This window comes from Cygnus atratus, chromosome 16 (assembly GCF_013377495.2).
Source record: "Cygnus atratus isolate AKBS03 ecotype Queensland, Australia chromosome 16, CAtr_DNAZoo_HiC_assembly, whole genome shotgun sequence".
Classification (NCBI taxonomy): Eukaryota; Metazoa; Chordata; class Aves; order Anseriformes; family Anatidae; genus Cygnus; species Cygnus atratus.
In genome coordinates, this window is record NC_066377.1 from 5,444,237 (window position 1) to 5,588,415 (window position 144,179).

At 38.9% G+C, this 144,179-nt stretch overlaps 5 protein-coding genes across 9 annotated transcripts; 2 read left to right on the forward strand and 3 right to left on the reverse strand.

The window, feature by feature from the left end:
* Positions 1 to 503: 503 nt before the first annotated feature.
* VAPB (VAMP associated protein B and C) lies at positions 504 to 31,228 on the reverse strand. 2 transcript variants are annotated; one of them, XM_035548416.2, is made up of 6 exons: positions 30,889 to 31,228; positions 15,462 to 15,614; positions 7,827 to 7,930; positions 5,679 to 5,759; positions 3,944 to 4,120; positions 504 to 1,759 (listed from the first exon to the last, which is right to left on the reverse strand). In XM_035548416.2, the coding sequence occupies exons 1-6, from the start codon at positions 30,944 to 30,946 to the stop codon at positions 1,601 to 1,603; spliced, it is 732 nt and encodes a 243-aa protein (XP_035404309.1). In that variant the 5' UTR covers positions 30,947 to 31,228; the 3' UTR covers positions 504 to 1,600. The 2 variants fall into 2 exon arrangements, with proteins under 2 accessions (XP_035404309.1, XP_035404310.1); XM_035548417.2 differs by lacking the exon at positions 3,944 to 4,120 and adding an exon at positions 4,176 to 4,229 and having other exon boundaries at positions 30,889 to 31,113.
* Positions 31,229 to 34,771: 3,543 nt separating this feature from the next.
* On the reverse strand, positions 34,772 to 56,391 carry RAB22A (RAB22A, member RAS oncogene family). Its single transcript, XM_035548414.1, has 7 exons — positions 55,949 to 56,391; positions 54,054 to 54,133; positions 50,335 to 50,416; positions 46,401 to 46,472; positions 46,197 to 46,303; positions 44,211 to 44,320; positions 34,772 to 42,968 (listed from the first exon to the last, which is right to left on the reverse strand). Exons 1-7 carry the CDS (start codon positions 55,982 to 55,984, stop codon positions 42,871 to 42,873), a joined length of 585 nt encoding a protein of 194 aa, XP_035404307.1. The 5' UTR covers positions 55,985 to 56,391; the 3' UTR covers positions 34,772 to 42,870.
* Positions 56,159 to 80,538, forward strand: LOC118248937 (serine/threonine-protein phosphatase 4 regulatory subunit 1-like). 4 transcript variants are annotated; one of them, XM_035548411.2, is made up of 20 exons: positions 56,159 to 56,396; positions 56,524 to 56,568; positions 63,487 to 63,619; positions 63,967 to 64,073; positions 64,321 to 64,463; positions 64,972 to 65,118; positions 65,806 to 65,913; positions 67,038 to 67,103; positions 67,648 to 67,806; positions 68,256 to 68,449; positions 68,795 to 69,231; positions 70,683 to 70,915; positions 71,945 to 72,037; positions 72,581 to 72,766; positions 73,132 to 73,293; positions 73,383 to 73,483; positions 74,558 to 74,678; positions 75,353 to 75,487; positions 76,225 to 76,366; positions 77,333 to 80,538. In XM_035548411.2, the coding sequence occupies exons 1-20, from the start codon at positions 56,390 to 56,392 to the stop codon at positions 77,485 to 77,487; spliced, it is 2,874 nt and encodes a 957-aa protein (XP_035404304.1). In that variant the 5' UTR covers positions 56,159 to 56,389; the 3' UTR covers positions 77,488 to 80,538. The 4 variants fall into 4 exon arrangements, with proteins under 4 accessions (XP_035404304.1, XP_035404306.1, XP_050569948.1 ...); XM_035548413.2 differs by lacking the exon at positions 56,524 to 56,568 and having other exon boundaries at positions 56,167 to 56,396; XM_050713991.1 differs by lacking the exon at positions 72,581 to 72,766 and having other exon boundaries at positions 56,179 to 56,396; positions 77,333 to 80,537.
* A 1,281-nt stretch (positions 80,539 to 81,819) lies between these two features.
* On the forward strand, positions 81,820 to 99,534 carry ANKRD60 (ankyrin repeat domain 60). Its single transcript, XM_050713994.1, has 10 exons — positions 81,820 to 82,000; positions 82,751 to 82,881; positions 84,365 to 84,530; positions 85,072 to 85,259; positions 88,529 to 88,756; positions 89,099 to 89,273; positions 94,267 to 94,402; positions 95,240 to 95,378; positions 98,972 to 99,125; positions 99,396 to 99,534. The coding sequence occupies exons 1-5, from the start codon at positions 81,820 to 81,822 to the stop codon at positions 88,574 to 88,576; spliced, it is 714 nt and encodes a 237-aa protein (XP_050569951.1). The 3' UTR covers positions 88,577 to 88,756; positions 89,099 to 89,273; positions 94,267 to 94,402; positions 95,240 to 95,378; positions 98,972 to 99,125; positions 99,396 to 99,534.
* A 4,077-nt stretch (positions 99,535 to 103,611) lies between these two features.
* C16H20orf85 (chromosome 16 C20orf85 homolog) lies at positions 103,612 to 108,860 on the reverse strand. Its single transcript, XM_035548480.2, has 4 exons — positions 108,799 to 108,860; positions 108,009 to 108,087; positions 106,873 to 106,971; positions 103,612 to 104,472 (listed from the first exon to the last, which is right to left on the reverse strand). The coding sequence occupies exons 1-4, from the start codon at positions 108,858 to 108,860 to the stop codon at positions 104,317 to 104,319; spliced, it is 396 nt and encodes a 131-aa protein (XP_035404373.1). The 3' UTR covers positions 103,612 to 104,316.
* Between the last annotated feature and the right edge of the window lie 35,319 nt (positions 108,861 to 144,179).

Below are 144,179 nucleotides of genomic sequence, written 5' to 3' on the forward strand. Positions count from 1 at the left end.
AATACAGGAATGGAAGAAGCCACTTCTTACAGATGTATCATAACCCTGAAGGGTGTTACAAAAATTTTGTCAGCAACAGCTTCTGAACCTAGCATCTAGGATTACACACGAATTCACTTGCTCAAAACCTATTTAAACTACTGAAGTCCAACACACTGAGTTTATGTTTTTTGTAATAAAAGTATGCTTAGAAACAAAATTACCTTAGCTTCACTTTCAATACGCTATCAAGTGTCTTGACTACTGAATCCAACTAAGCTGAAAAACGAGGAGTTATGCAGCACCTCAGCAGTCAGCACAGTTACTGCAAACACCACATTTCACGGTAAATCAGTAAAGCATGCTCAGGATGGGGCTGTTTAGACTGATTTTAAAATTAGGCTGGAAAAAAAAATTCTTCCTGAAACATGGCTGCTAGTTTCCTTATGCCATAAGCAAACTTCAGTTGACAGAGAATATTGTTCCCCCCCCGAAACTGAGAACATGACAAAAGTAACAAAAGAAACATTAATTTGGGGGCTTTATTTAATTTCTTTTTTTCTTTTCTTTTTTTTTTTTTTTTTAGATGCTACATCATCAAACAGGATTGGTCTTTTTACGGCATAGGACTAGTTTACTACTAATATTTTTTCCCCTAGATAGACTTATTTACATACAAAAACAGTTTCCTGACCACTGTTTCTCCAATGCTCGGATGATCAAAACTCCCAACAATTTATGTGTAGTGCCCAAAACACCAGGAGGCAGAAGAATCTCACATCACTACAGCAGCAGTTTTTTAGTTCTAGTCACTGGCTTTAGAACAGGTGTCTTTTCATACCATACAGTATTAGTCAATTCTGTGACAGTAAGGACACATGAGATGAAATACATTAAATAAGTTAAATATGCATTAAACATCTCTGAATAACATTTTAATTCAACTAAATGAACCAACAGCAATGTAGCTTGGTCCCTTCATGAGAACAAGGCATTGACCTTTATTCCAAACAAGCGTCATACCAGTCAATATACGCCTCTTAATGATGCCTAGCACATTCAGCATTGCCACATACAATTCTTCTCAGCTTCTCACTATTCATTTAAGTGCCAAAAAATTGGTAACTTGCACAGAGTTGAAGACACTGACAGAAACTGTTAAATTTATGAGCAGAATGGTGGATTAACGTATTTTACAGAAGTTATCAACACCTCCTGCCTAACCCAGCTCCAAACATCCAATAGGGCCAGCTCCAGCAGTGGAGGAATAGTTTCTTTTCTATTTTCCTTTTTTTTCTCCCTTTTTTTAAAAAGAGGTAATTCAGCAACATGTACCAGGGTCTAAGAATGTTTAAAATGACATATACAATATTCCATTGTAGTGTTAAATCATGATTTTCTTCCTGCCTTCATCACTGAAGATTATTCTCTTTCATTCACTCATTCATTGTACATTTTAAACTTTCTAGATTATGTTACATAATATTTGTGCAGGGGTAATTTAAAGGCAAGACCTGTGAGATGTCATACATTAATTTTTTTTAAACATTGTTATGAATAAATTTAATCCAATGATATGGCAGAACCATCAAATCAATTTACAATTTCCAGCATGCTGCCTCTACAAGGCTAGTTTTCCTATAATTACACCAAAGACAAAGAACAAAACCACCAAAGCGAGTAGTCTGGAGCTGAGCCCTTCATCCTTCACAGCAGCTGCAGAAGCAGATATGGGGTTGTTTGTCTGGGGTGCCTTCCTCATCCGAAGTCCATCTTCTTCCTACAGGAAGATAAATTGCTTACTTCTACTGGAAAAAAAAAGCTTTAATTATCCACCTTTTTTGTATTTATTTTAGGTGTGAATAATAAAATAGGGGAGCACTAATTTACAGCTTAGAGTTCCATTCGCTAAATAACCCCAAGAAGGAGAGGAGCTCTCTGTCTGCTTGACTGGCAGAGAAAAAACTACATACTCTTCAAGGTTTCTCCTGTTGGCTAAGGTAATAGGGGAAGCAATGAGGAAGCCTGCAAGAACACTTGTCTGAAGTCTGGAGACAGGTCCAGAGCATTAAGAGCAATGACAAAGGGAATGGCATGAAGATGCTCGTCTTGCTCTGTAAAACTGAATATAATGCTGTTGGGGAAAACGTTTTAAAATATAACTCACTAAGACAGGTTGTGAAAAATATGCAGCTTTAAGGGAATTATATTCATCATCCCCCTAGGGAGATTTCACAAGCAAATTTTTGCCAGCACTCAAACAGAAAACTATTTCCTCCACCATACTAATACTGAAGTTTTGTCACAAAACTAACGTTAACTATTAGGATGCTCTTTTGGTATGAATTTGACAGCTCTCTTGATTTAAAGATGCATGACAGAACACATAACAACATCATAACACCAGATACTATCATTTCAAGTGGAGACAACGTCCTACACTTCTTGATCTAAAGTGTTGTGCAGCACAGCTGGGTGTTAGCGCGCTCCATCCCACACACATGCACATCACTTTAGGAGCTGGTAAAAAGCAAGCCTTGTGTGACCTAACTGGTATACAGCTGAAGCAGTAGTGTTAGGCTTTTTTACGTGACACGCTATGAGAGTGCAAAAAGTATAAGCTATTGAAGCAAAAGCCTCCTGTCTATACGTAAAAAAACACTCCAGAAATAAAATTGTAATGAAAGTTACTGCAGCCTTAAAAATTGACAGGTAAGAGGAATTCAAAACGCTTTGTCTATGCGAATGTTTTTCCACTTTTGAATTCAAAGGGGCAACTCATTTCCTTCAGGAAAATATTAAAAACCATGGACTACCTGATATCTCATTGCTGCTACAAATCTGGATGGGAACAACTAACTTTTTTTTTTTTAAATAAAAAAACGAACAGTAAGATGTTTAACTATATGGTAATTTTACTGCTAGAAAACAAAATTTTTAATTTTAAAATTTAACTTTTCATTTTAAATATTTAAACTTCATCTTGAGCGAAATCTACTCTGGCACTGACAGCACCTGGTTGCTGGTAGTAATTTAACATTGTTTTCTGACCTTTTACAGATATTCCTAACACTTCACTAAAGGGAACAAAGAGATCATAGTTTTAAGATGTTACTGAAGGTGTGAGCTCAATTCTAGATAACTCCCATACAGGATTTACTTAAGACTGACTTGTAAAAAAAACCAAACAAACCAAAAAAAACCAGATAGCATTCATAGTACTGGGAGACACTGGCAAAACCAGAAAACAAGAAGCTAAGCTTATGTCTTAACTATACATGTATGTTATTTCTATGAGCAAAACAAAATTGTTTTACAAATGTTTAAATAATTTCTTCATGCACCAGCCAGCCATGCAGCATCAGAGCTGACAGAACAGAGTTCCTTTCATTGAGGTCCAGTGCTCACGAATTTCAATTTTTTATTGGTGCTGTTATCTATGAAACTAGACATTTATAATAAATGAAACTACTGCATTTTTTTTTGCCAGCTTGGTGATAAAGCCTTCTGTTTGGTTTCACAGTGATGTGCTGGATATGACAGGAAGCATATTTCCTTTTAATTTCTGTTACTTTGGTCATTTCAACTAATGTTATAGGTGCAATTACTTAATATTAGTACAACATTGCCCTCAAGCTCCCATCAGTTTGGGTGAACATGGCCAAATCCAACACTAAATGCTTATTTCAGACTCGGGAAATTAGATGGGAAAAGAAAAAAAAGAATGTGAATTTATTACTTTGGGTTGCTATCCAATCAGTTTCTGACTTCATGAGTTGTAATATTCCTTTATAAGGAATCACTGATTTCAACACTTTTTTCTGACTTTATAGGGAGAAACCTACACTATCTTTTAATTGATAACACAATAATAAAATATTATGCTAAAAAGAGGTAACCAAGCCTTTCAGTCTGAATCTTCTAATTCGGAAAAGGGGTAAACCTGGAAAAAAAATCTCTTTACCTTAAACTGTTTATTCTCCTCCCGTAACCTCTGAACTTCTACTTGAAGCCTCTTATATTCTTCCATTACTTTCTTAACTTCAGAGTCATCCAAAGAAGAACTTATTGATTTAGACATTACAGAGGAATCTGTCTTTGTTGCAGTTGTGGATACAATTTTATTTATTTCTATGTCATGCTGTTAAAAAAGGATAGAGTGATTTTTGGTTAGTTATTAACACCACACCACAAACCTGATACTTAGGAGGAGAATCAGGTAAAATTTTCTGTGCACACTTGCAACGTGCCTGTATCAAAAGAAAGAAGCAACATTTTTCCTTCTGCAAGCTTCACTTCCCCTTCCTGTTTTTCCACAGAAAACACCAGATCAGCAGCTATAAGTGCAGACAGAATGACCCCTAGTTTTCAGTCATGTAAAAAAGGAAATATGTCCCACCATGTCCCACAGTAAGAAAGGGAACTTGAATTATTTGCTCACACTCTGCATATGGAGTCCTCGTGCTCCCCTCACCTTTCCCTCTCCAAGCACAACACAAGCAGCTCCTCCAAGAGCCAGAGTATTGCAAGGCACCACCCAGCTGCCCTGCTGCAGTTCTCTCTTCGCTCCCCACAGCTATCACCTCTCCACCTTTCTGTTTTTCTATGGTGATTGAGGAACTTTTAGCCCAAATTAGGAAAGAGAAGCTGCAGAGCTCCGAAGCCCCCTCCTTCTCCTGGCTTTGGATCCTCTCTGTTCTGCATGCCAGAGTGCAACAGGCCCGGCTCTAACAAAAACAAACTGCTCTTTCCCCACCCAAACTGCCCCCGAAGTCTTAACATGAAGCTTGTATTTATAAAGTCATAGGAACTTGTTACTACTTGTGCTTTATTTTGCTCTAATAAATTTTAGGCATTATAGGAAAAAATTCTTTCTTTCCTTTCTCTTGTCACACCTCTAAATGGGAAACACAAAGTATCCTGGCCTAATACAGAAGCACCTACTTTTAGAGCAGGTGTTCACTCTTTGGAGCAGGTAAAGAAGACAGTGAAACCACAACAGTGCAATTTTAACACCACATAATTGTAAGCACAAGCTGCCCAGTGCAAGATATGGTGCTTGTGCCTTCAGTATCTGCATATTAGGAAACACTCCTCAGTTTACTCAGTCTATTACCAGCTCTACACTTAATACTACATACTTCCTTTAGAAATTGATCAGTGTGTTCACAGCTCTAACAAACAAAGGATCCTACAATATAATATTGCTTATTGCAATATAACCCCTAACTGCATTTTTTTATTTTTTTTTAATCTTCCTTACTAGGTGTCTACCAACTTACTTGCTAAAACCAGTATTGTATCAAGGAAGCAAAAGGGGAGTGCTGGACAGGCAAATTTGTATTGTTCATGGCTATTAAGCTCGGAGCTTACGCGGAAGCAGTAGTGAACACCAATCAGCTTTTTGTTCGTTTTAATATTTTTATCCTATGTGATCTTTCATTCAATGAAGAAAGATCAGCTCAAAGATTTCCTTATGGTTGTGTTGCATTCACATTGCTCAAGTTAGCTGCCAGTAATATTAAGTATTACTAGGATTTAAAAACAAAATAAAACCATTTAAAACAGGGATGCAATCCAGACGGTGAAACAGAGGGTTCTGTCTTTTGCTTATATAGCTGTCTGTATAAACATGCCATTTTACATGATTTACTGTGGTATTAAGTTAAGTCACACAATATGCAGCTGAAAATACTCACAGGCTTATCATTTTCCGCTGGTAGCTCAAACACACACCTAAGTTTCGAATCCATGAGTTCCTCTGGTTTTGCCTCTTTCCACTGTAATAATTTAATATTAAACAGAGTATAATAAGACACATGGAAAATGTAGTGTATTGTATAAACAAATTACATCATCTCATGAAAAACTCCACAGGTGTTTATCATGTTACCATTAACCATATACAGGACCAAAAATGAAAATCAAGTACATAATTGAGTAGTATGTTAAAGACCAGACCAGACCCTTTAAATAATTCTAGATAGTCTGAAACTTTCACCGGTAACTTATGAGTGAACTGGGAAATGTGTAAGAGTAATTAGCATAGACAGGGGGAGCTATGGTCCTGATTTAAAAAAAAAAAAAAGATAGGAGGGGTATATATTTAAAGGAAGGGAATGATATTTTGCACCTGCTTATGTTTCAGCATCAATGCCTAAACAATAACAAACATGCTACAAATCAAAATGGGCAACTCTCCCTCTCATCCTTCTTTGCTCTTCAATTAGAGAGTCCACCATAACAAAATTTCTTTCCAATATTTTTAATAGGGATTACCAGTTACAAATCTATGCTCAATATCAGCCCTAACCCTGAACTGAAAAAATTGGTTCATAGTAGTGGTAAAGAGTGAGAAGCGTCCACACTTTATGTCCTGGAGTGCTCATGCTTCTCCTCACTTTGACCATGCTTCTGGTAGCATGGTACAGCTCAGCACATCTCAAGTAGGTGTCAAATTATGGCTAACCCCTGTGCAACTTGAAGAAGAATTTGACCCATCCTAAATAGCTGAATCGTACTTCAACTCTTCTGTGGCTGAAGTCACAATCCTATTTTGAGCTTGTTGGCTGCTGGGGATGTGTTGAAAGCTTTATAGTATTCTAGTAATTTGTCTCACCTGTTTATCCAGAATAGGAGGATATTTGGAGAGTGGTAGCAAAACTGAGAAGTGATCAAATGTTACAGGAAAAGAAATGGTATTGGTCTGAGGAGCTCTGGAAAACTGAAAGGACCGTCTAGATCCTTAAAAACAGTTTTGCTAGCAGAATAACATTTTAATTTAATGAGTTACTTTATACCACGTAGAGTTAGAAAGAGATGCAGACCGGATTATTCTTCTAGTGATGCAGACATTTCATTACTATTGCTTTTTCTCCCACTGGATCTTATTTTAAGGTCATTAAACAAATACAATTCCATAGATCTCCTTCTAAAAGGGAAATTCTTAACTCTACAAAGTGCCTCAGCTTTCAAGAGCTGTTCAGAAGACATGTATTGTAAAGACTATTGTAAAAAAAAAAAAATATATATATATGCATTCTGAGTTTTTTTTTTTTTTTTAAGTTAGACATACATTCAAACATACACAGAGCTGTATACGTTAGAGAATAAAGGGCACTTTCCTCAACAGTTACTAAATGTTCTGTCAAACTAACAAAAGCTAAACCAGAGAAAGCTTCCTTGTAGTAGCAAATATCTCATTGTTATGAAAAACCACCAGACATACTGCTTTTTTCCTTTCTTGGTCACCTTAACATAACCAGACATCTTATTTCTACATATTTTTGTCCTTCTTTACTTCAGAGCTTAGATGCTTCTGTTACTCTCATTTGTAATCCATCGGACAAGATCTGTAAGGGCAGTTCATTTAAGCCACAACAGTAAAGATAAAGAAAAATTCAGTATTTGTAAGCCATCCTCCCAGTTCCTACTGGGAAAAAGAGCTGCTCAAAGGAAGACTCAAGAGGCATAAAATATAGGAGATACCACAGACCTGATCCTTAGAATATGTAGTCCAAGTTCGCCTTTTCTAAAAAAACCATTTTTTATATAAAAAGTTACAACTACTTAACATGTTTCATGGCTTGGTATCCCATTACTGACAGCAGCTTCCTAAGGAAGCAACCACAGACTGTTGTGCTGTGCTGAAAGACACAGTGCTGACACAAGAATCCTGAGGCTTCAGATAAATACAGAAAACCTCACCATGCCCAGAGATGGAAATCTAGTCATGCTTTCAAGGAACATTCCAGTGTTGTCTGCAACAGGCTTTAAGCAACGTGGTACAAGGTCTTAAAAATTATAGAAACAGAATTAAATTAATTAAAATTGACTTCTATACTTACTACTGCTTCCATATCTGAAGTATCAGCTGGAGCAAACATAGACTGAACCATAAACTTGTGTTTACTTTTCTCATTAGGGTCATAGTCAAAAGGCTGTAGCATCACTGCAAGAAAAAAAAACACATTATGTTAACATTGCTTGGATGCATAGTCATGCACTGATGATACAGTTAACAGATTTGAGAAATAAAGACATTAAAATGACTTCAAGTGTTAACTCTCTCTGACCAAAGTAGCAGCTGAGATCAGGAACTTCCTTCAAAAAAAAAATTAAAATAAAAAGGTAATAGAAACTGACTTCTTCAGTCTGCACAAATTTTTTTATCTTGAGAATTTTGGAAACGCTGATCACGATACAATATTCTGTACACGACTATGGCAATACAGTAGTAGCAATTTATAGTGAACAGGATAATTTACATATCTTCTGGGACAGAGGGAAAAAATTCTCAAAGAAAGCATGTGTCTTTCCTCCATCCCTAGGGCAGAAGCAACAAGCTGGCATTCTGATTAGTTGCACAGTGTTGTGGATGGTTCAGGAGAAAGGCTACAGAGGCAGGCAAAGAAAGATTTTAAACCTTGAGGATTCAGAATGCAAATTTCCTCTACAAAGTAGAAAAATCTCATGATATTTATCAAGTACAGCTACTTCCCTTCCAAAATAAGTTGCTGAAAGTTTGTTAAAAATACAAAGCTGAAAGTTTATGGTTAAATGAGAAGAGCTATGTTCAGGGGGCAAAGAAAAAGGAAATATTGGGCAGGGGGGAGGGAAGGAACGGTATGAGAAGGGAATGAGTGCCTTAATTTTATTATTATTATTATTTTTTTTTTAACATATTGGGAATTTCCATGGCTTTTCTTTCAATCACAGTGGTCACTTAGAACCTCTACATTTTGCAAATGACACCTGGATATTCAACAGTGATATTAACAAAACATGGGACTTGCTTCGAGATCAGACAGCACAAAATGTAAAAACCAGGAATTTTATACAAACTTGTTATTAGACATTGCAAAAAGTTATGTCCCCTCAAAAAAAAAAAACAGATAGTTAAAATGAACTATTTGTGAACTGCAATTACTGCTAACATTTAAAAAAAATGGTGTAAGAATTAAAAATTCACATTTTGTGACCCATAGGCTACTTCAGGCCCTCAGTTCAATCACAACAAATATTAACAGTTCAAGAATTAGGATTGTTTTCAAGTAGCAGTGCTATTAACATGTGCTGAAATTCATGTGCGCTAATTGCAGGGATTTATAGTATACAAGTGATATCCAAAGATCCCATTTATTACAAATGAAGAAAAAACAAACCAATCTGCCCCTTTCAATAAGCAAAATATGTTACCCTTGTGCCATCTTTATTATGCACAGTCTGTGGCCATCAACAACCAAATGGCTTTTAAAGCTGCAGGAAAAGCAAGACAGCCAATTGTCTCAAATATGCTGTGAAAATTATTATACATTTTTAACTTGCCTTGCAGTAATCAAATACTAGTCCAAAATAAATATTTGCATTATTAACAGGCTACATTTATAACTCTTTTTCCAAACAAAAGCGACTGAACTGCGAAAGCATGGATATTTCAACATTGCATGCTACATCACTGAAAAGCAGCAAAATAATTTCTTGTCCCTTTTGTAGCCACCTAGCTGTTGTTTCAAGTCTACATAACGCTGAAGAGCCAACTGGGTTGTCAGAGCTATCCACTGTTTCTGGAACTTATCCAGACCTGCAGTTTTAACGGTTTGCTTTGCGGAGTGCAACTATAAGCTCGTTTGAAAATCATTATTTCCCCAGTGGTAGTGCTGAAGCCGTGCTTCCAACGCCAAACGAGCGCTGCTCTGAATTCCATTCACTGAATCCTAACAGCGAGCAGCTAGAGAGGGCTCGGCTGTATAAACGTTGTTAGCACTTTATTTTTAGATCAATACACGAAAGCCACATCGACACAAATTATTCAGCAAATGTCTTGTAAGCCAGATGGGAAGCTCAAAAATACTTACTTCGTTCAAAAAGAAACCAAAGCATTCAACATTTATTCACGTACTATCGGGGGTTTCTGTGAAGAGCGCTTCCATGGATCTGCCCTAATTGCCAGAGAGGTGGCTACAGTGAGTGCGGCTCCTTTGCTTTGCCTGGAAATTCCATACCTTGCATGAGAACTACATGAAAAGGGCACATTCCTATGAAATATCTTATAAAAATCAGCCTTCTTAGCTGGTCAGAAGTTTCTGACCAGCTGTCATCAGAAGCCAGTGATCCAACAAAATGATTAACACGAGTTTCAAGTACACTGGTACCAGCATCCATCAGAAGTGGCTGGGATATGCATCCCTCTGCCCACATTGATGGCCCTACAGCTAAGCACCAGCAACATCCTATCACAAGCAAAACCTGCGAAGCCATTGGGAGATCAACGGAATAAGAAATAACATCAGTTGTACTTGCTAGCCCAGTTGCCTTTTCCAAAATTCAAAGGACCAACCTGATGTACATGCTGTTCTGAAACGTTTCCACATAATGGCCACCAGTTTCCTCTCAGGCTCCTGTTACACCCCTTCATTTGTTACACGAGGATCCGTAGATAGCGAAGCAGAGCTAAAATGCTCCTTTTTCCCCAGCGTGGTTTAAGGGCAAAGCTAACATCAATATCAAGGGCAGAGGAAATTTGAAGCAAGAAAGGAAGATAGAAGGCCAAACTCTGCTCTAAAAGCCTGCCAGGATCTACCCCTCCCTTCCAAGAGCAGAAGGAACAGAAAAGTCTCCCTGCTCAGATCATCAGCAACCTTCCTCTGCCTTCCATCTAAATTTATTAATGGCTGTTTACTTGGTCTTGGACCAATGCTGCCCTTATGCTTAAATATCACAGAAGGGGAAGAGTCCTTTACTTCCAGTGCATTCCAAGACATCAATCACAGCAACTCCTGGCCTCCTGGTGAACCAATAAGCCAGACTGTCAGTCCTCTCTGGGTCAGGCTCCCCATTCATCCTCGGCACCTGTTCCGCCTCGAATTCCTCTCTGTCAGTTACTCTACGTATACAAACACAACATTTTATTAGTGCCTTGGACAATAGCATTTATGCTCTCTCTTCCATTACCTAGACTGTTTGTACTACATTTGCCATACTCACAGCCACATTATGTTAACAGTTTGGTCACCCTATGATTAGTCACAACATCCCAATAACCCTCCCAGTTTGTACAAGCTTGTAATTACAGCAGAAGTATTTTATTCTCCAAGTACATGATTTTGCAGTTTTTGCAACGAAACTCATCCTGTTTCTCCTACTGAAGCTTTCAAGGACGCCTAGTTCTCGCTGCATATCTTCGCCCTCCCAACTTTACGTCGTCATCAGGGTTTTTAGCGTACTCTTTGTGCCAGAATTGCTTACAAAAGCATGAAGCAAACTTAATACCAAACATCATTCTCGAGAAACATCACTGGTCACTTCCTCCTGGTACAGTTCAAAAGCTATCCATCCACTGCAGCACTGCTTACTCTTTAGCAGCCCCCTCAGTAGTCTGTGAATCTATTTGTGTCTTTTCTAGCTTTAATAATGGTTTTCCTATATGACACAGAATGAAATTCTTTATGGTCTGGTTAGATCAGAACTACCATGCCTCACCTTCACACAAACAACCCACGCTGCTACAGGGATGAGCCTCAAGGTCACGGTGCCGGAGGTGAACGAAGGACACCCGCGTCAACAAACGAGCAGAAGCCACTGCATCCCTTTGTTTGTTCAATGTTTACATAGCTCTTTCTGTAAATATTGCAGTAACACTAAAAATTGTTGACTCCTGCAGATCAAGATAGACTCTTCTAAGGCAAGCGGACAAAACCAACCCCAGACTCAGGGACCACCACGTAGCCTTGGGGGATGAGGGGAACAGCAGCGGCTGGTGTCTTAGCAGAGGGTGCAGACCCGCTGTGACCAGAACGGTCCTAAAGGAAAATGCAAACTGCCTTTTCCAACTCAGGCAAGTTTATAAAAGACTAACAATCCCCCTAAGGATGCCCTCAGCCTCCCCCAGTTTCCAGGGAGCACGTTCATTCTGCGCTGTGCGGCAGGATGCTGCACGCACATGGCACCATCTGTACTTCATCTCTCCCGTTATACACCTAGCTGCAGACTCATCAGCAGCTGCTTATATTTTCTCACTTTTCCCTTGTAATCTATTCATGCCTTTTATTTAGATTTCAGCCTCTTGGGAGCCGCAAAATCAGATATCTTTGTTCGAGTAAGGCATGTTTAACAAAAAACAGAATGTGTGCAAATACCCTTCTTCTCCAAGTGCTTCAGACCAAATGCAATCAAAGAGGGTGACAGCACATACGCACATTTCCCGACAGTTACATAAACTCAGCTGTTAAAATTACATGCCATTATATAACAGGTGAAAACACGGACTACAAACCTGCCATCGCAGCAAGCAGCGCATGCTGACAGAGCCTTAAATGCTGGTATTTAGGAAAAGCTGTGGTACAGCATAAGCAGCCAGTATCTGACACTTCACTAGAATAAGGAAAGCTTTGCTTTTCTAGTGTTTTGTGTGTGTTAAATGAGCCAACATACTAGCAAGAAATAATGTTCAGATGGCTGCCTGTCTAAGGACAGAACACCTTCTCGTGAGCTTGCATTAAAATAGGATCCGCCTGTGGGACTGTATGGAAGAGAGGCAGCCAGTTGCTACAGCGCAAGGAAGACAGAGGCTGTCCCAAAGCCAGCAGTCAGTCCGTAATATTCTAAGAAACACAAATTGTTCCAGAGCTTCAACTCCATTGTGCTTTGGCACTGCATTTTAATGGAGACACGAGGTGCAGTACCAACGCAGTGCCACTGTGTTAAAGCCAGTCAGCAGTTCTCAAGAGAACACGTTGCATAAACTACACACACCCCAATTAGTTTAAGTGTCTGGAAGTTATTACTGAACTATATTCTAATAACGTCTAGTGAAAATGCAGCTAGAATATACAGGTTTGGAAGAATTCAAGTCCTATGCTTTATGTGAGACTTGAATCCCATGACTGAAGAATAACTGAAGAATAACTGATTCAGAGGCAAAGAAAACATTTTCTATTTATATTTCTCTTTATTAAATCCAAAATCATCCCTCTGTTCCTAAGCAGTATTACTCCAAAGCAGAGGTGAAACATCTCCTTTTCCAAGGAGCTGAAAACAATTCTGATCTGTAAGTTAACAGAAAGTCCCCCTTTCAGTCCCTCATATCCAAAAGATCCCTTCTGGTAATCAGAACCAATGATGCTGCCATCTTCAGTACCAAAATTAAGTCCCACACATGGTTTATAGAAGCCAGAAGCAAGACTGTAATGAATACAGCTCTGCTAAAGAGAAATTCACTCACAGCACAAGGTGAAGACAGCTTCTATTTAGAACATTTTAGGAAATGAAGAATTAACATGCTTAAACCCTGAAGATTCTGTAACATATCTACCTAGAAATTTACTTATTAATAAATTAATTACTTAATGTACCACCTGAGGAACAACATGTGTACTGCTTGCATTTTAATATGCAATGTTAATAGAAGGGCTGGCAATTCAGCATAGTTATTTATTACTACTAAGTCAAGAGCAGTATGGAAGTACACCACAAATGTGACTTCTGTAATTAAATGTACCAAAGCCATTTGCAAAACTGAATCATAAATCACTACAAAGGAGATTATCAAAAAGGGAAGTTTTTCAAAGCTTTGTAAGCAAGAGCAAAGCATAACTTAGGGTAAGCACAGCAATCTCTCAAAATTGGGTACTTTAAGTCAAGTCTTGGACTAGATCCATATCCTGTCCAGCGTGCTGCTATGAAGAGCGAGGTTGGAAAAGCACGTAAGATGTAATCATGCTGGTAGCATAATAAGTCTTGTGGTTCACACAAGACTTGCCTATCCTATGCACTGCTCAAGGTAGAGCAAAGGGTCATTGTAAGCAGAAGTTTAAGAAAAAAATCAATGTTGAGCTCAAAACAACATTTTAAAAAGTATATGAGGTACTAGCAAAGGAAAAGGGCTTTTAATTTTGAAAGTTCATCCGAAAGATGAAAAGAATTGCCATCTTTATAGCATATAGATAATTTGTAGCTAGAAACCATACTAATTTTGTTTATCGCTTCATTGATTTCAATGCATTTAATATGCTTGCCTGCAGCTAGTATAGATGACGGACAGCTATACTTGGGAATTGTCCATAGTTTATAAGAATTTCGATTCCTCTCTGGAGATCTTTTTAATTTACATATCAGTCATTTCAGAGCTTACTGCATATGTGCTAGGCTTCTCCTGAAGCAGAACTGCTTTGCCTGTCCCACCTGTAGGTACCACAGTGCACCGGTTACCTCCTCACTCTGTGACATTCTCCAGATACTAAGTGCAAGCGAGGTACAATTCTGCAATCATATGCACACTTAATTCGACACAATAAGAATCCTCAAAGACAAAAGACCAGTGAGTTTGCAAATGCAGGCATGTACAAGAAGATTCACAACATTAGAGTCTCTAAATATTATAACGTGAAGTATTTTTGGGATCAGTTTTTATTTTGTTGAAGCAAGGTCTCCAAGAACAAAGCATTTAAATATTTTACATTTTATTCATTAGTAACTTAAGTCCTGCTTTTTACATTTTGATTTTTTTTTGAAGTACAAAGCAGTAGTTAGAGACCACAAAATTATTTAGTACATGTTAAGGAAGTTTGGTAAGACTAATGGCAAACCATGCAACCTATCAGTAAGTAATTTTTGTTGTGATGGTCTTCCCATAGGCCAGTACCTTGTGTGCTTCTATTATGCAATATTAAAATTTATTAAAAATAGTAAAACAAGTCTGCATGTTTACAGATATTTTCTTAACTCAGAAGTCAGACTTAATTTCTGCAGCCTGACACTATTAAATGCTTTGACAGACTCCTTTAGATTATTAAACTAATCAGTCCTTTATGCTTTTAATGTAACGCACTCCTTTATTTTTCCATTACCAAACTTAGGCAAGCCAAGAGCTACTGACTCATTAGAGAAAATCATTAACTTTTCCTATGAAACAGCAAAGATTTAGTCACTTGACATTTCTAGCACCAAAGCATACAGCATCCCCAAGGAACACAAAACAAGCATGGCTGCAAAGTAAATGTTTGCATTACTGGTTGGTTGTATTAGGCAGTTTGGCAAAAGCCTATCAGTCTAAGCTGTGTGGCTGCAGTCCACCCAGTTCTATTCTTCCCTCAATGTGCCTGTCCAAGCACTTGTCTGACCCTGCAATGAGCTGGTTCAGGAAGTTAAGCTGGCAAAAAACTAGCCGTACAAAAATAATCCCACAGGGAGGGCAGGGCTGCAGTGGTACTGCCTTGGATAGGCTGGCTAAGGCTGCTATGGAACTACATAAATTATTTATATAGTCCCCCTGCCCTAAAACAAGATGTCAAAACAAGCCCATTACTGCTAGACCAGGAATAAGGGAAGTAAAGACAGATGAAATGGCTGCTTCCCTATGAAATCACCACCTCTTGCTTTTACAAGCATTCCACAAAATACTTTCAGATGGCAAAGCATTCCAAGAAATAACTCATTTGATGAAGCTATTTTCAATTACCAAAAAAGACACCTGGACGACTTACCAGAAACATTAATTGATGTTCCTGCATCGATAATTCCACTGTTAGGCCTTACACAGTATCTGCGTGGTGCTGTGGTCTTGACTTTGAAGCACACATTTCTGTCTGTAGGATTGCCGAGTTTCAGGTTTGTAGTGACAACATCTGTGAAAGGACCTGCGGAAGAGAGCAAGAGCAGCCTTTAAATCACAACAGAAAGCACTTCTCAAGCAGAGGCTGAGCAGGCTCCAGATCTCTGCTCACAAATCTCAAAGTAATGAGACATTCGGCTTCCATCTGTGGCACGCACGGTAACGGCGCACGCAGCCCGGGATGCAGCGAGGCCTCGGAGCAGTTTGCCACGCAGCGAGCCTGAACGCTCACGGCACCACAGCTGAAGTTGGTCATTAATAGCAAACAACAAGGGGGGATCATTTCTACATGCTGCCAACGCAGCAGCATGGCATTCAAACGGTGCCAAGTCCTCTGCTGTACCGGAGTTATTCCCCTCCGACACTGAACCAGAGTAAAGGCAGGCTCGCGGGTACCACGTACACTTGTGTAAGGACGAAAATAGGTGGGCTGGGGGGAAATAGTTCTGCTGGCTGCTAGAAATGGTACATCAGAAGCAATCTCCATAAACAAAATCCTGCCTCAGAGACAGGAAACAACCCTGTGGAAACAGGAAAGTTCCCGGGAGCTGACAGCACCGCCTGTGACTTCTGTATTAGCACAGCCAGATCCGACCCACCGTCAACTTCTGCAACACCAAGTGCAGGCAAATGGGTTTTTTGTAGGCTCACTGCCTACCTGAAACTGCCCAAATCCTTCAGTTTGAGGAAAGGCTGGCTACTGGTTTTCTGTAAGGCACTGATAAATCAGGCAGGTAGCATACGACTGCACTGCTTGCTCGGATCACAGAGAATTAAAATTAAAGAAATTTAAACACGGTTTGATCAACTGTCTTCTGCATAAAAACATTAATTTGATGCCTGAATAAAATATTTTCATCTACCTTCAGGAGTGAAAGTCCTAAAATTTAAAAATAGTTAATGATCATTTTTATAATTAATACTAATAAAAACATGCAATATCCCCCCGTCATCCTCCTGCTCTCCGCAGAAAATAGGATTGGTTCTCAACTGCAGCATGGTTGGCTTAAAAGCACTTAAGATTGTTTACTTTTCTAATTTATGACATCAATTCATCTCCTAAGATGCCACTTAACACAGCTGTGCAAGGATTACCGTCCTGCAGCCATAGCCCTCAATCCAATTTGTTTTAAGCAATAATTAAACACAAAAAGACAGCACCCCGACAGCAGCACGGGACCGTGCTGCCCGTGCTCCCAACAAGCCAGTCCTGAGCTTACAACGCAACCTGGCAGAAAAAAGTGAAGCAGTGAAATTTTCAGATCCGATGACAAAGGTTTCACCAAATCCGTGCCTGGTGATGAAACGGCAGGATGTGAATAAGAATGAAACAGGAGTTCTGCCTGTGTGCTGCAGGCAGGGAGTCTGCAGGTCTAATGGGAAAGAACTGGGCAGAGCAGCTGTGAGTTGTTAAAGACATTAAACAAGCCAAGCTAGCAGAAAAATCCAGCAAACATTTAGATATGTAAAGACAGTAGCAGATCTCCAAGGTAGATCTAACTGGGGGAAGTCTAATGTTTCCGAAGGAATTACTTGATGCCTCACAGTTATGGATGTGCCTTAGGAAACACCACAGCTCGAGCACAGCACACAGGGAGGGTCAGGGTCATCTGCTTGCAGCCCTACGGGTGCAGCTGTGTCCTCAACAGCTTCGCCAGTCTGCATGCTGGGACAATTTCCTGGGGGAAATGCCGTGTTTTCACTTGGCTGATCCATGAACGCGTGCGGGATTTGTGCGCCCCATCTTCAAGCTGCTGTTTGTAATAATAATACGACAAAAGTCTGCGTGTAAAATAATTTCCAAATGGATTTACTTACTGCTAACACGGACCATACCGAATTCGTTGGCAGCAAAACTTTTCAGCAGACTGAAATCATTTCTTGTCTGCTTGACTTTTCCTCTTTTTCTGCCCGCTAGGCTACAGAAAGTTTTTAGACGCATTTTCCCCAAATTCCACGTTTCACAGATCAGCCAGCACAACTGCACAAGGCTGATGCCTGATTTCAGCAGACGCGTGCCGGGCACGCTCCTTCTGGCACCGCTATCCAAATACCGTAGGCAAAGCAAACAGGAACAGACAAACCCAGGATTACAGTGCCATTATAGGTGTTCTGAAGTGCGTAACAGAAGAAGAAACAGGCAACCGAGTACTACTTGGACAATTAGGGCACGGCGATGAAATACTATCGGCCTGGTCCCTGCCTTCTAAGAGCAAGGCCTGCGGCCTGCCAGCTCCAGCTGGGTGAAACCTCAACAGCTGTTGTTAAAGGATCCCAGCCTATGTTAGGCTTTTGGGGGGAGGCTGGGGTGTGTAGGAACAGACCCTGGGTTAAGCACAGCCTAATTCTGTACCAGAGAGGCGCCTTTGCTTTCTAATGGCTGGATCTGAGCATTTCAGGTAAGGGCGGCTTGGGCGTTAATGGTCACACGAGACACAGATTGACCCTGGAGCTTCAATTTTCAATGCGAGGCATCGAAACTTCTGGGGTCAACTCAAAGCAAAAGAATGTATTTGTGATTGTTTTCCATATTGCTGGAAAAGTGAAGCTTATATTTCTGTAAACACAAACCCAGCAAGTTTAAGGGCAGAGCGCTTTCCAAACGACATTTCACACTCAAAAACAAACAAACAAAACAAACAAGAAAACACTTTTCTCCCATGTTTTTAAAGATCATGAGAAAAATGCCACTGGTGTCATCCCAAGGACAAAGTTATGAGAAACTCAGGGGCTGTACGTGCATCATCTGACACGGGTCACCATGGGAGCGAGCTGTCCAGGAGGAAGAATGCAGCAAACTGAATTTGGTGCTGAAACTTTGGAATATTCCACAAGGACCAATGACAATTTCGTGCCGGTTAGGATAAAGTCAACTTGTTTTAATGCAAACCGTGGGCATCTCGTAACATAAACAAGGAGGTACCGAGACGAAAACCAAAAAAAACCACCACAGATGTCATATTCATGCAACAACAAGCAACAGCAAGTGTAACGGTTTTTTCACAGGGTCACTTTTCACCAGGGTTAGTTTCAAGCTACAGCTGTGGCTTTCCACCCAGGAGCTATGCATACAAGCCTTCACATTTGAAGATCACAGCATTATCTCAGAATTTGCCACGCTCCATTTCCTATTCAAACACCAGTGCTGTATCAATCTTTCCTAAGAGTGTCATTCCGCAGCGTACTGCATTATAATATCCCAGATCATTTTAGTAATAATACAAAAGCCTGAGAATTAGGTCAGAAGAACATGATGTCAACTCTATTTAAATTTTAAATAAGTCTCATTGCGATAAAAAGAAGTGCACATAACTGTAACAGCAAATCCAGGCTGAGAACTTTTTGGTTAGCACAGTGCTTTGCTTGAAGTTTCGCACCACTGGCTGCTCCCAGTAATCATGCTACACAGCTACTGCACTTGAACAGAACAGAACCCTAACGCAGTTTTTCTCATCTTAACCAAAACTTCTTGCTTTAGCATGGCAAATAAACAATCCTTACACATATGTACTTTCAGTGCTGCAAGACTACTGCTGGAGCATGGTCTGGCACATGAAAAGTCAGTGTAGGCATCAGAGGCAGAGCTTTGATGCCACATGCTTGGACAGGAACTTTGCAGATTTGTATGTGCAAATACTACCAATAATTCTTCTTTATAGTTAACTGAAAACTTGTAGGGCCACAGTTTCACGGCCACTTGATCCTCACACGTCTGTCTCACTGCTGCAAGGGGAGGTGGTCTGACCTCTCCTCTCCACCAACTGCTTGTGCGAGCTGCGGTGTTCATCTGCTGCACGGAGAGCTGAGCCAGTGAGCTGCTTAGGCTGAAAATTAATCCACTTAAAAGGCAGGGAGTGAGGGAGGGGGTAGTGGGGAAGAGAAAAAGGAGAATCAGTTTTCAGCCAGATCGAGCAGCACTCAGACGCTGCCATCAGGCAAACTGCATCTTCCTGCGCAGCAGCCTTCTGCCAGATTAAGGCACTAAGGTCTCGTATATAGCAGGTTAAAGCTGGCACATCTAGGCATACGCTCTGCAGTCACACTTTCCCTTGAAGCGCTGGCATAGTCCTTTGAAGTAATTAAGGCACATGCCTAATTTTTTTGTTGTGCGTTTAAATCTAATGCAAATTCTTATCTGCTTAATGCTGGGCATCCCCTAAAACAAATTTCCCAAACTGGTGCTTCTCAGAGCAAATGCAACACAGCAGCACTTGGTACAACCAGAGTCGAGTCAGATTAAACTGGCAATCAGTAATTAGCATAGGTAAGAATAAATTCCCATGTTATTCCCAGAATGTCTTAGATGCACTTTCATCACCTTTTCCTAAACAACAATTTTCGCCCCTTCATCTCAGTACCACAGACGTGTATCAGAAGGCAAAATACCCAGATGCAGGCAGAAATACAACCAGAGCCTCGAGCGATGCAGCCGCTTGTAGTTCCGTTGGGGAAAGCAGCCGAATGCTACAATGGGAGGGTAAGGACATATTTCACCACGGCTGAATCCCATCGATGTGTCAGATGAAAGTCATTAATCACATGATATAGTCATCAACCTTAGAAAGGTAACCAAGGAATCTTTAATAAGCGAGATGGTAGAGAGCAATAGAAGGGGAAACAAATTGTTTTGTGGCTGTTCTCAAGAGCCCAAGCCCCACGCACTGATGCATTCTAACTAGATGTCCACTTGGAGCAATAACTCATCGACTGAAAGAGCCACATTTACTCCATGTGCGAGTGAGAGCGTGGGGGCTGAACACAATGCTTCAGGCTCCTGTCCCCACCACACACACGCAGTGCCTGCACACCTGCCCCTTGTTCCGGCCCCAGTACGTGTGAGCCTTCTGCTGGGTCCCAGCCAGCATCAACCTGCCGACAGACTGGGGGCTGCCCAAAAGCACAGTCAGCTCTACACTGGAGCATTTTGGCCCCTCAACTTCCAGCTTTTCTTACCACTATATCCAAATTGTTTCTCAATTTATTATGCATCTGGCAGTACCGATTTCACCTTCTATCCACAGCTTCTGCCATTTTATTTTTGGGGGTGTCTATCAGCAGAGAGATGGTTAAAATAAACACACTATTGGCAAAACATTAGCAAGAAGGCTCAATAACAGGTGTAGAATTGCCTTACTATACACTTCTTTTTAAAGTTACATATAAAGTTGATGACCTTTAAAAACAAACTCTGAAATGTCAAGCAATGCATTTTGAGCTATCAGCCAGGTGCCTGTGAATCAAGAACACCTAAGATCCAATCAAACTCTCCCCCTACCTTACTTAAGACAAATCACTTAAGGGCTTGATCTTCTGCTATTAAAAGCCTTAAGAGTTGACAGCAATTCCAAAACAGGAGCAGGTTTGGGCCCTTATAGTTTGTCTCTCTGTGAAGTCAGGAGAATACTTACCTAATTAAAACACTAATCTTCACAAGATTTTCTGTAAAAAGCACTGTATGCCAAGTTTTAATCATCACCACCATCTGGCTCTGGAGACATTCATAATTAAGTGAGCATCAGCAACTTTTGAAATCAAAGAACTCGAAGAATGAGAAACAAGAATTGCCTGTGTTGCATAAACATCTTATTTCACAAGTAACTCCCTGAAAAGACCCAGCTATCCCAAATTTGGTAATTATGTTAAAGAAAAACTTAGGCTGCTTTTAATGCTTGTGTAAACCACTCATAAACCTGTCAGTCTCAGCTCAGATTTTGCTGGGAAGCAGCTAGAAAAGTGTGCCCTTGTGGAATCAATTTCATTACTCTTACCGTGCCTATCCTCACCCAAAAGAGCCCTTGAAGCAAAAATGAAGGGAGGGAAGTGGCCACTTCCACTTTTGCTGTGCTAAGCAGTAGAAGCCTTGCTGGAAAAAAAAATATGACAAGAAGTGCCATCCAAATCCCTCTCTGTGAAATAATTTATGCAGTGAGGTTTTTTTTTTTTTTAATATCATGTAATCAATAAAATGATCTACAAGGGGGGGAAAAAAAGGACACAGAAAGCCAGCAGAATTACACGATCCAGGTGCCAAAATGGATCAAGGCTGGCAGTAAATGATTTCATTTGGATGGATTAATCGGTGTCCTTCCCTGGCCTATTTTGACACAACCCATTTTTGCCAGAGCATGCCTCATGTTCAAGAGGAAAAAAAGACAAAAAGCCAACATGAGTCTGATGACTATTTTCAGAATATCTATTGCCATGTAATTTTTGTCACCTTCTATTCCTCAGAGCATCATTAACAGTTTGATTTCACAGTTGTAAGAGCTGTGAGGCCACACATAAGGTTCCAGGCGAAATGGAAGAACATGTCCGTCACGTAATTTTGGTACCACTGCCATTTGTTTTTTTTCCCCCCTGAACTGATCTATTCGGAGTTTCATTAGACCTGAACATTACTTACAGGGATCTTCAACAACAAAATCACGTAAGAAATATTTTCTCTACATCCTCAATTTAGTGCAGATTTCTGCGTACAACTGAATAACCAAAGACTGATAGCAGTTGGCCAGCTTTTAGAGGTATATCTGTTTCAAATGTGCTTTCATATCCTTTTAGAACCGAGTGCCAAACATATCATGTTTCTTTGTTCATTCCACTCACAAATACCACACATATCAACTCTCTCCAGGTAGGAAAACAGCTCAGAAAAATAGTGGCATACTCTCTTTTCATGGTGGAATAGCAGCTACATCTCTTTCAATAACCAGGAAATACTAGTACCTACATATAATAAGATACCTACTTATTTCTGCGCAGCTCGAAGCCTCATGCACACGGGTTGCTGGGTGGGTACCAAAAAGATACTGAAACAAAGCGCAGGGCCCTGGGGAGAAGCATGGATGCAGCAGTGGAGCGCAGCACCACGGCCTGGCGCCCAGCCTCCCCCAGCAAAAACAGCGCTGGCTGAAGACTGAAGTCAGTGTGAAGCATCTCCCTGGAAGAGGCATCACAGTTTTATCCCCCTCCGCCCCATCCCAAATTACCCTTTTTTCTTGTACTTCTTGTGAAGTAATTTTCCCTGGTCTAATTTAATCACTAATCTCCATTTCAGATGCACATTCAAATGGTAGGGAAGGAACAACATAACTACTCTAATTTTATGCTCGTATATACTCTTCAAATAGACAAGTCTGATGTGCAACTTAAATAGCAACTGAACAAATATTAACTGCAAAATTATGCATAAATTGTAAATACCAGAAGAAAAGAGCAAAATTAGAGATTTTGGGACATACAATGAGTAGCTGCTTTTCCAAGTTAAAAAAAATCTAAATAGGCAGCAAGATACTAATTATATCTACAAATTAGGAGGAATCCTGAATTGAGCAAGATACATTTCTTGGGAACCATTTGAAAACTAGCCCATTAACTGTGCTTTCAAGATCAAAGGAAAAAATAAAACAAAAACAAATAAAAAAATTAGTCATAAGCAGTGAGGGACCTTAATAAAGGGGAAAAATACCTGACAGTTTATACCATTTGGCATAGAACAAGATAAACGTGCTAAGTGGCATTCTACAAACCTAAACTCCCATACGCATTATCTGCATCCCTGTATGACTGAAACCAAGAAGTTCAGAGTAAAATCAGCTATAAAAATATTTTTAAAATACCTTACAGCCCTTTGACCTTTGCTCTCAGTCTGGTGAGCATGTAGGAAGGCCAGATGAGAAGATATTGCAAGCCAGCGGAAATTACGCATGCAAACACTTTGAAAAGATGCAAAATGCATTGGTAAGTCACATACTGCAAAATTCAACAGCTGCAAATATAAACAGGCAAGGGTGACAGCCCAAACACACAACTGCACACTGGAGGGCTGGACTCCTGCTTGTGAGAAACATTAGAAGCAACAACAAAGATGAAATAACTGGTTAGATGAAAAAAAGCAGTCAGGGGAAAACCAAAAGTTTTTTCTTTTTTTAATTAAAGAGTTCCATAGTCACTTGACATGGCTTCTACAAACACAACTAACTTGAATCAAGTCTTTAGAAATGTCTGCAAAAACATAAGATTTAGCTGCATAGTGAGTCCCACACCTACACGATTTTATAATTTGCATCAAAAGTAAACGGATCACCAGGCAAACCTCCCCCTTCTCTATTTTTTCCACACCTCGTGGAAACCAACCAAGAAAACAGAATTAAATTTAGAACTATGAAATCTTTCATCCACAGCACCATGGTATGAAGGGCTTCGTTTACAGCTCGGAAAGCTAGACACTAAGGTAGTTTAATAAAGAGATTATTTTCATAAAGTATTTATAATAATGTGGGATAAAGCACTGCATGCAGCAGCAGCACCCAATTTGTACAAACACGTACAAACGTTTTTGGGGCAAGAAGGATTCCAGTAGAGGTAAGCAATTTTCAGAACAGCTATAACGCAGAAAGGACAGGCTCGGTCAACTTTCAGTAGGGTTGTCCTGCTAGTGTAAACACTCAATCACTTCTATCCATGTGCATTTTAATCCCGCACTGAATTAAACATGGAAAGGGTGATTTGCTTTGCATATGTTTTCAGTGACAGCAAGATTGTGACAGCTGCTCTGGACTGATGGCACAAATCCCTCCTTCTGAAGGGCCGCCTAGCAGGCCAAGACTTCACCAGCAACCCAGACACATTACAGATATTCCATGTGCCTTTGACAGAGCTCTCAGTCTACAAAGCAGGTATGAAAGGATTTATATATTGAATAAATTTGGTGTCAAAAGTCAGAAAAAGAGATTTGGCATGAGTCTGGCCCTTAATTTAGATAAAGGGCCATTTAAATATTGATGTATGTAAGCAGCACAGGCTTCCTTTCGGCCTCACTTACCACCCGGCACGGTGAGGGAAGCAGGCCTCGGCCCTCAGCCACGTCACTGGGCCAGGACCCCACTGAAATCACTCAGGTTTTGCTTACAGGGAGAAAAGGATGGCTTGCAGTGGCACAGTGATAATGTGAAAGATTGTATTCCCTACAAAAACGAAGATGAAATTGAAGCCTGAAACAACAGCTGGTACCACAAACAAAACTGTTGCAAACATCACCAATAAAAGCTCTCGGAGCCAACCAACTGCACTGACAGAAAAAGCAAAAAGGCTGTTATTGTACCAACTGTGAAATGCTTTCAGTAGTTATTAGTTGTTCCCAGCAGGGAGCAAACATAAGACCAATATGGTAACAAGATAGTAGAAAATGAGTGTGGCTGCAAGACGTGGGTAGAATTAGCAAGGGTCATTTGACTCCTGCATTGTCTCCGGCTAGGCAAAAAGCTCTGTTTGGAGGCACTCCGAAAGCAAGAAACAAGACAAACCCCTGGGTCCCCCGGTTTTCTGCAAAAATTGCATTACAACATATGCAGAAGTTGCTCGCTTGATCCAAAGCTCATTTGATGCAATCAATACCTTCTAGAGCAGGGTGCATGCAACAAATTAAGCTTCTTTTAAAGCAGGTGTTTGTTCATAGATGTAAGCTGAGCCGAGCTCATAAAGTTGGATCACTCACTATGGCGATGATGCCATTTTTCCAGTTGAGTTTCAAAACAGATCCAAGGATCTATTTAAAGGCTTGTGCTCTGATTTTTACAATCCTAATTCTGAATTAAAGTACAATTAGGCAAAATTCAGCCTTGTATTCAGATGTAGCTCACTTATTTTAAAATAAAATTTTAAATTTCTTTAATTTGATTTCTTTTTGCATTGATTCACAAATGATTTATAAAACCTGTGAAGTGAGAAGACAGATGCAATCATTTTATTTCCGGGGAGAAGAAACTATCAGAAAACTCCTGCACAGATTTTGACTCCACATTCCCGTCTCACAGGTGCTACGACATCGCACGTGGCCTGGTGGGTTGCAGCTGGTAAACAGACGATTTACTGCTATGCACATGCGTGAATCTACATCTGCTACGATACATTACCTGCATCTGTAGAGGCAGTCACCCGTTACCTTCAATATAGTTTATCACCCAGGCATATTTTCGGAAGTGATGAACAGAGGACACATGCCATCACCAGTTCAGACCGGCATTCCGCCACCAAGGAGCTTTCAATAATCAGCCGGACACCCTTGTTTGTCACCCATCATCGCAATGGTTCCATAGCTCAAACTGAGCACGTCTTTCCACTACAATGACCTCTTAAAAGAGCAGCTGTATGGTTTTCCACTAAAAATTAACTTAGCCGAAAATCGGTGCACAAACATCAGATTCAAATGAAACTGGAAATTCTGAATGTACGTGCCCCTTCCAATAAAGGCAAGGAGTTGATCATATTAAAAACACAAAATGCCACAAACTGAAGAGAAGAAGTAAGCTCCAAATTATAATTGCTTATGCTGATTTTATCACTGCATTAGGCTCTTCCTTGAGATAGTAATACTTTGCTCCCATTAATGCTTATTACTTCAACTGCAATTCTTAGAATCAATGCAGTACAAAATTATTCAAAAGCCCTTAACCCATACATTGCACTGGCTGAAACCTTCAAGTAGATTGTGAGATTTTTGGAAATAATCTTAGGAGACCTAAATACGTTAATTAAATTTAACAGAAAACGTGGCTAAACTTCTTTTATTTGCTTCACACATCTCAAATAATCATTACTTGGCGCTCTAACCAAAGATGCATCCTATTGTAAGTTTCAAACTTTTGCAGCCCACATTCGTACAATTCCTCCTCCTTTCCCAGCAGGGCTGTTAGTGTCATGTCTCTAGCGTGCAGAACACCAGCTGATTAAGGAAACGCTGTCTTTAACTTATCCCACCTTTCAAAAAATGAGATGTATCACTAAATAGGTACAATGCATCATTCCGTTGCCTTTATCTTCAGCTCTTTTCCTCCAAGCATTGCTCTTTTTAAGTGAAGAGTCTATGGAAAGCGAAGAGGCAATTATAAAATTAACGCACGTGAAATTAGAATAATTCAATGAGATGCAGCAAGTCTGTCCAACTATAGTGAACACTTAATAGTTAGAATAAACTACTGATTTTACCGAAGTTGCAAGAATAGCTAGCATAAGATGAACTACAAATATTTAAGTGTCACCAAAAAACGACTAATGAACTATAGATTCATACAGATTTATGAAGCCTGCCTGTTATTTAAATACTGTTCTCTTTCTCTCAAGTGTAAAACTTGATCAAATATGCAGAAGGATGTGAAGGTTTACTCATATTTGATCTAACAATGATTTTATTAGGAATTGGGCTAAACTGAAGCAAGCATAGAACGGTACATTTTCCAGCAGAAGAGCAGACAGCCATTGACACAGCAGCCTTCAAAGAGTACAGAAATCCTAGCGCTGACTGCCATTGTGCTGTGAACACCAGAACGGCTCTAACAGTTTAAAAGGAAACACTGTATAAATTTTCAACTTAAAAGATGCATATTAATTATACTAAAGAGGCAACTTTTCATAACACTGTCAGTGTTTTACATTCTTAAACAAAGCCTGTTCCAGAGGCAGCGATGAGAAATCCCTGTTTATCCAATACAGAACAGGATGAGCAGGCAGCCAAATCCCTCTGAATACCTCCAGTGCCTCGGCCGTTACACACAGATCATGACAGGGAGGGAGCGGTAAGTACATAGTTGAGTCACAACATCCCGCTAGGTCCTGAGCTTTTCTTCCCAGCCCTGACGACAGCAGATTCAAGGCTGATCGTACGTCCCAAACATTGCCAAGCCGCTGGACCGAAAAGCCTTCGCTTGGTCTCCGGTAAGAATTGGTCATTCGCATCGGGCAGAGGAGGTTTTGCCAACCTGCAAGGCATGGATCTGGCTGTAGCTTGCCCAGAGACATGCAAAGGAGCTCAGAGCCATGCACCTGGGAGTGTGCTGCAAGGGCTGAGGCCGCACCGTCATCCGCAGCTCTGACATACCCCGGGGATGCAGCAGAGCCAGCGACGGGCGATGGCTTGGAAGGAACACCGCTGGGCCTGGAGCCACTGCTGGAGCAGTATGATTAAGAATGGAGAGTAGCGGTCATTCTGGTTTGTTATTGTGCCCTTTTCAGAACGCAAGGCTACACAGAGGCGTATTGCAGGCGTGCAGGTGGAAAAAATCACACACCGGACACAGGAAACTGCATTACCAACTGGCAACAACTTGTGCTGGTTGGCGAGGAATTAATCTGGTTGCACAATACTGCTACTTGCCACTTGGGGAGCACTGCAACAGAGTGAGTGCTGAGTCATAAGCCCGGGCTCACCTGTAGCAACCCCCCAAAACCCCTCTGACACGCACCGCAGCCCACGCCACCTCCACCCGCTGGCATGAGCCCTCTGCCAGCCACCCCCACCCCAAATTGCACCTGCAGAGGATGCTGCGGCATTTCAAGCAGCTGAAAACCCAGGTGGGTCGTACAATAAGTTCTATTCTAACAAAACATCACTTGCTGGCATTACATAAATCTGTTCAGGTGGGCTCGTGATGCTGGAAGGATAGGTCTGCCTGACTGGGGGCCATCCCGCAAAGTGAACGAGGCAGTGCCCCATAGCACAAGTGTGGCACTGTAATTACCAATGCTATCAAAACCCATCTAACAAAAGGGGCCGGAATTACACATCCCTGCATAAGTTTAAAGCTTGTGCTTCCTTAAGTCAGGACCTTGAATATCGTGATCTAATTCATGGCAGAAAATCTGATTGTTGCATGCTGTGTCCTTGATTAACAAAAAAAGGAAGGAAAAAATAAATGCAAACATTGTCACGTATAACAACAAGGGTCTTTTTCACCATTCATTACCAATAAAGTCTAAATGATAAACTTGTAGTTGATAAACTTGTAGTTCAATGCTTTTTCACCTAGGCAGCAAAACTGCAGTGACCAACAGAAGTCACTGGCACAGCTGCAAAGCTGCTATTTCACATGAGCAGGGTAAGAAACAGGCATCTCCAGCCACATTATGGTCAGGAGAGGAGTGTCCTGCCTCCCGCTATTCACAGCTGCATTTCAGCGCAGCACATGGTGATGCTATTTTGGAGCGTGTGTTATGGTGTAGGAGATGGAGAGGAAAGACAACCCTGCTCACGCTCACATGCTATGAAAAGCAATTCTGGCATGAATACCTTCTTTGATATTTGTGCAAAAAAAGACACAAATGGTATTTTGAAAGACCTAAATGCATTTAGAAGAACTGCTGCAAAACAAGAGGTTACAAAAGCTTCTTAGAAAAAAAAAGGTCTTCAGATCCTTTCTTTTAAGTGAAAGCAGTGGCTAACAGAGACTGCTGCAATCCCACACATTGGGACACATAGAATGAATCCTCAGTTTGGTATCTTATTCCTGCATCCTTTCATAAATGTCACACCTCCCTCTAGATTTTATATTTAAGAATTATACAGACCAGCGTGACAACAGTACAGCTGATTATTTTCTGCTTTTTCTACCCGTCTGCATTTTGACAGAGACCTTTATCCATTTCCAGCGTTTGTGAAACTCGGTTTAGGATCCCACCTCGCTGCCACCGCTGCCCTAAGGCGTCGAATCTTTCGGGCACACCAGCGAGGAAGCAGAGCTGCACCAGTCGGCAGCGCTACTGGCACCTGTCCGCATCTGCGCGCACTGAGCAAAGCAATGCTTCGCAAAGAAACGCAACTGTTTACAAAGGCGAGAGAATCGTTGCTGCCACGTTACCAGGCCATCACAAAAACAGGACGAGAACTGCTTAGAGCGGAATTGACTTCATGAATACTTCAAATTGGCCTTTCCTGAATGAAGGACAGTGGTCAGCACTGCCTGTCAGGAAGGGCTGTAAGACAGAATTTATTGCCAAGGCATATGAAGGCTATCCATAGCATTAAGCCTACTCGAACATTAATATTTAAGCATACTTTTAAACTAAGCCATATATTAGCTGCAGCTAGTCAAGCAACATTTTACATCACAAGGAACGTACGATGCTGGCTAAAGATTTGACAAAGAAAACCTCTACGGTTGGCGGATTTAACTTCAGCAGTTCCAGATCCTCAACTGAGGACCAGGCAGCTGGACTAGTTAGCTTTATCCCAACAACAACAACAAATAAAACCCACAGTTTTTGGCTAGTTTTACACCTGCTTGCGACTAAGTGATAAGAAAAGGCCCTGAACCACAACTAGGTGCCTCTGGCAAGTCTGTACCAAGTAAGGCCCCTCTTCTTGCCCGCCTCAGCTTGGATACGCTTTCTTGATGGAAGTAACATTCACAACAAACATGATCAGATGAATATCAGCCCTTAATGTAAACAGTATTAGAACAGTTTGCTTCTTAAGCATGTTTGATTCTGCTGCCATAACAACATGCAAAGACTTCAGCTTACAACAAAGACACATTCACTCCAGCCACTGTTTATTATCATGCTTTTTTGTAAGCCCAGTTTATACTAATAGTTTATATTGAAATATTTACTACTAAATAAAAGTAGAGGCTTCTCCTACATGTAAAAACATTATATGAAAGGCTTTTGAGCAAGCAGTAGTTTTACCAGATGCCAGCAAATAGGTCACTATTTTTAAAAAAGGAAGATTTGCCAGATATTCATCTGAAGCTCTAAAGAACCTCTGACTCTTGCAGCATAAATAAACTTGCTGAATGCTTATTTGTAATCCCCGAATATTGCATTACAGCAGCGCTGTCAGGTCACAACACTGGAATTTCAACTGCTCCGACCCATTCAAATTTTGGACTTGAAGGAAAGATGGGGTTTGGGGCAGGCGGAATATTCACAAGGAATGTGTCTAAATGCCTCACAGCGTTATGGTAACAAAGATAAAACGGAAAAAAAACCACGCCATGAAATGCCACCAAGGATGGAGCCGGGGGGCCCAGGGTTTCCCGCAGCCCGGCCGAGCCCCGCCGCACACGTCCGGGGGTGCCCCAGCTCCTCAGGGACCTCGGCCGAGCGCCTGCCCCCGCCTCAGCCGGCACCACGTCTCCCTTCCTCTTCCCCGAGGCACCGGGCTCCGTCCTTCCCCCTCCCGGGGGCACAACGGGAGCTTTCCTGGCTCCCTCCCGGCTTCCCCTCAGGCCGCCCTCGGCCCCGCAGCGCGGCCATGCCGGGGCCAGGCCCGGGACCCCCCCGCACCGCGCTGCGGCCCCGCGGGGCCGGGGGCTGTCGGCTGCCCGCTGCCCCCAGAGGTGCGGGAAAGGGGACGGGGGGGAACGGGGAGGACGGGGGCGGCGGGAGGAGGAGGAGGGGGACGGGGAAAGCCGCGGCGCTGAAGGACATTTTGGGCGCCCGGCCCCGGCCCACGGAAAATGGCTGCCGCCGGAGCGGGGCCGGCGGGCGGGGAAGGCGGCGGCGGGCGGCGGCGGCGGGCCCCGTACCTTTGAATTTGAGCTCGTGCTGCGGCTCGAGGCTGAGGACCTGCTCCGCTTTCGCCATGTTCCTCCTCCTCCTCCTCGGCGGTGGCGGCACCAGGCGGAGAGAGGAAGGGAGGGAGGAAGGGAGGGGAAGGGGAAGGGAGGGACGGCAGCGGGCGGGCCCCGCGGCTTTATTCAGCGCCCCCGAGCGGGGCCGAGCCAGGCCGGGCCGGGCGGGCAGCGGCGGCTCCCGGTGGCCTGACGGGGACGCGAGGAGAGGCCGGGAGGGACGGAGGGAGGCGGCCGGAGGCGGGGATGATGCAGCACGGAGCGGCCCAGAGAGAGGCTGCGGCTGACGTCTGCCGCCCGCCCGCCTCCTGCCGCGGGGGCCGGGCCCGGCCGGGCTCGGGGGACGCGGAGAGGCGAGCTGGGTGCCCCCGCGGCTCGGCACAGCGACGGCTCCAGGCCGGGTCCCGACCGCGGGGCTAAAGGAGGGAGCGCTGCAGGGCTGGTGGAAACCCGCGCTGGCCTCCAGCTACAGGAAACACGGGCTTTTTAGTGAATAAAGACATACGTTCAGGTCAGCTCGGTGGTTTTAAGGGTCCCCCTACGCACAGGCTAACAAAAGCTTTTTTTTTTTTTTTTTTTTTAACTCCACATGACTTGAAATATTTTTCAGTTTCAGTTTACAAATTTGTCTAATTAATGTGAAGTGCCGCTTTTCTGATGACCTTAGGCAAGCATAGTTGTAACAGCACTCTGTAGTCATTCATCTCCCCCCCCCCGTAGTTTTCTATAATCTAAAAGTTCATAAGAATTCATAAAACATTTCTGTGACACATCAGGTCAAGGGGGCTGCAACAATGAAGCAGGAGATGGGGTTGTCCCTGTTACCAGCAGAAACATGCCAAGGGTTAGGGTCCTACAGTTTAGTTTATGTATAATTAATAAACAATTTTTTGTGTATATGAATTCTTTTCTTTTTAGGCTATTGGACTTCAGATGTGTAGGTCAGGGGGAGGAGATACCATGTTTTCAAGTATAAAAGCAGTCCTATTAACAGAGAAAAACTTTCAAAGAATACTGGTTATGTTAGAGCAAGTCCTAATCAGGGCTGATTAGCTAACAGGTAAGAGATGAATAGAAATATGGTAATAAAACATTAATGTGTAAATTCATGTTACCACACAACTACAAGCTCTGATACACATTGTAACTCACACGCCCACAGGTTCTTTGTATCATGAATGTTATCATGAACATTGTTTTACTTTGTAATTGCCAAAAATGTATAAAAATGACTAAAAATATCTGGATTAAGAGGGTTGCTCTGTTGCTGGCAATAAAAGCAATAGCAAACGAGTGATGTATATGTTAAAATTAACAGCACTAAATGGATGATGACATTCAGTGCTGTAAGGAAGTCTGCAAAAGCACATCTGCAGTATTTGTACCAAGTCTCGACACCAGCTGCTCTTGTCCATGATAATTCCTTTTTCAATTAGTTCGTTTAAGCATCTCCGATCATGTTTCACCTTTTGTTTTTGTTCCAACACTGTTTTTGTTCCATGCCAAAACAACGTGAACTCATATAAATATTTAGTACAACTCTTAGTTTTGTAGTGAAACTTGGTAATACTTTATACCCAGTACATCAGGACTAGTTGTTAAAATCTTCAGCAATGTATAGCAACATGCTCAAATAATGTTCTGCTTTTCCTCCTTAACTTCCTTCTCTGAATTGGAGAAAAGATGGTCACAATGTCATAAAGGCATGCTTTTTTTTTTTTTCCCCAGGTCCCTGCTATTCTACTGTTAATTAGATTTGGAGCCTAGGATGTCACTAGCTTATTATTTTTGCTATTTGTGGGGGTTTAATTTATAGTATAAACTACAGATTATGTCATAACATTTTATTAGATTTCAAATCAGGAGGTAATTCAGTTCGCTTACGACTTGCAGTAGAGCTTTCTTTGGCTGATATTCTGGAAACATTGTCTTCTTTCACGTAATCTCTTAGATTGTTTTATTTTTATAAACAGATTCTCTCATTGAGCTATAAAACATAGCTGTCCATAAACATTCCAAGTAATTGGTAGAAAATGATAAGCTTTATATACATCTGCAAGTTAATTGGAAACTAATGAGGAATAAGACAAAGGAAACATTATACAACATATAGTCATACATAATAAAAGTCTCCAAAGTAAACAACTGTTCAGTGCTGCCCAGACCTTTCCACATTCTGCTTTTTCTGCAAGTACAAAGTACACCCTTAAGTGTTTGATGAGCCACAGCATAAAGGGTTTGCCAAGCTGGCATCATCTTACAAAAGTAGATTACAGCTGGCAGCTCTGAACTTACCTGCTTGGATTTGGAGGACTCCCCTACATTTTCATCCATGCTGAAATTCATATAGAGCTCCACAGTTTTTATTCAAAGTTGAAAACTTATGAAGTCTAATGAATGTAGTTTGCCTTTTTTGTTTATACATAAGTGTGCATACAGTCAGTATTGTTCAGATCAGATTAATTGCAATGGACATGCATCAAGGTCACCTGCAATACTACATTGCTATCAGTTACACAAAACAACCCTCACTTTGTTAACAATTTCAGCCACACCAAGGCTAGAAGAAACTTGTTGCAAAGGTGCATTTTTGATTAATAGGAGAAAACAGTGATGAATGCTACTGGGAAAACCTGAAGAGCATGTGAAAGCTTTGTACTGGAACAACTTGAACGAACACTTCTGTTACAAGACTTTCACCTTAAAAGCTATGAAAGTCTCTATCCACGAAAAATATTATTCCTTCATATTGCATGCATGCAAATGACATGGTTTGCATTTTGTTTCCCTATACAAACATGTAAATGTATCCCTCTCTCTATTCTAGCACATTCCTTGTGTTTACCCTTCTTATACACTCCAAAGCACACTCTACCCTTTACACAAATATATTTGACACTCTTCAAAGCAGCTTATACACATCTGAAAGGACAACCTAAAAATAGCAGACACCAAACAATAAATTTACATTATTCCAAGTCTGTGTTAAAGAGATCTTACTGTTTATTTTTGCATATGAACTGTAGCCAGCTGCTTAGTAGAAGCCTGGATACAGGATTGTCAGGTGAGAAAAATATTCAGGAGAAAATATTAGAAACAGGATTATTTTTCTTCTCTTATTTATGCTTTTAAAGGCTGCTGTTAGCTAAACGTGTTAACTTGCATCACATATTTAAACAAGAAAACTACATCTTAAACATTATCCAAGTGAGATAACTTCAGCCAAGTCTATATTTTTGTGCTGTACATAACCAAAGCAGTTTTTAAGAGGGGAAAAAAAAAGCAGCCAACCAGCTAGCTGTACTAGCAAATGAGAAAAGATCCCTTCTAGCATGACAGCCCCCCACAACACCATACAGATATTAAAAGCACTTTACAGTTTTGATTGACAGAAACCTGGCTTAAGCAGTTAAGAATTCAACTTTTGATACTGACTAAGCTAAATGCAATGTATTAAATAACTTGACCCCAGTAGAACTTGTCAGGCCTTGCACTGGCTGACAAGACTGCGTGTGGCCTGCAGTCTCTCAGACATCACGCTGCAAAGAAAGGAAGTGTAAGACAAAAGCTGCATTCTCTCTGCTGTTTTTCCCCATCCCTTTTTTGTACAAGTTTGTCTGTTGTCTGTCTGTGTATACTTACGCCATGGAAAAGCTTCAGTTTCTGAATGACCAGCAGTCACTGCTTTTAGAAAACAGCTATTTAAACTGTCACTTAGATTCACTTCTACCATGGTATTGCTTAGCATTCCTCTTCTGGAACTCTATTACTATTACTATAGAGACTACTTTTGACGATGTTGAGAATTTTGGAACCACTTATAAACAAGGCCAGCACATTTATAAACAAAGCTTTTTATTAATAAAATGTTTACACCTTTTTTGCACAATACATCGGACTGGTAGTGATTTAGCATGTTATTACACTATAAAAGTTTATTATGAATGCTTAAGCTGAAAATGCTGTTTACTTTATGCCAAACCAACATTTCTTTATTTTCAGTCTACGCACTATATGGGAGTGTAACAATACAAACAAAAAGGAGAGAACAAAAGTCTGGTTTTCTTCATTAGCATCTACAAACCAACAATACAGACAAACCTGTACACATCCTCGGGACCAGCCCAAGAGAAGACTATAAAAGTCTCAAAAACATTCATAAGCTTAGGAATTCATCACTATATTTCACCACTCGCAATCTGACTACATTTCATGCAGTGAAGCAATGGTTGTAAATTTGTGCAGTTTACAGTGCTGCAAATGCTCTGTAACTTTGAGCGGCTTTAGTTTGTCTTAATAAGAGATATTATAATAAGAAGGCACAGACCTTTCAATCTTTTTTAACAGGTTAACCCAATACTATAACAAAAAGACAGAACATTCTCAGGAGGGACAAGAACTGCTGATACAAAGGTTAACCTTCACGCTTAATTTTACAGGCATACATTTATTACACTGCAAGAGCTATATGCATATCAGGTTATTTTTGTGCCCTGAATACACAAATGCAAATGCAAAAGTTTTTGTTCAGAAACCTTCAGAATTATTTCCTTTTTTCTTCATTGGACTGGGGGCTAAGGAACACAAGAGGGAAAATTGCCAAGAATTCTTAAGTGTCCTACAGCTACAGAAATATGATCCATTCGTGTCTTGTATCAATTCACTCTGCCACAATTTCAATGCTGGATGCACTATATTCAGAAATAGGAAGTACAGAAGCTAAAATACAGGAGAGTTTAAATTATGTTATTAGGGCTTTACAATAATTTACTTCCTTCAGGCGAATGTGCTTTTAGCCTCCTATCTGGTGTAATAAAGTAGCGGTATGTGTCTCAGATGCTATGATTTCTTAATTTCATAACGCTGTACTAATGAATTACCATTTTATTAACAATATTTGCTGCTGTGACAGATACTTCTCGAACCTTTAAGGAGGAAAAAAGACACTTGCCACCTTTTCTTGGCTAGATCCCATAAGGAAACAAAGAACAAATTCTCAAGAAAAGAGAATGGATTTAATAATAGGAAATACATACTGCAACGTGAGTAAAAGTAAGGCAAGAAAGTAGCAGTGAATCCAGCAGCGAATCTTTCTATGGGTCTGAATTGGACTTCAACAACTGGATGGAATATTACACCCACACAAATGAAGAGAATGACAGAAAAGGTTGTCTGTATCCTTCAACATTAGAAAAGGAGTAGCAGTTGGTTTGTTCAACATGTGAAAATATTAACATGAATAAAACAAAGAAAACCCAACCTTCATGAATAAAATTGTTAGTGTTTAAGCAAAAAATTAACCCCCCTAACTTGCAGTATGATGCAATGGGAAAAACAAAATTGTTTCTTCTAGAAATTCTCTATTCTAGAATTAGAACAGTTTCAGCAAACACTCTACTGATTTTTAAGGGGACACATTCATCCTAGTGCCTTGATTTCCCATGTGAAATAGGAAGCATCAAATAACTCTAAGCCACCAGAACTTTTGTAAGCATTTTTAAATAGCTCTTTGTAGCACGTACACTCACAGTACTTAAAAATTCAGGCTTGGGTGGGGGGTATTGAGAGGGGAAGGAAGAAAAAGTTGAGCCGAGAATCACTTTAACATGTCAGAGAGGAAATCCATCAATATTCTTGGGTTGCAGGATACTCTTATAGGCCTTGAATGACTTTTTAATTTTTTTAAATCTGTGACACTTCATGGATAAAGTTGGATAATGCTTGTTCAGCTTTTGCACATCAAGCGTCTTTGATCCTATCTGACTTTAAGGTTTGCATTCAAAAGACCAGAAAGTAATATATATATATATATATATTTTTTTTTTTAAACAAGCATTGGTGTTAGAAGGCCTAACAATTATAGAGAAATATGTTGGCACTTGAATTCTTGTACAAGAAACAAAGATGTAGTTTCAAGCTTATTTCTTTTGACAGGCTGGAGCCATACAACTCTGAAAAGGTCAGCTGACAAATTAATTATACTAAACTTTTTTTTTTTTAAATCTTAGATTGATAATTCACACCAATATCTTTTATAAGTCTTCTGTTGCCAAACATTAGTACGGATATGATCTATAAATAGAGATGCAATGTGAGCATAGAATAGTTCAGTTGGAAGGGACCTACAAAGCCGATCTAGCCCAACTACCTGACCACCTCAGGGCTAACCAGAAGCTAAGCATACTATGGGTGGCATTATCCCAAAGCCACCTGAACACCGACAAGCATGGGGCATCAGCCACCTCCCTAGAAAGCCTGTTGCAGTGTTTGACCACACTCCCATAACCTCCCTGGCACAGCTTTGTGCTGTTCCCTCACATTCCACTGTCAGTCACCAGGGAGCAGAGACCTGCACCTCTCTCCCCGCTTCCCCTCCCCAGGATTTGTAGAGCAGTAAGGTCACCTCTTGGCCTTCTCTTCTCCAAACTAGACAACCCAAGTGTCCTCAGCCTCTACTCACAGGACATGCCTCCCAGCCCGCTTACCATCAGCTTTGTTGTCTTCCTCTGGATGCATTCAAGTATCTTAACATCGTTTCTATGTTGTAGGCACAGAACTGCACACAATATTCAAGGAAAAGCTGCACCAATGCTAAATACAGTGGGAGAATCACCTCTTCTGACTGGCTGGCTATGCTGTGTTTAATGGACCCCAAAATATGGTTTGCCCTCTTGGCTGCCAGGGCACACTGCTGGCTTGTGTTTAGCCTGCTGTCACCAGTACCCCTGGGGCCCTTTCTGCAGAGCCATTCTCCAGCCACTCATCTCCCAGTCTGTACCTGTGTCCAGAATTACTCCATCCCAGTGCAGCCCAGCATCTACCCTTGTCAAACTTCATGCCATTGATGATTGTCCATTGCTCCAATCTGTCTAGATCCCTCTGCAAGGCCTCTCATCCCTCCAGGGAGTCAACAGCACCTCCCAGTTTAGCGTCATCCACAAACTTGCCGAGGATGCATTCCACTTCTGCACCCAGATCGTTGATAAAAACTTTGAACATAACTGGCCCTAGAATTGAGCCTTGGGAAACACTGCTAGGGACTTGCCACCAAGCACACACAGCCCCATTTACTACCTTTTGAGCTCTACTGTCAAGCCAGTTCATCACCCAGCATAGTGTGAACCTGTTTAACTCAGCTGGACAATCTCTCCAGGATATTGTGAGGGACAGTATCAAAGGCCTTACTAAAATCCAGAAAGACTGCATGTACTGCCTTCCCTTCATCCATTAAGTGGGCAACCTTGTCATTGACGGAGATCAAATGACTAAGGTAGGACCTTTCCTTCATGAATCCATGCTGACTACACCTGATCAAAGTTTTGTTCTTTAATTGCCTTTCAGCAGCACTCAAGATAATCTTCTCCATAACTTTTCCAGGGACTGAGGTTAGACTGACATGTCTGTAACTTCCTGGGTCTTCTCTAGTGCCCTTCTTGTAGATGGGTAAAACACTGGCTAGCTTCCAGTCAGAAGGGAACTCCCTAGGCTACCAAGACCTTTGGTAAATTGTTGAGAGAGGTTCAGGTGTTAAGAGTTCTCTCTGAAGAATGTTATACAGATCTTTGAAAACCTTACTTCCACGCACACAATTCTCATGCTTTGAGAAACTGACTCATTGCATACAAATACAGTCGTGGGTCGTTGTAAAACAACTTCCCGCTAAGTTAAGAAAGTTTATCCCTGTCTCTTGTCCATGGGAAGACGAGCCTCTTTTTAGAGATTTAAAGTGTTTAAGAAAGATATCCGAAGTATTTCAGAAAATGAATAGGCAGTGTAGAAGTTGATGTCAGTTGTATATTCAGACTCTCCCCATGCTTGAGATATTTTTCTACTTTTATGTAGTTCTTGCTGCTTGTAAGCAAGGCTCCCTACAGGGTGACTAGCCACACAGTTTATACAGCTTCTGTCCTGTAAATCATCAATTCCCAAGATAGTCTTTGCAGACTACTGACATAGCATGCCACAAATAGACTGTCTTATCCTTAATAAACACTAAAGACAGTTTCACAAGAACGTCATTCAATCATCACTAATAAAGTTTTCTTTTCCAACTAATACTCAATGTTATACTGGAAATGAACACTAATGTTAAGGAACAATTTAGGATTAACATCATAACAAAAAGCTTGTCAAGGCCAATTTTTTTAAACCATTCAAAATATTGAAAATGAATTATTTTTGATAACTAAAATGAAACTTTAACCATGAATGAAAGCAATTCCCAATGAATCTCGCATCTCTTGACCAGGTTAAAGGAACAGAATTCAGGATCAGTAGGTAGGCATGGCTGCCTCTCCTCTTAGTCTCTTCCCAGGCATGTATGTATTCTTTCCTGAGCACGCTGATAGCATTAAATTGGTACTATGTACACAAACATATCAAAGACAAGTCTGCATTGAACACCCCTCTGAACTATGAGCTGTCTGATACTGTGGCACTTAAAGAAAAGGTCTCACTGATACCAGTAGGAATTTAAAGTGCAATGATTTTTGTTTCAATGTGGATTTAATAACATACGAAGTCTTTACCTTCTTGGAAACAGCAAAAGTTGTTGGAATTTTCTTAGAACTTTTCAAAGCACCTATTACAATTTTCAGTAGTTTGGCCACTAAATGCCTTTGTATTTTGTTAAACAGAAGCTTCCACAACTCACCTATCTAGGCACTTAGTATGCCGGTTTCCAGCATGTATCTAAAATATGCTACAAAGCTACTCACATAGCATAGCAAGTCACTTAAGAAACTTTTTTATAGGGAACTAAATATAGTTTTTCCTTTTTATAGGAAACTTTTTAATAGGGAAACTATATTTATAGGGAATGATGAAGACACCCTCCAAAACTTGGGCAGCACATTTAAGTAACTCCAAAGCTTAGGAACAAGCCATTTGTCAAGTACAATTTTTATAGAAGCTGTACTTTTGTAGGAAAGAGTTGGCATTGTATAGAGGTGGAAATAGTAGCATTTTGTCAATTTAAAAATGCTCTAAATCAATTTTATGACATGCACCTCATTATCTGTTTACAAATATGACACTTGTCCCTCTCAACTCTTTTTTTTTTTAAGCCATCAATTCGCTTTTAGATTATTTTAAAAACTAGTCTCTATGATGATCACAATTCATGAAAAAGAAAGGTGTAGCAGAATAAAACTCAAGTCCCAAGCTTTTTTCAATAACTTCTTAACAAAGTTACTTAAGTTATTTGGAATGGTTGATAATCAATCCTTCTAACACTCAAAGGCTAATTTTTCTCCAAATAGAGAGGCTATGTTAGGGAAAAATATAATCAATTCCAGTAAGCCTAGCGCAAAATGAAATCAGATGGCCTAAAAAATTATTAGTACAGAAGAAATCATTTTTCTCCAACAAAAATGAGATCTCAAACATGCACATCTCATCCAGGCAAGACTTTTTTTTTCAACTTTTGGTTAAGGCCTACTGATCAACAAAAAGTTATCTTGGCCCAAATGAACTGACATCTACAGTCTGTCATTTTACATAGGCATGGTCTTAAAAACCAGTCTCAGTTCAATGTTTCTAGTTTGGGCAAACCATGGTCATTTCCATGTCTTCATTAACTGGAGTAAATCAAGATCGGGATTGCAAAAAAAGCTATGAAGTATGCTTGTATTTCACCCAGATTAGTAATATGCATACAAAAGGAGTCTGAGGCATCAAATCAAGACTTAGCTACATCTGTGAAGAGCCAGGTTGATGTTGCTGCTTAAGTTGTTTTTTTTTGTTTTTTTGTTTTAAGACTAATTTTGGTATGCATCAAGTAAATGAGAATAGCTTAGAATGTACTTTATAAAGATTTCCTAAGAGATACTATATAGGATCAGTGAGATAATAAAAGTGGTGTAATAGTACATGATGCAGTATGACTAGAGACAGCTACAATAATCTCAGTATTAACCTAGCTCTCAGTCCAGCCTAGAATTCAGTATTTCTTCTCAAGTCAATAAATATTGGATAGATAACATTACACGATTTTTATTATCTCATTGAAAAAGAGGACTTAAACTCCATTTTTATTCCATGCTACAAGCCATAAATTTAGCAAGTTCAAAAACCTTTTTCTACTAACCTGCATGGAAGATATTCCTGATATTTAATACTTTCCTTTTCTTACTATATTTTCTAGTTCAAGAAAATTTCCAGATTTATTATTTAATAAATGAAATATTTTATGTATGAACCATGAAGCCTGTACAATGATTTAAAAAATGTAGTCAAATTTCATTAAAACATACTGATCCATTTAAACTTTCACCCTAACAGTTTAACTGTTCTGCTCCATAAGAGCTCTACAAGAATTTTGATTAATACAAACTAATCTGAATTGTAAGTTCTTTCATTTTTTAAAAACTTTTCTCCCATTTCCTTAAGAGAAAATACTTGAGATGATAGAAAGCCAGATTATAGAGAACAAATATCTCACCATGACCTCATTTCAATTGGAAAGCTCAACAGCATAGTAGTATATACTTGAGTATTTTAAGATCTTTTTCTTCAAAAGTATAAAGTTCCTCACTACTGCCAGTAGGAAACAAAAAGCGAAAATAAATAAAAAAGCACAATAGGGTATGGTCAATCTATAGTTTAATTGAGAGCATACTAAAACCAACACAATATAAGCTAAACACTGATTTACTTAAAAAAAAAAAAAGTCCTCACAGGTGAAAAAGCCCAGGAACCAAGAGGTAATGATCTACATTACCACGTCTTAAGGTTACTTCCTATTTGTACTTTTGTGCCCAAAACAGGAAAGACTGGGTGCACCACAGATGAAAACTTGTTCAACAGACAGACCTCACATTGCACTGACAGCAGCCTCTATTTAATCTTTCAAATGGGATTTAAAGAGTGAATTTCAGCCTGTCTCTGGATGAAGTCACCAACAGTGACAATACCTAAAATGCTGGAAAAAAAACAACTGATAGATAACCCCAGGAGTTTATCCGTAGGTGTGGAATGGAAGGAGTGAATAAGATTGCATTTTTTTAAAAAACTGTTTTTACATAATTTAGAGTACTTTAAACACTGGTCTCTTAAATATAATATGAACTCTTTACACATGCTAAACAATTAAAAGCTTTCCCCTCCAGCCTTTTAAGTCTTATCAGAACTATTGGCAGCATCTGTTTACAGCATCTGTTTTTAGTCAGTAATCACTTAATTTAGTCAGAACTACAGCTAGGTTTTCTTCAATCAACATCTTAATATTAAAAACCTTCTAAGAACAAGATGACGACTATAAAGCATATCAGTTTGCCTTGAAGTGATTAAAGTCAGCATGGAAAAAAAGATTGTCTGTGGTTTAAGACCTCTTGTTTGTGTCCCCATCCCCGGCGTGTATCATCTTTAAATAAAAAGTGCAAATGGGTTCTGGGGAGTGGATGGACTGATTTGCCTATTATCTGTCTTCAGCTGCTTATTCTGTAGCCACCTCAAACCAACTGTCTCATTATACTTTGGATTAGCTACAGTTAAATCTCAAATAAGGCTCACTGAAGAAAAGGAAGAAATGACATCTGACTAACTTTCAAATTTCAACAGACTCCTCCCACCCCCAAGTCCCACAAAAGTGCTCATTTCCCTTTTTATAAAAAACCAAAATCTTGATTACAAAACTACTAAACATTTCAGTTCTACCGTCCATAGTCACCTTCCTTTAAGCAAGGCCACAAAACTGATGATGGATTCCCTTTGAATACAAGAGATACTACACTTTTTGTAAGTAAACAGGCTGACATTATGATTGCAGTCTTTTCTGCGAGCATACAGATGTCAGATGAGCTGGCCCATTTTTGTAGGACCTTGGGCGTATGAACACCAGCAGATAGAGATCTAAGACTGATAATATAAACCCAACGTGAACTATTAACTTCCAAGACCACCTACTGTATAAACAAGTCTGATTTTCTAATGGATCAGTCAACAGCAGCTGCGCTTTGTCACCGATGGCTGTCTTCTAAGTTTGAATCCCTTACCACTAGTTGGGGGGTTCGTGTCAGTTGATGGAATTCTACGACCTATAAGGAAGCAGAAAATAACATTTATAGCAAACATTATATTTGAAGCTAATTGTACGCATTCAATGTACGTTATGTCATATGTTATTAATGACGATATTCCCGCATAACGGAAGGATGGCAGTTAACAGTCTATACAGTGCCCATAAGAGGTATAGTTCCACAAAAAAGAGCAGAGGCAGCTTTAAGCTAACTTTGCACTTCAGGCTGAACCAGCCTTAAGAGACCTAAGTTATGGAAGCACCCAGAGAATATACTTTGCAGGATGCAATACCATCTGGAATCTCTTTGTCGAGATCTACCATCTAGATCTGCATTTCCATAGCAGATCACCCGTGTCAGGCTTAGCACTGAAGTGCTTGTAAAGGTAGCTACTTCAGTTATCTAATCAGTGTTTGAAGTTGACCATTCCTGGTTGAGAATTCTTTTTTGAGAGGTTTAAGACATTTTTCCATATTTTAATCTAGGTCAATTTTTAGAGTACAGAGGGCAACTCTAAAGTCAGTAAACCATGAAGCTTATCTACAGTGCATACTTTTGACATCAGCTTCAATATACTCATCTGCTTTCAAGAACTATTTTTTCTAATATATAACATTGCTGTAGTTACTCAAAGTTAAATAATAGTGCATGCATACACAAATGGACTGTTGGTTCTAATTTCACAAGCAGACATATATCTGCATCTTGATGTTGCTGCCTGAAATATATCCTACAAATAAATAAATAAAAAAAAAGGTATCACAACAGTACTGGTGGAAAATCCACACACTAGATGCTATTTCCCAGGCAGTAATCTAGCACTTTTGAATTCTTCTGTTTTTGCAAACATGCTGTTCTAGACTAAGCAGAAACATTAAGAGCAAGAATTGAATTCCTTTTCTTAGTTGTATAAAGTTTGGATATTTCTCATGCCATTTACTGTCCCTTCCGTAACCCTGGATGTACTAGTTGAATCATTCAATAACGGATATAGTAAGATGACACTGACTTCTGACATCAGTGCCCTGCTTGCTATTTGTCCAACAGCATCACAGTAGACTTGAAATCCCTACAAGGAACCTTAGAGGTCATTAGATGACCAAAAATTTACACACCTCATTGTGCAGTTAGCATTCATAGCTGACTGTAACAAATCTAAATCAGCATACTATTACTTAAATAGTACCCCCAAAAATTACAGTAACCAAATTTCTACTTGAACTTCTTTCAGAAGAAAACATTACCTGTTTAAATACTTACTAATTTCTATAAAGAGTTCATTAATGTTTATTGCATTTTTCGCACTTGTCTCTACAAATATTGCATGAATGGAATCTGCATAGTCTTTAGCATCTTTTTCCATGACTTCTCTAAAAAAAAAAAAAAAGGAAAAAAAACTGAATGCAGAAAAAAAACATGATTCAGAACTTTAAGGGACAGATTAAGCTTTTAAGTGTCTCACTTAATGAGTATTTCGTATTACCCATTTCTCATCACCCTGCTCCCTCATCCTCAAGTTGATGCTCATTCTTTACCGTATGCTTTCTTCCTGCCCAGAGGTAGGAGCACCACTGAAGCACAATCATAAACTAAATGACCTCAATCCATCTGACATTACAATGGAGTTTGTTTCTTGAGTGCTTTAAGCATAGGTCTGCAATCAGTCATTGGGGGTACTTTGCTCTTCTCACACACAAGTTTTAGGTACACTGAAAAGATCCTAAAGTTCTAATTCCATTACTCCAGTGGATTTCCTACAGCTGCTCCCAAAACCAGATCTCTCTCAACGCTGCATGGATTATTAGTATACCATTAAGTTTATGTGAAGCAATGAGGATGTTGCTATGAACAGGAATGTATTTAGACTGTGCAAACAACAACACAGCCAAGTAGTGAAAAAAATTATTTTGCACCCTTAAGTTGATAGGCAAGTTGATAATGCAATGTTTCCATAAACAACAGAAAAAAAACAAAGCTGAAGAGAAGACTATACGACTATAACCCACACAGCTTTAAATACCATTTCTAAAATACATCTCTGCTGTCGGTAACAACAGACTTAGGACATCCAGACACACAAAAGTCCAGAGTTTAGGTCAGTGACTCAAATACTGTCTCTGGAGTACAAGGAATCTTGGCCATTAGCTTGAATAGCAATGTTTACATGCTTTATGATGCCACCTAAGTACCAAGATGCAAGCACAAGTGGGAGATTTAATACTGCATGCCTTGCAATTGTCTTCTAAGGAATTTTATGCCATATTTACTCCAAGAGATATGTTATTTCTGAGAAGAGTTATTAGAGCTCACTAGGTTACTAAAATATAGTAATGATTTGTAAAATTATACTAAGAACCAACTTTGCAGTGTTTTTTCAAACATATAACCAACCATGCTGTTGCCTCTGGACAGCAACAGTGGTATTTTTTCCAATGAAATCTAAAAACAAGAAGTTTGCACAAACCTTCTTTCTGAATTTTGGCTTATTTAACCAGGACATCAATAGAAAAGGGCTTCTTTTGTTTTTAATACATGCTTTCTTGAAACTTTGGCTGTCCATAAAGTTTCTCAAGAGCTTTTCCCACTTCCTGCAACCATTTCAACCACAGCCAGTTCCACCCTGGCATTTAAGCAGAAAGGGTAGGCACCTGAACAAGCAAGTCAGAAGAACCTACACAATGCTTTCCAACAAGCTCGATGTTTTTCATAAAAAAATGAGGTGCTACAGACGGACAGGGGTACTTGTTATAAAATGAGGTAAACAGCTTGTATTACACCGTAGTTTCACGAGCAGTTTAAGCTTGTGTAACTTGGCACTGCCACCAGAAAAGGTAATCCCGTCTCCCTATAAACTGCTCATTCCTAACCCTGCTACTCTACACCTCTGTCATGCTAGCAAGTGATCATGTTGTGAGCAAGATAAATACACTTGGATAGGTTTCCCTTTTTTTTTTTTAATTGGTTAGTTTTAATCTGGATGCATTTTACAGCCTGATTTGCTGCCCAGTCACACGTACTCCTCGCACCAAAGGGGAGGAAGTGGGCAAGAAAAACAAAGGCAGACTAACCAAATCTTCTGGCAGTAGAAAACTCAGACTCCTTGTGAAACTACAAGTTTCACAAGACAGTGCAAAACTGCTTAAGTTTAACTGCTTAAGATTTCAGAGCTGGTGAAAGATATAAAGTATTTAAAGCTCTATGAGCTTATCTCCTGAAATGAAGACTGAACCATCAACAGTTATTTACCTTACATCATTAAGATCACACTTATTTCCCGCGATAGCTACAACAATGTTTGGAGGTCCATGTTGTCGAAGCTCTTTAACCCAATTCTTTAACGTTGAGAAAGTCTCCTGATGTGGAAGAAGAACAGAAGGAATTAAGAATCTGAACTGGCCCGTGACACAACAACCAGAAGTTGTAATGCTGAGTCAAAGGCCAATTTCTTACCTCTTTTGTGATGTCATAAACTATAATGGCTGCTGCTGACCCTCTGTAGTACATTGGGGCTAAAGCACGAAACTGAAAGAAAGAGACCATACATCATGAATCTCATTTTCACTGACCTCCACAACTTCCTTATTTAACATTAGAGATAACTAGCTTTAAACTTAACATTAGTGGAAAACTTTTCTTTGCAGAGAGCCCACACAGCAGACTACATAAACTTCCACGAAAATATCATTTTACACAGGCCAATCAATAAATAGTCTAGGAACCAACGGCACACCTATGGTAAAAAAGCAAGAAGCTTAACTTGACCTTATTTTGACTATATTAAAATCTCTCATTTAAAAGGCTGGTGATACAGACCCGCAGGATATATGCTCAACTTTAAATACTGAGCAAGGGGGAAAAAGTCAAAATTGAACTTGTTTCTTCTTGCTGGTGTTTTTTGGACAAAAAGTAATTTGAAGAAAACTAGCATATATTACTGCTGATTTGAAATGTTCATAGGCTGATGTCTAACCCTGCTGAAAAATGGGTAAGTCACGCCATTCATTTAATGCTAAAAACACTGTTTTCTCCCTAATCTCACTTATGGCATTAGGGATTTTGCCCAAGTTTTTCCTCAAAGCTCAAAAATTTGAAGGATGTTTAAATCTAAAAAATGCAAAAGTCCAAAGCTATGTGATCCATTGCAAATAGAGTTTTAAGAAACATGTTGGATAATAAAAGCCTACAATAATTTTATTGCAATATTCAAAATTAAACCTGTAACAAGCATATTTGGTTGGTAGTGAGTTTGCAGGGTATAAACCAGGGCTGTACCTTTGCACAGACAGTGTTTTGAATCCAGGCTTGGGGAAAAAAAAAGAACACAGTTGAAGTTGCGCCTAAAATATTATTAAAAATTTCCTAACAATATAACAATACGATGTTCTGATAATTGAAAAAGCACCATACAACTTGTCTAGCAAACAAAACTCTCAGCTGAAGCACAGAGTAAGCTACACATGCTGTTTTGATGTAAGCATGTGTGACTTGGATCTTTCATGCATCTTGCTACTTATGGTAAAAAACATGAGTAGAATACAGATTTCCAGGAAGGCTGATATTTTGTTAGAACCAAGCAAATTTCCTTTTGCTTAATACAGTGCAACTGAGAGCAATATTATAAATCATAAAAGTTTTGGTATAAAGGCGAATTCCAGACCATTTACATTTAGATCTCAAATTCTGTGTTGAAAACGGGCTTTTGAACAAAAAGTTCAGAATATGAAAATATTTAATAGTGAGAAAGGGAAACACGGGCAGGCATTCAGTTCACATTGGGGCATAATCCCTCTCTTCCACATAAATACTAGAATGCAAAGGGAAGCATATTTGGTAAACCACCATTTGGACTCATTGCAAACTGGCTTTTTGATTATTTGACTATTTACATTGGGAATAAACCAACTTTCACTTGCTGATTTGGTATTACTTTCATTTCCTGCCTAACACTTAGATACCTTTTTTTCCACCCAAGAGCAGTCAAGAGCTCACCCAAGAGCTAAAATACATTAACAAAATACATGTCACCAGAAACACTCATTTTTTGTTTTGCTGTTTTTTCTAAGACTTCAGCTTGCTGTCCAGTCTCTGACTGGCACTTTGACAGAATTATTAACAAGACAACATAAGTATCCAGACAACTTTTCACAATTCTTACGTATGAACACAGAAATCCTGGCTGCTACAAGTAATCTTCCACCAACTTTATACAGTGCAGAAGAAATGAGAGAACAAGTAAGACGTAGGGAAGTCAGCTACGTGAAGTAAATTAGCACACATTTCCACCTTTGGAGTGAGGCTAGTTTGCCACTTCCTGAAGCCATTTAGAACACGAGGTTGTCCAGTATAACCTAGAACCATTTGCTGATGGGCTTTAGAAGAGAGTAAATGCTCCTCAAAAAGACAGGAACTGTGTTTGTTACTATCATAGCTCGTACGAGAAGTCATAATCCCAAGAACAGTTTGGGCGTTTTTGGTGTTCCAGACCACTGCAGATGGGATCCCTTCCACAACGCACTGCCAGTCATATTGCATGACCAGAAAGCAGTGCTGCAGACTTCAGCACAAGGCATGCATATGGACCAATTGTAGCCAGCAGTAAGAGAGAGTGTCAGCTTGGTTTTGGAGAGAAATATCTATGAAGACACTGACATCATATCAAAGAAAATATTCTTGCTCCCAGTTTGCTGATTTCCTTGGATATATTGGGTCCCACAGTGACGACTTCTCATGTGGAACAAGCTTTAGAGATATCACAGATCTTGGGTCAGGGGCCAGGTAAGTCATCTCTCCTTTTCTGACTTTCACAAACATAACATGCAACTTGAACGGAAGAAAATAAAAAGATGTCACACTCTAAAAACAGACAGGGAATGTGCTAGTCATGTACAGATACGCTTCCTCAGATTGTAGCATGCTGAATCCAAATTAGGGCGTTCTCCCATTGCCTGCAAACACAGTTAAAGTGAACAGGATGGAATGCTAATACGTAACAGTTATTTCCTGCCAAGTTGTTGCAGGCACGTTTGTAAAGCTTTCTGTTTAAGAGTACCAGTCTCTTAAGTCATGCTCTACCCCTCAGAAGTCTGATTGAAGCATTAACATTTCAGAATGAGCTATGATGTTCACTTAAGAAAAAATGTTGACAGCAAATGCTGACCGAACTCTGGTAATGGAAGGACTGGGATATTTCTGATAACCTACATAAATAGGACATATCCCTGGGACACATCCCTAGAGACCTAAGTTTGCCTTACATCCTGCTGCTGGGAAGAAATAAGTAGTCATTCAGAATCTAGAACAGTGAATGCAATGCAAATATACTGGAGTGACTTTTCTAGCCATGAAGGCTGTTATCACACTAAAAAGCTACCAAGTCAGTTCCACCAGGACTTCAAGAGTTTGAGTGACTGCACAAGGTTGACTAAGCCTTTACACTATTTTCCCTTTTTTTTTTTTCTTGAGCCAATCCTGAATATACTACAGTTGCATTTGCCAGTTACAATCCTAAAATAACCCAACCTGACCGAACTGACTCTTCACAGGGAGAGCTCTGGTATCTATCTTCGTTATAGTTAGCTCATATCCTGAGTAAACTCATAAGTAACTGACAGTTGCAAGTAGTTAACAGTCAAGAATTCGAACTGCAAGAATAAGCACTGTTAATGGAGGTTCATTTCTATCATTGTTACTGGCAGACCATAAAAAAGCAAGTTAACCAGCAAACCTTTCCTTTCCCGAAGTAAAAATGATGCAAAGTAATTAACTGTGATTTCATTTGACTAGTCAGTTTCTTGAACACTTTTGTTACCTCTGCTCAGAACGCAGGCTTCATTTGGCCCTCTGCATACTGCAGATATCAAAGCCCCAAGCTATCAAATTAAAATTTGAATTTCAAAATAGATTTCTTGACATAGCTTTTAACACTACCAGGTTTGTGAAGATAACTCCATACATAAAGTAATAAAAGATCAGTTCTCATCCAAAATATTGCTTGAAACAACTTTTGATCACCTAAACCCACATCCTACAAACACATTAAAAACCTCAGTAGCATTAATAAGCTGAAAATTTAAGCTAACACAATGTGCTAGCAGCTGTGTATTTTTCCAGAAAAATAGGCCAAAAATTTTCCAGGGCCTTACCTGTACAATGAAACAAGATCAGTCTCTTATCCCTGATGCTCGTTTTAGCAGCTGCAGTGAGCGTTTAAAACTCAAATAGAAATGGTACCAGAGACAGGTGCTGGCTTTTTGCCCTCCCTTGTTTTTTTTCATACACCACTTACTTTGGTGGGGCTGAAAAACATCCCAAACTCTAACCAGAACCATCACCACAGGTCTGATGAAAGATATGTGATTAAAGATATGTGTAAGACTCTACTCACCCGTTCCTGTCCAGCTGTATCCCAAATTAGGAATTTATGCAGCTCATTTTGATACTGTACAGTCTTGGTCATAAATGAGGCTCTGGAAAAGAAAATAACTTTATGATTTTCAGAATATTAATGCCAAAATATAAATGCTTTCTTCAAACATTAGTACCATGAACGTTTAAAGAAGTTTGTATTTCAACAGAAGTGCTCCTTCCCCCCCCCGCCCCCCCCCCAAACCAAGTAAGATTTTCATATACAAACGTTGAAATTAATTTGAGGAAAAGGGCCCTGTTACAGAAGGACAAAATAGCTACTTAAATTTAAAATAAAGGGGAGCAATTACAAAATGTTTTCCAATGTTAAGTGTTAATCTCCTTCCCATTCCTTAAGCTCAGATGGCTAGCCAAGTAGTATCACTGTCCAAAGTTAGGTGTTCTTTTAAGAAGCCAAATATAAGATGCAACATTCCTACAAATAAAGTCTAACTACAGTTTATTTAAATGCAGGTAACTCAATGTATTTTAGCACAGAGTAAGAGTAAATAAAGTGATAGGAGCATCTGTAGTAAAGCACAGACTTCAATTTCCTTAAAACTAATGAAAATCAGACATCAATTCCTAAACTAGATTCTCACTGAAAACCAAAATATACCAGTACAGTCAATTTGAACAGAATGGCTGTGCTGCACTAATCCACATCACAACTAAACATCCCAAATGGTGGCTGACTCCACTTGAAAGTCTTTGAAAAACTGATGATTTCAATGTGACGAGTGAGCAAGAGCACGAGTGAGAGAGCACACAACTCAGAGACAAGTCGCTTTGGGAATATCTGAACTAGTTACCGTTAACAACTTCTAGTAAGAAAACTGGCAGTATCCCACCTATATTTCCTACTTCCAGTATATTTCCTATCTGCTTCTTCCAGCCAACACCATAACTGCGTGAACAAGATCTATACCCGTTCAAAAAGCTTGTTTAATGATACAAAGAAAGACTAAAAATTCTGCAGGTCCTAGAGATGCAGGAGTGGAAAGTGTCCTCAGCGCTGAGAGTACAAAAGTTCCAGAGTTCTGACAGGGTTTCTACAAGTTACCTATATTCAAATTTGAATCGTGAACTAATCGTGAACACTTATGATGAAGTATGATTGCTTGCATATTCTAAGACAAATAGAAATAGGACAGGAAATGTAAGATTGCATCTCATGAACTCAAAAAGCCAGGAGTAAAAGCTTTACTTCTCAGCTTTCATTTTGTAAGATGCTCTAAAACCTCTCTCTAACCTTCACTTTGCTCTTTCCACCTCCTAGTCTCAATCAGGAGATTAAAGCAAAGTCTAGCAAAAGTTTCAAAAATGAATTTGCTTAGAATGTTTGGGCTGCATCTTACTGGAAACTTCACACAATTCCTGCATTTGGACGAGTTTTGATCCATACTACTATAGCGAAGCACCAACAGTATGAGCTGTTGGACCTCTTAATCATTTTATTAATACTGCTGAAAGATATAGATTTTCAATCCATCACTTCAAGAAACCATATAAATTCCATAACTATCACTAAATTAATGAAAACAAATTAAATCCTGCAAATTATCCTCATTACCGCAATGGTGGGCAACTTCTAAGAGCCCTGTAACGTACTGCATAGCATCTGTCACAGACATTTCACTGGGAAAATGAGTCCATGTCTTATCTTTGGGTTCCTGCCTTCAAATATATAGGTGCTACACAAAAGGGAGGGGAAAAAAGTAATAAAAAAAATCAACCATCACAGAACCAGAAAACTACAAGATGAAAAGAAACAGACTCTGGAAAAAAGACAACGATATTTGATGAAGTTCATTCTAGTCTCAGCCCTTTCACCAGGAAAAATAAAACAAAAAATACTCGAGTTTTCTCCAGAATATAGGACATTCTACTTCACCTAAATAGAAGCATCACAGATCACAGTCTTTGCTCTGCAGATTTATGCAGTCTCACAGACATGCACGGCAACACGTTCTTTTAAAATTTAGAAATTGTGAACAAATTTGACAAGGCTGTAGTTCACACATGAAGGAAGACATAATGCAAATTCCATACTAGGTTACTCAAAGGTTTAACCCAGGTAGTTTAGATGTCTGGCCATATACGTGTAACTATAGAAAAGAGCACCACAGCCAAATAAATAGGTACTCCTCACATTTGCAAAGCTTAAGTTTCTGTTACCATGGCTGGTCACCTACTACTTAGACTTTTTTTTAAAATGAAAAAACCAGGCACTGCATGCACAAGCATGAATGCTAACTCTGGGCTACTGTAGATACCACCTGTATTAGCCAACTATTTAACAGAATAAATTAAAAAAAATAAAACCTTTTTAATTTTTTTAAAGAATCTGGATGATTAGGAATGAAGACAGATTACCAATTTCTCAAACACCTCAGGTAATACAAAAAATAAATTGATCTTTCAGTACTGTCTGTCTCAACAAGGAGGTTTGCTTGTAGTTGTTATTACTGTGTGCAGTAAGTCTTAGCCTTCTGAACAATCTAAGCTGAAGCGTTTAGGACAGCCTGGCCCTCTACTTGAGCAAATAGCAGTCTGGCTACTATCCCCACATCAGTTTCACTGTCCTCCAGAAAAAGAACATCTACTGTAGCTAATTTGACAGTAACTAAAGGTGTTCAAGCCTTGAAGATCTAAGAAAAACAATGTAGCAATCTGTCTTAAAGGCTACCTTTGTTAACAGGGAAATTAAAAAGCATAGTTCCTACAGAATATCTTGCAGTTCAATACCAGTTTTTACACAGAAAAATTGGGGGGTGGAGGGTCTTTGAGGGGGAGGAAGGAAAGAGACAGCAAGGAAACCACATTCTTCAGAAGAGCAGGATGAGACACAGCTAATCTTTATCAACAGAATCTTTTTGGTCAAAGCTGTAGTAGAGGCTGTGTGGCACCTTAGGCAGGAAATTGTATTGACCCCCCACGCTTCTCAGCATCAAGTAAAGTCATGTCCTCCTGTAAGTAAAGAATTGCTTCTGAGCCAAGCAGCGCATAAGACACTTGGAAAACAAAAAGGACAGCAAAAGAAATAAACAGAAGAACTTCCAAACACTCCAAGAATTCCTGATGTTCCCCCTCCTATCTATTTGAAGATTTGAGCTCAATAACATTGCTCCTCTGAGGCTCATCTTTCAAACAAACTTAGCTGTGAGACTGATTGCATTAACAATTTCATCAGTTACTTGAGAGAGCGCGTAACATATCAACGTATAATAATAGAATGAACTGAAAAGAACCTACAACCTGAATTAGTATATTAGCTACCTTTGAAAACCTAGTAAACTTGTTATTGTACTTGACTCTTCAGAAAAAAAACTTCAAAAAATCATGCAGTCACATAATAATCATACTTTGAAATTCAAGAATAGTGCATGACAAAGGCATGTTGTTCTTTAACAGAAGCATCCACAGTAGAATAATTTTAACAGGATTTTATTAGCCACGGTTAGCAACATAAAATGGGTTCAGATCTTACATATGAAAATGGAAGCTGCAGTAGGGCCGAATACACTCCCAGGTTTCCTAAGGTAGCTCAGGAGCTAATTAAGACTGCAGTCATATTTATTACCACATTTAGCTGTCACACACGGAAAAGTCTCGTATGATCTTTTCAGGAGGTGTATAAACATGTTCCGACAATTTAGTCTAATCCTTGAACGAGTCACGTTTACTCTAGTTTCTTACCCTATTGTTGGGTTAATGTTGGGATCAAAGCTATCTTCTACAAATCTCCACACAATACTTGATTTGCCCACACCAGTGTCCTAGAAAAAAAAAACAGAAACAATTGGAAGAGATATTGGTTGCTGTAAACCTTTCATTCTTTTTATCCTCATATCTATTTTTCATGAATAACATGTTCCTGCAGACAATCTCAGAGAACTTTGATCAGATTCTGAAATATTCTGGGTATTAACATATTGTTTACTAGAAAAATGAAAGGTCTCTCTGCTAAGTTGTAGTTCTCCAAACAAAATTGTTATAAAGAAATTTTTATGGAGTATAAAAATCTGCATTCCTGCATTTTATCAGTTATTCAAGCTTTCCTCCCCAAAAGTATACACAAACCAAATTTGAACTAGAGCAGAGAAAGACCTTCTACTACATTTAGTAAAATATAGAGCAACTGAATATTGTACTCCACCTTTGCAAGCCAATCGAGCACATGAAATTATACAACTTCTGACTAATGCTGTCCCACCCTGCATAATGAAAGGCCTGAAGTGTCTTCGTGACACACCTGAAACATGTCTCAAATACACCTTTACAGGTTTATAAATGGTAGAAGAGACTCAACATAAAAATTTCAGGGCACACATGTATTTGTACCACCAAATCAATTATGAAAAAAAGCAAGCAAAAGTAGGCATACTTAGGAGTGAAATAACAGATTACTAGTACTAAGACCATTCTCAATAGCAGTTGGACATTTTAAACTGTCATTTAACTAAGACAGGTGACAACAAACTTTTTGCTTTACATCTACAGAGTAAATAATTTTAAAGAAAAACAGCACAAGTGCTGTTGAAGTTTTACACCATTCATGCATTATCTTGAATCTTCTGTTATAATAAAACTGGGTACAGCATGTACACTTATGTTTATCTTTTCAAATTGTTTTCCTCGCAAAGAACGTGTATGACCTCGGTTCTGTATTTTATAGTGTCTGCAGTCTCAATGAACAAAGCAGATCTCAAAAAGAGAAATTTAGATGCAGTTTCTGGCTCTAGGAGTTCAGGAATCAGTTTTCATAGGTGTTTACTCTCCTCTTCTTACAGGACAAAATACTTTGCAGGCAGAGCCAATTGTAGTTCATAGTTACCCCAAACGTTTTCATAACATGAAGAGCACAGAAACAATTTGCTCTCTGAAGGGCAATGGGGCCATTTACAAGCAGAAGACAATTCTGCCTGTCATACTCTGTACAGCACAGGATTTAGATGTAGAAAACTCCACCTATTCAAAAGGAGACTCTCCAATGAAGTCCTCAGAGCAAACCCAACCCAAGCCAACACATGGCTTTCCCCTGGAATTCCAAAACTCCTACTTCACTTTGCTTGATGTCTCCTCCTTCCACTACCTGCTCCACTTAATGCACTTTCAAAGGCTACGCATGCTGTTAAAAAATAAAAATCAAACACAGAAAAAAAGAAAAAAAAAAAAAGAACAGTTCAAGTTCCCTGCCTCTCTCTCCAGTTTGATTTCAGATGCTTTTATTTATTCCTTTTACGAACTCCAAGGCCGAGGAAGAGGGAAGCACACACTGAGCCTTCGTGCTTCCTCTTTGCTCCTCCTCAGAGGCCAAGGCCGAACGAGGAGGATGAAGAGGAGGACATCTCCCCATAAAAACGCCTCTCTCCCCGCAGCGGCCTGTCCGTCCCCCCGACCGCTCTCCTCCAGGGACCAGGGCCGGGGAGCCGGGGCCCAGCACTCGCTCTGGGAGTGAAGGGCCCCAGGCTCAGCCCCAGCAGCCAACACCAGTCCAGAGAGCCCCTCAGCAGGGTGGGCAAGGGCAGACAGCCCCCTGCCCTGCCTCCTCCCCTCCCTGCCTCCCCCTGCCCGCGCCCCGCGCCACTTACCCCCAGCAGGCAAACTTTCAGCTCCCTCAGAGCCATGGTCGGGCAGGCTGCGCCTTCAACGAGCGCCGGAGACGCGGCCCAGAACGATCATAGCCCCTTCCCCGCTCGCAGACGGACACACAGACAGCCAGACGCCAGCGCGGGCAGCCCCCCGCCTCCCCGCCCCTCAGCTACGGGCGGATCTCGCCCCTCAGCCGCCGCGGCCCGGCCGCCATTTTGGGCGGCCCGCCGCCGTCACCTGACTGCAGCCCCAGCGGGGCGGCCGCGCTTCTCCTCCCTCTGAGGAAAGGGACGGGGGGCGTTTAGGGGCGATTCTCCCCCCTCCGGGAGCTGCTGTTTGTTCAGCCGGTCGCGTTCTCGGCCGTGCGGGGGCAGGAAGCACAGGCGGCTCCTCCCTGCGCCCTCCTCCTCCGCCTCCTCCTCGCCCATGTCCATTCCAAGATGGCCGGTAAGTGGGGCCGGCGGCCGGGGGGCGCCTCACCCGGGGCACCGCCACGGCCCGGTCCGGCCGCCCTCGCCGCTGCCCCTCCGAAGCCAACCCCCCCGGTGTTTCTCTTTTTGTTTTCTGTTTGTAGGGATCCCTTTGTATTTTGTGGATTTGCAGGATGACTTAGATGATTGTGAGTAACTGTCGTTTTGTTTTTTTATTTTTCCGCTCGCTGCTTGGGCCCCGCTCCCACCCCAGGGTCTGGCCATCGCTCGCTTTTCGCTCTCCGCTTTTTCAGTTCGCGACAGTAAGAGCTGGGGCTGTGCGGAGCCTCGCAGGGCGAGCTGAAGGCTCCTCCGTGGCTCTGGGGCAGCGCGGGGGCTGACAGGGCCCTTCCCTCGTCCTCCTCGGCTTTTCGGCCTCTCAGCCCTGACACTCGCAGCCGTGCCCGCCCGGGCGGCTCTGGGGGCCGGGAACCGCTCGGTGCCCGCCGGGGGCAGCCGCTGTCCTGCGGGGAAGGAGGGCCCGGGGCGAGAGGCCGCTGGCTGTGGGGGCAGCTGGGTGCCCGGGGTCTGTGCGAGCAGTGTCTTGGGCAGGGAACCTCAGGGAGAGAGAAATAGGCTCTGTCCGGCTGCCCCTGAGAGGATTAGCCCGGTGCTGCGGCCTCAGGGGACCGGGGGTTTTGTGGCTGCGAACGGGTGAAGCTTGAGGGGGCTTCGGGGGTGGTTTCAGGCACTGGGGGTTCTGCTGGGCACTCACTGCTGAGGTACAGGCGTTGTTGTGTGTGTGCCCTTCTGAAGCTGGGAATAAACGGAAATAAAAGCTTTTGTGCTCCAGTTGGCTGACATAAGCTAGTGGTTTTAAGTTAAGTACCCTGTTCTCCGTGCTAGGCAAGGCAGTGCCAATTCAGCTGGTACAGTGCAGAGTTTTGTTAGGGGATTAGAGCTGAATGCGGCTCAGACAACTTGAAGGAGCTGTTGCTTAAGGAGATAAATCTGTAGTCGCTAATCATTGAAGTGGTGTTGCTTTGGGAACCAGCTAGGTGTGGGGGGCGGTTTCATTGGCACTTGGGATGCTGGATTGACATTTCCATTAAAAAATGAAAACTGATGCTGGAATTTGGTTCTTGTGAGAGACTCGATTTGTTTACCACAGAAATGTTTGAGAGGGCATTTTACTGTGAGGGTGACAGAGCACTGTAACAGGTTGGTCAGAGATGTTGTGGAATGTCCTTCTCTGGAGATATATCCCCACCTGGATGTCATCATGCACAGCGTGCTCCAGGTGATCCTGCTCGGCAGGGACTTGGACCAGATGATCTTCAGAGGTCCCTTGCAACCTCAACCATTCTGTTATTGTGTAATAGTACATGAAAATGCACAACAGAAGGCTTTTGCTTCCCTGTCTACTGTGAACATTCAAAATTAGGAAGAAAATGATCTTGAGGAACAGCAGGAGGAACATGAGAGTGTAATGGAAGCTAAAGCCTTCCTTTGGAAGGATGTGCAGGGACACTGCCTCTGCAGGCAGGGGATCACCCTGTAGAATTTTGTTAGTTGCTGTTAACTGTTTTTGCTCTCAGTATGTCAGGTTTCAGCATTTCACTAGTAGGTAGCAGAAAAACAAATTAGTTTTTTTTTTTTAACTTCAGTAAGAATTTTTTTTTTGAGATGAAATTACTGGTTAGGTGGTGAGAGCTTTTGTAAGACCTTTTGGTTCATTTTGTGTTTGTGTCTTTTTGCATATTGCAGAACATCTTTGATGTTTTCCTTAGAATTAAATTGTAACTGTGTGTATCTTAATGATTTTAAAGCCTTAATTAAAAAGCATTTTCCTACCTTAATGCTATCTATTTGGAAAGCTAGAAATCTAAAAAGTAAATCAAAATGTGCAAACCTTAGAGGATAATGCTTGAAATGCATGTTTTTAACGTGTAGGGATTTGAAATCATGATAACACTGGAGGAAGTTGCTTAAAAATGGGTACTGAAGGTTATTGCTTGCTGCAGTAAGTAAATGAAAGAAGTCTGTGTCAAGACCTTAAATGACAAAAAGCATGCATGTGTTGAACAGGATTTAAGTGACAAGGAAATTAGGAGATGCATTTCAATGTACTTAGGCTGATTTGAAGGCTGTTTTGCAGAGCTCAGCACATCAATCTCACCTGAGCTCCTCTAATCACAGGAGAGCTGCAGCAGTTGTTGCAGTACCTTAAGACTTGAAAATTCTGAATTCTCTCTGCCCTAATTTTAAAAAAACACAAAAATCCCCTTCATAGTGCTAACGAATGGTTAGCTCTTTGAATTGATTGTGTTTTTCTGAATTGCTCCCAGTTCCTTTTTTTTTTTTTCATCCATGTAATAAAACAAAGATAGTATTGAATTCTGTTTGCTCAGTGTAAAGCACAAACAGCAGAAATAAATGCAAATTTCCCATAATGTTTTATGGATCTTGGCCTTGAACTGGGGGTAGACATCAGTAGGAGTTAAGTGTTCATTCTCCGTTATTTTTCAGTCTTTGGCTGTTCCTTTGAGACTGTTGGTAAAGAATTTGTATGCTAAGTTGATGAATAAGTCTGATGCTTGTATGCAAAACTCTGGTTTGAGTCATGAGGTTAATTTATCTGAACCTTTTTAGTTTTTTTAAAAAGTTTTGCCATAAGTAGTCATTAATAAGCATTTTACATGGGTCACTTAACATTTGTGTAGAAGGAACGATCATTTTTAGGATAAGCATGTAAATAAAGGGAAATATATTTGAAAGCATTATGCAAACCTTGTTTATACTTTAAAAATAACCTTTGATTAAGTTCATGAATTTGGCAATATGGTTAGAATTGGGGTGGTCTTCAATTTCTAATACAGTAGAGTTCAGGAAATCCTATCTAGTTTGAGATATTGTGCTAATCCAATGACTAGTCTCTCGCAAAGAGTTCATGGTGCATTTCAGGAAAAATACAGTCAAATAAGTAACTGGAACTGGATTTTTACTTTCTTAAGTTGATGAAATAGTGTTATCCACAGTGAGGTTCAATTCCACTGAAACAGACAGCCGGGGGGATTCCATTGAATAGGGGGCAAAGCTATCATAAAATCTACCTAAATTAATCAACTACAGTTTGACATTTTGTTTTTGTAGGGTGAGAAAAATAATTAACTCAAATATCTCCCTAATAGAATTAAGAATATGTATTTTAAAATTGGTTTTCCTTCTAAAAACAGTGGAAGAAAAAAAATTATCTAGTTGAGCTCATTAAGTTCATGCATAGTGAACCAGTATTTAATGTTTTTTATTGGAAAAAGTGGTTAGTGATACAGTGATGGTAGCTGGTGATGTTGTATTGCATAGTTAAATTTGGTAACGCTGTAGGTGGTTCTTGTAGGCTGTAAGCAGCTTTTGAGTCTAGGTCAAACTAAGGCATGGCAAATTCAAACTCAGCAGTCTTCAAATAGGTAGAATAGACTAGAATAGAGTTCAGTCAGAATGGACCTGCAGAGATCTTCAAGTCCAACTGCCTGGCCACTTCAGGGCTGACCAAAAGTTCTTGTTTATAGACGGACAAATTGCAAGCTTGTTTGATACCATTGGAGGGAAAATACTGAATGCATGGTTCACCTTTGAAGGAGTATTAGATACATTAGATGTACAAGTTCAACATATTTCTGTAATATATTTTCTAGTGTTCTGTATTTTAAAACTTGTAAGTACCTATAGCTTCTTGTTTTATGGAAGAAAAATTCTTGAGAGAAGGCAAAATGGATTCTTCCATGATTGTTCCTAACTTATGTGCACTGAGTCTGTGTGGAAAAAATTTCAGGTATTTAACTCTCTTCATCCTCAGCATAAGTAGTTTGCTCTGTGTTCCCTCAAGTCCTAGAAGCACTAATGCGTGCTTAGCTAATGTAAATGAATAATAAAACTACTCAGGTAGTGAAGTAAAGAATGTTTATCATGTTTAGAAAATTAGTCCTTGGTATAGTGTTGTAGCCAGATTTATAATTGAGATTTACTTCATTGTTTTTTGACCTGGTAGGAATTCTTCTGAAATATTTGAAGGGACTAATAGTAAAGTGAAATGAGCTCATTTTTAACGAGTGGGCAATAGTGTGGTTAATGGCAAGTATATTGATTTTTATTTTTTTTAAGCCTTAATCTTTGTACAAGAGGTGGCTAGCCTCAAAAATTAGCTAGCATAAGAGTGTCCAATCTATGTGCATTTCAAAAATATATATTGTAACTGCACAGGCATAAGGATGGTCAGAGTTAGGTTTTGGAGGTGGAGAGAGTGTTGCAACGTCCAAAAAGAAATCCACAATCTTACAGTCTGGCTTCCTGCGAGCTTTTGGTGCTACAGTGGGTTACTTCTGGAGCAGGAAGCACTGGGTGCTGCCTCTTCGGGTGCTGTGCTTGGTGGGAGAGTTAGCCCCGGGACAGGTGGATAGATGACCCTTACTAGGGCAGTGTAATGTAAGTTACCTACACTTGTGCAAATAAACCTGACAACTTGAAAAGTATATAAAAAAACAGCCTTGAGAAATGATAATGACCAATTGAATGGAAATAAGGGTGTCATAAGAATCCACAGTCATTTTAAGAAAACCACAAGTAGCTAGCGTATGTTGCTAATCACATAGCTGTGGAGTCACATATCTATGTAAACATTTTCAACAACAACACAAAGTCTAATCTGCCAGTTTTCTTCTGTTTGAATCCTGTTGAATTTATTGACTGGAGCTCAGTGTCTGCAAGAGCGCAGAATTACTGTCTTTTAATTCAAGTAGGTTCCCTGGAAACTGTGTTTTCATAAATGTAGTCTGCTTCTTTTTTTTTTTTTTCCTCCTGAGACCCCCAGGTATAACCTTTTGTCTCGAGTATGTTCAGATGTAGTTTCTTTTTTAAGCACTGTATTTCTGTGGAGGATGTTTTGGCTTCAGTTTGTGTCTGATACTAGGAAACCATGTTTCAGTTGTCTTCATCTCAGGTCTGTAATTTGTCCCAGTAGCTTTTGCTTTCTTTTGTATTGAGGACTGCAGAATAATACATGTGCTGAGAAATATTTCTTTGTTAAGGTAATAAATAACTTCTGCGAGTTTGGAAAACAGTGTCTTCTAGAGATTCAGTCTAAGGATAGAAAGCAAAAACAAAGTATTAAATAATGGGAAATCAATTACAGACATATGAAATCAGATTCTCTTGTAGGGAAAAAAGCTGAGGCTTGGTACCTCTTGGTAATAGAGTATTTTTATATAAAAATGAATTTATAATGGATATTAACACAGTTCATCATGCAGGTCTCAGATTAAGGAGTTCTTCAGAGAAGTGTTGATGATATAAAACTGTAGATAGAGTAAGAGGATAGAGTTGAAACTTAATTATTCTGATTAAGGTACTGCCACTTCAATCCTGAAGAAACTGTTGTATCAGAGACCTTGTAATTACATGCAGACACCATTTAACCCACTGGCAATTTCAGAGTGTATTATGAAATAATGGAGACTTGTCTTTAAGATGTGCAAAACCTTTGTAGTGATTGGGCTGGCACATTGAGCAGGACTGTAAGTTTATTTACCCAGAACACTGAAGATGGGGATGCGCAGCTCTTCACACGCACATTTGCTGATCTTCTGAGTGCATCAAAGGGAAAGGGTATTTCTGTTCTTCCCATTTTACAAACAGAGGAAACTGATGCTATAAATGAAACAAGATTTGGTTTGCTCATTTGTTTAGCCAAAGCTCTGCTGGTTTCTAATATGGAAGCACCGTGTAACTTCCCCTCCCTGAGGACAAGAGGGTTCTGCCTGTAGAGCCGTGGCTTGGAGTGCCTGGGCTTCATTCCTACAGGCAGAGTTCTTACAGCCCATTTGGCTTGTCATTGTGCTTGCAGATTACTGCCAGTTTTGTGCTTTCTTTACCAATTCAAATACCTAATATCGTGTCTGGCCAAGTCAGAAACTGGCTTGTTTTCTGCAGTGGCTGTCACTCTTAGCACATTTGCTGGCCTGAGAGAGACTATTTCTCACATATGAGAAGCTGTGTGGCACCATTTGTACTTACGGAAGATCACGGGTGTTGTGTGATTTGTGTGAGCAAAGCGCACATTATTCAAAGTGTGCTTTGTTGGGAAAGTTGTACACCCAGAGGAGAAGTGTCAGCTACTCCAGTGCAAATTTTTCCTGCAGTTTTAGTTACTGTGTGTGTTCCTGTATCTGTTGCAGAAATGAGATTTTTGTCTGGAAGATTGAGTTGCAGACAGGTTTCTTCAATGCCTTTGCTTTAAGAAATGAGCACATGAAATAATTTGACAGCAAAGTTATATTTCCTATCCCCCTCACAGCCTTATTTTTTTTTGCCTGGAATCTATAATCAAGTGCGTGTTACTGGATTCAGTGCCTGTAAGATTTTGGTGGTGTGGGGTTGGTATAGTAATAGTTAAATACTTAAAATAGTTAAAATTTTACAAATAGAAAAAAGGTTTAGAAAACAGTGGTTTTATTTGGGAAACTCAGTAGTTAAGAACATCTGCAGTAGAACGCACCCAGTATGTCCACAGATAAAGTTTTTTTCTCCAAAGCCACCTGTGTGGTTTGAATGTTTGGGACCCTGTAGTTGCAGTGAGAAAAAATGTGCCTTGGTAACTTTGAAACAGACGCAACTTTGCTGTTTTAAAGCAATATGCTTTTGCATTTTCTATCACTGAAAATTTCAGTTTCTTTTAATGGGACTGATTTTTCCTTTTGAATTTGTCTGTCAGTTTGTGGCATGCAATTCTGTCAGCTGAGCTCTCTTTAATTTTATAGTGTGGTTAGTTCATTCAAATTGCAAAGTAAAATGTATTAAAAGCCAAGGATATTGTGACAGCTGAAACAGGTTACATTTCAGTTACATTTCAAGGCTTGAATTTACTGGTGTATATGCAAGTGTTGCCCTTGAGTTCATTGGGTATAACTAAAGATTTTTTTCTGGTAAGCAGTTTTCAGTGGTATATAAATAGTTTTGCTTTGAAGAATAGCTCTAAAACTAGGTAGAGGTATTGGTATATTTTATATTCCAGCATCTCTTTCTGACTCTTGGGTGATTTTTCTTTTCTTTTGTTTCTCTTCTTGTCTTTCAAGTTGGATTTGAAGATTATGGACCAGACTGTGATAGCATGAGGATAACAGCATTCTTGGACATTCCAGGACAGGATAATTTGACTCCACTGGCTCGTCTAGAAAAATATGCCTTCAGTGATAACGTATTTAACAGGTAAGGTTACAACAATCACACCTGATGGTGATACGAGTTTTACAGCATGGTGGGTCTGGGGGCATTGCTGCTACTTTCATTATTTTGCTAAATGCAAAATCTGTTTGAATAACCGTTATGTAAAATTTCCATTAATAAGTTTTCTTTCTTGTACGTCTAATATCTCCGGACTCAGTCTTCGTTTTTTTGGGGGTGTGGCAAAATTGTATAGCTAGTATGACTGAATATTTAGAGAAGAGCTTGATGTGTGTTTTTTTGGTGTCCATTTCCATTTATTAAGTTCCTCCTGCATCCCACCTTTGTCGTTGACAAGATATCAAGGCAGTTAATCTGTTGTTCTTCCACAGGCAAATTATTGCCAGAGGTCTTTTGGATGTCTTTCGAGATTTCAGTAACAATGAGGAAGACTTCCTGACTGTAATGGAAATAGTAGTCAGACTCTCTGAAGATGCAGGTTTGAATGCATTTATTTTAATTCTTCTAACTCTGGACTGTGGTGATACATGTAAGGGTATTTTATTTGTGTTTACTTTATGAACTGGCAATCTTAGTGGTGATATTTCCTTATGTTTCGAGTCTTTTCATCTTTTTCTATTGTGAAAGCTTTAAAGCAAAACAAAATCCTAGCTTTTTCTTAATGTACTTTTTTAAAAAAAAAATTCAGTTTACTAATGTAGCTTTTACTTCCGTTTCCTTGGTAGAGCCAACTGTACGTACAGAGCTGATGGAACAAATACCTCCAATTGCCATTTTTCTGCAAGAAAGTCGACCAAAATTCCCAACAGCATTTTTTGAATACCTTATGCCCATAGTAGTGAGGTATCTCACAGATGTTAACAATCAGGTAGGTAAAACAGACTATGGGAGTTGAATAGTTGGAAAACTTGCTGTGGTTTGAACTAGAGATATGAGGAACAGAGAATAAATTTCCCGTTAATTGATACCTAGTTATTACATATTTATTGTCTCATGTATTATTTGTATGTATTGATTTGAGCACACTTTGCTAGGGAGGTCTGAATATACATATTTTTACCCTAGTGGATAATGGGAAACTTGTAGGATTTTCCTAATGACATACTGACACAGTCTGTTATTGGAGTTGTAACTTACAGGTCCTGACTTTTACTTCATATTTCGGCTTCTCATCAGGATTTGATTAAAGGGCATCTAACAATTACATTAAAATTTACTGTTTATTACTAATTCCTTTTATTGTTAAAGCTGAGGGTTTTTTCTATTTTTTAACTTGTACCTCTGCGTTCAACGAAGACATGCTTTCTGTAGTTCTCGTGTCACTAAATGATGTTTTTACAGTGATAGACTTTTGTTCTGTTCATTCTTATTACTAGGTCAGAAAGGCAGGTCAAGAAGCACTGCTCATACTGCTGGAACAAGATCTTGTTGCTCAGAGTGACGTTGAAAACAAGGTGTGTCCAATTTTGTTGGACCTCTCTGCTCCTGACAGTGATGATGAGTACAAGGTGGAAGCTGTGAATGTAAGTGAATTCAAAAAACTGAATTTGAAAGAAAGCTCGTATCTTTACTTTTTAGGCTTTTTATTGCTTTTGTTCTCTATTTTTTAGCAGTGCTATTACAAAGCTCTTTTAGAATATATTTATAACAACTTTGTGCAAGACTTAAATAAGCGTAAGAAAGAGGAAATAAAAATTGTACTTGCATTTGTATTGCTTGAGAACTTTACATGAATCATGGAAACTAAACTTTCTATACCAGTATTTCAGTTCCAGTATGTGTTACTAACTAACCTTAATTTTGGAATTAAGGTGTTAATTCTTAAAAGTTCTGAGTATGGGACCTTGTCTTCCTTGTACAAAAATACTACTGTATGTATGCCACGCTGTAAAGTCGTATTGAAAATGAATTTATTAACAAAAGCCAATTCACTGTCTTTTTAATCCAGATAAATAATGTAAAGAAATATTATGTTCAGGAATGGCAGTACAGAATGGTTTTAAATACAGTATGGAATGATTTTAAATAAAAACTACAGTTGTGCTTTGCATAAACAAGTGTACAAAAATATAAATAATCTAGAGTACTGAAATCTATTTGATGGTAGTTCCTTTCTTGCTCTCAGAAGAAATTTCTAAGAGGAGGTTTGGACCACGCTCATAAGTTGTATAATTTTCTTGTCCTTCCTCATATCCCCTTCTTGATTTTAGATAATCTGTAAAATGGCTTCTATGTTGAGCAGAACAACAGTTGAGCACATGCTGCTTCCTCGTTTTTGTGAACTTTGCAGTGATGGGAAATTGTTTCAAGTCCGAAAGGTTGGTGTGTTTTCAACCCTGAAACGCTTCAAAGGAATTTGTATGTACACAGCTATTCAAATGCCTTCTTGAGGAATTTAATCATGGCTTTCACTGATGAAGTTGAAAGAGTCTGGAAGAATAGTTTTAATTTATTGGCGTGGCTTATAGATTCTGTATTTCATTAAAGAACTAGATAACAGTCCTTGGGAAATAGCAGGTTTTGCACCATTTAATAGTATTTCACAACCTATTTTTAAGCCACAGTATTTGGTTCTATGATGCAAACAAACTACCTGCTCTGCTATCTTATTTCAAAACCAGAAATTCAAAAATAGGTATTAGACATTCTTCCTTTTTTAAAACCTGTTGTTCAAAGGAGAAATCTCAGAAGTGTAAGATTCCTTTTAAGTCATGGTCAAGTACAAAGGGAAACTTGTAGCATAAGAAATCTTAAAATAGTTCAGTAGACTTAAGGGTCATGCTGAGCTTCAGCTTGGTCCTTAACATAAGCTGGTGATGTTGGAATTTGACCTGTGTTATAGCATTATAATTCTGTTTTATATTAAATAAATCATACTTTAACACAGGCACATGTTAATTCATTCCAGATTTCAGCTGTGGTTTTTTTGCAACATGGGAATGGGCCTTCTGCATTAATTACAGAATTTGAATATAATGCACTGTAAATGGGACTAACTTGAGACGTTGATTAAACTTTGCTTCAGCAAAGTGCTTAAGCCAGCTTCAGCTATAGCAAAGATAACTCTGTACACCTAAGTCCTGACCCTCATATCATATTTTAATCTGTTTTGTTTTGACAGCTGCTGTTCAAAGTCATTAAGACTTCCAAGTAGGCTTATTAGTCCTTTTTAGTTATTACTGAAGTAGATGACTCTCTTCATAATGCAGAAGCCTTTTCTACTATTGATTTCAAAGGCATATGGTTTATGGAAGCCTGCTCTAATGAGTATTTGTTCAGGATGAGTTAAGGTTACAGGATGTAGTTACATGGCTGAAATTTGAATAGTCAAATGTGCATTTATTACAGGGGTTAAATAATGCATGGTGAAGTTGATGATAAACCTAATGCACTCGAAAGTGTGTTAGCCAGAATATTATTCATGACTTTTTCTATTTCTTAGATTTGTGCAGCTAATTTTGGTGACATTTGTAATGCAGTTGGGCAAGAAGCCACAGAAAGACTTCTGGTAGGTAAAAAATCAAAATCCATTTACAAGACATTATTAAATCTTTTGAACTGATAAATACATAATTCTTCTGTTGTCTTCTCTGTGAAATAATCTGTTTATGTAATTTTTTGAAATGGCTTTATCTAAGGCTTTGAATGTGCTTATATGGCAAAACTGGGATTGAATAGAAATGGAGAATTCTTGTTATGCAAAGCATTTGTAAAATGTAATTGATGGTTCATATGCATACTTTAGAATTACTGACTTTCTCTTTTCCTTGAACTAGATGATCAAATTACAATTTCAGGAAAAATAAGCCATTAATAATACTATTTTTTCCTAGTGTATGTAGCTATACATGAAATCCCATTGAAGGGGAGATATATTTTTCCAGTTTCTTCAGTTAATACATTTTTTTAATCTGTCCCTATTTTATTCTCTTCTTCACTCATTTTATTCTGAGTTCTCATTGTCTCCAGTTTCCAAACAAATACCTTGATAGTAAGTTGCTGCAGCCTTTGCTTAGTTTTTAATTAGTCTTGGTTTTGTTTATTTTTGGCAGATTCCCAAGTTCTTTGAACTTTGTTCTGATAGTGTTTGGGGAATGAGAAAAGCTTGTGCTGAATGCTTTATGGCAGTGTCCTATACTACATCCCCAGAAGTCCGCAGAAGCAAACTATCCCCACTCTTCATCAGTCTTATTAGTGACACTTGTAGATGGGTAAGCAACTCACTCTATAATTGATGTCTTCCCAGGCAGACATGATAATGGACAAGGTGTTTTTTTTTGCTGCGATTAGATTCTTATCTAGTAAAAGCTAATCTTACCTAAAGAGATGATACCTTGTTTTTCTTCTCTTCTGTTACTTAGAATTCCTATCAATGTTTTTTGTAAGTGTATTGTTCTTCTGAGAGTATGTTGCTTGTGTTAAAGATACTAGCTGAAGTATGTAACGATGTCCTTCAAATTTGTACTTAAAAAAAAAAAAAAATCCATGTTTGTTAATATGCTGATACCCTTTGTGTAGGTGTCACTTATTCATAATTGGTAAAACTTGGCATTAAATGAAGCTATTACAGTAACAAACAACTTGGGACCAAACTTTATGTTTCAGTATTAATTCTGTGGGAGTTGCATGAATCCTGAATGTTGTCTTTTTACTGTCCCAGGTTCGTCAGGCAGCTTTTCAGTCTCTTGGCCCCTTTATTTCTACTTTTGCAAACCCTTCGAGTGCTGGTCTTTACATTCGAGAAGATGGGACACTGAGTATCCGACCGTCAACACAAGATGTAAATTCCAATTCCTGTCAACCAAGCAACAATATAACTTTAATTGCCTCTAGTACAAATGCTACATCATCCAGGTAAAATCATAGGAAAGATGTGGTATAGTGGAAGGGAGAAGCAAGAAGGTAATTCCTGTAGTTGCTGCTTAGGGCTACAAATCTTAAGAAAATAGTTCCAGAAAAGGTATGAAAGGTGAGGTCGTGCATGTATGTCTATTTGAGTGTAGCCATGTTATTGAAGTGAAATTGACTTTGACGGCTTGACAGGAAGATAAAGGGAAAACTGTAGAAGTGTAGTGCTAACGTTGTCTTTCTGTGTAGAAAGTAAGCTTCTGTAGTTGATGCTACCTTTTATGAAGTATTTTACTGAACAAGTATTGTTAGAGATACTTTATATGGGTAATTATGTGTATCTGTTATCAGTTCGGAACAACCAATGGAAATCAAGTCAGAGTCATCAACTGAGGAGACTTCAGCTGAAGTGAATACGCCGCTCTCAGTTGAGAACCTGAATAAAGACACGTGGGAAGCAAGTTCAGATTGTTGTACAAATCCTGGAGAAGATCTGTCTAGGTTGTCTCAGGATGACAAAGTTGTTGCTGGTGTGGTTGAAGTCTCTAAGGACAGCAATTTTCCAGGAACGAACTCAAGGCTACGGTCTGCTGAGGATGTGTTTAATACTTTTCTATACTGGCGCCCTCCTCTGCCTGATATAAGTCAGGACCTGGAGTTGCTTCAGTTCAAGACTGAGAAGCACAAAGACAACTGCTCTGTGCCATGTAATAACTGTGTTGCTAGTAGTGAAATAAAAAAAGTTCTAGAAAGCTTACAGGAGCACATAGATGATCCAGATGTTCAAGGTGAGACTGTTACAATAAAAATAACATTCTCTCCCAGAAAGTTTTCTCCTGGCTTTTATAAAAAACCTTGTCTGTATTTTAAATGGTTTGGTATTCATAAGGTGTTAGGACTCACCTGACAAGCCTGTCATACATAGTCAACTGTTTCTCATTCCACTAAGTCTTGAGTATTCTAGTAAATTATCAGTTTTCATCTGCCTGTTTATTCATTCCTTTTTTCTGCATGCAACTGGAGCAATATTTGGCTTCCTTGCTATGCTGTGAGCAGTGTCAGAGTGGCGGTATAGCATATCTAGATGGTAAGCTAGAAAGGCACCAGGACAAATTTTCATGTCTGAGAATGGAAAGGAGTAGAATGAAAGGGGAAGACCTAGAGGTGAAAAATTAAAAATTAAAGTCATGAAAGAAAGCAGAAATTGAAGTGAATGAATGAAAAAAGGAGAAAAGTGCAAATTAGTTTTGGAAAGAAAAGGGAGAGAGTAAAGGCAAGAAGAAAAGAGCAAAAGTGTATTGTGTTCAACTAAAGCAAATGGCAAGATGTTAGCTTGACAGCTATGCAGTGGGAAAATGAATGGTTTGGAGAGACATGGGAGAAAGCAAGAACGTGTCTGTACATCCCCTTTTCATTGTGACTTTAGCTGAACAATCATGCTTCAATTCTCAGAATAAGGAGATGTGGTTATTAATTTTTGTTTCCCTTCTGCTCTGACAGCCAGAGCAGTTTTAAAACAACAAAAGAACCGATAACAGGCATATTTATAAATTCTCCTATCCCCTCATTTCCAAAGTATTCTGATATTCTTCACCTTTAAATTATGCTCTAATGTCTCTATAGTCTTGAGACCGTACTTTCTTTAGGCCTGTGGAGATATAACTACCTCAGTGTTTGCACTCTGACCTCTTAGTAACTTCATGTTCTTAGCAGCAAAGTTTCTCCGAAGTTTATTGGTGATGTAGTGGTAAACCCAACCTCTAGTGTTCTATCCACTTCTGCAGAACAGTTCAGAGGTGGTTTTACTAACTCCCTCCTCTAGCTAGATTGTGGTTGGCTTTTTTTTGAGAAATGTTTTAAATGCACATTATTGCCTTTTCCAGGTAGCTGAAGCAATTCAAGAATATTAATAAAGAATTTGCTTTAATATGTTTGACAATATAAAGAATGAGATGTGAGCCAGTGTACTGTGATACCTCGTGGGGGATTATCAGAAATATATTTGTGGGAGAAATTGATAGAATGCTTCTGCTGAAAATGTTAATGTATCCATGTCATTGCTCTTAATTTATGTGAAGGTTTCATGGAAGAGTAATAGGCCTTTCTAACAGCAAATGTTTACTAATATGTTTTCGTGAAGCTTAGATTTCACTTCTTTTTATCCCTTCAGATTAAGTAACTGTAAGTTTAATGCTTTTAAGTGCAGAAAGGATACTAAATAGTCTCTTGCTTTATACAGCTCAGGTCCAAGTGTTGTCTGCTGCTCTAAGAGCTGCTCAGTTTGATTCTGTTGGGGACTGTGAGACCAAAAAAATGGAAGAGAGCAGTGGCAAACTTCAGAACAAGACCATTTCAGGTGAAACAGCTGTTTCAGATGCTACCCGCAACCAGCTGGAGGAAAACATCCTTTCATCCCCTGCATCCCAGGATGATATCAGCGATGAGTCTGCCCCCAGTATACTGAAAAGCACAGTAAGTGTGCATTGGGCTCCATGACTGAAACGAATTCTTACCAGCTGAAGTAATGCGTGTGTTCATGTAGTCCCTGACATGACTGACCTGCTTCTGATCTGAAGCCATTACTACATTGTAACTATCATATGCTACTTATTTTAAAAAAACAAAATTATTGAGGGCTATTATGTCTGTCTGCACACAGACTGCTTAAGAGTTTTTTTTTTCAGTAGCCTTGTAGTAGTTTTCAGAGGAAACGTATCAAGTACAGTCTCACCTCTTCCTGCAATCAATCTAAAATTAGTCTTTTATCTTCAAGCAGGAGGCTGAATCAGGTGGTGATACCTACACAGTTCCTGGTTACTATTTCGTGACAGTAATGTACAGATAGGAGTAAAAAGAATCATTTGTGCAGTATCTAATGTTGCTGAAGCTAATTGTGAATGATTAAGAAAAAACTTTGACTACAAAGAAAAATTGCACATAAGACCTGTACAAATAGTATAAAAAAAAAAAAACAAACAAAAAATCTGTGATCTTTCAGACTTCCTGTGATTTTGGTCTTTTAAACCTTTTGAGTTTTTTCAAAGGTTTCTGTTGATACTTATTTGGGGAGAGGTTTGTGCTTCGTGATTTGATAGGCTTGGAGCTTCCAGTGGTATTTTCCAAAATAAGTGATGCTTTTATCATGATATTGACTTGGAGTAACTGCTCAGCTGCCTTGTCTAATAGTTAAATTCGTGCCAAGAATAAAAACAATCTAAGAGTATAATAAAAGTTACCACACAAAATCCGAATAAGTTTATTACATTGAATTCTGTTCTAGAAGCAAATCTGTCTGTGATCTTAATAGTTTGTCTTTAGTGTACAGCTGTTGTCTTTTTTGCACTTGTATAAGCACACTGAATAAGGCTTTGCCTGTACAAGGCTTTGTCTCTAAAAGGCTATTTTGTATTTGAATTGCATTGTTCTTACTGTGATGCTTTGAAATAATTGCAAACACTGCTAAGTCTAACTCATTTCACTACCTAGTATGTCCTTTTACAGGATTCAGGGGAACAACACAGAGGAACCAGTGTATTTTTAAAGAAAGAGCAAGAAAATAATCCACCGTTTGAAGATGACAAGTCAAAGTTACAGGTGATTAAAATAGCATCTAACTGCTTTAGTGGAGTAATAGATACAGTTCATCTCATCCTTAATACAGCAATAGGTTTTGCAGTTGATCAGTTACAGAAGGTGAAGAAATGCTCTGGGCATTTAAAGAGAACTATTTTAAATCAGAAAATTAGAAAAGTTATGTTTCTGGTAAACAAGCCTACCTGTTGTCTTTTTGGTGCTTTAGAGGCAATTCATGCAGCAGACGTTAGGAGCTGATGATACTGCTTTGTCATTGGATTTATTGTTTGTTTATAGCAAAGAATAAATTTTCAGTTTGATTTGACGTAGTCTGTTCATGAAGTATTATTTACTGTTCATTGCTGACAGCTCTATCCTAATGGGAGGATAAATAACTACTAATTTGCAGTTTGTAAAGCAAACCCACGAAATGGGTGTCTTGCCACTGTTTTTATTTTGCTCCCAGCTGGTTGGTAGGAAGAGAATACTGCAGCACAACAGGTGTATTTTCTTACTGATCCTAAATTAATGGCAATGTGTGTTGCTGATGTGCTCTCTCTGTAGGATATCATACCTCAACCTTTACTAGACCAGTACTTGTCAATGACTGACCCTGCTCGAGCCCAGACTGTTGATACTGAAATAGCCAAACACTGTGCATATAGTCTTCCTGGGGTGGCCTTAACGCTGGGCAGGCAGAACTGGCACTGCCTGAAAGATACATATGAGACGCTGGCCTCAGATGTACAGGTAAAAAAGAAAAAAAGATGGGGGAAGGGGGGCAAACCACCACCAACAAAACCCCCAAACCAACAATAAAAAAATCTTACAGCTTTCTAATGATAAACCAGAATTGAGATTTTTTAGCTTTTGTTCAGTTTACTTCACTGAAGTTATAACATCATATTCTTCTTTGTGAGGGATTTAAATGTAGAGTAAGAATTTAAAATTCAAGATTTAAATCAGACTTCATAAATGTAATCAACATTTTCTGCTTCTGTGTGGCTTGCTCCATTTCTTCTGCTCTCTCAATCCCTCACATGGGTGGCGTTTAAAAGCCGTGAGTTTTTCCACTTACGGTACCTAATCTGTATCCCTTCTTAAACTGTTTGCAGTGGAAGGTACGCCGGACGCTAGCTTTCTCTATCCATGAACTAGCAGTTATTTTGGGGGATCAGCTAACAGCTGCTGATCTGGTGCCAATTTTCAATGGATTCTTGAAAGATCTAGATGAAGTGCGCATTGGTGTCCTTAAACATCTCTATGACTTCCTAAAGGTAGGAAAGTGTAATTTAATTTCTGAAGATAGTATCTTCAGAGTTTTTTGAGTTTGATCAGCTTTATGCTAGTAATGTTTTTCCTTTAGTTACTTCATGCAGACAAAAGGCGAGAGTATCTTTATCAACTTCAAGAATTTGTGGTGACTGATAACAGCAGGAACTGGAGGTTTCGTTATGAGCTGGCAGAGTACGTAATTTTCTTAATGTCTGATTTTCATGTATATCGCTGACTCAGAAATAGTTTTGTTCAGAAGTTAGTGCACCCTAATTCTGAGCTAAAAGATCACAACCATTCTTTATTAAGGAACTTAATTAGGGAACTTAGCTACTGGCATTTTTTTTAAAATGCAAACTGTGTTGTGATCAACCATGATAGAAACGTCAATGTCTGTCGCATACCAAAATGGAGATCTGGTTTGCATGTAGCTTTTGAAATATGACAGTCTGATAGATACTATTCAGTGAGAGTTCAGGTTTTACTCAGTTCTGGACTGCATGTAAAATTAGGGAAATATATATACAGAGTTATTTTTCTGTTACATATCTGCAGGATAGAAAAGTCTGTTCTTAAAAAATATTCGTTTGGCGTTTCCATATGGCTGGGTATATAATGGAGATAGTGACATCTCACAGTTCTTTTTCTGCAAGCCTCGTTGATATTTAAAGCACCCAAGGAATGTTTGTAGACATAGTTTGCAGCTAAAATCTGACCTTCGTATTTATCTCGTCGCTTTGTTTGGGCTGTTGAGGATTTACTCTCCCTTTGTAGTTTGGCTCAACAAATTAAATCTTACTCTGGTGCAGTGCTGTTGTACAGCAGTCCTCTGACATCTAGTGGAGAATTCTGTAACTTTGTGTGGTTTGTTGGTGTGACTGAAATGAGTCCAATATGGTTTTGTAGATTTAAATAATTTTTAAAAATGTAGACTTGTACACCAAAGTAAATCTGTGATTTTTACTTTGAGGGAAGGTACACGATACTGGTCTGAAGTTACAGAGAAACGTCTTGTACTTCTGTTTGTATTTTTTTTGTTATTTTGATGCAACAAATTTGATGCTTTGTTGATCTAGCTTGGATAAAAGTTTCTTGCATCTGTTGTATCTCGTTTAATATGTGTGCTCACCTTTGTAGAGAGAAGACCTAACCTCTCCAGGTGCTTCGTAGTAACCATGGCCTTTTCAAGGCTCCAAGTGATCCTTATTGACTTTTAACAGTTGGTTAGTGTTGCACTTGGTTGAGTTAATCACTTCTTTGTTTCAGGCAGCTGATCCTGATACTGGAACTCTACAATCCCAATGATGTCTACGACTACTTAAGACATATTGCACTGACTCTCTGCTCCGATAAAGTTTCAGAAGTTCGGTGGATCTCCTTCAAACTGGTAGGGGATTTAGTTCACTTACTGGAAGGACAGGAGGAATATTATTCTTGAGAGGGATATCTGAAATTGCTTATTTTTATAGCCTCGGGAGTTACTGTCTGTAGGCAGAAGTTACTGACCTTTTGAACTTGCTCGGTTTTGATACACGTGGTTAAAAAGTAAACTGTATAAAATACATTGAGTTGTCTGACTTCTGCATATCTTAAAGCCTTCCTCATTTGGCTGTATGTCAGTGACAAATGTTTTTAACTGGATAGAAACCAGGAAATAAGACTATTCAGAAGAACTTTCCCTGAATTCTACTTTTAGAAACAGACATCCAAAAAACACCAAAAAATCTGACCTTTCCTCAAAGTTTGTTTAATCTATGGAGTTCACAATAATGCCATCATCCTGTAGATGAATGAGTAGAAAGATTCCTTGTTTGTGGAACTGTGGATAAAGGCATTATTTTAATGGTTGTTTTATTTTAGTGGTTTTTGTTTAACTTGAACACCTTCTTATGCTTTCTCTACAGAAGGCTTTTCTCCAAAATAAATGTAATAATTCATTAAATTCTTCAGGCAGAGCTGGTTATACTGTATATGTTTGTTGTGTCTTTGTAGGGTTCAAATACAGTAATGCCTTTTCCTGAAGGCTAAAATTTAAATCTCCTTTCTTCCTTTGCTTCACAGGTTGTAGCAATACTGCAGAAGTTCTATGCAAATAATGCAAGTGCACTGGGACTAAATTTCATTAATGAACTTGTAGTGCGGTTTCGTCACTGTTCCAAGTGGGTTGGAAGACAAGCTTTTGCCTTCATTTGTCAGGTTGGAGCGTTCTTTCTCTGTGGGTCTAGATACATTTAATTTGGAGCCAGTTTGAGAATTTTCAGTAATGTAGGCAAAACTGAAATTTTGACTCGAGAATTTTTTTTAGTGATTCTGTGGGCAGGGCTGCTGTCAGCAGTAGCAAATGGCTATCCAGGTTTGAAGCCCTGGTCCATTTTGTGCTACGCCACCTGCTGTTACAGCTGATCCTTGTTCCCTTCTGGCATCCTAGTAGCCAAGTTAGGAAGTAAATATATAAACTTATAAAATGTGATAAACATTTTGAAATACCTATGTTGACATGCTGGGATAAGGGTTTACAAGATCCCTTTGAGCTGCCAGATGCCAGGAACTACTTTGTTTGCTTTATTTTCATGCCTCCCACCCGTCACACTTCAGCCCCCTACAAAGGTTTGCTCTAATAAGGATGGAGAAGAAAGGGAAGTGGGTTTAATAATGAAAGGCAAAGGAGTGATGACAGGCAAGAGAGCAGTATTTCCTAAAATATAGCTGAAATTAAGTTATCTGCCCTTGTTGGGTCATCTTCAGCATGCAAAATGCGTTTTTAGAATGTTTTTCAAAGGTTGTACTGCAATATAAGGTGTGTTTATTCAAATTTAAACTCTATCTTTTCTAAATGATCAGAAAAAATTAAGGACAAGATAGAAAGGAATGGCAAATACTGTAATTTTAACATAAGTCTTGCTTTCTCATGTTCTGTCTTTATCCTCCTGTAGGCTGTGGTGGAAGAAGAATGTATGCCTGTTGACCAATTTGTTGAACACTTACTCCCCAGTCTTTTAAGTCTTGCTTCAGATCCTGTGCCAAACGTAAGGGTTCTGCTCGCCAAGGCTCTAAGGCAGACCTTATTGGAGAAAGGTGTGGTCTTTAAGAACTAATGTCTTACAAATGCTGTCCTTCATCTGCCAGTGCAGTTCTTTATAAATTGGCTCACTTGACTAGTAAAGGCCTGTTTGGTTCTGCTTATACTGAAAACACAGTTGTATGTTGTAATCTGGGATACTGTATTTAAATTCAGATTGAGGGATCTAGATTTAGAAATGCGTAATATAGTGGGTGTTCTGTCTTAGAATAACTGTTCACCATCATCATCCCTGAAGGGCCTGAAACTGACGTGGATAGTATGTCCGACGTAATAATGCTTCATCCACTAGAGGGCAGCCACATACCTGTTTATAGCAGGAAGTAATGCAATTACTGCATGTTGCTGCCTATGTTTGTATTTGGTATCTGTAGTGCTTATGGCAAATAGATTTTTATTGGGAAATTTTAAGTATCACCTTAGATTGTATTGTTTTGTTTCAAAACTTTATTTAAGTCATCTTTGTGGTCCTTCAAATGAAATTTCACTCCTCTTTCTGCAAATTTTGGCTTTGTTGTTTTGTCTAAAGCTAACAATTGTAGTAGGAAATTGTAGCGGCGCACAAAATTACATTATTTCCTGTATTATAATTCCTTAGAAAACAAAACTGTCTTTTCTGAGTTAAAGTATGGAGAGTGTTCTGTGAAACGCTGTACAAAGGCAGCTTCCTGAGCTTGTTTTTCCTTGTTGGCATGTTTCCATTTAGGGCTTATCAAAAATAATTTATATTTATAAATACTTATGTACCTTATAAGATGAGTAAAACGCAGCATATTTCTTTCTCTGACAGTTTCCTTAGCTTGCTGTAGCTTCTCTAAGAAGCTCATAAATTGGATGAGCTATCCCAGATGTTTTTGGCATCCTCTGTATTTAGGCGCTGTGCATGCCCTATAGTTTTAAAAAAAAGTTTAATTTCTTCTTTTGGCTTTGATTAAAATTGTCTTTTTCTCACCTTATTCTAGCTTATTTTAAAAGTGTTGGCAATCCTCATCTAGAAGCTGCAGAGGAGACCATTCTAGCTCTGCAATCTGACAGAGATCAAGATGTGTCCTTCTTTGCTACCATAAAACTAAAACAAAACAACATGGACAATACTCCCATTGAAAAACAAAACTAATGTGTTCTTCTGCAATAGCCCCGGACGCCAAAATGGTTATTTGCACAACATTCATGGTTAGTATGAATAAGGTGAACAAATAAGAAAATCAAGTTTTTAGCACAAAGTGACAAAACAGCTAGAAAGGGCCTATTAAGAAATGCCATACTCTTTATTTCATGACCACCTTTCATCTACAGATGTTTCTACATTTGTCTGATATGCATGAGCAATTTATTTCTTTTCCTAAATGTGGGTGGTAACTCTGATCTTACCTGCAGTTCAGTATTGTATGTAAATTCTTACACGTACTCAGTGTTTCAGTGTAATTGAAATTTCTTTTTTAACAAAACAGTTCCTGTAGTAGTCTGCTATAAGCTTCTAATGTTTCTTAAATCTTTTTTTGATTATAGCAAACTTACATACAGATATTTTCCTCATTTGTTATTGTAGCTTTTGTATCATTTCAAATATTGTGTTTTATTTTATCTGAAAGAAGTGTATGTATGTGAATAGCTCTTAAATTTCAACAAAAAAGGATGAAGAATTTAATTCTGTATCAGTAGGGAAAAAAGTTCAATCATTTCATTTTATAAAGTAGTTACTCTGCTAGAGCTAAGGCATGACTCGTTTTTACTTAACGTGATAATTTTCAAAGCACAGAGTTTGACATTCTTTGCATATCGTGACTTTTCTATTTTATTTCTAAACTGTACTCCTACGGGTGTTAACACTGTCTGTTACCATTACTGCTGGTGCTGGTTAGTTGTAGATAGAACATTAATTTTCCAAACTGAATATTACTCTTTCTGCTCTGGTGAAGGTCCCTTCAACTAAAGGATTCAGTTCCTTCAGCGTGTGCTATTCCTTTAGAAGGGTATTACAGTTTTACAGACTTAAGCTTTTTTACAGGTCTCTTTCATTCCTACTTCATTTGAAAAGCACCTTTTAACTGGTCCAACATTCAGATCCTCATCAGTCTGTTAATTTGTTTGTAAGACACAAAGGATATCTAAATTTTGGAGAAACTTCAAGTAATAAGTGTTCAGAAGGAAGGTGTTAATGCAGTTTATAACTTCTGTTGATTGTATGGTCAGGGTTGGGGCAGACAACAAATGGAGGCTATTGAGATCTATAAGCTTACATGGGACATGCCTTCTGTGTATTTAGATGGCTGTTTCAGAAGAAGGATGGAGTGAGTATACAGGTAGAGCAAAATTCTGTTAATGAAATTTGAGGGCTTCAGACTATTTGCAAAATTACAAAACTAATACATTTTGGTGGATCCTGTTTTCTGTCATGTCCCAAACCTATAGTTAGAATGGGGCTTGAAAAAAAATGGCTTTGTTACTCCCTTTGTATTTTGGATTGGTCCTTCGTCCTGTTCAAAAACTAATGATTACTAAAGAAATGTTTTTATGTAACGATAGTTACTTTCTCAGTGAACACAATTTATCATAAATAGGCCTGTGGAAATATTTCTTTCCCCTTATTTCACTGTTATTACTAGTGAGTAGTTCAAGTGGGTGAAGATTTTTGCAGAAATAACTTTTTTCTTCTTCTTCTTTTGTTTTAAATCTGGCTTGTCTGTGATAGAGCAAGTAGGTTCCTCAGTTGGGCCCTGTACTTTCTGAGGGTTCAGTTATGCTGAAAAATTGAATGTTTGTCTAACTAGTCTTGTATTATAATGTACAGTATTTGTATTAAATTGTTTCCTTGTGAGCTCACAAAATGCTTTTGGAAGCTAAAGGCAGAAATGTACCACTGTTATCACTGCTCTTACAGTAAACAGTATGAACTCTGTAAATTCTGCAACATTCTACGTTTAATTTTTTACAATTTTTTATAATTTAAAATGGTTCTTCACTACAGACTTTTTATGATTGCAATTTCTTAACAAAAAGACCCCTCAAGTTAATTTTTTCTAGTTCTAATATCTTTTTCTAATGCTGGCATTATACTAGTATTTTCTAACAGTTCAAATTTTCTAAGGCCTTTCTGACAAGGTTTTACTTCTGTTTTTCTATTATCAGTTCATTAAATTTCTCAGCACTGATCAAATTTTTTAAGTGTGTGTGTATATGTAAGTATGTTTGAAATGTATATATACTAGATACTTCGAACATTAACCCAACCCAGGTTTCTGTTTGTCAGATAATCTTTTAATAATTACCTTTTCTTGCAATAATCCACTGGAAAACACAAGCTTTTGTATGATTTAGTGTGTTTGGTTAGTATTCATTAAGGATTTTTAATTAGAATATTTGTAAACAATAAGCCACCAGCTATAGAAGTTCACTAAAAGGCTAAACAAAATTGTTTGTTTTTAACAACATTTGGTACCTCTCTAGCTCCAGAAATCATGTCCATTTCAAATGATAAGATTTCAGTAGAGCATTTAAAAACTTGTTTAAACTCTACAGTTGCATGCACTAATGGAGGGCGCCATAGTTTTGGGGTATGTCGTTTGTTTTTTTTTTTCTAGGCAATGTGCAGGTCTGTTAAAAACAGGTTTAACCTTTACCAGGTTTGCCTTTTTGTTTTAATTTTATACTAGAAGTGATTTCAGCATGACTAAAGACCGCACTTTATGTCTTGTAATAGACAAATGTATGCAATGATGAGTAAAGCTGTGTGTTAACATACAATTCTCTGGGTTGTTTAAATTATGCAAAAATATGTATTTTAAAAGCCAGATGGAGCAAAGTTAGGTAGCTGATCCACTCTCACAAAAGCAGTAAGAATATCACTTCAAAGCATTTCTAGCTAAGGAACATGAGAATAACGTTAGTGGGTGCAATATTGCTTGAATGCTATAGGGAATTATCAAGCACTTGTAATCCAAAGCATGTTAGTCATGTTGCTTAGAACTCGAATTCACTGGTATCTTATGTATGATGTACACTTGGCATCTGTGAGGATGCTGCCCTAGTGGCAGTTGTGACTGTACACAGTGTTGTTTAGAACCCAATTAAATGAGGACGCTCTGGAAGTGTCATTCATTTGTCAGAATAGAGAATCTATGTAACTTTGTATTTATCTCAATAAATTCTGTGACTGTTTTATAAATCAACGTGTAGTAACTTGCTTTTGTTACAAGTGGGGTGTGAACGTGTTCTTTTGGTTAGTGAAGCTTCTCCCTAGCAAAAATACACTGGTTTCTTACACCAGGGTTGAGTGTGGAATCCATCATACTGATGATGGGAGGGAGAGGGTGGATGAGGGAATGAGTAATCAACACCTGGCTGGTTGGTTTTTCCTTTCATATCAGAGTCTTCTGTTTCTTCTGCTGCTGCAGTTGTCCTTTTGTTCCTTTCAGACATTGACTGGCTGCTCCACCCTGTGCTTTGCAACTTCTGCCAAGTGCTGCAAAAGGATATACGGCCTTTCTTTCTTTTTCTTTGCACGATGCAAAAGTGGGAGGAATAAACAGCCCCCTCTACCTCCTAGTAAAGCCTACCCACACACTTAGAGGTAGGACATAAGACCCCTGTGTCACAAACTTGAAAGACAAATGGAACAGCCATATGCTCTTTTTATGACACATCAAACTAAACACGTATATTGTGTCCTAAAATTGAACAAAGAAAACAGGAACATAACATATGGACAGCTTGGGTATTTACTGGAGTTACTGTCTTGTCTACTGCTTTCCTTTCAAGTGCCTGAAAGGTACCTGCAAGGTATGGCTACCTGAAGGGAGGTTGCAGCAAGGTGGGTTTTGGTCTCTTGTCTCAGGTGACAAGTGGTAGGATGCAAGGAAACCCTCAAGTTGCACCAGAGGAGGTTAAATTAGACATCAGAAAGAATTTATTCATGGAAAGCGTGGCCAGGTATTGGAACGGGCTGCCCAGGAAGGTGGTGGGGTCACCATTCCTAGAGGTATTTAAGAGATGTGTGGATGTGGCACTTAGGGACACAGCTTAGTGGTGGACTTGTAGTGTCAGGTGATGGTTGGTTTGATCATCTTACGGGTCTTTTCTAACCTAAATGATTCTGTGATTCTAAGTAAGTTTGTGTCATCCTAGTGAAAATCAAAAAGTGGTCAAGAACAAAGAAATCCTTCTGTAATCATCCTGGTGCGTTACTTTGTCATGTTCCCGGCTGTGTTCATCCAGGCTCTTCCATCACACAAGGAGGTTGTTCTTCTGTGATGTCACTTGGTGCTGCTTGGATACTCTAATGTGCTAACGATATACAGGGGGTCTATCCTCAATGGCATGGAGCGTTCTGATGATAAGGGGAGTGCCTAGGGAAGGGAGGAATTACGACTGGGTGTAGACCCTGTCCTTATAATAGCAACTTTTTGTAAGAGAAAAGTCTTATAAACTTCTCCTAGTCACAAATGACTTGATGACCATGTCTTCCTTGCCTCCAGAGACTTTTGGTGTCCGCCTCTGTCTGGCTGAAACTAATGAGATGTTTTCACTGCCTCAGTGCCAGAATGACTTGACTCTGAAGAAGCTTAAGTCCCATTTAGAATTATTGACTGGGATCCCCCTTCATTTCCAGCGGCTTCAATACCTGGATGAAAGTGAGAACGTGTAACCTCAGGTTTATGGAGGTTTTTCATTGTGTCTCTACCTGTTAGTTAGAGCTATGTGTAAGTCCTGGGTGAAGGTCAGAGTTTTTTCCTCTTTTTTGCTGTACTGCAGTTGGAATTCAGCTCTTGACTTAACTTTGCTTCCTACTGCTGAGGGATAACAGTCTAACCAACAGGGTCTTCTTAGGAGATTAGAAATTGCAAAAACTGACCTCTAAACTCCTGTTTAGCCTTGTCAGTAGCCAACACCAATACCTGGCTGATTTACCTCAGCCTGGCATAGCTCTAGCAAGGCTCTGACTAACTTCACAGTTGGAGTTGTGTGGAACAGTGTTTGTGCCCACTGCATCAGATTGCATGTCGTTGGAGAACTTAGTTTTGGAGATTGCAAGCAGAAAGCTTATTTTAGAATGAAGACACCCTGTGTGCATGGATACACTCAAGTATTTTCTCCTGTGGTTTTGGTACTTACGTGTTAACTGTAGCTGTCTGCGCGTTACAACCATATTATCCCAACAGCACTATATTCTAACCTTTTCCAGGCTGGGAGTATGTCTGTGTTTTTTCAGAGTTCTAGCACAGTGGGACCTAAGGTGTCCTTGATGCGTTATGACAGCAATGACAGCAAAATCAGACAACATGGACATCGCTAAAAAGAATTCAGTCACTTTTTTTTAAGCTGGTCATTGCCATCTTCTCTGAGGATATATTGACTTACTTTTATTGTGTTACTCCCTACAGTGGATCTGCTAGATGATTCTACATTTAAGGACAATGATATTGTCCGTGGTGGAACAATTACAATGCGTATCTGGAGACAAGATGGCTGGGGGCATCTTGTGGCAGCTGCTGCGAAAGGAGACACTGTGAAGGTTGATTCCATTACTTTGGTGAACGAGTGGGGTGTGCTGTCTGCAGAAGTGCTGAAAGCATATTGCTGAAGGTCTTAAGTGCTTTTATAAAGCAAGAGTTCATAGAGAAAATAGTGGGGAAGTCTTTAAAGGAAGAGACAAAAATTAGGTTCGTTGTGCTTCTTCTAACAGTGAACAGTGAAAACTAATAATCAAGGATCAGGAGCCATTCTGCATTCCTTGCACTTCACCTGCTGCAAGCTTACAAACCATCTTGATTTTGCAATACTGTCAAGTCTGATTAGTAAAACAGCTTTTTTTTTTTGTGGAACAAATCATTTCTGTGGTGCTTTTATAGAGGGCATGCTGCTTTCTTGGTTTAGGGCTGAAATGTTGTCTCAGCAGAAACACAAGGTACTCTGATTTGTACTGTAAAACTTCAGGCCCGAACAGATGTGATCATGAAATATCCTTTGGTGCCTTTCATAAAGAACCATTATCTCTGCCCTGGCCAAATTCCAGCTTGGCTAATTACATTCTGTTCCTCTGCATTTCCCCATCCATTGCAAATGGATACCACAGGGTTCTTCACTTCCTATCGTTAACTGTTGTGTAGTGTTGCGGTTCGTTGGTAAGCAGCTGTTCTGCCTCATGCCACAAATGGTTTGCATTTTGCTGTTGGATGAAGTGTTGCTTTTTTTTTTCCCATGTTTTGAGTTCCCTGTGTATTAGTGTAGAGCAGGAAGCACAAAGGTGTGCCACAAAGCCAATAGTCTCCTTTGAAATAAAAGATGTATTGGAGACAAAAAAAAAAAAAATGAAGAAAACTGTACAGCTGCTCTACTAATGTGCTTCCACTTACTAGATGAGGAAACCATGGTGCACTGTGGAAGATGTAGTCCAATGTGTAAATGACTTCTCAGGAAGAACAGCAGCATAGCAGCATGAGGCAACTGAAAATTGTTTCGAAGAGGCCTCTCAGCAACACTTAAAGCCAAACACATCAGTTCTAAACAAAACAAACAAAAAAAAAAATCACAAACCTCCTTCTGGGAAATACGATACAGGACTGTGTCCTGAAGTAGTCTGAGTTGTCTGCTGGAATTAAGGCCCGAAGTCTTGCTTAGATCCTAAGGACCTTGTGCTTACATGGCCAATGGTGTGTTCTTCCCCCAAAAGCTTGGAATCTGGTCAGTCTCCAACAAATTTAAGAGAGGGACAGGGACTGCAGAGAGATACGGGTTTGATAAGATTTTGTGGAGCTCAGTATCTATATAGAAAAGGAAGACCCAAATTTAATGTTCCAAGGGATGGCTGTGAATAAATGTCATTAGATATTATTCTGCCTTATCTTGATTCTCCAATATAAAACAAGCAGGTATTATTTAGGTGATCATAAAATGATTTATGCAGTGTGCTAGCATACCTTATGTGCAGATATGAGACTATAAAGAATCAGGTTACGCTTTTGAAAGAGGCTAAAAGGTTTCTGTTTATTCTGCAGCTGGCCCATCTGGGAGTTACAGAGGATTTTCCTGGCAACACACCATATGCAGAAATACTGGGACCAGAGCAGAAAAAGGAATGGGTAGCGCACCGAGCTTTTGTGGCACTGTTTGTTGCCAGCCACAGAGGTCATGTTAAAACTGCCACGTTTCTCCTGAGACATGGTAATGTTGTTAGATAGAATGATTCTTCTCTGGCTGTACCTGCACAGCATACCACACCTTCCTGCTTACCAAGATCATAAAATTTTACCCAAATCATCTTGCATATTTTGTATTTGAGGTAGGGAATGTATTAAGCCCATCAGTCCCGATGTAGACGTTAAAACAATGAAAACTGTTTTTGCTTGTAATGAGTTTGCTCTTAAAGTAGGTAAGTTCATAATGCGAAACAGGAATTATGTTTTTTTACTTCCCTCCTTTTGAGTAACATTTATTTCTTGTTTGTTTTTTTAGTATCTAGAAATGTTCGTTTTTTATCAGTCCCATGCAATGTTTTATCAGTCATATAAGAAATAATAGAAATACACAGAAATACAGGAAGAGTTGCAACCTCTAGTTCTATAGCTCTGACACTTGAGTTTTTTGTTGTTTTGCAACTTGCCTTTTCCCAGGAATCTGCATTTGTGCAATGGGCAGTCCTTTCCGTCAGTTATCTCCTTTTTGTGAGCCTCGTCACACTCGGACTATGTGTGTCTCTTTGCAGGTGCGGATGTGCATTCCAAAACCCCGCTAGGAAGGACCGCTCTTCACGTAGCTGCTGTCATGGGCCGCTGTGACTGCATTGAGCTGCTCCTTAGCTGTGGGGCACAAGCCCTTGACCCAGATAGCGAGGGACAAACGGCAGTGAGCCTCGCCCGCCTGTGGGGCCAGCAGCAGAGCGAGCGCACGATGGTACGCTTCCAGTGGCGGAGGAAGTCAGCTGCTGCTGTGCTGCCCTCCAGCTCCGAGAGTCAGGCCGTGCAGCAGACGTCTGGCCACCCGTCCTAAAATACATATGGCCTATCTTGATTCTGGCAGATTTCAAGGGACAGTGACTTTCTCAAAGACACACTTCAAATATAGGTCACTAGGTGGGGTTTGTAGGGTATAGTTATGAAATAGGGTCATGTACTGGTGATGCTGCAGCGAAGATGACAGCTAGCTTGACAGCACCGCTCGCAAACACGCTCTTAATTTATAGGTTAAATTTTTATAAAATTGTTCCGTAGCCAAACCGGTCATTTGGTTAATAACAGCTTGTAGGAGAGCTTGAGGCTGTCTACAAGTTCTTTGGAGTGCTCCTTGCTAAGGTAGTTTCCTAATAGTTGGCAACAGACCAGGGTGATGTAGTGTAACGGGTATTTCAGGGGATTGGAAATCCCTAGATCTTTAATTCACTTCTAGCCCTGACTGGCTTTATTGCCTCTAGCAGATCAGTTAAGGGTTGTTTTGTAAATAGGGCAGTTGGCCTGTCATGGGAGGGTGCAGGCAAAGTTAATGTGCATGGAAGTGGCTAATTATGATTGCTCAGAGTCAGAATTGGTGCTTTCTTAGAACCTCCAAAATCTTAAGCCTCAGGAACTTGAAGACTGGAATTTCTTCAAGTCAGTGACTTGCTGTCCATCTGCTTTCAAGTATCCCATGTTCTGTAGATGCTTAAGTAAAAATACAGCTCATGGTCTTGTTACATCTCTATGATAAGTAAAAGGAAGCTGAGCTTCTGCTCTGTTTCTTGAGGGCTTATTAGTGTCTCAGTGCTCCATCTTCAGCAGTTTCCATTGTTTTGCTTAGAGAGGCTTGGATGGATTTTTTTTATTTTTTTTCCTTGAAGAGCTCAGCACTTGACTTTCACTTATCCATAGAAGGGGCAGTTCTCAGTGGGACAAGCACTTATAAGAACTTGGCCTGCTGCTTTTTTTTTTTGCTCGCAAAGCCCAGCGCACAGCCCGAAGACTCTGCAAATAACTAACAAGTTGGTTTTGGTTCCTTGTGGCAGAGTTGTGTTTTTTTTTTTTTTTTTTTTTTTTTTTTGACTTCGGTGCCCTGCCACTGGACTATGTGCTGAACCAGGAACGGAGACAGAGCAATGAAAGCGATGGATTCAACTTCTAGAGTAACCTAGGAAAAAATTACACGTTTACTGCAGCTTTCTTTTTTGAACTAAAAGGGCTTTGGGGTGGTGGCTGTGCCTTTTTGTTGGTATTGCTTTCCTTGAGTTTAAAAGGCTGCAGCCGCGAGGGAAAGCAAGCCCGTGGCTGCTCTCTGCCGTGCCTGGGGTCGCACAACGCCTGCAGAGCGAAACCGCCGCAGCGGCCGGCAGAGGGAGCCCGGGCACCGGGCACCTGGGGCTGCGCCTCCCGCTGCTGCTTGCCGGAGCAGCGGCCCCGTGTTCCTTCCCGCTTGGCGTTTGTTCGCAGTCCAGCTCTTAAGTTTAAGATGACAAATATCAAAGAATATCCGAGTTGGGACGGACCCACAAGGATCATCGAGTTCAGCTCCTGGGTCCCCAAAGGACCACCCAAAAATCAGACCGTGTGTCTGAGAGCGTTGTCCAAATGCTGCTTGAACTCCGGCAGGCGCGGTCCCGTGACCACTTCCATTAATTCCTTATTTTAATAAAGTCGTAAAGCAAGGTTCGGAACTTCAGGCTGTGCCAAGTACTGCTTTGGAAGGCGGTTCCTGTGGGAGGCCGTGCGGCGATGCTTATACGTGCTGACATCAATCGGAACAAACGAATGCAGACTTCCCGCTGCGTGAGGGGAAACTCGCAGGGTATCATCTAAAGGAAATTCACTTAAATGGGTCTTATGTTGATTACTAATTCTATGTGATTCAAATATATGGTTGATAAATAACTGCTTAGGAGAATGACGAGATCACAATTTCTATCAGAGTGACCAGTAGACAAGATACAAACAATGCTGTTTCTGGTGTTTTGCTGAGTGTTTGAATATTGCAAGCAGGATTATAGAGAAAAGTCTATAGAATTCCTTTATTCTTTTTTTTTTCTGTTGTCTGTCTAGACTGTGTAATCCGTACCCAAGCTTCTAGAAACGGGGAGAGGTTTTGTAGTTGCTTTTAGACGTTATGCAGCATGCCGCATAATTCTAGGAAAAAACAGCCACAGAATGTCAGACAGAGAGAACTGGGTGACCTCAGGAGAAGGATGCCAGAAATGGTAGAAAATTGTTAGTATATGATCACGTAGTGAGGGACAAATAGCAAGTACTTTTTACTGGTAGCTGGAGATTCACCCTTTGGAAGGAACAGAACAGAAGTCTGTTTTGACACATGCATTGTGTCTGGGAAATGGGAATGCACCAGTCCAAAATTGTACTGGGGCAAGTTGGAAGAGAGCGAATGGCTGGGCAAGTCCAGCACTGGAGTAGTGCGTGCAGTTCTTATTCAAGAAAGGTGAATTCAAGCTAGAAGAGACCCCTAAATCAACCAGGGGAAAGGAGAGTTTCTCCTCCTGAGAGGGCTGGGGCAGTGTTAGGGCAGAGCCAACAACAACAACAAAAAACATGCAAGAGATAATATTACTCATTATCTGAGATGACAAATGCTTGGGAGATTTAAAATAATAAAAACAAAAGATATTTATACTGAAGGGAACTGCTGGGATAGTAAGACCAGAAATCAGAATGCATTTTGTAGCTCTTGGTCTGGTGGAGCAGGACAGAGAGACCCAACCAAATGTGTGTGCCTTAGGAATGCTGCTGTGTGTTCGAGTGCTCTGGCGCGCTGTTTGGACTGGGTGGCTGCATTGTTAGATGCTGATTTTATTTGTCGCAACGCTGTGTTTGCTCAAAGCTTCTATTCCAAAGATGTAGATTAAGCAAATAATATTGTCTGTCTCAAAGGAAGCAGCTACGCTATAGTGTGCAGCAGAAACAGGGAGACTGAAGTGGGGCTGTTGAAGAGACTGAGGCTCTGAATTCTGAAACACATACTCAGTTCTGCAAGTACTTCATAGATGAGCTTGAGAATTTGAGTTCTGATTTATATAGTATCAGGAACTCTTGTGAATGTTAAGTTTCTGTATTGTACTGATGCACAAAAGCCTGCTTCTAGAAGAGAAGCTGTAATAACCTGTTCAAAGAAAGGAAACAAATAGACAAGAAACAAAAGGGTTGTGTATTTTGCGTGGCAGTCATTGCTTTCTCTTCTCCATGCTACAGCAGAGGGAAAGGATCAGTCTCCAGAAGACTTTAGTGAGGATTCGTTAATGAGCTTTGGGATCCTCACACGAAGGAACAGGGAGGTCATTATGAAGAAGAAAAGGCATCAAAAATGCCTTGAGTCTAATTAGGCCCAAGGCAGGACAAATGTCACAACTGTCTCCTAATATTAAGAAAACCAAAGCAACTCTTTTGGAAGGACTGTGATTCCCCTGGATGCAAAAGGCAGTAAGTTAAATAAAGATGACAAGCGCAGCAATAATTCATCACACTTTCTTACCATTATCAGCTTCCCTCTTTCCTTGCCTGGGCAGACCCCCGGTGTTGCTCACAGCCATCGTGATGGCTGCTGTTCCCCCAGAGCCCTGAGCAAGCTAATGCTCAGCAAGCCTGAAACAGTGACTACTGCTACTTAGAAACAGGCACCCTAGCCAGGGACGGCCTTGGATGTCTATATAATTTCAAACATCATTGAAACGTTCCCCAAATGCTTCCCCTTTCTCCAGAAATGTTTCCAGCTTTACATGAGTTACATCCCAAACTTGCTTATGTTTACTTTGTTCCTTTGAGCTCCTTGTAGATGGCTGCTGCAGAAGAGAAAGGCCTGTGCTGTTGCCACAAGTGATGCGCTAAGAGGACATGCCTACTGGTGAATGGATGCACCTACGAAGGAGCAGTACTGCAGTGCCTGTGTTGCAGCCTCAATTTTGAGGCACCTTGCTGCTTTGTATCCCGAGGCTGTCAGGTGAATGATGTCTCGCTGTGTAATGGGGTGGATCACACTCATTTGGTCAAGAGCTGTGCTTTGCTTTAGGCAGCAGGCAATTATCTCCCTCTGCTCCCAGTTCATAGCCCTGAAACCTCCTTGGTGTTAAAGTTCCTTTCAAGGAAGACAGAGGCCACTTATTTTAAAATCTGTCCTCCACTGATGGAACTTCCATACTTGTATTGGTATGGGTCCCTCTAGACTCAAGCAACACCTGGGTAGAGTTAGTGTGCTCATGTGTGGTATTAACACTCCTGGAAGCCTAATGCCACTGTTGATCTAGTCTTACTTGCAAAATATCACCTACAGCGGACCTCCCTACGGAGGCTGGATACTGAATCTTGAGAGCAAAAACCTGTGATTACTTTGGCATTGCACAAAGAATTTGTCAGCTCAGTGAAATTTTAAATAGAAAAAAGAGTAAGCTTGTTGTTATACCTGTTCCAAATTTATCTATAGACAACAGTAATGCGGAACGCTGTGGCAATCATGACGTTCATTTCTCAAAGTGAATCAAATGAATAGAAATTGTTAAAAGCTAGAGTACAATATAGCATATAAAACCCAACAGACATCAGGAAACTCGTACTGATTGGACTCTTAGATGTTGTTTTCCTCATGCTTGGGAAAGAGAATTGTAGTCAGCTTGCAATCTCCCTGACATTGTTCGTGGAGGAAGCAGACAAAAGTACCAATGAAATAGAAGGCCTGCAATTTAGTTAATTTTATGCAAAACACAATCAGCATTCAGACTGGGAGTTACCGAGCAGAAATGTATTGATAGAGAAACCAAAATATTCTCTGTGCCTAAATGGTGAAATATTAAAATAAAATCTCAAGGAGACTCCCGGAGCTCATGTAACTGGAGGCCAGAGAAGATGCAAAGGTGCAAAGCTGAAATCTGACACTGCCAAAGTCATCAGGAGTTCAGTGAGGTCATGACTTAATCCCTGATACCTTAGGCCATGCATCTACATGGTATGAATCCGGGCAGCACTGGTGTGACAGAACCTTGTTATCAGTAACAACAAAGAGAAGAAAACTTTTTAGGAGAGTGATTAGATGATTTAGAAGTTATTGCTCATAAAAATGTTTTTAAAGGATCCATTCTAAGGAGGTAGCAGGGGGGAAAAGAGCAGTAAGGAGGATGGTAAAGGACAGAGAAATGGAAAGAACTGCAGGTCGGCTGGGGAAGGTAATTATGAAGGGGACAGTTATGCAAAGATCTGTTTCTAGTCTTGGAGACCTGAATTGCTGATGGTGGACACTGAGGTTTCGTCTTTCATTTTACTTCCCATTTTAGCATTACAGTTAACTAAGTGGACACCAAATTTTTGTACAGAATAATGTACACTTCTCTTTCCCAAACTTTGTGCATCTCACTGTAATTTTTTAATTAATCAGTCTTTGTGCCTCTAACGTCTGAAGGTTCCAGTCCAGTATGCATAGTCCCTCTCTGTAGCACCTCTGCCTGTAGCAGAACCTATGTATGAATGCTTTTTCTGCCTTCAATTTTTCAATTTGCAGTGTTCCTTGCATTTTAACCACTAGCTGCATTCAAAGACGACCAGAAGTTGGTTGTGAACTCTGTCTGAGGATCATGTTGACCATTAATATTTAGAAAGGATAGTGGTTTACACAGGGGAGCCAAAAGCTATAAGCTTTCTAGTACGCTTTCAACATCTAGCATGCTTCCAATACCGTTTAGGTTGGTTTAATGCCTAACCTACATTGCAATTGAGGTTAGTGCTTTGGTTTTCTTTCAAGTTCCAGTTCCCCATATGCTGTTCTGTTTGCAAGATTTTCTTGACATAACTGTCTGGTATGGTTTGCTGGTGTTTTGCTAGGATTCCTGTGTGTTCAGAAGCTAATAGAGGAACTGTCAACTTGAAGGCCCATCTTAAAATATGGCCCTACTGGCTTGGGATAAGAAACACAGAGATTGCTTGTCCAAGCTTCTTCCGTGGAATTCATGACACTATTTCAATTCCTTTAGTTTCCAGTAACCAAACAATTATTGGGGTCAAGCAGAAGTCAAGGTATAAAGATTCATCACTATGAGCTTCCTTACTTATAAGCTGGGCCATATGTTAGAGGAATGATCTGGGCTATAGCAGTTGTCTTCCATCTCTTGATGAGTGTTAGTATGCATAATTCAAATGTACATGTGTTTGAATTCCAGCTTATATTGATTGAATTGCTCTATGATAATAAACAGGATAAATAAATCAGATGGAAGTAAAAGCATTGATGTGCTCTATGGTGATGGGGGGGATTAAATTCAGTGCTGTGACCTTGAGCAGGATGTAATTTCAAAAGTGCCTCAAATATGATGATGACATAAAATAAGGCTAAGGAAGCAGGAGGGGCAGAAGGACAGGGGACAGAGGAACAAAACAAACTCATTCAAAATGATTTGGATTTATTAGGATTACAGGCTGATAAGTGGCTTATGCAGTTTATTGTTGGGAAGTGTAAGGTAACGAGGCCAGGGACCGCAGGTAATCAGACTCCAGTCAGAGTGGGAGCAACGTGGAATACAGATCAGAGCACGGCAAAAAGGGCATGCGCGGCACTGGGGGAAGTCGTTTCTAAGGTGAATAGCTGTCTTGATGCTTCTTTTCTTACAAAGCTCAGCTCTACAGCTGTGCTTGCTGCATGACTGAGAAACTGCTGGCCGTGCTAAAGAAGCTTCTGTTCAGCCTTGTCAACACATGAGCTCGCTTGTAAATGAGAGATGGGTTTGAAACGCTCTTTCTCTTTGAGGATCTCCAAATACAGTTGTACCTTGTTCTGGGAGCCAAGTAAGTAAAGCAAAGAGGAAGATGGAGGGAATATAGCCGTGTCAGCATGAATTAGAGTAACAGAGTCAGGCCTTGTCTGGTAGTGTAAAAGCAGCCAGTAATGCTTTCATGCTGGTTTGGCCAGGAAAATTTTCTCCAAGGGCTATGAGACGGGTGCCTGCTAATTGCAGGTGAGTAGAGGAGAATCTAGCTTTTGATGTTATAGGAAAAGTGAACTGCAACCAAGATGCTTAATAGTTGATCACACCGACTTTAGAAAAACAGAAAAAATGTAGTTTCGGACCAATGAGCACCTTGCTGGGCAATAGTAAAGCGAAGAGAAATTGGTGAATCTTTCCTGTGGTTGCTAATCTGGAGGCAGATTCCATGGTTTTGAAAGTACTTGTGTTATTCTGGTTTCCTTTCCTTATCTTTAGTTCTAACATCTGTCTTCATCTTAAAATGTTTCTTTTGTCTCCTAAATTGCAAGCTTTATATTTTTCTCACTTGTGGCCACATAGCTTTTGAAACGCAATTAAAGGCAGAAATAATAAACGTCTGCATTGAAGTCTATTGATGTCCTCACAGCTTTCTTCATTCTGTTAGATAACATATTACCCACTCTTGTTTAAAAGTGCTTTCTCAGATTTGACCCATATCTCTAACCATCATTTTTACACTTAACACCTAGAGCACATCAGTAGCATATAGAACTCTCTCTTTAAGTCCTCCTTGCTTGATGCTCTGTTAGATGGAAATTCATTATTTTCATCATTTAGAACGGTTATGTTTGCAGTAGTTGACTAAGGCAGTGAGGAGCTACAGGGAAGACTGAACTGGGAAGAACAGAAGCTAAGGCAAGTCATGAATGATAACTTAATCACAAATTCCAGTGCTTATGTCATATCAGAATTGAGCCATGAATGTAGAGTGGTGAAGGATTACTTGGGGAGATAAGAGATGGTATTTTTCCTTTTCTGAGTCTCTTCAGGCTTTTGTGGCCTCTAAATAACATCCTGTCCCGTTCAGTGTCCCTGTCTGGGATACCAGAAGCATACCGGATGAGCTCTAATGTGCATTCCACACCCATCCAGAGAAGTACATCTTCCTGTGATTCCTTACATTGTTGTTATAGTAATGAAAGAATGGTGGCCTCTGTGTATTTATGCTTCCCGTTTCTTTTATCCATTGGTTCTCCACAGCAAATGGCCAGTGTTAGAATCTGCATCCTTGGAGTTCTGTTGTCGGTTTGGGCTGTCATCACACGCTTAGCTAATACCCTCTAGTAATTTTCTTATTCACATGCACACTTAATGTCCTTAGTCATTAGACTGAAAAACGTTAGCCTTGTCATAGTTAGTGACTGGAAGCAGAAAAGTCCATTTAGTTCTCAGGGGAATGAATTCTAATTTTCTGCTTGTCAGAAAGTGACATTTTACATATTTTTCTCTTTTTTTTTTTTTCCCCCACCAGTTTAGTGCTAAATTTAAATGTGTGTGTCATAGGAATAGACTTTTTGTCTGTGCTAGACAACCCAAAAGACTTGGCAGGAATCCAACGTATGAGACTCTTGACCAATAGCTACTGCTAGAGCTCATTTCATGCACTGAAGAGAATGGGAGGTGAGAGTGAAAAGTTAGAAATAAGAGGTCATTGCAGAGGGCACATTAACATTGCATGTCAGAATGCATATTTTTCCCCCTGGAAAATATGGATGAAAAGCAGCTCATCTGGAATAAAATATCCAATGAAGAAACAAATTATGCTCATCAAGCAGGCTTATACTAATATTTGTCATTAAGAAGTGACACCTTCCATGTAATGTCACAAACTACTGGGAGCCTTTGAAAAGTGTACTGCTTTGAAGGCAACTTGTCTGCAGATATTGAGTTCACTGTTCTATGAAAGGAAAATAACTTGTGTCTTGAAAAATGGATGGCATTTATGGCAAAGAGAAATAATCCTCCCACAGATTACAGCTGTTCTTTGCATTGTGCTGGTGGTCTTATCAGTGGATATTTTATAAGTGTTTTTTTTTTATACATTTCCATAAAGCTGTTTTGAGGAGGACATTGTGTGCTGGGAGCTGGATGTATTTTAAGGAAGAGACGCCACTACAAAGAACTTAGAGTCTAAATTGAAAAGATGGATGAAGTGAAAATAAGGGATGGTTATTTTGCTTTTTACAGATGGGAACTGAAGCAGAAGAGAGTGACTGTTGTGGCCAAAGTCACACTAGGAGTTCATGGAATTGCATCCTGATCTTTGAAGTCCAATTCCAGTATCTTTACCGTATATTGTCTTTCTGTTCCCTTGCTGCTGAATGTAGGTTTGATATGCACATGTGTAACGAGCCAAACATGTTCTGCATATGTTTAGCCATATTCTGACCTTAGGAACATGAAGCAAGCTTTTCCTGATATAGTTAGGAGTGCTTTCATGAGTGGGCTTAACCCAAGGAGTGCAAAATAGTATTGGCATTTAGTTTAGGAAACATCTCATGGGCTTTTGATGGAATTGGTGGCACTTTTCTTTTTTGTTAGTGTTGTGATAATTTATAGATTACAGGTAACAATGCCTGTGTAATAATCAGAGATTCAGATAAAATCCAGAGATGGTTTCTGAATCTACACAAACACTTCCAAATCCATTGCGTGTGAGGGAAGTCAATTCCTCAGTGTTCTGACTGATTTTTCCATTCTCCTTACTTAGGAAATATGTATTTTCTGTGCAGTTCTTTGGGCATGATTTATATATTATAATACATGACAAATATATGCGTGCAGAGTTAGAAGGGATAATGAAGAAAAGTAGTTGATGAAATTGAATTATGCATAGTAAAATTGTAATTTTATAGAGAAGTTTGTGGTCATTAAGAGAGAATGAAGCTTGCTTGTTTACTTCATGTTGTGAGAGACCTGAGCTGGAACTACGCTCTTACATGCTTTAATACTTTATGATGTCTCACTGTAATTAGAAATTCTTTTCTAACTTTTTATTTGGGCCTATCCTGAAGCAGTGTACCCTGCCCTGCACTCTCTTCTTAATAACTTCCTATCCTTTTATGCTATTCTGGACCTGTAGGCAGTAGGTCAACTGTTATCAAGGCTTCATTTAAGGAGCGTTTGTGATTAAACATGGCTGGAAATCTATTCTCTGCAGTTTGGACAGATATGGCCCTGCCTGCAAGTAACAGCTTGATTACAGGACCCTGGGAGCCAGCTGAAGTCTACATTCAGAGCTCTTTCTTAGAAGCACGGACTCGGGGAGGCTCACGATGGAAGTCCACCTCTGCCAGATAGTAGGTCCGATATATTTTATGTCAGGTATCCAAAAGTCACCAGGTTTAGGTGAGAGTAGAAAAACAACCTCTTGGAACCTAAGCTATTGGACAAACTCTGTAAACTGGATGTCACCTCACCATCTGGGGATCATTCAGTAGGCACTGATGAGGCAATAGTGTGTACTTATCCACTTATTCTACATTAAAAATTTTGAAAATCACCAGTAGAGAGCCCCTTTTCAACACAGCAAGAGATTTGGCTCACTGGATACAATGACCCTTTCTCATATGTGGATGCTTTTGTTATACCATGAGCACTGTCTGCATGTGCATTATAGCTCCAAAACAACCCTAGCAATACTGCCAAATACACACATGAAATGAATATAAAATACATTCCAAATAATTGCAGTATTTATGTAATTTTGCCTTCAATGTTTCATGAAGCCTTATCAGATTTTTAACTCCAGCAGAACCAGTAAGCTGATAGGTGTACACAGCAGTGCAGAGTGAGGCAGAACCAGCCTGGTAATGCCTGTCATTATTGACAGTGACTGATTAGCAATGACTCCAAGGGTATAAATGAAAGGAGAATTAAAAGCAGACTTAGGGAATCCTTTTTCTTTCTTGAGTCCTTTAAGCACAATACTGCACAAGTACAACTGAACACAAAGAACCTGTTTTGTTCTGAGCTGTGATGAGAGCTGTTGAAATTGGTCTTTTCTCATTTACATACAAGTCAAATGATTAAGGGCATAGCTCCTAGGACAACAAACATCAGTAGTGCTCCCTGAGAGCAGCACCACTGCTGCACACACTCTCACTTCTCCTGTGACAGAAGCAGCACAGCCAGCCTGGTTTCTCAGGATTTGGGGTTAAGCAAAAAGGGCTATTTTGTTGTTGCTAGCAATTTGTTGTTGCGCAGAAGTAACAACAGCCAGAAAGGAAATGAGGTGGGGGACATCTGTCTGCTCAAGTGAAGGAATAACCAGCGTCCCTCCCCACTTTCTCTCCACCCTGAGAGCCCTGTAACACTGGCACTACTTGGTAACTATCTTGGCTTCTGCTAAGAGAAAGTAAATGTGTGGGGTTTGTTCATTAAGCAAGTGTTATGCTAAGATGGAAGCTGCACTGCACATAATGGGGAGCACAAGAAATTACTATAGGTTTCATTTAAATAAAAAGGATATGGCTGTGCTCTCGCAATAAGATCATAATGGCTGCTTAGTTTTTCCAGACAAGGACTGTAGCTTGCTGTGTTTTTTTTTGGGCTCTTGTTTTGTTTTTGTTTTCACTCCAGTTTTTAAGGATGAGAATGTTGTGTCTGACACATGTCAGCAAGCAAAGGAGAATCACTAGCTTAGCTGGGTTCGTCTTGCTCCCCTATGAGGAATAAAAGCGTTAACTGTCTCTCACTTCAGGAGGAGAAGGGGGAGTGTTTTCAGCCTGCGAGAAGTGAGAAGGCATTGCCAGGTTTAGGTCAGGCTGGAGCAGGGGGCTGTGTGGCACTCTCAGCAGGACAGATTAGCTGGGTGTCACACGGCAGCCTGGAGGCATCATGCGGAAAAGGCAAGAGACAGAAGCGTGTGTGCGCATGCAGGGTGTGGGGGGTGAAGGCTGCCATGTCTTGTTTTGGTGCAAGGCTGTTCCCTACAACAATGATCCTTCTGGAAAGCAGACTCGGAAGATGGTTTGAATAAAGAGCCTTTGTCAAAGAAGCAGAGAAAGAAAATGGCCACTTCTACAGTTCCTGCATTAGAGCTACTTACAATGCCGTTGTCTGAGCTGTTAAAAACATTACTTAACAGGGCTCCTGAGCGGTCATGTTTAATCCTGATCTGGTGTCTACAAGGCCTGATCCCGCAGTCAATTGCACCCAGTGAAGCTGGAGCCATATATCTGTAAAGGACTGGGGGAAGACAAAGGATTCTTTCTGTTCTGTTTATTTCTACATGGTTGCATCTATTTTTATGCTTTTAAGTTCTTAGGTTTATTTCAATCACAGCTTTTTCAGTGAATCATATGAAGCATGGCAGGGGAAATATGAGGTTAAGTGCCAAATTCAAAGCTGAGTCAAATGGGTAACATACACACCCTGGGACTACAAGGTGTAGTTTACTTTAATAAAAACACATCATATTGAGTCATCATTTCAGACTTCAATATAGCTGTGTATCTGTCGCGTACCTGTCACCAAAACAGGCTGTATAAGATTATCAAATAATAAAGAAACAGTAGAGCTTAGAATAGAGACCTGGTTGGCTGGCTCACAATAAAATTCATAAAAATGTATCTCCATTATTATTGTTCATTTCCTAGCTTATTGATACAATTCCTTCTCTCCATTCCAAAACAGTTAAATGAATAGATACAAACTTGACAGTTCCTAAAATTGTAGCTTGCCTCATTATTGCAACGCGTGCAATGACCATAGGTTTAAAGATCTTTTAAGACTGAGTGAATTCAGACCAAGCCCTAACAACTTCAGTTGAGTAAACTTAGTTTTTGCCTGTGCCCGATCTAAAGTTTGGGAAAGGCATCCAAGTATTCAAAGGTTTTGATGCCACAGGGCATTAGATATGCTTCACTATGGTTTGTATTGCAACACAGAAAATGCCTGAGGAACATGTATGGAACCCTGAGACGCTGTTTTCTGGGTCTTACAAAGACATTGGAAAGTGGGACCAGAAGGAATTTCAAATGATCTTTCCTTGTAGCCCTCTGCCTGAGCTTATACCTCAATCATGTAATAGCTTTTTGTGGATTATTTAAGGAGTAAATCTAGTATTTGAAATTCTGCTATTTATTATTGTTCATTTTAAATTGTGGAGAAATGAAGCAAGAAATTGGATAGAGTTTTCTTAGTTTGTTACCAGGAAACGCAGAACTTTTATATAATTTTTACTGAAATGAAAAAAGAAATTCACCACTCTTGGGTGAAAAATGATTACCTTTTTCTCAGCTATCCTTGAAATCCTTAGCTTTTTGTTACTGATGCAAGTCAGGAGTAATAAACTTAAAAGATATAAAAGATATGACAGGTAATTATCCTCAGAGATACTCTGTAAAAAAAGCTATTTTAATGTATTGTACCATAATGTACCTAGCATGCTGTAAAATGTAACCTCTATCATGCATTTCCAAAGAGTAGGAAGTCTGCTTATTCTAAGCTCTTTTTTTTTTCAGATGCTCTCATCTCTTACAAAAGAAAAAAAAAAAGGCACCAAGAAGTAACAATCAGCCTTTGATCTATAATTTCCTGTGCTGTTGCTAAACACAGTGAATTTTTTGTACTTGTAGAAGATTTACTCAGGTTGTGTAATGTTACTTTTGAGATCAATGTACTGATTTAAGAATAAATAAATCATTAAAGGCTGGAAAAATCTTACACTGGGGATCAGACATAATGATGCTTTTTGCTAACCTGCCTTAGAACCTTTTGAAGCTGCAGTGTTCTGAAGAATACATTGCTTTGTGTGTCCAGCCTGAACTTTGTACGCTATGGTAAATACAGCTGCATCTGTTTAAATGAATAGGAATTAAAATTAACCTGCCGTGTTTACTTTTATGTCTGATTCCATCTGATCCTTCTTCTCTGAACATCTGGTGAGCTGCCTCCCCGAATGCTGAGATGCTGTCCATAAGATAGTGTGTGACGGCCAGCTGAAGCTGTGGCAGTTCGTGGATGGAGGAGAGGAAAAGACAAGTGCTTCACAACTCTCTTCATGAATACAACTCCCAGCTTCTCTGCAAACCTTGTGCTAGGTAGGTGACCAGTGGCTTGCCACCACTGAATGGTTTTAAATGTTTCATACTCTGTAAGGGCCTGTAAAACCCAGTGCTTGGACTCATAAGCACGTCTTTAAAGGTGTCAACGTCAAAGTCTTTACATTGAGATTAAACACAACCCAGTGGTACTGTTCACATTATATCAGAGAATTTACCAAGAGAAACCGTAATGAAAATAAGCCCACCACTGAGACAGACAAGAAAGAGTTGTCTTTTAATTTCTTTGACCTGTTTTCTGTGTAACAGAGCAAGTGTTGATGTGTGAGCAGCCTGAAACCCTAAGGTCAAAAATATCTCCAAATCATCTGACTTGGACAATGGACATCGGACTTGGACAATTTGGCAATGTCCATTTCCCGTGTTGTGTTTCACTGGTGCAACATGAATCAGATTTTAGCAATTTCTGTGCTGTTTTTGCAAAGTTTCTGGTTTTGTTTTGAGTATTGCTTTACTGCTGGTCTTTTCCGTGTCTGACAGAGTAGACTGGACTGGTAAAGTTTTTTTCACTGGATCTGATCAATTTCACAGCACAACAGTATCATTTTCCAGAACAGTTCAATTTATGATACTATAGTCCTATGAAATGGTTTGACATGCTTTCAACTAGTTAAATAACAACTTGATGGGATGTGAAAACCACAGGAGTCAGGATGGGGGTAACAGTCAGCAAACGGGCCTTATCTGTCTTGCTACACAGACACGTATGGTTGCAAGGGGAACTAAATACAACACATTAAGGAACATAATGCAAGGAGTGACCTGGACTGGGCTTCACATGGGAGTAGAGATTTTGGTCTGGTTGATAATGACTGTGTTTGGCTAGTATTTGTTGCTTTGGGACTTTATAGAATGCGGAAGAAACCACAAAGAATCCTTCACTAAAGGAAATGATGTGTGTGAATGCCCTAGATCTCCAAAAAGGGAAAAAAAAAATTCCACCTCTCCTGTTTTGCAAGGCAAACAATCTCAGAACAAAAGTTACTTCAGGCTGACAGAACAGCCACAGTGGGAACAGGAGACAGTAATTTCTAAACAAATTTAGGACTGTAGTAGGTATCCATTAGGGTAGTCAGAGCATGTACCTTTGTAGCAATGTCTCATGTAGAATAGCAATTAGAGTCATTCTCTAAGTGGCCACATTTTACAGCAGCTAAATCAATTGGCCGTCCACATGCTGTGTCTGCTTTTCATTTTGCATGTCTCAAGACTTACAGCAACATTTCTATGGTGACTGCAATTTGACCAGTGCTACTTACACAGAATCACTATTTTACTATCATATGATCAAAAATCTTTACTCTCTGCTGCAAATGCATTTTAAATAAATTCAAATCTTTCAAATCTGAGCTCCCTGTAAAATATCTTGTATTAATTGAATTATAAACAGCAAGTGCCAGTTCTAAAAACACAGAAAAGAACACATGGTGAAGTTTTTTTTTTGCCACCCAATTATGTTGTTGATAAAGCAAGCAAGTGGTTATGAGAAAGATCACTCTGATTTCATAGTTATTCAACTTAAATGCAATTGTCATTTAAGACTCTACTATTATTTCATCGCACTCCCAGAAAGGTAAAACCAAGCAAAAATCCACAGTAGCAAAAACGTGTGGCTGACCTGCTTTAATGTCTTGCTGTGGTGATTATGTATCAAATACACAATTTTTTTTGCATATGCAATTCTGAAAGTGTACTCCACAGTTTCTCTCTAAAAACAGCCTGTTACAAAGAACTAGTTTAACTGAAAACAATAGTCAAAAGATAAGATGGTCTCAGTTCTCTGAAAAATTTGAGTCAACTATGGAGGAATTGATAAGTCACTTTGTTAATATGAACCATAGGCCACCAAAAACATTATAAATGACTACACCAAATGAAGCTTACACTGAAGCACAGAAGACATCTAAATACACTATCATCCTGTTTTCAAATTCTGGTGAAAAATAAAGCACATAACTTTTTATATATGTTTAGAAACATGTAATTCTGCTCTGACTTACATAGAAGCAGAGGCCTAAGACACTTATGTAGAATTACAATTGTCTTGACTTTTGCTGCATTTTTGAAGTGATTTAATTTTGTTTTGAAGCATTTTGCCAGTGTGTGCACTGAGTTCACTAACACTGTCCTGACCTTGGAGATAGTGTGATATTTTACAGTGTGCGGTGACACTTATGTGCCCAGCTTGGCTTCAATAAATAGGTTAATTTCCACAAATTAGATGCCAGGTTTGAAACATTACAAGGTGATTTAATAAACCTGTATCAGCGATTTGGATTCACAGCTGAGGCAGTTGACTGGGCAGTCCTTTGTCAGTTGCAAATCCAAACCAGCTTTTTGGGCTGGGAAAAGAAATAGGTTTATAGTACCAAAATCCCAAATATATGGATCAGCAATTGACTGATTTATGCTACAGGAAGTTTAAATTGTAAGTAATACTCCTTACACATCCCCCCCTTTATATTACTTATATAAACTAGTATAGAAACCTAGTAATGAAAATAAAGCATTTAAAATTTAAATAAAATATCGTTCTTATAATTATCTTGCTTGTTCAGTGAATAGTTTACATATGTTATAGTTAGTAGCTAAACTGCAGTTTAGTTTAGATTTGCAGAGTCTGATTCCAAATAATTCTTTATTCTGGTTTTAAAGTAATGTGACTGAAGTTAGTTCTGCTATGTATTCTCATTCTTTGGTAATCTTTCCAAAGGATATGAGTCATTTCTCCATTATTTGTAAAGAATATGGAAAAAGTAAAATATTATTTTGTGGGCACTTGGAACTGGGTATAAAAAAAAAATAGGCGGGATGTTGATAACTGTGAGTCATTTCTTGGGAAGAAGGGAAGAGCAAACACTAGCTGCTGACCTACTGCTATGAAAGCCATGGACTTACTGCTGACTCAAGAAACAGATATTGATTGCTGCAGAGAACAATGGAGATCTTGTAGCAGGATTAAAGAGAAAAGTCTTTCCTCTTTAAGCAATAAGGAGTATTAAGGAACTGCCTGTGTTAATTTCTTGGAGGCTGCTATTTGTTTCAACAATCTTCTATTTTAAATGTTAGCCAGCTAGAACTAGAACCAAATAGTTGCTACAACTAAAGAGACTCCTTCTGAGTTTTCAGAAGTCCTGGCAAACCTTCAGGTAGGTAATGAAGAGCAAGACTGAACTCTACAACTCTGAGACAGCTACACCAGTAACTCCCAGTGCAATCCTCTACTGTTAACAGATATGTAAATGTAAATATATTTCATGTAAAATGTACCTTCTGACACGAGAGAACACGTGAGAGAACAAATACTGCACATTTCTGAAATAAATATTTGGCACATACATCACATCATCCATTTCACTTAAACAGATATTCCTAATGCATTCCTCTTATGTCCATTTGCTTTGCTAACATTGTACTAATAAGTGTCTATCGGCTTCTTTTTTAGTATCCAGGGGAACTATGTGCTTATTGTAAACCAAAAATCTTGGATCTCTCATCACTGTCAGGAGGAACCAATTCATAAAGGTTTATCTGACACAGAGACAAGATTGATCTAATGCTCATTCCAATGCTCACTCAGCTGATATTTTGATTGATTTTAATGGCAGGTTATCCCTGAAAGTTTCACTAAGCGTATCATTTGTACAGTACAGAAAAGTATTTAATTTTATCTCTCTCCATCATTATATTATCCATATAATATTGGTATATTGTAATGTGCTATGTGGTGTGGTATGTCTGGTAAACATGATACAAGTGAGATTCCACAAGCTTGCCAAATTTAAATGCTATGTAACAGACCTTTCAAACAAAGAGTGAGTAGTTGATAGCCTGAAGAATGTCTCGTAGGTTACTCAAGAAACTACTGGAATTGTTAATGTGGGTTGTTTTTTCTTTTGATTTCTACACAAATATTTCTGAAAATAAGCTTGCCACAAGAAATGATTTGATAACATGTTGTTGTTTTTATGTAAAATGTGTTAAATGATGCCTGACAATGGATGGATTTAGAAATTTTCAATGCAAGAAAATATTTGTAGTAGGCCGATTTAGCTTCTCTTTTTTTTTTTTTTTGTAACTTAGTTTTACTTAGAAACTTATGCTTAGAAACTTGCATTTTGATCAATTAATTGAACAACTAAAAAACTGCTTTGATACCAAAACTGTGTTTTGAAAGTGACTTCATTTTGCTGAATGGCTTTTGTATGATTTACTTAAACCAATCAGGCAACTCCACTGGAAAGAATTTAATTACTTACCGAAGTACACAAACTGCCTGTAAAGCATGCACAATGTAAAAGACAATGCATTTAATAATTATGGCTTGACTAAACTTATGATTTGCCTGTTTGTTGTTTTGTAGTTTTTTTGTTTTGTTTTGTTTTTTTCAAGCTACAGCGGGTATGCTATAATGAAACCTGATAATTATCTTTTCTGGAGGTGGTAGTTTGGGATCTTTTTTTTTTTTTAATGAGGAAAGCTTCTTTCCAAATATAAGGGTGCAGTTTCATGGCAACTTGAGCCAGTTTAAGTCATGCCTGCTACTGTCCTCTGCCCCTTCCCATCCCTTTCTTTTGCAAAGGAGTCTCTTTCATGCTAGCACAGGCATGTGAGCAACTCAGTAGTGAGCTCATTCAAAGTGCTGATCTGACTGAAAACCAATTCTACAACACAGATTCCAATACTGGTAAGTGATGGAATAAGCAGCAGTGTAGGAACATGTCAAGAGCATGACAGTCTGTATCTACGTTTGAATAAGCTGCTGTGAAACTGCGTCTGAGTGGAGGCTTTCACAGAGAAACAATTTAAAAAACAAAAAGTGCTCTGCCATTTCAAAACAGGTTTTTTAAAAACTTTCAATAAATATTTTAAAATCATACAGTTACTAACGCTAACAAAAGTAGTACCTGCTCTCTTATATTTGCATGAGTTTATTCATTGTTGCTTCTAAATTTATCTGAAGCAGTATTAACAGCCTGAATGCTACAGATTTCAAAAAAATGAGCAACAAGTAAAATGCTTTATTAAGATGTTCACTGTTCACACGTTACCAAAATGACTGTGGACGTTTAGATAGATAATTTGAAAGGATAAATGCTTAACAGTCCAGTAGAGAATGTTAATTTAGGAACACAAATGGATCTATGTGCCTAATTGTTATTTCTTAATGTCAGTCAGAGGGCTCACATGGCCACTTCAAATCCTTGAAAAAGGTACCTTTGCTGCTTTGGATTTCAAAACAACGTTCGAGTTCCAGCCCAGGAACAGATGATCTCCAGCCGATAAATCCCTGGGTAGTTGTAGGTACTGGAGGAGATGGATTCACCTAAAATAAAAGTAACATATAGAATTCAATAATTAAAAGATTTTTGATTGTTATTTCTGTCATGTAACATCTTTTTTGCTCGAGTGGATGGAAATGAGAACTTGTTAAAAATAGTGGTTTTAAATGCAATCCAATGAATTAATATCCTGAACACACACTGACATTAATGGAAGGAAATAAGAACTTCAAAAGATTGCCTAGTTGAATGCAAGTTTGATTTATCATGCAGGATGGCTTATAATTTAAAAAGTCATTAGGATAGTTTAGGTACCATTCTATAGCAAGGCACAGGGGAAGAGAGAAGTAAAACGGCCAAATTCCAGTGAAGTAACTTACTTTCATCTACCGCTCTTTTTAAGAATTCTTTTAGTGCCTCAGTTGGTATTTATAACAGGAAATTAAAAAAAAAAAAGTTAAGTATATACGTTAGCATACTTTTATAAAAAAATATATATATATAGTTTTGCTCAGTATGTTTCTAAGGGCTTTGCTGGCTTTACATAATTACAAGAATTTAAGCTTCAGTTTTAACTTTTTTTCCTTACAGAGTAATAATAATCTTTAAGCTAGTTAATGTCTCTAAACAGGAAAAACAACATTTTATACTTGATGCAATGTGTTTGGTAGCAATGCAGCTAAGTAATAGTAGTTTTGTGGCCAAATGCTAAAGATATTACTGACCAAGCTGACTTTTGCATCCAGAAGTACTTATCCATCCCACTTTTCTACTTTAAAAGATGGGTAAGCATCAAGTTAATCTGCAACTAATCTTGCTAAAGAGGAAACACACCAAAAGTCAAGAACCTCTGTTCACTGACTGCTGTGCTTACTTTGGCTGAATCTTCCCAATCGAGCATGTTATATCATTTTAGCATCTGGGGACTTAGTAGAGAAATACACAGCAAGAGAACAATGTTTCAGTTCTCTTGCCAGAGTTGCTTCACTTTGTTCTTTGGCCAAGATTAGGAAATGTTTATGATATTTCGGTGGAGCAGTTCCTCTGAAAAGATCATTTTTATGGCCAAATGTGCCACCCACTGAGCTGGATAATGGAGGAAACCACGTCCTACTTATAATCTGGGGGAAGGGACTATGAAGAACCAATTATTAATCTAACCTAGAGAGAAGAACAGATATAATGACTGTTACCATGAAGGTAAATGTGCAGAAAGACACACAGGTCTGAAAAAGGACTTAAGAAACTTCACTCCGAATATGTAGAGGGTGACCTAAATCACACCTAGCCCGTCTTCCTTGGCAAAAAAAAATAAAAAATAAAAAGATTCTGAGGTGAAACTGAAACTCTGATCCCTGTTTCAGTATGCACCGGGCTACACATGCTACTTTAGCAGCTGATAACTTGTGTGTGTGATTTGTAACACACACCATCATTGTGCAGCAGAGGCAAACCTGACTGACTGAAATTGGATGCTTGAGACAAAACTGAAGAACAAGTAGCACTAATGGCAGAAATTCTGACATTTAATTTCTCTGCCACACTCAGCACTTACTCTTACTTTTTGGTTCAGTTTAATTTCGGTATAAGCTTTTATTACTTGCTCACCTTATCTTGCCACCCTTGGAATCCTTTGAAAGAAAGTTCAACAAGTAGGAATTTTCAATCTCTTTTCTCTCCTTAATCTTCTAAGTAGAATAACCTTCCTTTTTGTTAGTGTGCTCTGCCTCCCCTTTTAAGAATATGTTCCTCTCCCATTGTCAGTGATTTAGCCTCCTATATAGTTATTCAATTCAGTGGTGATTCTTACACTGTATATTTATAAATCAAACCAAGGTTCTCATTCCACTAATTTCCAACTGTGAGACAAAACATATATAAATCATACAACATAAAAGCAAATAGTTACGAATTGGCTCGTTAGAACTTGACTTCTCCTGGCCAACCTAATTTGTGCCACTGAAGAGGATAGCGGCATCATCTCAGCCAAAAAGAATACTGTCTTACATAAAGCTAGAAAAATGGCTGCATCTTAACCAATAGTTACAACAGAGAGATCAGGTTATGCTAAGCCTTGAAGTAAGATATGTGTATGTATATTTGAGCAATGAATGGTCAGTAGTCATAAACAGCTCTGTGAGCACTCTTCTGTAAGAAGCTGTACAGATGACTGTTCTGTTACTAGATGCCACGAAGGAGAGTACGAGGGAGGGGCTTTCCAGAAAGATTACATACAGTGAAAGCTCTGTGAACTAACAACCATATTCAAAGGGCAATTCCTTGTCTTAAATGAATGCTTTTAAAGCGTTGCTTGCATTGCAAATACAATTTACTCTGACCTTTATGTAAAGGCCCACTGCTACAAGACAACTGATTTTTAGAGCTCGCATAGTTTCTGAAGACAGGTATTGCTGTACTACAATTATAAAATCTAATTTTCTAACCTTAATATATTTTTCCACAGGGGTCACAGGTCGAATCTGCAGATGTTTTGGGAGCTGTATCCTGGGTTTTGTTTTTTCTTTCTTTTCATCTTCAATCAACTGAAATAAAAATATCATAAGAAAAAAAAAAGACTGGTATCAATACCATTTCCCTCACTGCGGCATTTGTACACACTGTTCTTTCCACCTAAAACAGGACTACTTAATGTAGTGCTTTGGAAATCACTGTAATGTACTTTTTGTTTTCAGAAAGTGGTATAATTCTGAATTTCAGATGACAGGCAAGTACTGCTGAGTGATTCCAACTCTCTTGCCCCACTGGTGCAAGACAGGGTAGAAAGATATCTTATGTATCTTATATGACCACAAAACAAAGATTAATAAATGGTAATTTCACATGTTCACCAACAGTAACAATGCATAGAGTTTGTCAGCTTTTCAGCTGTATATCTGTTAGCATTGTGCAAAGGTGGTATACGTGACAGACTGTGGTTATCAAGGATGGATGTTGAAGCCTAGAGGACCAAATATTTTAAAGGTGTTAACTTGGCTGCCTACAGGAATTTTCAAAAAATCCCAGAACAATTTAAGTACTTCTAGCTCCACGGTAAGTAAATTTATAACTTTATTCAGGGGATGCATCAATCCTGTTCTTTAGCAATTAAATATTGTGATTCCAAAGGTATCATCATAAGATACTATATTCTAGTATCTAAACATCATCGAGAATAGACATCTCTCCAAATATTTTAGTTTGCTGTAAACTTCTCCACTGAAATTTTAATTAGCTAGAACCTTTTCCCCTTGATTTTTAATCTACCATATGGATAGACAAAGGGGAAATATTTTCCTGTCAGTGTGCATCTACTACTTGTTAGCACTATTGGGAGTCATGCTTCTCAAGAGAAATACACCGGAATGTGTATAGCATATAAATTACCACTTGCCATATTTTGTTCAGGGGAAAGCTGAAACTTTGAACCCATCTTAAAGGTACTGCATTTGTTAACTGTGAATCTAACTTAGGAAAGCATACTCGTTACTTTTCTACACTTCTGTGCTCTCATTGTGTTGTGTCCAGATAAATTTGTGTGCAAGTAAATTTCACGTGTTGCTTATATACCATTCAATTTTACCTCTGGAGGTGTTTTCAAGAATCCCCATTTGTGAGACCACTTTCTTGCAACTTCTAGTTCGCTTTCAATGTATCTTTTCCTGAAATGGAGAAATATTTAAGACTTTGAAAGCTACCTTTTAAAAGGTAACAAACAAAATAAACAAACAAACACAACAACTGTTGTCAAAAAGCACCGCAATAGCATGAATCTTTAGTCCTCTGCCTCAAAATAGCAAGTTATTGTATGTGTTAACAATTCTCTGACTCAGGGATAGTGGTAAATATTTTCCATGATGAAGTGGAAATGAAAAACTATGCATGAAGTTACTTCTTCACATTTTATATTTACATTAGGAACTGGAGGAGGTCATGTTTGTTGTGACACCTTTTTAGAAAGGCGTGAGACGTAAGCACCGATGTGCTTTCATACACCTGCTTTTAACTCCATTTGCTGATGAAACTTCTTGAAACTTTTCCATGTACAATTAAGTGATGTCCCCCCCTCGCCCCAGCCCTGCTGCCTGTTGCTCACGCTGAGGGGCTGAGGGACTGGGGCAGTGCTGGCTTCCCGGGGTCTGTTACCGCTGCTTTGCCTCTCACACCTGAGGGTATGAAAACCCTTCGGCTTTCTGAGGGTGTCAGGGGAATGAGCACACCCAGTGTGGCGGACACCCAGCTTTACCACTTCGTGTGAAATACAGATATGAACAAATCCCCGCTGCCTGCGCTGACAGGGCAGAGCTTCCCGGAGAGGCTGCCTTGGTGGGACGGGGCAGCAGGGAAGGCCTGGGGCGAGCCGGGGCTGTTACCAGCACTTGTCCTCCGCTACGAAATCGCGCAGCTGCGCCCCGTCTGTGCGGCGCTGCGCCATGGGACCGGGCCCGGCCGCTGGGGCGTTGCTCTGCGAGGCCGGGCCGGGCCGTGCTCGTGCTGAGGGCGGGCGGGGAAAGCGCGGACCCGGTGCCGCCTGAGGCGCCGCCGTGCGGGTGCATCCTGAGGTGACCTCGTAACCCGCGTCTCGCAGGTGAAAGGCAAAAAAATAAACACTCTGGGTTTCCTCGTCACCTTAAAGTCCCTCAGGAAAGCGAACTTGACGTTGCTAGTAATTTAATTTTATTATTATTTTTTCAAATGTCACTTAGTGCAGAAACGTTTGAGCTAAGGTGAGAAGTGTGTGAGGAGTTAGTGTGTGTCGGAGGAAGAGGTGTTTTCTGAACCCGCAGTTCTGCTGAGCTGGGTCCCCTCAGCAGAAAGCAAGCAGTTGGGTGCCCCCCTGGCCCTGAGCTGCTAGGGGGCTTTGAAACCCCAGCAGGGGACTTTGGTCACAAAACCTGTGGTAGTTTTAATTGTAATAGACGTGAAAAATGGTTGGAGGGTGCCATTTTTATTCCAAAGAGAATTGGCTTGTTAACATGCCCAAAATCTCATCTGTGTGTGCTGCGAGGGGGTACTTTTTGTTTTCTGGGCTTTTAACCTGCTGTCTCTAGTCCTTTGGTGCTCTTGATGTGCACCTTGCTATACACATTTGATTTTTGGTGGTTGTAGCAGGGAATAGCATAGGTCTTGTGACAGTATCTGATCTCTTTGTCTTCAAGTTACTGTTTACAAACTGCATGCTAATATTAGAAGATCTGAGAAAGATCCCAGTATGCTTTATGGGTTATATGTGAAAACCTCCAAAAATATTTACAACTTTTTAAAAGTTCACTGTGTTCCAATATATTGATATTTTTGGCTCTCCACCAGTTTTTGGGGGGCTTTTATTTTCTTGCTGTTGCTTTATAAATCATTGCAACACTGAGTGTAGCCAACTGGCTCTTTGTGCTTAGGGGTTTAAATAGTTCCATGGCCCCTTTATGGGAATGGGTTTGTACTAACAGTGTGAATAGTTAGGGTAACTTATTGACACCAGCAGACAATTATTATCCATATTATAAAATAACTGCAGAAAGATTTTGACCTGAGCTGTATGGTTTATAGGTAGTGTTTGAATGCTTAGTTGCTACTTTTTATGTATTTTTTTGTTTTCTGTAGAGCAAAATAACTGAAGGTCTTAAATACTTGAATATGAGAAGTCTGTAAATACCTTTGGGAGTCATTTTAGACATACCAAGAACTTCTGTTTGAATAAGAGGAAAAAAACTATTTGTAATCCTAAAATAGTAATTAATACTGCTCTTCTGGGTTTTCAAAAATCATTAAACTATCAGTAAATAGAATATTTCACTTACATGCCATTTCTTGACTCTCTAATTGATAATTAGACTAGCAATTAGATCAGCTGGGTGTCCTATCACACCCATAAATGCTTACTCATTGTCCTATTTAATTAACTCCTGCTGCTTAGTCACATTTATCTCAGGAGCTCTCTTATTACAGTCTGGATGGTTTCCGTGAAAATAAGTAATTTGCTAATGAAAGCAATCAAATTGATAGTTTACTATGTGTCAGGATTTAAACTGTAGTAGCATTTGTCAAGAGAGAATGAAACTTATACTAATTTTGTAAAAACAGGACTGGATAATGTTCAGGGTTTCCCTTTTCGTACGTAACTGATTATTTTTCAGATGGGGTGATGCAAATAAGTGAATTGTTAGCTTTAGGTCTTATCAGGTTCTTATGAGCACAGGGCAACATTAAAACATAGGCAATGTGAACCAAGAAAGTGAAATAGGATTTTAATGAGCTACTAACTATACAGAATGACTTAGGGATACATGTCTATTGAGATTCAAAGGTCATCTGCTGAAAGTCTGGGTCTTGTAGTTAGATACAGCAGCATTTGTCAACATGTGGCAAATGGTGAAGCAGATAATAAATCACTGAAGATACATGTTTAAATAGAATTGAGTCTAAAGACCTGGTATCTTGTCTAAAGGCAAGCAATATTTGGATCTTCTAAGATGGGTAAACTAATGTGGCTATAATGCTAAATCCTAAGGCCATAAATGCTAAAATCCTACTACTACTGCTTATTCCTCTTCCAGTTAGAAACTACCCAGTTATTCAGGTACTCAGTAGTGCTGCTGTTGATCAAGTGAACATTCAAGAACTTACAACCTGTATGTAACATGAGAGTAGCAGATTGGCCTCTTGAGTTTTAGATATTCTTTCACCTGCCATAAGACATCACCCCACTGCTGTGGAATTGGCGTGTTTTGTTTTTTACAGACCCTTTGCTCCCTTCTCACAGCAGATAGTACAAGTGCTAGTGGAGCTGAGGCACTGATAGGGATTAAAACAAACCAAGTGGAAAACAAGATGATTTAACCCACGCTCTTCTGTGTTCTACAAACGCTATCACCAGCACGTGATGGGGCAATGCAGGAGGGCTTGTAGGAGGGCCGCACTGGATGATAATGCTAGATAGATCTGAGCGTTTACAAAGATGCAGCTTTGGCATGGTTGATACACGTACAGGTGGTGCTGTTCTGTGAAATAGGTTAGAGAACCAAATAGACTTAAATAGATCCTGCAGTAAGAGAAGATCAGATTGCTGATATAATTTGTTATCAAGCAGTTGAGCTTCTACAATCAAAACAATAGATGGAATGGGGACAGGAGGGGTGATGCATGAGCTGAAATGAACAGCCGAGGTTAGGTGGACATCTTAAAACTGGAACGGTGGCTTTTCTGATGTCATTCATAGTCTTCAAGATGAATTAATTTCCGTTTTCTGGGAATCTCGTGTGTCTGCCCTGACGTGAAAATGTTAATGATTTTCATATTGCTTGTTCATAGAGAAATGTCCAGATTAACGTACAATAACTTTGTGTGCTAATCTTGGAAATTGCTTGGAAGGAACGAAGTTTTCTCTTTCAGGCTCTATGCAAGTATCTGCAAGTGTTGTTTATGAGCATCCCAACTTCCACTGAATGAGCTGAGATTGATGCTTCCAGATTATACTTGTGCTCAAGTGCTATAGATGCAGGTATAAAGTACATCATGCTTGACAGTACTCTACACCAGCTGTCTTGTAACTTCTAGCTTCAGTTATGAGGCCAAACCTAGGTCATGTCCCCAATTCCAGCGTCATGTTATCAACTGCACAGATTTTATTGCACTTAACTATTCTTGCCAGTAGAGATAAGAGTCCTCTGCCTTTCATCAGAGAATGGGTAGGAAATTTAAAAAAAAAAGAAAAAGTTTATTTTTTGTTGTAAATGGTATTTTGAGTATTTTTATATTTGCTGCTACTTAGCACATAAACGTAAATTATTATTTTAAATTATTCAGCACAGATTTGCAGTTAGATCTAAATCCTTGATCTCTTTACTAAGAGCTCTGCGTTGTTCAGGTTGGAAGTATACCAGGAAAAAAAAAAAGTACAGCTGAGAATCCTCTCTGAGAAGTTTGGGATGATGTAAAAAAGCCATTGCTATTTCACTGTTTTGCTCCCCTGTGTACATGCAAGGAGAGTGCAGACAGAGGTGGCCTGGGGAACAGCAGCATGTAATGCGGTTTGGCAGGACAGTCCCTGAGGAACTCATCTGTTTGGCTCAGCTTAGAGGAGGTTTTAGCAATGTAGGGACTGCCTGAACTTCTGGTAGGCTCAGGCCTGTAGCAACATAAGCCTGCCTGGGAGATTCTTCTAACGCTATCCTCTCGTGCTGTTGTAACGGTGGGCTTCATCATGCGCAGCAGCAACTGTCATAGTGCCTGGGAAAGCAAAAATATAAATGATAAAGTAGGACTTTTTTCCCCCTTTATGATCTGAAAGCTTACAAGTTGAGAAGAACTCATCACTAAATGAACCTTTGTACTTGTTTTCTGAAAAATTTTCAAACTAACTTGCAACTGTAAAGATCGAGTATAATAGAAGTATGAGGAGATGGGCATTATAGATGTAATTCTGCTTGGAAACAGCTGCAGCACAGGGGGCTCTGCAACTTCTATTGTATTGTGTCCTGCTGGCATAGATGTTGCTGTTGTGTTCTATCTGAGACGTTCCAACAGTGCAATGGAAAGCACATGTTAGTGATTTGGGAATTGTCTCAGGGCTGTGCCACTATCTTGTGTGTGACCAACAAGACCCACACGCTCCTGATGTGATGTGACTGTTGCTGTACATCTGGCAGCTCTGTGGGGGCGACTGTCAGTGCTCTGACTAGGCTGCTTGGCTGGAAAGTACAAATACTCTACACAGATGGGAGATAAAGCAGCGAGGGAAAGGAGAATGCTAACGTCCCTAAGGAAACCCACAGTGGTGCATACCAGTCCATGTTCTCTGGTTTTATTTCTGAAGGCCTATACTTCACACTATAAGCACTACCATTTTTGCATTTAAGAACCTGAAAAACATTTTCTTCTTCCAGGTACACACTAACCATCGATGCTTCTCAACTCTGAAGTGAAACCTCTGAAAACGAAGATGTTAGAAGTGTATGTATATCTATGCTTACGCTCTTCCATTGAAAATCCTTACCAAAAATGTCAATTAGCACTTTTGGGCAGTTCTGTACTTGTTGCTCCATGATACCATTTGCAATACTAAGTGTGGAAGCCTAATAGAGGAGACTGTAGAAATAACTTAGGTCTTTTGCTAATATTTCTAAATATTTCAGGTGTAGGAAGCTTGAGTGGTAAAGTGCTTGTTAAGATTACTGTGATTTCTTTTAAGTAAACTAAGTCCTATTGACACTGTGGTTTCTGGCTTCACTCCAAAACCAAAACAAACAAAGAAAATAAACACACTAACAAACAAATCCCAAACAAAACCAACCAAACCCTGCTAGCAAAAACTGCTATAGTGTGTACCATCAGGAATATGTTAATTGTAGTTCCTGGTTTACTATTTGAGAGGAATCCATGGCTGGGTTAAAACTACTGTATTTTGTAGCCAAATTTAGAATGGTCAAGATCATGTTGTGGCTGTAATTATCCAACAACTTTTGAACAGTGTCTGGTGTCCTATTTTCCCAGTAAAATGCTTTCTTTTCTGTTTATAAGATGTCACAGCTACAGCTTTATGCAGATCTCTGTGCTTGAAGGGGACGAACAATCTTTATTGAATTTAGATACTTGTCAATAATTCCTCAGTTTCTGTTTTTGAGAAGATTCATTGCTTTCTGGTTCAAAATAAAGATTTGCATGATACCTCCTTCCGTTATCCTGGATGGAAACACTTACCTTTGTGCTATAGTTGGTGGAGTAAGTGTACATGCTCCCCAAATAAAACTATTTCTGCTAGTGACATGGAGGGCTTTGTCATTTTCAAATTGGAGGACATATTTACATTAAAATTCCTTATTCATAGGCATTGCCCCTGAGCACTGCTCCACAGCTCCAGTTGCAAGGGGCTTGCACGATGCTGCCTGAAATGGTCCCAAAGATGGGGAACAAGACCACCACATCTAGTCTCCTCACTGTAAACAGTTCCTGCAAATGCCCATGTGCAACATGTACCAGACTTCTCCCCCATTATGTGCTGGAGTACCTAGGCATAGTATGAATTAAAGATGAAGTAAAAAAGGCATAATTTGGAATTTTGTTGCATTCTATAAACTGAAATCAAACTCTTCATGGTCTTTGAAAGTATTTTTTTTTCCTCAATACAGTGCATGTTTCAAATCAGAAGAGCTGCCTTTTTTCTTTTTGCATGAAAGGCAGGGGGTCTAGGACATTTTAATAGCTTTCATATTCTACTCTGCAAATATATTATTGCAGCACAATAGTTTCTTTGCATGAGAATTGCTTAAATGATTCAAAATGGATTGAAAAATATATTTCAAGTTTTAATTTTATGCACAGAACATTAATGAGCAGTGCCCCTTAGAGACTTGCTGTCAGTTTAACATATTCACAATAATCTCAACACAGATGTTATTCCATCTAAATCCTTTTAGAGAGAAGAAACTAGTAATTTTTCCTTGGAGAACATCAGAAAATATATTATTGTTGAAATTACATTTTGATCCCAGAATGCTATGTAAAATATCATTGCTAGGAAGAATAAGTAGCACATTGTTTCTGAGGTAATATGCATGTAAAACTTTTTTAAGCCTTTTCTAAATTTTAGAATAAGTGAAAATGTTGTTAGTCCCATGCAATTTTGCTTCCCTTGAGGGTGATTGTAGGTGATAATGGTTATGAGCATCTCATTGTGCTCTAATTTATGAGGGTATTTGGTTTTAGTTCAGATTTCTCTATTTGCAGCTATAATGCGATAAAGTTATTGCCTCTATTAGATGCATTTTTTCTGCTCTTCATCTGAGCACATGCATTAAAATACTTGCTAATACTTGCTAGGAAGAAATATATACTTAGAACAACCTTTTTCTTGGAAACGTTTGAAGTATACTTTCTGCTTTGTGTTCTTCAGTGTGCCATTGTTTTGATTTTTGGTACACTTGTGTACTCTGGTTTTGTATATCTTGAAATATCTTTTTTTTTTTTTATATATATATATATATTAGACTGGTCTTACTAGAGTATGGCAGGTGAGTGTTCTAAGAATTCTTCCAGGACTGCGTAAATACAAGAATAATTCTTAAAGTTGTTGATTGTCTGTTACAAAAAGCAGGAGAATTACCAGTCGTAGTCAACACAGCATTCCAGCCCCTTTTTGTGAAAGACTTGCAGTTCCTGCAGACATTTTGTGAGGGACAATTGACAGTTATAAAAGGTGCAGTTCATAACACATGATGTAAGACCTCTGTTTCAAAGCTAAGGTCTGTTTTATGAGCCTTGATGCAGAAAATCGTTTGGGAGGATGTCTTGCTGAAACTACAATGCAATGGAATACCCTTTATGCAAATGTATTTGTTTTGCAAAAGCAGATAGCTTGATGTGAAATAGCTGTTCATTTCTCCGCTTTGCTGTTAAGAATGCTAAAGGGAAAACAACTGTTAATATGATATAAAATATCTGCAAAACTGTAAGCAAACAAAAGTCTCAGATAAAATCTCCGAGTACAACTGCTGGGTTTAAATAGAATATATTTTATTTAAAGCTTAAAATTAACCCAAATCCCATTCAAATGTAAAGGTAATTCAGATAATCCTACCACTAAATTTTTAAAATTACTAATGCATTTTTTATTGATTGAGTTTGTAAATATAAAATTTTGACCTGCATTTAAATATTAATTGAAACTTGTTCTAGATACACAAATATAAAATATTTTATGTTTTTAAAGAACAAGGAATAAAGTACTTTGCCTACCCTTGTAGCAGATTGTTTTCAGCATGCATTAATGACATTAAAAGTACATATCACTTGCTTTGGGTTCACTAAATTATAGCAGTTGATAAATTTGCCTTGATTGGTCACACTACTTGATCTTTTGTTTTTATAAATTTTTAAGTGTGTGGTTGGAAATATTTGTAAAGTATTGGTACATATTAGTCAGATGGGAATGAATGAATGAAGAACTTCTGGAAATAGGCAATATTTCTAATCGAATTTGAAGATACTGTTTTCAGAGGGAGTCTATCAAAATTGTGAATTATTACTCTTGATCTGGGTAAAATGATCCAGAAGAGCATGGGTTGAAAATATCAAACTTAACATATTAAACATATGTTTGTTTAATTTAAATCTTGCTTTAAAAGTTGCACTACTTGTTAACTTATTATATGAACTAAAGTTCCTATAGAATTTGGTAGATTAATACAGACTAATTTCTACAGCAAGAAGTCCGTTTTCTGTACCAAGAAGTTCTTTTGGGAATATAAGCCAAACTGTGTTAAAATTCCCTTGGAAAATGGTCACTCCTCCCTGTGGTGAGAGGTCTTGCCGGAGAGAAGGCTAATGCCTAGTGCTAAGAAGACACTAAATTTTTTGCACCGTTTTGGTCCTAGATATCAAAAGGTGTTTTGCCCTGTGCCTTCCCAGCAGCCCACAGAGGAGGTTTGCCCTCTTGTGGTAAAAATTCGTTCTCCCACCAGCAGCCATAACTCCAGCAGCTCTGCATGGTCAGCTTGCTGAGGTCTTCCATGTTTTCCCTTCTAAGCACCGTAGCTATGTCTGCATCTCTCTGCTACTAAGTCTGAAAGGATCCTACTGCTTCTAATATATGGATGGAAGCTTACTATCAAAGAGAGATGCATGCTCAAAGAGATAACAATTATCCTTTCTTTACTATGGGCTTTTAAGCTTTACTATCCAGACCAAGTTTAATCTTGTACCAAATGTTTCCATGAAAACCATGATGATTTTATTTATTATTACTCAAGAAAATGAAAAGAAATTTCCTAAGTATGTGGAAATGGTCATGCATGTCTCAAACAATGCTGCTGTGTTTCTGCATTGTAGAAAGCAGTGGCTGGTTTAACAGTTATTGCTACCTCTGTACCTTTCTGCCGATGGACAATGTAATCTATGGAATGTTCTGTGAAAGATATTTTTTGAAAAGATAATCAATATTAATGTCTGGAAGGCTGTTAGAATAAGCCCCTGCCTGGAGAATGCAATTCAGTTCCTCAATAGAATACAAAGAGAAAGAAATGCATCCTGCAGCAATCTGTTGTGGGTTTTTTTTATAGTAGCTGTGGGGGGTCATGGGATTTAAAATATTTACACTGTCATACTTAGGAAATCCAATGATCCTAGGCATACTTAGTTGCATTCAAAAGACTCAATATTTAGACATATGCTCCATAAGTAATGTTGCCATAGTGAAGAATGATTGTACAGTCACTGTAGTAGAAAAACTAATGCAGAAATCAATTTAGTATTGATATTGGGAAAATATAGGATGTTGATATTGAATTTAGGTTAGGATTTTACTGCTTTTTGTTTATCCTAAAATAAGTAACTTTTTTCTTTACAGATTTGGAAAAGGGCTTATTTTTACCCATAACTTTATTCAAGGTTTGGCAACTTTCTTTGATCAGATTTGCCATTCTTTATGTAAACTGCAGCTGAAACATAACCTGGATGGGTTCTTCCCTGTAAGGATAATGAATGTTTAACTAGGTAGTGTAACAGGATATATGCAGTAAAAAGGTAAATGATGAAGCATCTTAATGTAGCTATAAGCTTTGGTCTAACGAATCTTTGACTAACCCAGGTTATGACATACAATTTAACACACATGTACCCCAATTCAATGAAACAGCTTTTCAATAACATTTTAAATAATACCCCCTCATGCAGGCTTTCACATTAAAGTAATTATGGGGGAAAGGGAATCATAAGAACAGAAAGAAAGTTTACTCTTCCTCTTCATAGTGAAAGCAAATGTGTTTTTCTCCAGAATCTGCCAAGCCTGTGTTTTAATGATTTAACAGATGGAGTTGGCACATGTGAACCTGGAAGATGCATCTGTCTGATTTTTCCAGTCTGAGGATTTTTTAACTGCATTAATAGCACAGACGATGGTAAAATATCACCTCCCCAGGCTGCTTTGCTCTCCTAACACATAATGTCTTTTAAGAAAAAAAGTGATAGGAGACTGGGGTGAAGAAAAGGCCAGAGAAATGAGGATTTGAAAAGTTTAATATTTTCAGTCTTCACTGCATTAGGCTTTTAAGCCTCTCACTTTGATGAATTTTGTGTCTATGGTGTGGAAACAGAAATTCTACCCAGGCAGCTTTATCTGTGATCTCAGGGTTCTGTTAATTACTTGCTCTAAATAAATAAACAACATTTAAATAAGGAGACTGATAACCACTAGTGTTTTGTCCTTTATGATTTAAATGACTGTGATTTAGTATTGTACTTTTTGTTTTTTTTTTTTTGCTTATTTCTGTTAATTTTTGCAAAGGTTTTGCTCATGTATAACTTCAGGTTTAGGAATCTCATTTAATCACTTCTACTGTTCTTTCAAGCAGACGTGCAAATGCTTAATTGTTTTAACTGTTTGAACGAGGGCCCTAATTTGAATTTCTTTATTTTAGGTTGTAACCCTTAGCACTCACCCAGACTTTCTGCTGAAATCAGTGGTAGGGCTACCAGTGTAAAGAGCCTGAAGGCCATGGGTTAAAGGCCTCAGTAGTGTGTGGGAGTTGACTAAAATTACAGGCCCTTTATAATGCTTCTGCAGACATCTTCTAAGGGGAGGATTGTCCAAGGGCTGCATCAGGCATCTTATTCAGATAGCACTTCTGTAAGCTGTCCACTTGGGTACACTAACATTACAGCAAGCTCGTGTGAGGATGTGCCCAAAGGAGGGCACCAAAGTTGGTGAAAGACCTGGAACGCAAGACTTACGAGGAGTGGCTGAGATCCTCCGTTTGTTCAGCCAGAGCAGAGGAGGCTGAGGGGAGGCCTTGTGGCGGCCTGCAGCTTCCTCACGAGGGGGAGAAGAGGAGGAGACGGCACTGGTCTGTGCTCTCTGGTGACCAGTGACAGGACCAAGGGGAACGGCATGGAGCTGCAACAGGGGAAATTCAGATTGGATATTAGTAAAAGGTTCTTCACCCAGAGGGTGGTCAGGCCCTGGAACAGGCTCTCCAAGGAAGTGGTCACAGCACCAAGCCCACTGGGGTTCAAGAAGCATTTAGACAACGCTCTTAGACTTGTTTTAATTTTTAGATAGTCTTGCGTGGGACCGTGAGTTGGACTCGATTCTTGTGTGTGCCTTCCAACTCGAGATATCCTATGATTCTATCGGATATGGAAGGGCTTCTCAATCTGTTTTCAAACAAAAATGTTGTGATAAAATGTAAACAAAATTAATCTGTAGTGTGCTGGGAACTGTCCTGTACTTGCTTTAACAGCATGTATTTTTTTAGTTCATTTCAACTTTATCTTACAACTTCTGGGAAAGAAGAAAATGGAAAGAGGAATAGCTCTCGTTGTTGATGAAATTAGCACAGATATGGCTTTTTGTGTTGATTGAAGCCTGTACATGGAAATTTTGGAATAAAAGAATCCAGGATAAAGCAAAGCTTAATAAGCTAATGTTATGAATTGCATGTTAATGTAATCCTTCACTGGGTTTCTGCTCATTTTTAGACATCATTTTTCTATCACTGGAAAAGAAAACCTATCAAGCTGGATGTTTTCACCTGTTCCAGAGGTTCTAGGTGTTTAATGCTCTGAGCACAGACAGTGACAAAGTACCTCAAAACATCAATCATTGTTTTTAGACAAATGCACACAATGGATCAAAAGGCTTTTGCTTTCAATTGTATTTGTATTAACTGAGAGATTCAATGATATGAAGTTGTTATCCTACCATATGCTATATGTATGCAAACCACACCAGGTCAAACACCAAGGCTGCCTTCACTTTCTTTTCTAGTCCCAGCTAGAAGTAGTTAGCTTGCTGCTTTCTAAGGCTGAAGCCTTAAGCTTTGACATTACAGTCCTTGGGGAGACAACACTTGCTGAAATGACAGCAACTTTCCCTAAAAGCTTTAGATGAACTTGAGAAATGACAGGTTCTGATTTCTAGGTCATTAAAGCTGGTGAAAAATTTGGCCCTATTTTAACCACTCATCCAGCAATTCTGGTGAGCAGTAATAAGATTTCTGAATTCTCAGGCAACTAGGTGTCAATATGGAAGTTAATAAGGAAAAGTACATTTAATTTTCCTGTCCAAAGTCATAGTCAAGGTTTAGAAAAGTTGAGGTTTAGAAAGTGAAGAACTGTCAAAGCCAAATATCTGATTTAGCTTCACTGTAAATTTTTCACAGCAGGAATTTTGGCTGTTGATTTATGAATGTGACATACAATTTTTTTTTGCCTATACTGAGAATAAGCAATAATCTTCTGTTCATTAAACAGTGCATTGCAGTTTTTATCATTTATTCTACATCTACGTAGAGGGTTTTCTTTTGATGAAAATGGAATTATTCAGCAATGTTCCAATTTAAAGCCCAAAGTCAATGAAATGACTGACTTCTGTACAAACTGAATGAAGTTCTATTATAGTTAGGAAACAAAAAATTGTAAAAAAAAAAAATCTGATGACAGAAGACATTACAGTTTGTCTTTCTTGGGGTTCGCACTATAAGAAGCACATAACAGCGGAGACATTGTAGTCCTCATTCAAAAGAGAGGGTATTTGATCGTGGGCAAGAACTGAACTCATGAACTCAGAATTTTCTGATACTTAAATTGTATTTAACATGTTTAATGTGAAGTGAAGGAAACTCTACATTGCCTTCGTTATCCGTGGGCTGTGCACTAAGAGGGTGGGGATGGGTGTTGTGGCTATACCTGCTTTAGGAGATTGGGCACCAAATACATGACTGTCTATATTTTTCTTTTTTACTTTTCTAATGGTGCATTTTATGAGTCCTGTGCAGAGGTCTCATGGGTACTCCAAAGACTTTCAGAGAGCAGTAGGAGTACTGTATTATAGAGCTGGTTAGGCATAATGTAGTCGATCCATTTTAATGAGGGGGATTATGTTGATTCAGGAAATAAATATTATTTCACAATGAGTGGGACTAGATATCTTTCCCGTCTGGCTGAGAGATCCTGAAGGCTGTTATAACTGCAGGTTAGCCTGCCTGCTTGTAGTTAAATCTTTTTGAATGTCATGGCTGGATTTTGATCAGGTCCAACAATGTGTCACGAAAGTAAAGTGCATTTTGGTAGCTCTTTATTTAGGATTTTTGATAGATTTTTGAGTGAATAGGGGCTTTTAAATATATCACATGAAGCATGATGGGCTGGATTTTTTTATTATTATTTTTTTAAATTCTAAATCATGTAATTGTTACAATGGACAATTTTAGTCACATATACATGTCAAAATCACTTCATTCAGACAATTTTTGGAACTAAATTATAAACATCTGTCAAAAGTTTTAATTCTTTGTGTATCCATGAAATGTGCCATTTCAATTTCTATGGTATGAGAGATTCATCTTCTTTCTGAGTCAGAAGAGCATTGTACCAGATTCCTATTATAGTTCTATGCATAATAAATCACTGTTTTCTGTAGTTCAGCACAAGCAGACAAAAGTATGTACTTACAATCTTGGGTCAAATGTAATAATTGCTTTAAAGATTCATGACTTAGTTGTAAGTTGTTTGTCATTTAGTTGTGCTGTAATAGTTCTGATACTTTCATTGTCAACAGCTGCCACTGGCTTCACTTACAGAGAGATCTGTCTGGCTGCCTCTAAGATGGATGTCTTTTCACATACTGGTCTTCTGGTTGAAGTTAGTGAGAGATGTGTGTGTCTATGCAGAATTGTGAATGCTGACGTTTGAATTTCCAGAATGTTCCTGACTTTCCATCCTTTGCAAAATATGTGTTTATATATGGTGCATCCAGCTTGGCACAGAGGGATGCATGTGTTTCTGTGAAGTGCTTCATTCGCTTGGGCTAGGTGGGCCCTCTGTATATATGCCAGTAGCACATGTTCTGTAGTTAGTACGTGCTCTCCCATAGGCGTAATTGCCCGATATTTATTCATATGTGCTGCCGAAAAGCTTTGTCTTTAACTTTTATGGGATACCATCTTATTCCTGTTGTCTTCCCTGTAAGCGCAGGAATACTGCATTTACACACTAATGATCAGACTGCTGCTGAGCACATGCCACCATCCCTATAGACCATATTCAAAGGCTATTTTGGCTACTGGTCTCAAGACAACCAACAGAAGTCAGCTGGAATTTGCCTGCTCTTTTGCACTGTACTGACTCGACACAGTAAAGGTTGATTTTACACCAGCAGACATACTGTTCAAAGGAGTATAGTTTATTCATCTCAGTGGAGGGAGGTCCTAATGTACACCAGTAGAGCATCTACCAGTCTTCACGGTCAAATTTGGTGGCAAGTTGTGTCAGTTTCCATGGTTTTGTCCTTGGTTTTCTAAAATAACTGTATCAATATTATTAGGGAGGACTTTCTGGGAAGACTGTTGAAACCTGTATTTTAAGATGAAACGAGGACATGCCTTTCAGTGATTTTTTTCAGCCTTCAGGTTGGACTCTAGTATTTTGACACTGTTCAGGTGCTTTGGCTTCATATACCATAGAAAGATTACTGCGTGTTTCTTTTCTATAGTTTGTGGGATCCTGCCCCCTTATCCACAGTGCACCAAGGTATCAGTGCAAGGCTTAAGCTGTACACTTTTGCCTAGTTCAAGGCAGAACAAAAAATTGTTCTCTGTCACTTTCGTTTGTTAAAGTCATTGAACTTGCCTTTTGTACTGTGATTTTGCATTAAGCCTGTCAGCTGGTGGTGACATTCTAACTCACCATCACACAAAAACACTTCCCTATCTCAGGAACTTTGTCCTATAGCAAAGAGAATGGAGTATCACAATCACGTGGTCATTATAATTCTGACTTTTGTTATCTGTTTCCATGAAATTTGAAGACTAATTTAATCTAGTCATCAATAAGTAACTCAGAACAGAATTAGTGTTTGGAACTGGTAGATCTTCACAATTAAAATGTGAAGTGTTTCAGATGGACCCTTTCGAATTAATGTTAATTTATTTTAATAAGGCTTTCCTCCATATTCTTGCCAGCAGTATGCTTCTTCAGCTCTGCTGTATTTTCCCCATTTAAAATTCAAAAGGTCAGGAACCAGCTACTGCATGTTGAGTAAAGTTAGCACACTGGACTTCCTTGGCATCCAACTTCATCTAATTTTTGTAAAATAGAACATTGCTTTATCACTGGTAACAAACGCCAGCTCTACATGTGTTATTGCCTTTCTGTCTCCAACTTTGTTTTTTGTTCATGTGCCATTTGTGCCATTGGATATATGGGTACTGGGGCTGCAGTCCTGAATAGGTAACGTATTATATGTTAGAGGATTTTACAGAATTAATACAGATTACATATTAATTATTCTGTAATAACAATTGCAGAATTTTGATGGTGGTTTCTGAGTTTGGTACAGAATCTTGAATCTTGAACTTGAAGAAGGATATCAAGTGTATTTTCTGTTGAAAAACAAAAGGAAAAATTAAAATGACAATGAAAAGGGAGCAAAATTATTGAAGATGCTCTAGAGCTTTTTTGCTGGAGGAAAAGATCTAGTCATACAGCTGTATGTCAGAAATGAATGCACAGTCATGAGGATCGCTTATTGGTGTAATCAAAATCAGATATGCAGATAAACACAATAGGATTTACTAGTTCTGATGAGAGATATTACCTCTTTGCCTTGTCCATGTATTTAGGTGATTATGACTAAAAGAATGATATCAAAAAATGTACAGTTACATGTATTTCTACTTCCAAAAATCTGTTTGGAGTAGATGCAGATACCCCACCTGTACTGACTGGTAAAATGTGAACTCTGATCACTTGAGGGAGGAAGTGCCTTATTGTTCTGAAGCTGTCTCATCTGCTTCCTTCCGTCTTCCCAGCATCATCTAGTCTTGATGTCCCAATTGGGACACATTTTTCAGTCAATGTACTTCTTGGGACTGATTCTCCATTTCCTGCTCTGTTATATAATTTACGTGCCCAATTTTGCACATCTAAAAATTAGATACGTAGATGAAGTGAGCTTTCAGTTCATTCCACTTGCTCTGGACAATCAAACATCATAGGATTTGCCACCCTTTGGTGGTACCTGTTTCTTTTGACAATGAGAGCTTAGACAATCAGCTTCAAATAGATTCGTAACTTCTGGTTGAGGTTGTGTGTGATTAGCCTTACTTTATCTATCATGTAAAATTATAAGTAGGAGGGTTTATTAATGCTTTTGCATGGTTTTAAAAAAGATTTGAGACAGTGCAGATTCAAACACATGTATTTCAATAGTCTTATTCTAATTTATGCAGAATGAGGCTCTTCAGTTTTTAGTGAATCAGGGAAGAGTACTGAGAAACTTGTCTTCAGAAACATTAGAGTCCCGGAAAGAAGAGGATGCCAATTTTCTGCAAACACAGGACATTGAAAATATCATTGCATTACCCATAGCAAATATCACTAGAACTGTTTGTTTTGCTAATGCCCTTTTGTATTTTAACAAATGGCTGTAATAATTTTCTTCACAGTTTTAAGGTTTGATTAATCGGTTCATTGTGTTCTTTCTTCAGAAGAAAACGTGTTTCTGATATCTCTTGGCATGAGTGACATGTGGGTTCAAGCTGAAACGATGGAGCATCCATTCACTTAGCAAAACAAAAATATGCCTTGGCACTCTGCTCTTCTCTGTTACTATTCCAGCCAAATTTCAATTGAAAGAGTGATGTGGGTTTTTTTGTCATTGACTATGGCAACAGTACTTCATCTGGATGAGATTCTTCATGAAGTGTGGCACACAGAGTACCAGCAACAATTAGAAAGATGATATTTCTCTTGCAGTGCTCTCTACTGCCAAAGTTTTTAATGTTGCAGCTCAGGACACCAATAAGTAGAAAAGGTTGGTGGAAATACCTGAAAACGTTCAAAAACAAACAAAAAAACCCACCACCTACCTATATTGAATGAGTTCTTTATGTCCTTTCTAGGTTTTTCTTCTTTCAAGTTTTCTGATTATTATTTTTCTTTTAAAAAAATCTGTTTTTTTTTTTTTTCTTTTTCTTTTTCTTTTTTTTTTTTAAATCATCTTTCCTGAATTTCTGCTGTAGACATTTATCTGGACGAGCTTGTGTAGCAGCCAATCTATCCTAGTTCTTAAATGTAAGGGTAACAATTTGTCTCCTTCATGAAACCAGTAAGTAACTAGGGAAAAGAAAAAAAAAATCAAAGATATTATTTCCTTAAAGACTTTTGCCCAAATGGTCCTCATAAAAATAGGTAATGTCCTCTGAAAGACTATTTAATACATGTTCCATTTTTGTCATATCTGATAAAGCACTAAGTGTTTGCTAAAAGTTGCCTTCTTTAGAGTGCAAATCTCTTTGGAAAAATGCTTTTCCATCTTATGTACACCAAGACAAAAACTGTAAGAAGCAGAAGTCACGAAAGGAGAGCTGAGCCTGGGTCAGGGTATGGTTCGTCTTTACAAGTGTAAAGGCTTACAGTAGACGCTTGCAGCTCAGTTGTCATTTTGGGCTCCTAATTTTAGTCTTTGGAGAAAGACAGGCACTTCTAGGGCCTAGCTCACCTTAATTTAGATGAAGTCAGAAATTCAAGATAGGTGAGGTGAGTCATGTCCCAGAAGTGCCTGTCTTTGCTGACAGTGAAGCAAGTGAAGATAATATTAGACCAGTTGTAGCTTTCTACTGTATAACTGAGATGAATTCCACCCTTCGGAGAAAAGAGATTTTCCACTATTGAGGGATGTTTTCATTTAAAAATATTAACTGCATCATGCAAATGAAGTATAGATTGTGCATGTTTTACATCCGATCTAAGAAAGGTGGAGTTAAAAATTGCATTGAATGCAGGTGGCTGCCTAATAACTCCAACTAAAGTGTCACGTTTGGTATGTAGAAACATGACAGGTGAACACGTACAAGCCGTTGTACTCAGTGCCATTAACTCCTAGAGAATAAATGTAATTTAATATTAAATGTACCCATAAGAAAAAAATCCTGAGGATATTTTTATATCTACAATCTTGATTATTGTTTGTGCTGACTACCAAAGCTGATCTGCATGTTTTTTTCCCCTACCTGTCTCCTATATAAAGAGAGACTTCATTGGAAATTTTAAGAAATGTCTGAGAGATTGTGATTCTGTGTCAGTGTATTTGTTGTATCAGTTGGTGGTGGTTGTTGTTGAGAAACTGTTTGTACTCAAGCATGGAGTTAGACTTTTTTTTTTAGTAATCTGTTTATTAATTTTTTTTTTCCCAAGGAATAGAACAGTTTGTGTAGAAAAAGAAAAGGTTATTCAGTGTGATTTTATAAACCTCCAGTTATTTGACAAACCAGTTAGAATGATGACTTGGCAAAAACAACTTTAAAGTGAATTAAGACTATGCCCCAGATATAGCCCATGCTTTTACAATTATTTTTTTGAAGAGCTTACATCAGCTTTAAACTAATCTATGATCTGAGAATTAAAATGTAAGCAGTAATAAAAATTGTTGAAACAGGAAAGATCAGAAAAGAACAATAGTACTAGATGAATTTTCTTCCTTTCTTCAGCTTCAAATTTATGATAGAATTAGGCTTAATTTAGTTTCTCAGACAGCAATTCCTCATTGTAATTTAGAAAGAAAAGAACATGCCTAAAAAGAAGCAAGCATTCTCTGTTTTCCATCTAAGTTTATCTGGAAATAATGACTATATACTTTGGAGGGTTTATGTTCTGTTCTATGTTGTGTCTACAGTGGGAAGTTAGAGCATGCTAGGTGAGAAAATTATGCTGACCAGGCCCTTCACTTCTCAGTCTTGTGCTTTTTATTTTCTAGTGACCGAGCATGTCTACAAGAAAGCTTATTTCATGCCAAAAGTAAAGTTGCCTCACACTTGATGCAGCTTGGGTTAATGTGTTTCGTAGAAAAGCAAACACTTTTACAATTTTAACATTTCAAATTAGCTTTGAAAATGTGCTTGCAAACTAGGAAAGTAAAATTATAAAGCCAAGCAGTTGGTTACAAAAATTCCTCCAAATGTTCCTTTGCTGTTTGTCACTAGTCCCCACTAAATTGTGAAAAAATAGAAGGTGCTGATTATTAAAGGCACAAGACATTTTATTTCAAGGCTTCTTTTGCTTGGGATTTCTTACTATCACATTTGTGTTTTGAGTGGAAGAGTTGTTTTGCATCTAGATCTGATGTGTCTAGTTCAGGCAATTTGAGATCTCTCTGAGCCTAGACAGGGAATTGTTGTGTTACTCTGAATAAATTAAGGCTTTTTTTTTCTTCTAGAGAGAGAGATGGTATAACAATACCTCCTTACTTCCATACTATTTCTCTGGTATCCTCTTGGGTACTGACAACAGAACCTCCATCTCATTCAGTGTTATATAAACTCTAGGACACAAGGAACGTGGTTTCACTGGGGACATATAGGTGTTACTGTACATACTAATAACAATTAATAACGAATAAACCAGGCTCTTAATTTCCAAATCCTCACTCTCCCTACAACTGTAATATTTACTAGTTTAGTGTTCTAGCAGCCAGATTATAGTGAGGTACTTCAAATGTGAGAACTCTGAACATTAATCTGGAAGGTTCAGGCTGAAAGCTGGTGATTTATGAGATGCTCAGTAGCAGTGAGGCCACACTAAAGAACAAAAGGGAGATTGTAAGATCTTGTCTGATCCATAGATACAAAGGAAACTGCTAGGAATGGTGTATTTTGAGCTTGAGTTTTTTCTTATCTTTATCTTTAAAGAAAATAATTAACAAAGAAAAGACCAGTAGAATTGTACTTTCTACTGTTTCAGGTACTCTGCTGTTCATATTTAGAAGGATTTTACAAGTATACTAGTCACTAAAAGGTGTGTGTAGATTAAAAAAAAAATGAAACAAAAAACAACACTATTTGAATGCAGATGCTAGGGGAGAAATGCACCCCTAATGCTCCTCAATGAAATTTATTTTTCATTAAGATTTTTAGGCAGAATCCTAACTTGTTACCTTCCACTCTCTGACCAGCATCTTGTTTGTTAATATGGCTGTGTACAAAATGAAATCGTAGTTGCACCAATATTAAGGCTCTGTGCATTGTCAACTCAAATGAATAGTCTTTTTATTCCTTTCTACTCTGTGCCTTTGCTTAAATAGAATTTAAAGATGAGTATTGCTATTATTAGTATTGCATGTCTTGTAATGGAGCTAAGTACAGGCCACTATTAGACTGTGCTGCTTGCTTTAGAAACAGGAGACATGTTCTAATTGCTTACAAAATCAAACAGAGCTTTCTTACTTCCTCCTGACAGCCAAATCGATTTTGATCCTCTATATGGGGTGTTTTATGATAAAAACAGGACAGAACAGATAAAGCATTATATTGTCTCCTTAAGGTAGCTGGTGAATGAATGAAAAATATTAACCTCTGTGATCAGAACAGTCTGTTGCGTGTTTAGGTATCATGAATGCTGAATTGACAAGCAAAGGTTCTGAATCCTCAGCTGGCGTTTATCAGGAGAGTGCTATTGCTGTTGTAGGAAGGATTGTGATTTGCACTGGATAATGGTTTGGTGTTTTCTCTGAGCATTTCTGTTGATGATTACTGCTACTGACTGCATAGGCTGGATTAAACCATTAGCAGAAAGGATGAAATATTTAAAAGGGAGGGAAATCAAATTCCAATCAAATTGTTCTTGATTGCAATTTCTGTGGGCTTCAGTGAATGTTATCCTTACAAAGAACAAAGCCAAGTACATTCACTGAGAGAGGAATGAAGCTTAACTGTACTGTCCAGTTTTGATCTCACTTTTCTCCTTCCATCTCTTTTTTTCACAGGTAAAATGAAATGACAAAATGAAATTTAAAAAAAAAAATCTGTCATTAAATATTTCTCCTTTCAAACCCTAAGAACCTGCATATTTCATACTGGTCACAAATAGCTCAGACAGTGCTCTGCTTTGTTTAAAATTATAAAAGAAATATCACATGCTAGAGGTTGAGCAGGTTGGTGTTGCTCGTATAGAATGCGAGATAGTGAAGAGGTACCCAAATGAAGAAGGTGTGCCAGGTTTTGCTATTGCAGTTGCTTTTACCCCGTTTTAAAATTTCAAAGGATACATTACTTGTTCTCTTTAGAGAGCCTGTGGTTTTAAATAAAGTATTTTAGTTAGTGTTAGGAAATTAACACTTTTTTTTTCTGTTACTATATATTATTTTAATTACATTAGTGTCTAATGTCCTAAGTAAACTCATGGGCAAAAATGAAAATAAACTTCTTGCCAGAGAAACTCCTGTCCTTTGAGGAGAATACACAGTGGGGCAGAGATCATAATTGTTTCTCTCTCTCTTTTTTTTTTTTTTTTTAACTATTGACACAGCTAATTCACCTTTTTGAGTGTGGTATTTACTACCCTTTCATAATGATTACATTCCAGGGGATGATTTCCAAGTACAGTAGCTCTTATAATAATAAGATCTATAACATTCCTCAAGGCAAGAAAAAATAACAACCCTTCAGTTTAGGATTCTTCATGTAATAAGGCCAGCCTGTATTGAAACAAAAACAAACAAACAAACAAAAAAACCCACAACAAAACCAAAAACAAACAAAAAAAAAGATTTTATTGTAACCTCTTTTAAATATACAGTTAGAAATATCAAATCAGGTGTTGCTTTTTTGTATGATGGCCAGTTAACTACCCCAGGCTTCGCATATGAAGCAATTGCATTTGAGTAACTTAGATATCTAAAGCTGAAAACATTACGTAAAACTGATACTGATTCTTCCACAATAGCCATTTTAAGCTCAAACAGAACATAAGGTTCGTCAGGTCTGGCCTTGAATCTTCATGATCATTCATTTCAGTTAGGATTTGCATTTCTTAAATAATGAACCCACAGCAGCTAGCTCCAGCTCAGGGATGTTTGTCGTCTGATTTGGTGGAGTGGTCCAGTAATGAGGACAGTGCTTGCTAATCCTGAGAATGCCACTTTGCTGTCGTAGGAAATGTGGTTTTCTTTTTAATAATGTGCTAGCTATAGCAGAAAACTATTGTTTGTGATGGTTTTGAGAATGCAAGAATATTTGTAAAGGTATATTAAATTATATTAAATATATTAAAGGTATATTAAATTGCAGGCACTGTGACCAGAAAAGTCCCTGTGTCAATTTACGAGAACAATACGAGAATACTGACCCAATCTATGAAGTCTTTCATCAATAATTTGAATAAGATTTGGCTTTCACTATAATCAACAAACAAAAGAAAATAATCAGCTAATAGAAGCTTTTAGAAATAAAATACGAGTGATGAGTGACGTAAGAGAAATGAACAACTTGTTCATCATGACAATGTTGGCTGCCATCTCTGTAGTGCTAAACACTCTGCGAGAAGACAAATACTCTCTGCAGCACAAAGTGTGACTGAGTGCCTTTAAGGCATAGAAAGTGCTAAATGACCTTTCAGCACTTTAATCACTTGACTGGGTTGAAAAATTTTAATTAAGGTCAGACGACTGGAAAAATATCATAGATGATAGTGTAAGTGGCAGATTCTTGACTGCTATGTGCTCTGTCTGATAGTTTTGTTTTTTTTTTTTCAAAAAATGTTCTTTGTAAGGAGTGTCTTTTTTTATCTCTTTTTTTCTTTTTTTTTTTTTTTTTTTCAAATAGTAGATAGTACATTAGCACAGTGATAGTAACAGTATCCTAATGAACTACCTGGTGCTAGGTGGTGAAGATTGGTGATTCTTTAAAGCAGTGTTAGGTGTAAAAAAAAATAAGAATTTAAAGACCTTCTTGGTGTTAATTGTTTTTATTATTCTGTTTGAATGCCTTTAATCCTGTTCCCACTGTATAAAATAAGTCATTGATATAACTACAAGTGATTCTGTAGGCTAGTTGTGGCCTTTATAATCTGGGCCAGAGAAAATAATCAGTTTGGCTGTATGCTGCTTTCTGAAAATGTAGTGTCTTTGTTGGATTCCCTTGTGAAGTAATATCAGGAAGTGTAATCCAGCTACATCTAGACCTTACCCATAGGTCGCTTATCCCTATACGACATGTTTTAATTAATGACAACAGGGAGCCTCCTGGGTAATTTTTTGTGGGCATGAATCAGGTGATTCTGTGGTCTGTACTTCAAAGAATGTAGAAAAACAAAACAAAAGGCAAGTAGCTGAGATGAAAGACTGAGCTTTCCCAAGAGGTTGGGATGAAGCTCTATTAGAAATTGTAGGCAGGTGACCTGTTGAAGACAGGCTTGGAAGGAGAGTAGAGCTTAGAGTTTTAGGCTTGACTTCTAAGTGGAGTGGTTGAGTGTAACCCTAAAGGAAGTAAGTGAGCAAGCTTAGAGGGATATTCTGGACTGAAGAAAGCATGAGTTACATTGAGTTACATTGAAATTACGTTACATTGAAATTACGTTAATAGTTTTATTTGAGAAGCTTAGCTGGACATGAAGACCTTTGCCCTCTCATCCTTAACTGTAAAACTTGAATGCAAGTTTATTCAACTGGGACATGATTGGTTTTAGTTCTTTTTTTTTTCTTTTTTTTAAGTTTTTTTCTTTAGTTGGTTTGTATTTTTAAATACAGAAGAACAGGGAGTTGTCCACTACTGCCAAGAAGATGATAACCAAGAGTAAAAGATGAATCACAAATTGAATATTTGTGAGTAATGGATCCAAGGCAAGATGATAATCATTTTTCAGAGATGATTGACCTGGTTTTGTGCAGCTCTGCAACTAGAAATATTGGGGATCATAGTGCTGAGATTACACTAATTTTATATGTGGTACACCCTTCTGGCTCTGCCTTGCATGGGCATACTGGCATGGGTCAGTGTTGGTAACTTCTGAATTTTCCAGTTCTCTGGTACAGATGTGCCCGTACTTTGCTTATGGGAACCATTATTTTTTGATATTGTGGAGAGCCAGTTTACATTTACATTATCTCATTTCACAAGACTACATTTACATATACTTTATGATTCCTTATGCTGTAACTTGAGAGTTGCTTTATTGTTCCTTTTCTAATTGGTACAATGAAAGCAGTCTGTAGAAGCATTAGTATTAAACATCAGAAGACAGTTTTCTAAGTAGAGCATGCCTGCATCTGATGAGCCATGCGAGAGAGTTGCAGGGAAATAGGGTCTATGCTGGCATTAAAAAATAAAAACATCCCGCCTTATTTGAACAGAAAGACAAATGAAACATTTGCATCCTTGGTAATTTGGATGCTGGCAAAGCAGCCTTGTTTGTCAGTCCTTTGACTTCAGACACTGTCATATAATTCTCACTCAGAAGAATACATACCAAAGAAAAAGGAAGGCAAAGTATGTTTATTATTTCTTTACATGTTCAGTAGGAAGCCAGTGATTTGTTATTCAGACACATCACATTGTTATGCTACGCGATGCAATACCACGAAGTGATAGGTCTTGAAAGATGAAAATGTGTCTCTGTGGGACAATCACTCTCAGGGTGTTCATCTATCAGTTTGCATGCGTGCTCTTACTTTTTACAGATCAAATATGAACATAAACAGTAGGAGGCTTGTTCCTAAGATGAAATATATAGTCATAGCATCCTTAATATTTTGTGTTCCTCAGCACAGACTGAATATTGCTGTATGACACTTGGGATCTGGGCTTCAGAGGAGCTTGTGCAAACGTTGCCTTCAGTTTCTGTTTTGTAAATTAATTCCTTTTGCTTCACTTCTTTTCCACATCAAATATAACATTATAGAAATGAAACCGTGTCAGTTCCTGGATTCAGACTTGGTTAGAAGCCATGTTGTGGACAGGTCTAGACGTTATATTTTCTACTTTGCTAACAGGCTGGTATCAACATACTGTTAAGTCATTATTCTGATGTTTTTGTATACTTGAGTTTTTTTCTCAAATCTTAACAACTTGAATTCGTGTGACTATATGGTAGTTTTAGTTTCCATCCCAATCTGTTTCTAGCCATTATGGCTGCTGAGAAAAACTGGAACTCAGAACAAATAGAGAAACTTATTTTAATAAAATAAAAATAAAAACTGTTGATTGTGCTGACCATCATTTTTTTCTGAATATGTGCAAAATCCTAAAATCTCACTGTTTTGTGGATGAAGTTCTTCAGATTCAGAAAGAACTTGTTGAATGAAATTCAGCCTGGAGCAGACATTGTGCAGAATGTTTCTGTACCAGCATGAGTACTTGAACAAGCATGCAAATGAGCAGAGACCTTTAGTTAGCTGTCTCCACAAGGGTGAATTTTACCTAGACTGTGTGTTATCCCAGAAGGTAGAAACAGCTGCTGTTTTTGTGTCATAAAATAGAAAGTAACTTCAGGGACTCAAAGTGACTGAAGACCCAGAAATGGAAAAAGGACAGATGAGGGAATGGCAGATTGCTACAAATCACAGTCTCTGGTTAATGTCTTCTGGGCTGTTTAAACAATTTTACAATTTTTACTAAATACAAACTCCCTGTGCTTCATTGATGAGAACAGCATGTATTTTATTTTTATGCCCAGATCTCACTGAAAGCCAGTGCCACCTGGCATAGACGCTGTCTTGAAGCTTTTCTTGTTCAATTCATTCAAGGCTTGATTTTGCAGCTGCTGCTGCTTTAAGTGCCCCTCTCTCAGGATTCTGTGTCTGCAAACTGATTCTGTAAACCTTGCTCATGAACTGCAGAAAGCAATCTTTCAAAAGGAACGAGATGACATTTCATGTGAGACTAGCCCTGGGTAGGATCTTGGAAGAAGCAGAACCTACAGTTTGTTTGTTTGTTTTTCTTTCTCTCTCTCCCCCCTCCTTCTTATTCTGTAGCTTCAAAAACAGCATTTGGTAGAGAATGATTTTCCATACCCTCTGACTCCCCAGGGAGGAGTTGGTGTAGTTTTGAAAACAGTTGCAGTTGCCTTTGCATTACAGGCTTGGCTTCATTGACAGAAATTATCTTTTCCTGAGGGAGCAGCTGGGACTAGGGGGAAACACATCACATGTGCTTCTTCTAATAGACCTATTTTGCTTTTTGGGATTGTTAGATGATTTTTCCAATGAGCCCTTTTACCATATGACTGCTTCCTAACCTCTGTGGCCAGGTTAATGTGTTCAGCTGAGTGTCATCTTCCATTATGATTTGTAACAGCTGTGTCACTGGAATAACCTGATGGTGTTTTGATAACAGACATGCCCTTCCACATCACACCTGAAGGCTGGGCAAATAAAATGGCAAGGTAATTTTATCTGATCCAACATAACAGTTAAGCACCAAGTGGAATGTCCACTGAATTATCAGTTTGTGCAACTGTGTTACAGCTATTTTGCAGAAAAGCACAAGGATTTTCTATAGTTAATGTGAACGAGGATGGGTCTTAAATTCTGCCTTCAGTCACGGCCCTAATGGCCTGAGAAATAAAGGAGAAACTGGAGTGAAATGTGAAGGCTAAATTAAGAAGAGGAATGTCCATGGACAAATAACAATATCATTCTGACTGTCTGATGAAGAAAGACAGAAGCAAGCCTACATGCACACATTTGCTCGAAGACTTGCTTTTTTGATCTGTGCAGTGTTTCTAAGTGAATCTTCAGTTCTCCTAGGAAACCATTATTAGGCTAATTGAAATGCTGCTTGTATGTTTAAAAGCAACAAATGCTATGGTACATCCTTAAAGCCTTTCAAAAGATTGTATGAAATTCTTACTAGGAAGCCAGGTACACTATCTATAAACTCTTAAACAGCGTGAGATCTAAACTATAAATGTTTCCAAAGCCAGCAGACTTTCCTTGTATTTTAAACAGAGTATTTTAATGGTTTTACGATGTTGCCCAGCAAGATGAGGGTAGAAGTGGGACTCAGTCCCAGAGAGGTGACATTTTTGCAGGGAGATTTTAGCAACGGGAGTTCTATTCTCCTCTTTAGAAAGCAAATGGCTCACAGAATAGTTGCTTTCACTGCTAGTATATTCTTGTCAATTGAGATACTGTTTTGTCTTCTGTTTGAATGAGAACATGGAACTAATAATCTTTTAAATCTTTATGCAGCTCCCTCTCTCATTGAATGTTTTAATCATTCACACCAAGCAGCCAAATTCTCTGGTGCATATGTATGCTGTATTGAAAGATAATGGATGCATATGTCAGAACTAAATTTGGCCAACAGTCAGGGAACTTGACTGAAGGAGCTGATTCTTCTAAGCAATAATTGAAAAATATTGCTAACAATAGCCTGATATAAACTTGCCCTCATGGGTGTACGGGATCTTAATGGTTCAGCTCCAGTATGCATTAAGTGGAGAGCCTCTCACTGACTTAGTGGACATTGGATCAAGCTTGAATTGGTTTCTTTGTCTCTACATGCTTCATCCCCCCCTTTTTTGTTGTCAGTTGCATTCAGATATCCAAGAACTCTTTTGCAGCACTTATGCGTTCATTTCAGTTTTTACCCTCCCACCCCCAAATTATAATTTCTCATCTGTAACACTTTAGAAAATAACAAGACATTTCAAACAGTTGTACACATTTTTGCTGCCCCTGTACACAGCTCTCTGTGTGACATATTGGAAATTAAAAACATTCCCTTACGTTTCCTTTGCGTGTCTCATATTTGCCATGGGAATGTGAGGTCTAGTTTGTTGACTCAGTTTTATATATATTCTGTCCAGATGCCCACAAAGGCTCATGATGTATCTGCGTCATATGTTACGGTAAGGTGTTTGCTCTCCTGCCTGAGAGAGCCAGAAGCTGTGCGAACACATGTGAAGTAACAGACATGCGTCTCACCAGTGCTTATTAGCTCCAGCTCAGTGCCATGCTCGTAAGTGCTAGTCAGCTCACAGGCTGTGAAGAATTTGCTGGCATCTCCTTGCAAAATGCTCTCTAGCACCATCACTAAATAGCTTTTCAGTATTCTGCTCTTTCTGTGCTTTTCTGAACAGAGGGAAGTGAATGGAAAAGAGTTTGGAGGGAAGGATACAAATTGTACTGAATGTGATGCTCATTAAGTGTGCAAAATGCTCTTGAGTTAGGTTAGGGATGCTGTTATCCACTGTGAGTGGTATTTTGCACCAAAGTTAACGTCTTAGTGGTAGTTGGATGGGAATAGTAAATATTTATCATATGTGGCTGTTGAGCATCGTTATCTGTGCATAAAAATTGTTAGTCATTTGTGAAGAGAAGTTTAGAATTTTCTTAGCAAACCCGTGAAAGGAGATTAATAAACAGAATAAATAGTCTGCAGGGTGTCAGCTGGGTAGAGGTGATCTTGCTAGCAAATTTGTTATCTGTTTGCATTTGAAGAATGGATGCTTGTTGCTTTTTAAAATGTTATTATTATTATTATTTAGAAAAGATAAAAGACTGTCCCATGCTGGCTCACCATGAAGCTTCAGCTGTCTGCCAGAGACTTCATTTTCATGCAGAAAAGAGAGTTTGTTTTTACACAGATAATTCTGGCAAGTTTCTTCTAAAAAATCCAGCAAACAATCTTCTAGGCCCGTGCTCAGAGTTCACTGCTAGAACGTCTTTTCACACAGTTTTTTTTTTGACCTCAGCTGCTTGCATTGCATAGGAAGCTTGGAAGTATCAAACCTGTGATGCAGTGCCAGTCTGTCAGGCACAGAATGTTGTCACTTTCTTTAAAATAGCTAGCCTATAGTTGCAGCTATAGATGGATGTTGAGTCTATATGGACAGGCAGTTATGAAGTTCATTTTTTTATCCACAGAAATACCTTAAAAATAATAAAATAATAATGGTGAATCACAGAGAGGCTCTGCTGGCCCAGCCATGTTTGTTTTTATTATAACCTTATCTCTAAAAGGGATGTGACGGAGAAGCAGGTTGCCTCACCTCTGTTATTATCCCACTACTGATGTAAGATGCTGGAGTCCCCAGGCCAGAGCATGTAGGGCCTGAAATAGGGAAGAGGTTAAGTACGGAATACCTTTTTCTCCTGGAAATTCAGAGAAATGATTTACTTGAATCATTTGAAATGATTTACTTGAATTCATGCAAGATGCTTTTGGCAGAGCCAAGCCTACTTTATAAATACAAGAAAATCTTTCTTCATTTATGTCCATAGGGACTATATTTCAGAAAATATGCTTGATTTACTATTTCAAACCTCTTGTAATTTTTGATATGCTATAGTAAAATTTTGTGAACATTTAGAAGTTACTTTCACACATCTAAAAATAATATTTATGGCAAAACAGGTAGTTCCCAAATGTTTTGGGCACATTAAAAGTCATTTCTATGAGAGACCAACAGACTGTGGGCTGATGTGCCACCATATGCTAATGTAAATGAATTTGTAAGTAGTAGTAGATGAGGACATTCAATGTGGTATGATAGATAAGGCTGGCTCCAAACAATTAGACACAATATTGGATTCCTATTAGTTTTATGTGTTTAATTTTCATGATTAATATAAAACATTTTCATCTTCTGACCCCAAGCTAGTCAGCAAACAGAACTAAATGTGTGGTAAACTGGGATGCTGGACGTACTGCCATTTTTAAAAGGCTAGGAAACTGAAAGCTCTTCACTGATAAATCTAGAATATTTCCAGTATTTGGAAATTGCTTATTTCTATAAACATAAATCCAGATTCTTGGCTCTGTGGCTCTGGACATACGCATAGCAGACAGTTGTCATTAGTGAACTGCTGTCAGGACAAAAATGGTCTGCTCAGCTGCTGTCACAAAGGGAGAACTTGGGGGTTGTAGGGTACAGGCTACTGAGCCTCTGAACTGTGCCAGAGGTAGTTGGAGTAGCAAGATGGAGTAGAAAACGTGAGCATACTTTGAAAATTATGTATTGACTCTCTTGGGAATTAGGAACTTCTGCTTAATGGCTTGACAGTAAACATTTTTTAATGAACTTGGGCCTGTTTTGTCCTACAGATGGTGCTATTTTCACATGAAAAATCTTAAAAGTTTGGAATGTCAAATAACTTCAATGCAAATTCATTTTCAACTCAGAGGGGAAAAAAAAACCAGGATGTTGCAAGGACTATTAAACAGAATATGAAGGAGCATTGCTGTGGTAATGGATAAAAATCAAAAGGAAGCTTCATAGTAAGCTCTTCAAAACCGTCCCTCTCCATTTTGCCCAATCTGAGCTATGAGGTGCTGTCATGTTCCGGAATAGGTTCATACCGTGCTGGGATTTGCTCCTGTGAAAATAAGTTATATTAGTAGGGGTGTACACATATCTACGAGTGGAAAATATGGCTTCCAGAACTTCCACCTCTCTCTGTTTTTCAAGCTAATTTATCCATCCTTTCTTCCTCTGCCTCTCACTTTTTTATTGCATTTGAATATCCTGCAGTCAAAGAATGGGAGTTACTGGAGGCATATTGGAGCATTCATTCACCAACCCCAGAACTAAGCAGATGCTAAGGTTCACTTGAGAATCAACATTTATGCACCAAATATAGTGGGCAGAGGTCATACATATATCCTGACAACTTTAGAAGTATCGTGGTGCTCACTCCTTTTCACTCTTCTAGTCCCACACCACTGGACCTGGGTGATGTTCATTCCCCTTAGAAAAACATCTACAGCTATTTCTGTGTTAGGCAGGTGTAAAGCTATACATGAGGACACTCCTCATAAAAAGAGCCTTTTGGCCCTGTTATGCCCTTAGGACTTTTTAGTCTATCTTGTCTTGAGTATATAGTAGAATTTTCAACCTCTTAAGAGTGCTACTGATACAGAGGGCCGTTATAATATGGGGAAAAAAGAGAATTTGATGTCTATATTAAAAAGCCAAAAAAAGCATTTGTAGATTTAAAGTCAAAGTACATTTTAAAAAGGCAGCAACAGCCCATATTGTGTTTTCTGTCACTTTCTGAAAAGCCCATTCTTGGTGCGTACTGTGAACAGGTCTTGTTGCTGATTCAGGCTCAGGCTGAATCAGAAAATTGTCAGGAGAAATTTCCGATACAGGACCTGAAATGGCAACAAGGCAGCACTGATACTGGGAGGAGTTGCCCTTCTCTGAAATCACACAGTGGGAGAGTAGAAAGGAAATCACATTTCTCCCCATCTCCTCATTCCAAACCAGCAAGATTTTTTTTTCTTTTTTTTTTTTTTTAAGTAAATGTGTGTCATGGGCTGGCAGAGGCTGAATGTGTCCCTCTGTGAAGACAGTCACTGCTGGAAACATGGTGCTGCCAGCAGAGTGTGTGACCAAAACAATACAGTTTTCTTTTTTTCCTTTTATTTCTCTTTTCAGAACAACTCCTAGATGTTCTGTATACTGGCAGGCAGGAGGAAAAAGAGACAGATGGTGTGACAGTGGGGGAACAGTCTATTTTAGCACTAATAAAAATGGGACTTGAGATCCATGTATGGCAGAGAAATTAGAAACTTGGAATACTAGGGAAAAAGGAAGACTAGAACTGACCTTTCAGTGTTACAGAGCTATGCAGTGATGGCTTTTCTTTTGCACTTGAAATTTACAGTTTTATTTTCTCCTCCTGTGAAATATGAATAAAACCAATGGTGGTACTGATGTACAGTTTAAATCCTGTCTTAAATAATATTGGCTAAAATATAATTTGGTTACAGAAGGTGAAATGATCTCATGTTCAAAAAGAAGGCTTTTTCCATCTGCATCATTCTTACAACTGCTTGTTTTGCGTGTTTTCTTCTCTTAAGTATCTGAAAAAAGGAATAAAAATGGATGTTCCCCATTCTGTGAACTCTGATGGGTTCATGCCAATTCACCTGTCTTGTGGGTGTAGCAGTCACCAGGCTTGTGCAGCTCTGAGGAGGTAATAATAGCTGGGAAGGAGAGAGGCTTTTGCAATCTCTGTGGGCATTCTCACTGTGTAGCTCTGTTTGATTTGAAGATTTTCTCCTTTAGCATTAGTATCTGTTTTATTTTGAGGGCATGAGTAAGGCTGTAGTTAGCATGGCCTCTTAGGGATATAAAATAATGGGGTTTCTTGTTTAGTCAATCATAAGGTCTCACCTCTGTCTTTGTATTGAGGTCTTTTATTTTATGTCAGTCTGCAAAGCTGGTAGTCCTAGCTGCTAGACAGGATAAAGTTTGTCAAAATGAAATTAATCTTCCACCTGGAAGTGCTTTTACGGATCAGCATAGCTAGGCCTCTCTTAATTGTTTTGTTTGATGGAACTCACTTTTAACTTTCCTAAAAGTAGTGCATCTGGAAAGAGGGAAGGAGGGAACAACGTACACTGGTAAGACCAAATAACTTGCTAGGGAAACATCTAGTTCTGCAGGCTGATATCAACAGTCTCTCTTCTCACTGGTAGGAAGGAAAAATATTATTTCTCCTCTTTAGGAGTATAAACGCAGCTAATTTCCTGTGACCATTGTTTGACATCTCAGATATGGCAAACTGCTGTAATTAACATTTAGGCTACCCCTAAGAAGTGTGTAGTACTTCGAACTTAGAGAAGTGACAGGCCTTCAGTTGATAAAATAAGCTGTTTCCAGAGCAGCTAAAGATAAAATTGTTAAATTATTCCACATGTTTGCTTCTGATTCAGTTCTCTTACTATCACCAAGAAAAGTCTGAGAAAAAAATGATCTGGTATTTCTACACTTTTCTCAAAAGCGACATCCCTTGGAAAGAAATGTCTGACTTTTATGGACAGCCCCACTAGACTCAGCTAAATTTGAGATGTTGACGGAAAGAGTATGAATATTCCTATAGGGGTGATGTCTGGCATGCTTCTGCCATGCTATGCCTGCAGAGATCCTGAGTGCAAAGTTTCCTGCATTTTTAGGAGTTTCCTGCAGTGCTCTGTTAACTGAGTTGTAAAAACAGATGTGTGTTGTATACAACTGTCCCTAAACTGTCCTGGTTCTTCAAGGATGGCTGAGAGGGTATGAAAGAAATTGTGTGGAAGGAAGGAAGCAACAGAAGCCCAATTCAACTGTCATGAAAGTCTACAGGAATTTTTCCATTGACTTAACGGGAACTGAATTAAGTTGTTGGTGAGAGGCCATGTCCAAAAAAACTCCAGACCTCCTCTTCTATTCCACATCTGCTGTGGATCTGCTGAATTTATTAGGAGTAAAAATCTAGCTTACAGCATATGGAAAATGGAGGGGGTGAAGGTTATGAGAAACCCCCAACTTATTGATGTGGGAGTGGAAAAGTCCTGCAAAATGAACTGTTTCAAATATACTAAAAACATAACCCCCAAAAGCCCACAAAGCCTTCCTGCATTCATAGTCACTGACTTCATCAGTTTCACAGCATTACTTTTCAATCAGCAAACATCATAAAAAACAGGAAGGCAGATTTATGGCTGTTTATTAGCCAGCACCATTACTGTATTTACTGTAGTGTGAAAAAGGAAATCAAGGAAAAGTGTTATAAATCTTGGTGGCTGCAACCCAGATGCATTTATTTACTTACTGGATACTTCACTAGTAGCTTAGCAGATGCCTGCTAGTTTACACATATATTTTGAGCATATCAGCAGACTGCTCTAGAGGGATGGGTGTTAAAATTCTGCTGGGGTCTGTTTTGGGCTCTGCTGGGAAGAAGTTAGTGAAATGTGTTCAGTTTAAGTAGATAAACTAGTTATAGAGGAGATACCAACATGCTAACCAATCGAAGCTTCTTTAAATGGAGTATAATTATAAACACACAATCTTGCAATAACAGGAAAATAAAGATCTGGCTATTAAAATAAGAACAATAAAAGCAAAATGCCTGTGTTATTGAACAGCTAATATCTTAATGTTCAGAAAGGAACTTCAGTTCACATAGATCTTATCCAAAATCCTGGAGCTGTAATATTCCCCTTGCTCTGTGGGGTGAGTGGTATCAAACATGGAGCTCTGTTTCCGGCAGGCCAGTTCCCAAGGTGGTACTTTGCCATTGCAGATAAAATTATGGTTTATCCCAAGAAAGTATGTCACCTGACCCTGGATGACCTATTTCCACCTGCAGTCAGAAAAAAAACCAACATTATCTGTGAATATGGTTGTGTTCAAATGTGCATAAATTCTTTATAGAATGCATTTTTACTTTGTTTAACCAAACGCCCTTTTCTTTAAATATCTACTTCACAACAGCAAATGCTGCCTTGGCTAGGCCTACTCATTACATCTTCATTATCTATAAAAATCTAACTAATGAATGGAAGCTGAATTGAATGCTTAGGCATTAAATGTCTCAAAGATCTACTTCATTTTTCAACTTTCTCACTAAAAGCACAGCTTATTTTTTTTATTTTTTTTTTCAGTTTAGATTTGTGGTCAAATGTAAAATGCTGGATCTAGATTTGTGTTCGAAGTCCAAATTTATTTTTCCTGAGGGAAAATCATGAACCCATTCGAGCCAATTGAAGTATTTCCACTGATGTTTGGTGAACCAGGAAATAAGTTAATCCCAAAACCTAACTGGTGCAACATTTCTATAAATCACCTTGGTTTTTACAGTAGCTGTTGTCTTTTTCTGCTTACTGCTGGCTTTTGTTGTTAATGCTGTTTTTAAACTGAACAGTAAAATGCAAAGAGATTATAAATTATAAATGAAGTTTCAATGAGGCTGTTGATTGCAATGACTAAAATCTAATTAAGCAGTTTAAAATCTAAGTGATATTATTATTAAAGAGTTACGTTAACAGAGCATTTGATCAGCCTCTTAATTTGTTTTATGTGAATTATGCTTGTAAGATAATGTGATTCTGAGTGACATAAAGATCAATTCTTTTTCTTTCCTTTTTTTGAGGGAGAACTAATATGCTATGTTTAAATTGAAATAAATTGATGGAGAATTCTTAGGGAAACAAAAGCATTCTTTTGGTGTCTTAATTAACTTTGACTTCACATAAATACTAGTACTGACTACTTTCTGTGGGTTTGATATGACACTGTATAAAGCACTTATATTTCTGTTCTTGTTTTAAAACCTATGTGCAGATGGCTGTGTACAGATACCTGTATACTTTTACACAGATATGCTAATTTGTTATGGTGACAAGCTCGTTACCACTAGCCAGTGAGATGACTGTGCGTCACACTACATTTTTGCCTCTGAAATCATTGTAAACATCTAATTGCATGCATTTTTCTTTTCTTTAAAATATAGTGCAGTGTGTTTTGAAACCAATAGAAGTCTGTTGGGATGTGCATTTATTATTTAATTTATGAATACGGTTAGTGCAAGCTTATGACCAGACTGGATTGCTTCCTGTGTGATGTAGCTAGGTACCAATCACGAGGACTACACACTAGATAAACATATCCTTGTTTATGGGGATGGGACCTATGCTTGGTGGCTCTGGGAGGTGGTCTGGAGGTTCTAACTCACATTTGTACTCCTCACTTCGTGAATTCCATCAGCCTTGTCCTCCACAAGTTTGTTCCCCAGTTATTATGATAGGAAATTAGGCAGGACTTAAGTCTATTAAAATTTGAGTATAGTGTAACTCGGTTGTTTGAAACCAACTGCTGTACTTGAGTGCACAGCCTGACTAGTTGAACAGCACCACGGGGAAATGGGCACAATTGCAGGGAGCCGATCCTGCTGCCAGGTTATAGACACTGTTCCTTGGGCACTGCTGCATTGCCCCTAGTTGGCATGAAAGGACTAGGTGACCCACGTCACAGCGCTACCATCAGCCTTCTACCTCCCACAGACATAGCTGGAACTCTTGGATCAGCTCCTGAATCCTCTTGAAAAACAGCTCTGCTTCTGCTGCTGCCTATTTTCTCCCTGTTTGTGGATATCCAGTCCACAATGACTTTAATTTCATTGAAATAGTTTTTCAAGGGGTGTCTTACAGCAGATGGTCTCTGGCAGGGGAGGACATCCTTCTTAATTCACATTTATTTTTAAACATCCAAAACGGAGGAG

Bases quoted from the DNA above. Each gene is read 5' to 3' on its own strand.
- C16H20orf85 (XM_035548480.2), bottom strand. From the start codon at position 108,860: ATGGCGCAGCGCCGCACAGACGGGGCGCAGCTGCGCGATTTCGTAGCG. The intron at 108,088-108,798 runs GTAACAGCCCCG...TCTCCATTTCAG, and splicing joins GTAGCGGAGGACAAGTGCTG to GAAAAGATACATTGAAAGCG. The intron at 104,473-106,872 runs GTTAGAAAATTA...CTTTTATTTTAG, and splicing joins CTGTGGAAAAATATATTAAG to GTGAATCCATCTCCTCCAGT.
- LOC118248937 (XM_035548411.2), top strand. The intron at 63,620-63,966 runs GTAAGGTTACAA...GTTCTTCCACAG, and splicing joins AGTGATAACGTATTTAACAG to GCAAATTATTGCCAGAGGTC. The intron at 74,679-75,352 runs GTAGGGGATTTA...TTTGCTTCACAG, and splicing joins GGTGGATCTCCTTCAAACTG to GTTGTAGCAATACTGCAGAA.
- ANKRD60 (XM_050713994.1), top strand. From the start codon at position 81,820: ATGACCATGTCTTCCTTGCCTCCAGAGACTTTTGGTGTCCGCCTCTGT. The intron at 82,882-84,364 runs GTTGATTCCATT...TTTATTCTGCAG, and splicing joins CGAAAGGAGACACTGTGAAG to CTGGCCCATCTGGGAGTTAC. The intron at 84,531-85,071 runs GTAATGTTGTTA...GTCTCTTTGCAG, and splicing joins CACGTTTCTCCTGAGACATG to GTGCGGATGTGCATTCCAAA.
- RAB22A (XM_035548414.1), bottom strand. From the start codon at position 55,984: ATGGCTCTGAGGGAGCTGAAAGTTTGCCTGCTGGGG. The intron at 50,417-54,053 runs GTAAGAAACTAG...TTTCTTTTCCAG, and splicing joins AACATTAACCCAACAATAGG to AGCCTCATTTATGACCAAGA. The intron at 46,473-50,334 runs GTGAGTAGAGTC...TCTTTCTTTCAG, and splicing joins ATACAGCTGGACAGGAACGG to TTTCGTGCTTTAGCCCCAAT.
- VAPB (XM_035548416.2), bottom strand. From the start codon at position 30,946: ATGGCGAAAGCGGAGCAGGTCCTCAGCCTCGAGCCGCAGCACGAGCTC. The intron at 5,760-7,826 runs GTAAGTATAGAA...AAATTATTACAG, and splicing joins CTTCAGATATGGAAGCAGTA to TGGAAAGAGGCAAAACCAGA. The intron at 4,121-5,678 runs GTGAGTATTTTC...CTTTTTTAACAG, and splicing joins CAGCGGAAAATGATAAGCCT to CATGACATAGAAATAAATAA.